The sequence below is a fragment of the Dromiciops gliroides genome, chromosome 1 (genome assembly GCF_019393635.1).
Source record: "Dromiciops gliroides isolate mDroGli1 chromosome 1, mDroGli1.pri, whole genome shotgun sequence".
In the NCBI taxonomy this organism is placed as follows: domain Eukaryota; kingdom Metazoa; phylum Chordata; class Mammalia; order Microbiotheria; family Microbiotheriidae; genus Dromiciops; species Dromiciops gliroides.
This window is the reverse complement of record NC_057861.1, coordinates 543,377,366-543,521,544: the sequence shown is the minus strand read 5'-3', so window position 1 is coordinate 543,521,544 and position 144,179 is coordinate 543,377,366. Positions and strand designations below refer to the sequence as shown.

General features: G+C 38.8%; 3 protein-coding genes and 1 long non-coding RNA gene across 12 annotated transcripts in view; 2 read left to right on the top strand and 2 right to left on the bottom strand.

Annotated features, from left to right (window-relative positions):
* METTL9 (methyltransferase like 9) overlaps nucleotides 1-25,008 on the top strand; it is a 67,671-nt gene extending 42,663 nt beyond the window's left edge. For 5 of the 7 annotated variants that reach the window (XM_043978171.1, XM_043978172.1, XM_043978166.1 and 2 more), the window contains 2 exons: nucleotides 1,940-2,124; nucleotides 24,294-25,008. In XM_043978171.1, coding sequence (XP_043834106.1) covers nucleotides 1,940-2,124; nucleotides 24,294-24,499 — 391 coding nt within the window. In that variant the 3' untranslated portion in view covers nucleotides 24,500-25,008. The remainder of the gene's footprint in view (nucleotides 1-1,939; nucleotides 2,125-24,293) is intronic. The other 2 variants (XM_043978167.1, XM_043978169.1) reach the window with 1 other exon arrangement.
* Nucleotides 13,064-22,770, bottom strand: IGSF6 (immunoglobulin superfamily member 6). Of its 3 annotated transcripts, none has more exons than XM_043978173.1 (6): nucleotides 22,692-22,770; nucleotides 20,914-21,276; nucleotides 17,140-17,246; nucleotides 16,030-16,080; nucleotides 15,544-15,621; nucleotides 13,064-13,238 (listed from the first exon to the last, which is right to left on the bottom strand). In XM_043978173.1, exons 1-6 carry the CDS (start codon nucleotides 22,768-22,770, stop codon nucleotides 13,179-13,181), a joined length of 738 nt encoding a protein of 245 aa, XP_043834108.1. In that variant the 3' UTR covers nucleotides 13,064-13,178. The 3 variants fall into 3 exon arrangements, with proteins under 3 accessions (XP_043834108.1, XP_043834111.1, XP_043834110.1); XM_043978175.1 differs by lacking the exon at nucleotides 13,064-13,238 and adding an exon at nucleotides 13,359-13,496 and having other exon boundaries at nucleotides 22,692-22,762; XM_043978176.1 differs by lacking the exon at nucleotides 15,544-15,621 and having other exon boundaries at nucleotides 22,692-22,762.
* A 19,749-nt stretch (nucleotides 25,009-44,757) lies between the features above and the next one.
* Nucleotides 44,758-135,068, top strand: OTOA (otoancorin). Its single transcript, XM_043977442.1, has 28 exons — nucleotides 44,758-44,845; nucleotides 45,175-45,203; nucleotides 45,298-45,328; nucleotides 45,448-45,475; nucleotides 46,072-46,159; nucleotides 47,329-47,460; nucleotides 52,313-52,548; nucleotides 55,964-56,067; nucleotides 58,732-58,832; nucleotides 60,155-60,294; nucleotides 62,838-62,961; nucleotides 71,034-71,249; nucleotides 73,425-73,592; nucleotides 75,398-75,538; nucleotides 77,590-77,648; nucleotides 77,815-77,932; nucleotides 79,515-79,588; nucleotides 81,001-81,136; nucleotides 82,655-82,845; nucleotides 84,621-84,714; nucleotides 85,252-85,381; nucleotides 94,806-94,993; nucleotides 96,667-96,822; nucleotides 104,307-104,449; nucleotides 107,865-108,001; nucleotides 109,189-109,286; nucleotides 115,662-115,857; nucleotides 134,995-135,068. Exons 1-28 carry the CDS (start codon nucleotides 44,758-44,760, stop codon nucleotides 135,066-135,068), a joined length of 3,420 nt encoding a protein of 1,139 aa, XP_043833377.1.
* Nucleotides 61,753-77,705, bottom strand: LOC122735705. The gene is made up of 3 exons (XR_006354142.1): nucleotides 77,569-77,705; nucleotides 63,595-63,837; nucleotides 61,753-61,861 (listed from the first exon to the last, which is right to left on the bottom strand). It is a non-coding gene; the product is annotated as an uncharacterized LOC122735705 (long non-coding RNA).
* Nucleotides 135,069-144,179: the final 9,111 nt, after the last annotated feature.

Sequence of the window (144,179 nt, the reverse complement as noted above, 5' to 3'; positions counted from 1 at the left end):
TCTTTTAGAGATTTTACAATTATTGTCCAGTTGTTACACCTGAAACATATAATAAAAACAAAAATTAAAACATTCTCTAAAACAATATTACTACACTCCCCCTGTGGAGAAATTGAGAAGACAATTGTGATGTTAATTTAGAAAATAATTTTTATCTTTGTTTCATCACATTTTGTATCATCTGCCTAATTATCCTCATGCCATTATGAGAAATTAAAGGATCTAATATAATTGGTAGCAGATGTCAAGGCCAAATCCAATATTGTATTCATCATGACACCTGAGATAATTATGGGGGTTACCATAAAAGAACAGAGAGGAAACTGAGTCAGGACTCAAGGTATTCCAACTTGGACACTGCCTTTCAAAATATTTCCATATTTCTGGTAAGGACTGGTGTATGAAACAAGAACAGATAACATGGGCATCTCTAGCATCTCATGGGTTTAGTCTAGCATATTGCCTGGCATGCTTACACAGTCTGTCATAGAATCTATTAGGTCTTTCATTAGGTTCCTGAACTGTATAAATTTTTGCCAGTTAGCAGTCTTTCTAGCACAGGATTCCATTGCCTTCAACAATGTTTCTCTTGCTTCCTTCAACATTTCAAAACGTTCTGGGATATTGGGGTCCCAGTCAGGGTTTTCTAAAGGCCATCCAATAGCAACTTTTCCTGATGTTTCTAAGGAGTTCGCTGCAGCTATTATATCAGCTCTTTCCCCTGGGAATAATATCGTTTCCATGAGATCAGTGACATGATTCCAAGTGGGCTGATATCCTCTGAAAAATGCCCCAAACTGGCTGATAACTGCTGTGGTATCCTCATCAAATTTTCGTTTCCATAAACTTAAATCTTTGGGGCCTTACTACAATATCCTTTTTATCATGGGTGGGGATCTCTTGAAGGGAAAGAATTTTTGTCTTCTCTGTCTCTTCTACAGGTGAATTTCCTCTTTTTTTCTTTTTTATTTCCTTGGTTGGTGTTTCAGCCTGAGAGACAGGCTTGCATTCAAGCTTGGGCTTGGATTCCCTGTCTTTTGCCCCCTTTTCAGTCAGTTCCTTATTTGCTATGTTCCAGAGGTTCCAATAAGTTAAATCTTTGGGGGAATCAAAGTGCAGGATCATTTGTCAAGTTTTCAATGTTAAGTAGTCTTTCTCAGCAGGGGGGTGGTACCCTGATTCTCGCAGCCTCTATTACAAAAATTCCTTTTTGTTGTTTGAAATGTGTTACCAAATACTGGAGATGTGTTTAACTTTATTTATTGAAGAATGAGAGTGTATTAACCCTGTCCTTCACTCACTAGTCATTAAGATACCCTACACTTTGTCTTTCTCTATGATGACTTTTAGATATATATAAAACAGCATCTCTCTTCAGGGAGCAAAGATTTACTTAATGGGTTATAAGCTATAAATGGAAATCTTAGTCTCACGTCTATATTGCCCTTCTTATAGAGAGGGTCTTGGAAATAGGACACATGCATACATGATGTCTTTTGTTCTAATAAATGTTTTTATAAATAGATCTCATTGCTTTAAATATTATGTAAGTGATGTTCAGATTGTGTGATGCATTTGTTTCATAACCATTTTATAACTTTTTTATTATATACATAATAATTATAAACCATAGACATATTATTTATGCTTTATAGGTTTTTAGTTACTTTGCATATCTTGATATAGGCCTTAATTTCTTCTGTTGCCAGAAAACAATAAAATTATGTAATAGAAGAAACACTCTATTCCTTGTTACCCATGGCTTATTGATCTTATTACTGTAAATAGCAGTTATAAACAAAGGTCTCAAATATTTTGGACCTGCCTTGTTTTAAAGGAAAAAATAAGATTAGATTAAAATGGGATTTTAGCTATTTTAAAATATTTATTTAATGAGTTTGTGTTGTTTATTATTTCTGGGTGTTTGTTTTTTTTCCAGAGTGCTTGGCATAAACGAATGGCAGAACACAGGGTTCCAGTATGATGTTATCAGCTGCTTGAATCTACTTGATCGTTGTGATCAGCCACTGACTTTATTAAAAGATATTAGAAGTGTACTGGAGCCAACTAGGGGCAGGGTCATCCTTGCATTGGTTCTGCCTTTTCATCCATATGTGGAAAATGGTAAGCATGTTCTGACTGAAGTGCTCGAAATGTTGGGATTTTAACTCTTGATGTTCTATTTTCAGTAAGCAGTGAGTATTGTATTGTTTAAGTGGTCAGTCATTTATTCTTTATGTTATTTTTATTGATATTTTTGTTTTTGTATTACCTTAATTTCCCAATGTATCCCTTCTCCCTCACTTGTTCCAAAAAATTATTCCTAGAAGAAAAGGTTAAAAAAGAAAGGAAGAGTTGGGCATCACCAGCTAACCATGCTATCAGCTATGTCTGATTGTATAGCTAATATTTCACATTGTTTTCCCTACCTCTGCAAAGAGGGGAGGAAGGTGAGTAGGCAGGGATTTAAAACATTTTTTATTGATCCATGGGTTATTGTAAAAAGTTTGTCCATCCTAAACTTGGTTAATATTTATTTTATTATAGATTTTACTGCGATCTGTGAGTGCACCAATGCAATGGCCACAATTAATCTTAGAATTATATGGTCATACAGATATTTTCTCTCTGATATTCAGAAGGGACCTTAGAGGTCATGTAGTTCAACTCATTTCCCAAATCATCAGTCTCTGCTACAATTTCTCTTAAAAAGTGGACATCCGGCTTTTGCCTAAATCCTTCTGGTTGTGGGAAACCTGTGCCATTTGGGGTGACTCTAATTGCTTGATGACTGTACAAATAAGCTGCTGGTCTCGCTACTTAATTTTTGAGGGCCTAGAGTTACATAGAGGACTTTAAAGATACAATATAAGGCATTTATATTAAACTTTAAATTGTCTGTTGTAAATGATTCCTATACACTTAGTGATTGTCTTTCTCTTGTTTTGTAATGTATGTTTCTTGCCATAGACTCTAAAAGTTTCATTCTTTATTTTTTTCTGTGAAATGTTCTGACATGAATCATTTATTCCTATAACATTGTTTTAATTACATAACCAGATTCTTTTTTTTCCTTTTTTGGGGGGGTGAGGGTGGGGCAATGAGGGTTAAGTGACTTGCCCAGGGACACATAGCTACTAAGTGTCAAATGTCTGAGGTCACATTTGAACTCAGGTCCTCCTGAATCCAGGGCTAGTTCTCTATCTGCTGCACCACCTAGCTGCCCCCACAGAACCATATTCTTCAGAAGCATTAATATTTCTACTCTCAGGATAAAGTAGGTACCAAAAAAAGTAGTTCAATTTTTAGCTATTTTAGGAGTTTGGATTTTGATGAATATGACCTGCATTTTCACCTATATATCATTTGCATTTCAGTTCCTGCTGAAGGAAGTAATGATTCTGAGTGAAGTGTTTCAGTAGTGTTTTTCTTAATTTACTGCCTTGGTTAACCTTGGGTTCAAAACCTTTACCAACTTATAAATATTTTCTCCAACTCTAATAGTATTTGCCAGTATCATACTGATGTTGTTTGTCTGTCAAAGAGGACTATTACATTGGGGAGGTGATGTCATGAGCTGCAGTGAATTGGATTTAAGTGAGGAAGGGCTGTGCAGAGTCACCAGCCTAATATTTTCCTCCAGAGCCATCTGGGTCCATTGGCAAGATATACATCAGGACAACTGGAGATGGCCCAGGATGTAGTGAGAGACCTAAGCCTTTTAAGCTAAGGTGGTTCACAGGTCTCAGTTTGCCTGAGGCAATGCCCATTCAGTGATTAAGGTTAGGTTAGAAAGAAGGCAAAGAAAGTCCTCTTTTTCTTAGTAGTTCCTCCCCCCCCCCCAAAAAAAAAAGATTAAGGGGAGGGGGAAGACCCCCTGGCCTAAAGAGATACAGTTGCTATTTAGGACCACTCTGAGCCATCTAGAGGTCAAATAATAGCAAAATGAGGCCTGGGCTGGGACCTGTTCTTGGCAAAGTCATACTGATTATACAACTGTGGAAAATGTGTGCTTAAAACTAACAGCAGTGCCTAGTTGCAGATTCGGAATTGCATGTGACTTTTTATTACTTAATTACCTCTTCTCTGACTGACCTGCCTTGATTTTTCTTTTTGTTTCTCTGTTTTTGTGGGGGAAGAGGATTAAGTGACTTGTCCAGGGTCACACAGCTAGTAAGTGTCAAGTGTCTGAGGCTGGATTTGAACTCAGGTCCTTCTGAATCCAGGGCCAGTGCTTTATTCACTGCGCCACCTAGCTGCCCCCAGTTTTTATTTTCTAGTCTTGGTCCCTTCAGTTTTCATGGTTGATAACATTTATAAGATGCTTTTAAATTTTCCTTTGTTTTGAGAGGAAAATAGGAAAATCTTTGGTAGTGACAGGGAGGAGGTCCAGGTATAAGGAAGGAGCCACCAAATCTCCATTATCCTGTCCTGTGTTTTCACATTCTTATTAGTAATGCAATAGTAATTTATTAAAGAAAAAACTGTTGAAAGACTAGGTGACATTAGTGTTTCACATACCGCAGGGGAATGTGGTCAAGCATGTATTCTCAGTGAGAGTACCCTTATTTGACCTTATTTTAATTGTAATAATTGATATAATTAGACTATAATTAGTTTAATCTGTGTTTGTACTCACTAGTTGTGCTCTTAGGGGTCTTGCCTTCCTTCGTCCCATTGAGTGGTCACATGATAGAACTTTAGTGCTACTTCCTGGCATACCAGTGGATGGAAGAACAGGGAAAAGGACAGAAATCTAAGCATGGATTTCACTTCCTCATGCTTCCTAACCTAAACCTTCTAGAGGAAATAGAATTGGACAAGAGGGCAATCTATGCTATCAATAGAAAACAAGCTTTTTATTATGGACTCACAGGGTGTTTGTTGCTCATTCAGTGTAAGGAATCTGGTATGTGCTAAGTTGTAAACCTGAAACTAGAACCTTTGTTGGGTGGCTGACCTCTGGTGACCCATAAATCTTGCAAACTGTTCTGCTGCCTTCTTTTTATTATCACTTCCTTTTCCCATATCACTAATTAGATCCTGCTGATTTCTTTGTGAAACTTTCAGAGGCCATTGAGGTGCAAGTTTATATATGTGCATGAACACTAAACTGCTTTATGGATATCTGAGTGAGGAAGAGTAATTTTGGATTCTTGGTTCAATTCTATATATTTTAACAAAAGCAGTTATAGATGAGCAGATGGATTGGTTTTGATATTAAAATTAGGCCATCATGGCCTATGAAGTTAGACAATTATCTACAGGAATCCTTTCCCAACCCCTCTTATTTCTACTGCCTTCCCTTTAAAATTGTTTCACTTTTCTGCTATATATAGCTTGTTTTTACATATTTGTGTACTTATTGTCTCCTCCATTAGATTATGAGTTCCTTGAGGGGTGGGACTATCTTTTGCCTTTTTTTTTTTTTTTTTTTGGTATCCCCAGCACTTAGCACAGTGCCTGGCACATATTAGGTGCTTAATAAATGCTTATGGACTGATTCAGTGACTAAAAACATGAAGTTTAAAATCTAGCCTTGTAATGCTAGGTTGTCAGATCAAATGGCGCATCTTGACTAAGTGTAATTAAACTTAACAAGAATATCTTTTGTTTTGAGTTTCTAAGTTCTGTTTTCAGATATTCTCTATAAATAATTATTTTACTCAGCAAGAAAAAGAAAAATAAGTAAAATGAAAAAATAACGAGCATCAAATTAATCTAATGGGATCAATACTTTCTGTAATTTGGGGGGGGGCAGGGCAATGAGGGTTAAGTGACTTGCTCAGGGTCACACAGCTAGTAAGTGTCAAGTGTCTGAGGCTGGATTTGAACTCAGATCTTCCTAAATCCAGGGTCAGTGTTTTATCCACTGCGTCACCTAGCTGCCCCCTATATATTCTTTTTTTTTTTTTTTTTTTTGGTGAGGCAATTGGGGTTAAGTGACTTGCCCAAGGTCACACAGCTAGTAAGTGTCAAGTGTCTGAGGCTGGATTTGAACTCAGGTACTCCTGAATCCAGGGCCGGTGCTCTATGCACTGTACCATCTAGCTGCCCCCTATAATATTCTTAACGACTTTGTTTTCATTTGCTGCCTTGATCATATTGATTTGCTGGTTCTGTCTGAATTATTTGTTAGTGTCTTTAAATTTATCAGATTTATCAGAGTTTCAGTCCTATTCATTAAGCATTAATTGGTGGTTCAAAATCTGGTAATTTTTCATCGATTTCTTTTTAAGCACAGGTTAGAGAAACTCTCATCTAATGGTAGAAATAGTAATTAAGATCAGAATTTTAGAGCTATAAGGGTCCTTAGAGGTCAGTCATTTAACAGATCAAGAAGCAGAGATGAAGTCACGTGGAAGAACTGACTGGAACCCAAGGGTCCTTACTTCCAGGTCAGTGCTCAAGTTCCTTGAGGGCAAGGACTATTTGATTTTTGTCTCTATATCCTCATTATCTGTCACAGTACATGGCACACAGTAGGCATTTAATAAATGCATATTGATTGATTGATGACACTTTTCATCTCATGTTTCCTGAGAACTGTGATGTTTTGAATATTTGATTGTTATTAAGTGCTCTACATATTTATGCAACTAGTGCATTCTCTATATTTTCCATGGGTACTTATTAGTAAAGTAGCCAGATTCACATATGGAAAACAGCACAATTTCTCCAATGAAAAGGTTCCTGGATATGTGAATTCCAAATGAATCAATTTCAAAGTAGATTGATCAGGACAAACTCTCAGTCCTATCCCTAGGACTTCTGGAAATAGGAAAATCTTCACAAGCAATTTCCATCTTGACCTTTACACATGAATGGCAACAGGTTCTCTTTCCTCTTAGTTGCCACTGGCTTCCTGGGATCCCCTGTTCCCCAAAGCTGTGTCTCCACTCCCCCTCCCCCACCATATCCTTACTACCCCACAGCTAGTATAGGAGAAAAAGGAGTATATGGGGGAACATAAGAGAAAAGGAGAGGGCAAGGTGCTTGCAGAAATTTTGCTACTGCTTCCTCCATTCTCCTGGCTGCCCTCCTCCAGCTTGGTCTCCTCAGGAGCAGGCAATATGGAAGGGAAAGAGAAGGAGAAAGGAAGCTGGGGAAGTCAATTTCCTCCCCGGCACATCAACCCTGCTAAACCCCATCACAGGAGGTTTGAAGCAGGGGGTGGGGCTCAGGGGGCATCCCCAGAGGGTGAAAGAAAGGGGAGTTTTCCTTTACCAGGATGTCAGGTCTTTAGCACCTCAAGCTGGAAACTGAATATTCTATATGGTGACTGAGTTCTACAGTGCTATTTGTAATATACTTTAGCTATGTTAAGGGATAAGCAGGCTTTCCTTGCTGGCCTGGAAACCTAATCAATCAAATAATCGCTAATGAGCATTTATTAAGTACCTACTATATGCTAGGCATTGTGCTAGGTTGCTGAGAATACAGAAACAAAGATGAAATAGTCCCTGCCCTTAAGGAGTTTACATTATCTCAGGGAAGACATTATAGACAATATAAATATATACAAAAATAAATTGAGTGATTTTTATGAAGATGGGTGTAACGATTGGAATGACACCACCTGCTGGAGACTTACTGTAGGAAAGCTCCACCATGAGGAGAAGGTCTCTGAGGGCAAGGCCATGTGGCTTTTCTTTGGCATCAGGAAGTGACGTTTGCTTGTGGGAGGAAGAGGGGGCGAAGCTGGCTCTCTCGCTCTCTTTCTGCAGGACTCGGGTGGAGAAGGGAGCTAGAAATGTGCTCTCCCTTTAATAGATAGACGAATCTAGGCCTTTCTCTTTCTTTTCACCAAATTCTTATTCTCCTTAATAAATGCTTAAAAGTCTAACTCTTGCTAAAGCTTATAATTTATTGGCGACCACTCATTAGATCTTTTAGACAGACTAGCTAGAATTTTAGCCCCTTACATGGGGAAGGAGATCAGGAAAGACTTTATATATACAAGGTGGTGTGTCAGCTGAGTCTTGAGGAGAAATAAGGGGTGAAGCTGAGCAGGGAATGCATTCCAGGCCAGGGACAAAGTGAAGGTGGTGAGGAGACAGGAAATGGAGTGGCTCTCCAGGGAGGAGAGAAGGCTGTACTGTATGAGGAGTGCAGGAGAGGGAATAATGGATGAAGCTAGGAAGGAAGCTTAAGGCCAAGGTGTGAAGGGCTTTAAACAGGGATTTCGATTGAAAAGCTCTTAGAGTCAGTAGGGAGCCTCAGAGGTTTATAAGAAATGTGACATGGTTAGGCCTATGCTTAAGGAAAATCACTTTGGCAACAGTGTGAAGGAAGGTTTGGAGAGTGGGGAGAGACTAAAGGCAGAGAGAGAGAGACAGATTAGGACCATCTCTACCAGTAGTTGGGTTTCTTTCTGCTGGGGAAAAATCTTCCAACACTTGCAAATTAAGAACACAGTTTGGTAGTTGGAGATTTTCAAATTCTAAATTAGGGCTTCTTAAACCTTTTCTACTGGCTACTCCTTTTTGTCTGAGAAATTTTTATGCAACCCTGAGTATATAGGTATATAAAATAGGTATACATATCAAACAAGTTTTTTGTGACCCCCACATATGGGGTCATGATGCACAATTTACGAAACTTTGTTCTAAATCAAGTGCCATTTTACCGTAGGAATTTGTCTTCTAATCAAAATGGCCCAAGAATGATCATTTCAAATACCCCTGTGAATAAAGATAGAAAATGTAATAAACCACCTCTAGAAAGGTGTATTGTAAAATAAATGGACTCTGCTTCCTTTTTTGTTCAGCGAATTTGTGCTGTTATATGTCTTATTTAATTTTTGTTTAATTCATTCAAGCCATTGATGCCCTGTCATGGTTTTATTCTCCCACATTCCTAAGTATAGGTTTCCACTATACTTCAGAATATTTTAAAATTGCACAGTGTAGGATATCATTTTACAAATAAATAAGGGGGAAAACTTCGTTCAAAAGAAATATTTAAAGGAAATACTTAGTATACTTTAATTTTTTTATTGGGGGGGCAATAAGGGTTAAGTGACTTGCCCAGGGTCACACAGCTAGTAAGTGTCAAGTGTCTGAGGTCAGATTTGAACTCAGGTCCTCCTGAATGCAGGGCAGGTACTTTATCCACTGCACCATCTAGCTGCCCCAGTATATTTTTAATTCATTTTAAATGAGTGCTCAATTCTTGCAAAGCTTTTGTTTCTAAAAGGTATTCTTTATAAACTGAAATAACTTTCAAAGGAAAAGCCTTACTGTTCATGACTGAAATGCTAATGAACACAAAAAATGTTTTTCTTCTCTTACATACCTTTTCTGATTTGTAAAACAACAAATGTACTGAGGTATACAGTCCTTTCTGGTATGATGTGATGTAGCGGTGACACCTACAGTTGAAGGAGCTCAGTCAGAATTGTAGTCTACTCTGTCACAAAGTTGAAGTGGTGTGGTGGCTTGGTAGATGAATGAACACTACACTATTACCTCATTGCTATATCATGGAAAACGAGGGGTTTTGCTGCAAAACTGATGTTGTGTGGGACATACTAAATATGTGTAGAATTGATACTTTTTTGCAAGATATATTTCATTAACTCAAATCTTGGTGCTTAAGGCCTTGTTTCTTTTTGCCTCAATAGAAAGAAACCTTACTACCAAAATACTTGCCATAAAGTCTCTAGTGATGTGTCTAGTGTATCTAGATGGAGAGGTAATTTCACTTCTGGCTCAGGCAAGCCCTCCATACAAATCATATTAGGTGGAAGGCTATGGAAATGACATTTGAGCCTGGGATTTCATTGGTGTAAGGAATGCAGATTAGCAACTTTCCTGAAACTTGTAGTCTTGGAAAGTTGCCTGAGGCACAGAGAGGTCAAATACTTTACTCAGAATCAAGCTAGTATATATGTATCAAAGTTAAGATTTGAACTTAAATCTTCCTGACTCAGAGACTGATTCTTTCTCTTTTGTCTGCCTCCCTAGAAGTCCCATATACTATATAAAGTAAATACAAGCATACCTGGTAGAAGGATGCCCTGATTGTTTCTTTTTAGCAGTAATATAGTCAATACTTTGAAAGCAAACCCCCTTCATAAAAATGTAAAACCCTGAATATTTATTCAGTCAGTTGTCCATTTATACCATTGTCTGGCAAAATTAACTTGATTTTGTATTATATTGTTTTACCTAGTATTTCACTTTCTTGAAATGTACTTGGTAGAATGAATGGAATACAGGAAATATAAATTGTAAATGAACTTCTTTTTAACATATCAGTCAGTCTCTTAGAATTTTCTATGAACAATTTCATGGTAGAAAATAATTATTTTTTATTATTTTTTTTGTTTATTTTTCACTAATTCCTAATGGTTGCAGGTTCTTTTTTTCTCTTCATCATCCAAATGCTTATTTAAATAAGTTGGTATTTTGAAGTTTGGTTTGTAAAGTATTTATAAAATCCCTGATCAGTATAGGTTGCTTACTGCGATCATAGCTTCTGGAGTAATGTTTTTTAATGGCTTTGTTAAAAAAACTAGTACTTTAAAACATGAGAGAGTTCTCTATGGTGTGTCTTTTTTTTTTCTCTTTTAAAATAGTATTTTATTTTTTCCAGTTACATGTAAAGACTATTTTTAACATTCATTTTTTATATAAGTTTTAGTTCTAAATTTTCTTCCTTTCTCCCTCTCCTCTCCCCTCCCATAGATGGTAAGCAACTTGATACAGTTTATATATGTTTAGTCTTGAAAAACATTTCCATATTAGTCATGTTGTTAAAGAAGAAACAACCAAAGTAAAAACCCACAAAGAAAAAATAAAGAAAGTCTAAGTAGTATATTTCAGTATGCTTTCAGACTCTATCACTTCTTTCTCTGGAGGTGAATAGCATTTTCCATCATTAGTCTTTTGGATTTGTCTTGAATCATTGTATTGCTGAGAAGAGCTAAGTGATCATCACAAAATATTGCTGATACTTTGTACAATGTTCTCCTAGTTCTGCTCACTTCACTTTCCAGGTTTTTCTGAAATCTGCCTGCTTATCATTTCTCATAGCACAATAGTCTTCCATTGCATTCATATACCACAACTTGTTCAGCTATTCCTCATTTCATGGGCATCCCCTCAATTTCCAATTCTTTGCCACCACAAAAAGAGCAGTTGTAAATATTTTTGTACAGGTGGGTCCTTTTCCCTTTTTTATGATTTCTTTGGAACATAAACCTAGTAGTAGTATTGCTGGATAAAAGAATATTTACAGTTTCATTGCCCTTTGGGCATAGTTCCAAATTGTTCTCCAGAAGGATGAGATCAGTTCACAATTCCATCAACAATGCATTAGTGTTCCAGTTTTCTGCATCTTCTCCAGCATTCATCATTTGCCTTTTTTGTCTTATTAGCTAATCTGTTAGGTGTGGGGTGGGTGCTACCTCAGAGTTGTTTTAATTTGCATTTTTCTAATCAATTGTGATTTTGTGGAAATTTATTTTGATTTGGGGACCCTACCTTTAGGCTGAGATTAGAAAGCCTTAGGCCCTCAGGGTCCCTTCCCCTCCCCCTCTGCTTCAGCTGAGTCAAAAAGCCCCCAGCTCCCTCCGACCTGAGCAGAGGTTTCTGAGAGATGCTGGGCTCTGGCGTGGCCTGTGCTGGGGTGCATGAGGCTCGAAAGTACACGCCCCCACCACCACCAGCTGCAGCCCTGGCTGACAGATTAGCTTGGTCTGTGGGGGCGCAAAAAGCCCCGAGATTTGAGTGGAGATAAGAAAGGTATATATAGACCTGGGAGTTAGACAGCAGGGGGGTTCGGTTGGACAAGGGGACTGCCAAGAGAGGCTGAGAAGAGGTTTGGACAAGGAGACGGGGGATGAGACGAACAGTAACTCAGGAGTAGGAGCAAGGAGGAAAGACTGGCAGACAAGATTAAAAGAAGCGACAAGATTAGAGGGGCGGCAAAAGCAGCAGAGGGCAGACTGATGGAGCAAACAGACAGAAGATCGGTGAGAGAGAAACGCAGGGGTTCAGCAGTGGCAGTAAGGAGAGGAAAGTTTAGAAGCAGGGGGATTTACAAAGTGAAAGGGGCTTGGAGTTAGAATAAAGTACCTGAGTGCCCTGAGGCGAGAGGTGTTAGAGGCACAGTGGAAAGAGATGCACTGCAATGCAGTCAGGTTGTACATTTTATTTCCCTGTATTCTTTTTTTTTTTTTTTTTTTTTTTTTTAGTGAGGCAATTGGGGTTAAGTGACTTGCCCAGGGTCACACAGCTAGTAAGTGTTAAGTGTCTGAGACCGGATTTGAACTCAGGTACTCCTGACTCCAGGGCCGCTGCTCTATCCACTGTGCCATCTAGCTGCCCCTATTTCCCTGTATTCTTAATTTGAAATAGTATCTCATAAATAAACTCTGCTTTGATTATTTAGTTAAGAGGCTTCTTAATATTTTGCTTATCACTTTGGGAGTGGAGCAGTGTGGTGGAACTTTATAAACGGCCCATATTAAATTAAACGCAGTCAGATAGCAAATAGTCAAAAGCCCCCAGATTAGTCCTCCAGTCAGATTAGCCCCCCCCAAAATTAGGACAGTCATTAAAAATATTCTAAACTTATAGTTTTTCATATATACTTATAATTTTTCATAAATCCAGTTAAATAATTTTTTAGATTAGATTATAGTTAATAATTAATTTTTTTTACAATTTAGAACATTTTTTATATGACTCTAAATAGCTGTGATTTCTTCATCTGAAAACTGCCTATTCATATTACTTGGGTTATTTATCAGCTGGGAGGTAACTTGTGTTATCAATTTGACTCAGTTCTCTATAGAAATGAAGTGGTCTTTATCAGAAACATGTGCTCTAAAAATTTTCCCACTTTTCTTCTTTCCTTCTAATCTTGGTTGCATTGACTTTGACTGTACAAAACCTTTTTAATATAATAAAAAATATCCATGTTACATTTTGTAATGCTCTCTATCTCCTGTTTGGTCAAAAAGTCTTCCCTTCTCTCTATGTTTTTTCTTTTTCTTTTTTCTTTTTTGTTTGTTTGTTGGGTTTTTTTGCAGGGCAATGAGGGATAAGTGACTTGCCCAGAGTCACACAGCTAGTAAGTGTCAAGTGTCTGAGGTCGAATTTGAACTCTGGTCCTCCTGAATCCAGGGCTGGTGCTTTATCCATTGCGCCACCTAGCTGCCCCCCTTTCTATGGTTTTTCAAAGTTAGACTGTGCTCTTCTGTTTTCATAGATGTTGTCATCTCTTTCCTAAAGAAAAATAAGCCACATTTAAGTTGATATAATCACTTGCTATTGTTAAGTAGTGTCTAAATATTGCTAATATTGGGAAATGTCAGCACTAGAGAGGTATGAAAGGGAAAATGTTGTGGTTTTTCCATTTAATAGAATGAGACATGGAAGCAGAAACATTCTTAACTTGTTCAGGTGTCTTTGTCAGATTGAAACATCAGAAATCCTTATTTCTAGTTGTATCTTACTGTTCCTCCTCCTCCTTAAAAGTGTAATCTTTAGTAAGACAAGATTATAAACAGACATATTAAAAAATTAGTTTGTATTTGTTTTATCTTTGAACATTTAATATCTTCATTTTTGCTACTCTAAATTACTTGATAGTTATATAAATACATAGAATAATAAATTCATGTATTAATTGGCATTAATAGCATAACAATATTTCCTGTTTTAAAACTATGGTATTTTCCTATCTTAACATAACATTTTGTGATGAAAAAGACAGGGTCTATCTTGACCCCCAAAAGAACAGGATCAAGGATATATAGATGAAATATCATTTAAAGTAAAATGTCATCATTGATGTTATGAAGTTATAAAGCACCTAATTCATAATACTGCGTTCTGTTCAAATAGAAAGATTAACTCCGTATATCTGCTCTATCAGTTTTAAAGTTGCACCTTGTTTGAAAGGCCTGCTTCTATAGCATTCTTTTGGGGGGGGGTAGTGAGGGTTAAGTGACTTGCCTAGGGTCACACAGCTAGTAAGTGTCAAGTGTCTGAGGCTGGATTTGAACTCAGGTCCTCCTGACTCCAGGGCCTGTGCTCTAACCACTGTTTCACCTAGCATTCTAAGAATTGTTAGAATGCATATGGATTTGGTACTTAAATAGCTATGATTACACATCTGTAAATTGCCTGATTTCTTCTTTTTAAGTGGTTTGATTTTTTTTCACCCTTGTTGAAAAACTCCTAATTTCCCAATTATATCTGTCCAGAGCCTTTCTAATGTGAATTTAACACTGTCTTCTAGGAATTTTTGTTTCCCACTTTCCATACACTTTGACTGTGAATCCCTTCCTTCTGGGCCTAACAGTTCGTTTGTTTTTTTTTTTTTTTTACCCAGGGAAAGAAGTTATTTCATTCATTATTTCATTTTCCTTTTTGGAAATAAAGCAGAAATCAATATAAGTACTAGCAAGCACCTCCTTTTGCCTCTTTTTCCACCCCTCTTGAGTCCTGGTCCATTGAGAATTTATTAAAAGCTTAAAAGGAACATCTATCAGAAGTTCCACACAATAAGCCTTGTTCTGTTATATTCCCATTGGTTTATGAATGAAGAGATCTTTCAACATCTGAATTACTGATTTCTAATTTGGGGCCTATTGAAGCAAAATTCTGTCCCCTATGAGGGCACAAAATTTTACAGTATTCTTTACAATTATTAACCCAAAGGGTTATTTTTAAAAAAACATATTTTTTTTCTCTATTTAGTCCTTCCCAATGAAGACAGTCTTAGTATGCTGGCTTATATGGGATTTATATGAAAATGAATCCTAGGTTATTTGAGGTAGTGGAAATTGATGCAGATCTTTCCACATACTGCATTCAGAAATAAGTAGTTATCTTTCAATGATAACAATGAATATTTTCTTGAGCATTTATTCTGTGCAGTGCACTTTTCAGGGTGATGTGGAAAAAAATTTTTTTTTTTTTTTGGTGAGGCAACTGGGGCCAAATGACTTGCCCAGGGTTACACAGCTAGTAAGTGTCAAGTGTCTGAGGTTGGATTTGAACTCAGGTCCTCCGGAATCCAGGCCCGGTGCTCTATCCACTGCGCCACCTAGCTGCTGGGGAAAATATATATTTTTTTTTTCCTTCTTTTTTTTTTGCAGGCAATAGGGGCTTAAGTGACTTGCCCAGGGTCACACAGCTAGTAAGTGTCAAGTGTCTGAGGCCGGATTTGAACTCAGGTACTCCTGAATCCAGGGCCGGTGCTTTAACCATTGTGCCATCTAGCTGCCCCCCAGGGGAAAAATATTTTTAAAAAATAAAACATAATCCCAGACCCTTTTATAGTTTGCAATTTAATTTGCAAAATCTCCATGTATGTTGAAAAGACTGCCCATAATCTAGTGGTTCCATAAAAGGTTATATTTGTCTATGACATATATTATTCCATACAATATTATATGGTACATGAGAAAGTTAATTCATTTCTTTGAGACTCCTATTTTAGTCCTTTTTAAAGAAAACATAGCTGTTTACTGTAAGCTTTCAGTGTTAGTTTTCAAGACATTACACGTTTGTGTGTACTTACTCCTAGTTTTGTTTCCACATATCTCTTTTGATACAATTCTTGTGCAATTTCCTGGAAAATATGTCGAGCACTCCTCTTCTATAAAGAAGGGGGAGAAAGTTATTCTATCTTTTGTAGCTTAAATTAGGACAGAGAAGGGTATTTATGTGTATTACTAATGCTTCCCCCCTCCCCAAGAACTTAATTTTGTTGTGTGCTATCTGTAAGTACAGCAAATGAAAGCAATGGCTGAGGAATGTAAAATTAAATAACATTTTGTGGATAAAAGGAGTGACTGCTAAGTTGTCCAATTTTTGTTTCTAATTCCAGGAATGATTTTTTCCCCCAAGTCTAAATATTGCGATAATGTCACAGTGTCTTCGTTGAGGGGGTTGGGGGTAGGGTGTTCCTAAATATTGATTTAAAAATAAGCTGGATTTGAACTCATTCTTTATAAATAGCCATACTTTTTAAAATGTTGTATAAGCATTAATGTATATTCTGTACCTTTGGTGGTGGTGCATCAGTTTCTATTTTCTTTGTTTCTTTCAATTTTGACTGCGAAGAAAGGAAAATATAAAAGCATTTTATATATTCTAAAGAATTATGAGAATTACCTTTTGCCCTAGCACAGAGCTTTTTAACTAGAGGAACATGATTTTTAAAAAAAATGATAACTATAGTTCAGTATAATTGGTTTCTTTGTAGTCTTATTTATTTTATGCATTTCAAAACATTTTGATGAGAAGCAGTATACAGACTTTACCAGACTACCAGATATATCCATGACACAAAAAACAGTAAGAATCCTTGCCCTAGTATAAGATCTAAGTTTTTACATAATAATCAACATAATATTTAGTTAATAAAGCAACAAAAAGCTAATGTTCACATCATTTTCTGAAATATACACATAAATTTTTTTCCCCTGAGGCAGTTGGGGTTAAGTGACTTGCCCAGGGTCACACAGCTAGTAAGTATTAAGTATCTGAGGCTGGATCTGAACTCAGGTCCTCCTGAATCCAGGGCCGGTGCTCTATCCACTGTGCCACCTAGCTGCCCCTACACATAAATATTTTTAAATCATCAATAAAATAAATTGAACAGGTCAGGTTGACATCGTTGGTAAGATTTAAAAACCAATAGAAAGTATAATGAATGCACACAAGAGATATGCCATCCCAAGCACTTTGGGCTTAATTATGTGTTTCAATTTAGCTTCTGATTTTTTTCATCCGCACAGTCTCTGCTAATAGACTTTTTAGGGGGTGGGGGTGGGGAATAAGGGTTAAGTGACTTGCCCAGGGTCACACAGCTAGTAAGTATTAAGTGTCTGAGGCCGGATCTGAACTCAGGTCTTCCTGAATCCATGGCCGGTGCTTTATCCACTGTGCCACCTAGCTGCCCCCTGCTAATAGACTTTTACTAGGACACTGATATATGTCTGCATACTTCAGTTAAGGCCATGAGTTTATGAAATTGTTGTAAGAGTGGATTATATATAGGTTATTAGGAGGTAATCTGAGATGGAAAAAAGATCCTTATAAATATATTTCAGTTAATAATATTTAACATTAAAACTTAAAAGGAAATCCAAAGGGAATAAGTTCAACTTACTTTGGAGATGACTATGAAGACCGCACTTAGAACAGCAGTGTACATAGAGAGCAGACATAAGGCTGCTATCAGGAAATTCTCTACTTCATGGCTGAGAAGCTTACTCCCTTTATTAATAACAAAAACAGCCAGAATTACTGTTGAAAAGATTTTTTTTTTCACAAAACTGTAAAAACTTAAGTATAACTTAAGGCACATGCTAGAGAGCAAACCTGAATTTGCTCTGCTTGAACACTTACATAAAAGAGCTATTCCAGATCTTTTGCCTCAGTGGACACCCAAACACAGAAAGATAGTTTATTATCTCTTTAAGCTGTTTGACCTGAAATTAAGTTTGCCTGAAAAATTCAAAATCTCCAAAGTTTAGAATAATCATTTATTAATGATGATTTTTAAAAAATCAGTATTGTGCAAAGAATAACTTAAGACAAAAATGAAGAAATGGACAATTTACAAAAAGGTATTTAAAACTAATTTGATTTGTTCATAAATAATATAAAAATAACATTTATGAGGCTTTGGACTTCTTACAAAGCACATTCTTCACAACAACCCTGAGAGGCAGGTGGTCCAAACAACTATTATTTATTCCCCTTTTCTAGTCAAAAGAATTACTTTTTAGATGAGATAATCTACTTATTTCTTTTCTTCTAGTGAACATTATGCTAAAATGTAGCTGGTCAACATACAGAACTGAATGGTAGGCATCTACAGCGGAGGATAAAATCAAAAACTAGAAGTTTTAGACTCTTTTTTGAACATGGCTCAGAAGATTGGGACTTCACAAAATGTACCAGTCACTCTTGTTAGTGAAATTCTGAAAGCAATAATAGAGCCTGTTTCACTTGCTATGTATTTTTCCCCCCTTTCAATAAGAAGGGCCCTTAACCAACAAAACAAAATAAGCAGGCTAAATCAATGATAGAAGTCTTTGAAATAGAAATTTGAATTTAAGGTTTTTGAGGAACCCACAAATTACATGCCTGGGCAGGGAAAGCAACAGAGGTGGAAAGTCCCCATTTCTTTCCTCCAAGAAGTTCTTTTGCCTGCCTATGGTTTAATGCCCTTCTGTCTTTAAAAGCTTGTTCTCTTCTTGTGAGCAAATAATTTTTTTTAATTAAATTTTTTTTAAGTGAGGAAATTGGGGTTAAGTGACTTGCCCAGGGTCACACAGCTAGTTAAGTGTTAAGTGTCTGAGGCCGGATTTGAACTCAGGTACTCCTGACTCCAGGGCTGGTGCTCTATCCACTGTGCCACCTAGCTGCCCCTTGTGAGCAAATATTAAGAGAAAATTAGCACCTAGTGGATAGTGAAGTGCATAAATTTACAAGCTTATTTTACTTTTGTCATCTCTTATGTGTGATTTATATAATACTTAAAATCTGGGAGTTCATCCCATACTCCTGCCATGCAGATTACAACCTCAACCTGTGACTTGGGGGAGTGGGAGGGAAAAGGGAACAAACATTTAATTTTTTTTTAAGTGAGGCAATTGGGGTTAAGTGACTTGCCCAGGGTCACACAGCTAAAATTTTTTTTTAAATTTGTTTTCTTTTTAATTTATGGAATAAAACAAGCATTTCTATAATATAGTATAATATTTTTGGGGGGGCCGGGCAGTGAGGGTTAAGTGACTTGCCCAGGGTCACACAGCTAGTGTCAAGTGTCTGAGGCCAGACATAGTATAATTTTTAAAAGATGATTCCACATGAAATTGCAAATCTGTTAGGTTCAACTATAATACAGTTATCATGTAAATTTCACTGTGCTACCTACTTGCCTCTTGGTAGATAGAGTTGATGAATTACTGTGGTCAAAAAAATTGATCAACCTATGGCTGCCCTAATGATTCACTTCTTTGAACTTATCTAGACATTCTCAGATGACAGACATAGAGTCCAACACGGGGCCTGTCCCGTGCCTTTCTGACTTGCTAGGACTTGCCACTCTGTTGATAAGGAGCCAGACACATTTCCATTCCCCCATGGGACATCAGGGTGGATTTTGTCCATTTTTGTAGCTTGTAATTGAGAACGTGGATCACCTCCCAACACTTTAGTAAAAGCACAATAATAGATACAAAATAAAAAGGAAAAGGGGTTGTTTTATAAATCCTTTATGGGAAGAGTGATCAAGGAAAGTGGGGGAGGAGTTTCACTATTTTCTGGATCCTTCAGAGCACAGAGACCAGACAAAGGAAACGTCTTCCCCAGATTGAAAAAAGCTTGTTAAAAATTTTATTACCAGGGCAGCTAAGTGGCGCAGTGGATAGAGCACCGGCCCTGGAGTCAGGAGGACCTGACACTTAACAATTACTAGCTGTATGACCCTAGGCAAGTCACTTAACCCCAATTGCCTCACCAAAAAAAAAAATTATTACCAATATTCCATTAGCAAACCACAAATAATTTAATGTCTGGTTTACAGTTAAGGAATATTTTTATGTGATTGTGGTTTTTTTAATTGGGTGGAAATAATTTTGACTATATGACTTGATGTTTTCAACACCAATGTCCATTCAACAAGGGGGATCAAGGAAAATAGGGAAGTAGTTGCCCCAGTCTCTTTCCTCAGAACATAGAAACCTTCTCTTGTTCTTGCAGAGAAGGCCCCCAACAGACTACTTGAGGTAAAAGTAGTGGGCCGGAGAATTAATGTTTGGGGTTTTACTTTGGTGATCCCAGTGGGCAAGGATGGAGTAGAGAAGTAGTCAGCATTTTCTAAAGCTAAGATGTCTTTCTTATTTCCCTTGTGTAAGTATAGAAAGGACCAGAGACCTTTTACTGCCCTTTTCCCCAAATTCAGGTTTAATAATCTACAGTGTTCAAAGTTATTTCTTTGGTGTGATATCTTCAAGAAAAAGGTGATTACTTACTTAATGAGTTTCCCTTTTTATTTGATGTAGTATATTATTGGGCTGAAATCCCACCCTCCCTACTTCTTTGTGGTGTGCAAGAGACCTAGATTCTCAGCCTCAACTAGTAGGTCTGGCCTACCTAGAAAGGCTTTTAGTACCAGTCAGGTAATGGACTTGATGTCTCTTGTCCAAAGTCCAGCCTAGGTTGGGGAAGGTTGTCACTACTTGGGTCATAGGCTGATGAATTTTTCAGGTCCAGCAGCCCTCAGAGATCATCTGCTAAGTTATATTAGGGTTACTGTCCACATCAGTGGAGGAAACACCCATGTAGACAGAATTACAGCTCCACAATTTTGTTATTTTTATTACTGACAATGATAACTGCCATATATTTATACAGTGCTTTCTACAATGTTTTATATTTATGCAGTGTATTCTACACAGCAACTTCATGAGGTTGGTAGGACAAATAGTAAGAATTACCCTCCTTTTATAGATGAGAAAACTGAATCTCTTAGAGGTTCAATGACTTGGTATATGATCACACAATTAAAAAACAGCTGAAGCAGGATTTGAACCCAGACCTCCTAACTCCCAAATCCTATACCCTTTTCACTACCTTTATTTTGACATATAGTAGTCACAGTAATTTGACATGGGGTAGAAGGGTTTGGTTGGTTTTAACTAGTAAAATGTATAAACACCTAATAAAAATCTATGTAAGATTTCATTTTCAGAGGGGGTGGTAGGAAGAGGGAGAAAGGAAATGGAGATCATGAATTAGTAGTTCAGAGGTGGCTAGCATTATATTTGGCCAGTGTGTCATTAGTTATTAACAGCAAATATAAATCACTTCCATTCATTTTTAGATGTTAAACAGAGTGGGGTATTCTGAAGTAAAATAATAAATGACATACCTCTCACCACCAGCATTGTTCCTGGCCCAGTTTGCTTAGACCTTGGTTCAGTTGAAGCTGAAAATGCTATTCCACAGAAGTAAATTGCACTGTCATTCAAAGTTACTTTGTTTAGAGTGAGAGAGGTTTGGTTTGGGATCTGTGATAGAGTCATTGTAAATTTGCCTCTCTGATCCAGGCATTGATCTGGACATAAGTTTTCAAGTTGGTGGTGAACATTTTGGCGAAACCATAGCACTTGAGGCTGGGTTTCAGGGCAGTTGATAGCAGAGAAATCACATGGTATGGTAATTGTCTGATAAGTATAGTCGACTTCTAGAAGGGAAGGCTGTTTTACACCAACAGTACACGTTTGGATAGCACCTGTTGAAAGGGGCGAGAAAATTTAAATTTGGTGTTGTTTTTCCCCTATCTTAATCATATTTCAGATTTTCTTCTGGTATTGAGAGCCTCGCATTTATTTGTGTGTGTATATATATATATATTATATATATATATTATATATATATATAGAGAGAGAGACACTTCTGTTTCTTCTTAATTCTCCCAACCATAGTCAAAACACTTTTAACCTATGTCAGTTAACATAGCTCATATTTACATAATGCTTTGCAAATCACTTTAATTCCACAAGAGCTCTGAAAAGTAGAGTATATGTCCATTTTATGGTGTAAGAAACTGAGACCAGGTTAGTCTTCACCGAAGTCACACAGTAAACTGATAGCAAGTCTGAGATTAGAATCTAGTGTGCTCACTCTCTGTGTCTCTCTGTCTCTTAGCTCTCTTTTCAACAGAATAGCAGATGGTACAAATGGAATACTTTATAACTTTGAGATTTAAGGGAATCTTTTCCTTTTAATGACAGAGAAACTTGGAAGAAAGAAGAAAACTAATTTCAGTGGTTTCCATTATCACATTGTTAAACATGTTAAGCAATTGACAAAAAGGGAAGTTTAGATAAACTGTTACATCATAATCTGCTCACATGAAAGTTCTCTTTTCAATTAAATTAGTATTTTAATAGTTAAATATTAAGTTTTTAAAGGACACTGGTATCCAAAGGGAAATTTTGCAACAAATATTTCTTTCCTAATTTAAAATAAAGTTATTTAAAGTTCTAACAGTTGAAACAAATCTCCAGTCTACTCACAAAGATGGGTAAGAGGGGGAAACTACTTTCAAAAATAAGATTGAGAAAAAACATTTTCAGAAGTATTTTTTCCTTTAGGAGTAGCTCTGAGATTTATTTCAGCTATTAGAAATGTATTTTCTGCATTGATTTACATTGTAGAAGAGTTGACATAAAATCTACATTTATAAAGTGGATTATATTTACATTAGGGAATGATTTTAAATAACAAGCCTCCTTTTCAATTTAAATTCTTGATTTACCTAATTTCATTTTATATACATAATTTCCAGGAACATATCTGTAACATATTTACTGAATATTTGCTGTGTATAAAACAAAACAAAAGCTTGATTAGTGGCTAAATTGTGGTTACTACTACAAATTAAATTATTAAAATTATACTTCTGGTTCCTTGCTTTATGAAATATTCTTATTTTAAATTGAGGAAAAGGAATTTTTTAACATAAACAGAAAACTCACTTAGCCATTTTAAAACTTTATCTCTCTAGTGAAAATTGGCATTGCTATATTTTAGACAATTTCCATTATGTTATGCATCTTAAAATTAACTTATAGGAACTTAAAACTTAAATACATTGAAAGAAAGAGACAATAGTTAAATTAAAGTGGGGGGGGGGGAGCTTACCAGTGTACAGTAGAATCAGGTTGAATTCCAGAGTGATAATGATGTTAACTCTCTTTGGGATTGCCATCTTGTTGTACATATGTTTGAAAATGAATCTGAACTTTTTATTTTTTGATAGGAGGAGTTAAGAAGAGGAACTATAACTAGGAACTGTAATCAGGAAACTTAAAAATTGCATCAACTTCTTTTGCAGACAAAGAATTTCATCCTTCAAAATAGAAATTTTAGTTTGTAACATTTCCAGTTATTGCATATTTTTTTCATGATGTCACATCTTTTGTTAAGGGATTTTGACTCAGTTTTAATTAAATATGGAAGATAATCAGGTATTCAATCAAAAGACTCAGATATGTTCAGCACTGTGCCAGACAGACATGGTGGGGTGGTAGTAGTGGGATATAGAAGATTGTAACATAGTCACTTTTCCTGGGGTTGAACTAGATGACTTCTGGTGGCAACTTCCAGCTTAAAATCTGTGATCCTTTTGTTTACATTATAGTTGAGGAGACATGATACTGTGTGTTTCAGACGTGTAAAAGAATTGTTGTACTGGGTCATACTCCTGATCCAATCCAATATTTTGTTTGTTTTTTGGTGAGGTAGTTGGGGTTAAGTGACTTGCCCAGGGTCACACAGCTAGTAAGTATCAAGTGTCTGAGGCCACATTTGAACTCAGGTCCTCCTGACTCCAGAGCTAGTGCCACCTAGCTGCCCCCAATATTGTTTTCTTACAGGAACATCAAGGGGTGTTTTGATAATGGTAGTTGCCTTCTTTGAGGATACAGTCCTGGAAGGTTAAGAAAAACAAAACAAAACAAAACAAAAAAGAAAGAAAGAAAAGAAAAAGAAATAGACCTTAGCTTTCTTTAAATAATAATAATTTGTGGATTTTTTTTTCTTTTTTTTCTTTTTTTTTCTTTTTTTTAGTGAGGCAATTGGGGTTAAGTGACTTGCCTAGGGTCACACAGCTAGTAAGTGTTAAGTGTCTGAGGCCGGATTTGAACTCAGGTACTCCTGACTCCAGGGCCGGTGCTCTATCCACTGTGCAACCTAGCTGCCCCATAATTCATGGATTTTTAAACTCTTTCCAAGTCCATTTCTATTTTTACCCTGATAAATCCTAGTGGTAATAAGTTCTACAAGTTTACTCTATATAGTGGGAAAGTAACACTATTTCTGTTAAAACTAACTTCTCTATTTCATAGTCTTTCTCGTCATTCATATTTTCAGATTTGGTGACCAAGTTTATGTTGCTGTTTACTGTCATACAGTACACTGACAATCTGAAAGAACAGCATGTATGTGAAAGAGATAAAGGTTCAGAAATAGCTTGTAGAATGAAATGCAGTAAGAACCAGTGGAACAGTATAATAATAATCTCATAATATGTGGAACAGAGGAATAGGGCAGATATATTCCAGATTTTGGCTTGTCTCTGCTGTGTATGTGGCTTTATGCAAGTTCCTTCACAAGCCCTGAGTGTGCTCATTTGTAAAATGAGCATATGAACTTTCCAGCTCCAGTGTGAAGAGCTTAAGAACCCAGAATCTGAAAGAAATGAGATTGTCAAGAATTTAACTTTTTATTTCCATTTTGTTTCAGTAGGAGGCAAATGGGAGAAGCCTTCTGAAATTTTGGAAATCAAAGGACAGAACTGGGAAGAACAAGTGAACAGTCTGCCTGAAGTTTTCAGAAAAGCTGGTTTTGTTATTGAAGCTTTCACCAGGCTGCCGTACTTATGTGAAGGTGACATGTATAATGACTACTATGTATTAGATGATGCTGTCTTCGTTCTCAAGCCTGTGTAAACATGAAGTTAAAAAGTTTCCAGAGTCAAACCCAAGAAGCAGCCTCTGGAAGAGGTGTTTGATTTAATGGTGATAATAAAGGGAGGGAGTTTGGGGATTGCCATTCTAAATATCATGTAAGAATCTTAAGGCCAAAATACTAATGTATTTCTTTGTAGTATGTTTAAAAGGACAGTCGTGGTTTTTTTTAAAAAGACTCTTCATTTGGGAATAATTTTTACCAGTTCTTAACTACAAGAGTGCAGTCCACAATCCAACCATGATGATAGATATTTTTTATACTTAACTGCCATAGGGACTCATATCCAGACAAAGCAATAGTCACAATTTCATACAATCAGTGTATGGATGGTTCTCAATCAAGTGAAGACTGGCAATAAAACTGTTCAGTTCCAAACATTGTTTATAGTGTTGCAACTGATATTCTTCTATGTTAAGAAGTTTCTTTCTCTATGTCATTCTTCAAAAAATGTTTTTAATCATGCTAATAAACCTTTTTTTTGAGACGACCTTGCTGTCATGTTTGACTTTAATTGAAGTTTAGCCAGAATCTAGGAAACAACTTGTGAATGGCATCTTCATTTGCTTTGGCTCACAGATGAGCTGAATGGATATGTCCCATGAAAGACAGTCACATATCTTCAATAATAGACTGGCCTTTCTGTAAGTCATAGGTCTGACTGATTGTGCCTTGGTGGGAAGCCCTTTGTGGATTCCTTTAGGGAAGAGAGAATTAATTGATACCCTCTCCCACAACATAGGATATTCCCTTTGGCTATTGAGCTTATCAGAAGGGTGGGATCAGACTGAAATGTTGATGTGTAGTGCAACTATTAAAAAAAAAATAGAAAGAAAGAAAAATCAAATACGCCCTTTCAGTGGAGTAAAGGCCAAGGCTCTAAAAAAAAATTCATTCCTCTGCCCTTGAGCTCTGTGTCAAGCTCAGCATTCTGGCAAAGAAAGAGAAGAAACCACCAGGCTGCTTTTCTGATGAAAGGATCACTGCCGAAAAACCAAAACCAGGTTCCTTAATTCTGGCCACGTGAAAATTAATTAAGTTCGAAAGTTAGAGGATAACTTCATTATTTCTTAAACAATGTCTTCCACTTAGGATGCAAATTTGTAGCTAGGTTTTGGTGGCTCATGCTATAACCCCAGCTGCCGGGGTGGCTGAGGCTGGTGGATCCCTTGGGTCGGGAGTTCTCAACTGCAGTAGGCTAAACCATTGTGTGTTTGCGCTAAGTATAGCACCAATATGGTAAGTCTCCCTGAGAGGGAAGGGGGTGAGGGCAGAGGATAAGGTTGCATATAAAGTATATAGAGAGGCAAATCAGGCTTGTGAATAGCCCCCTGCACTTCCATCTTGTGTGTGATAGAGAGACTCAGTATTTTTGTTGTTATTTAGGGTGCAGATCTGTAGTTGTCTGCAACAAGACAAATTCTGAATGTCTTTGAATTTTTCTATTGTACTTGAATCCTTTCTGTCCAGCCACTCCCATCCCTTTCAGAAATCCTTTCAACAACACCTTATTATTGACGAACTACAGGGTCTGTTGTGTAGTTTTGTAAACAGATCATGTTTCACTTCTGCATTCTCTAAAATGTGAGTGCCTCTAATCGTATACCTCAAGATGTTATTGAGGCAGGGAGAACATTAGCGAGATCAGTAACCGTTGTGGATAACTTGAAAAGGCACAAACCCTTAACTTATTACATTATAGCTCTGGAATAATGGAAATGCCTATTTGAGAGTATAGATATTAACATTATGAAGTTATTCTTTTCACAACTTTATTTTTTTATCCAGGTGTTGCATTAAGTGTTTCTTCCCCCTGTATATGTTCATGGATGTCTTCAAATTAAAACAATTATGGCAACACCTAGATAAAGGGGGGAATAAAACCATGAAAAACATTTTATTGTGCATTAAGCATTCTCTCCTCTCCAATATGCTCCTCCATTAGCATGGCATCATAACCAGAGTTGGGTTATATGACTGTTATGCAAAATTGTTATTGGTGCACACTCATGTTTTATGTTTCATTTTTCAGGTATTTAAATAAATGAAATGCAAACACTTCATCCTGCATTATAAAAATAAAAACTTGAGAGAAAAGTAAACTTAATTTGAGTTGCATAAGGACTACCTTTGTTTCTTTATGAAGCCCTTTCTTGAGTGTTGCTACTCTATGTATTGAACATAAGTAAGGTTGAAGGCTCAAAGAGGCATTGGTATAAATATTTGAATTTATCCCAATGAGATCTCACGTCTTCCAAATCAAGGATGAATTTAAGATTTAATGTTTTAATCTCACAATCCTTTTTTTTTTCTCTTTTTTTTTTTTTTAGTGGGACAATGAGGGTCAAATGACTTGTCCCAGGGTCACACATCGAGTAAGTATCAAATGTCTGAGGCTGGATTTGGACTCAGGTCCTCTCGAATCCCGGGCTGGCGCTTTATCCACTGTACCACCAAGCTGCCCCATATCTCACAATTCTTAAAGACAAAACATGTAATTAACTCATAAATTTACATTCAGTATTTAAAATATTAATCAACCTCCATTCAGTAAAGAAAATATAGAACCCTTCTGAAGACTGGCTTTTTTCAAAGAGGGTTTATGATGAATATTAAAGTCTAGGTTTTACAAATAGTTTAATAAAAATTTCTTACAGTTTGGAAGAAGTTTCCTTCCACTAGATGGCATTATAGTTCAGCTATGGTCTGATAAATTCAACCACATTTTTCCAAAGTAATTAATGTCATCTTCAGAATTCACTGAAGCTCTTCAGCTTTTGGTCATACCATTACTAACCCTTTTCCCCAGTGCCTAGCAGAGTACCCTGAGCAAAGTAGGTACTTAATAAATGTTTGTTGAAATGGCTTTCTGATTTAAACCATTTCTATTTGGCCAATGAGAGAGCTTCATTTACTAGGCAAGATAGTAATTGAACAAACATTTATTAACTCCTATCATGTGTTGGGCAGACACAAAGATGAAATAAAACAAATTCTGCCCTCCTGAGATTGGCCACACCTAGTGACTACTCTCAACTTCTGGTGATAAGACCTATTTCCAAAAGCAGTCAAGAAAGCATTGCTAAGGATTATGAGATTTTGAGCAAGAAGACCCTAAGGGCCTAGCTCGTTATTTTTATCCCTAATACAAATCAAAGGCAAGGGTTTCAAAATAGAGAGTCAGATTTGGAAAATGAACTGCAGATTATGAAGGTAGTCTCTGAGAAAAAGTTTTGGATTTCAGGACCCCAGAGCTTAAAATAAGATAATGGTGGGCTCTTGGCCATGGAGGGAGGGAGCTATTTGCCTATAGTCTTAATGAATTATTTCTGTGGAAGAAATACTGGCTTTGGAATCAGAGGACTTGGATTCTAATCCCTCCTTTGCCCCTGATTATCTCTGTTGCCTTAGTCAAGTCATTTAACTTCTGTGGGTTTCAGTTTCCTCATTTATCAAATGAAGGGGTTGGATTAGATGACCTTTCAGGTCCCTTTCAGCTCTAAGTCTAGGGTCATGTGAAATCTAAAAAAAATTTTAAACCAAGCTAGATAACTATAGCAAATAGTGAAAATGTAGAAAGAATAGCAGTAGACACACCCAGAAATTCACAGGACACAACTTTAACAAACAAATACCCATCACCTCAAATACTATATAAATGTACAATGAATGGTGAGCTAAAGATCCTACAGAAACAAATTTTATTTCAATGTTATCACAGACTTGGAGGGAAGAGATCTATAATTAGATGAATATGCCTTATTCAGAAGAGTGGGGTAGGTTAAGGGTTTAGGGGTTTGGGGCAGTTCGTATCCCTGAATGTTACGAAGATGGGGAGGGGGCAGCTAGGTGGCACAGTGGATAAAGTACCAGTCTTGAATTCAGGAGGATTTGAGTTCAAATCTGGTCTCAGACACTTGACACTTACTAGCTGTGTGACCCTGGGCAAGTCACTTAACCCTCATTACCCCCACAAAAAAACAAAAAACAAAAGAAGATGGGGAAATCCAGGTACCCCAGGTGAGAAGTATGGTGGAGAGTGAGTGAATTTCAATGAAAAGCAGCCAGTTCCTCTTTGTTAGTAAGAATCAAATCCAGAACAGTAGTTTCCCTTGTTTCCTCTTCTACTTTTTGAAGCAAGGGAAACTGCTGTTCTGGACTTGATTCTTACTAACAAAGAGGAACTGGCTGCTGAAATAATGGGAACCATTGGAGGGAGTGACCACTCCATCTTAGAATATGTGTGAGAGGAAAGGAAAGCTGGACATAGCCTGATAAACCCCCTAGTTGTTTTTCTGAAAACATATTCCAAAGGGTACAGAGAATGAATCCATAGGGTCCCATAAGCTAAAATTCTTTAGAACCCAGCAAGACTCAGAACAAATCCAGCAATGCATTTATTAAAACCCACTACATGCCGGAGTCAATATGCTCAGAAAACCCTAAAGAATGAAATTCTAGGGGGCAGATAAGTGGTGCAGTTGGATAAAGCACTGGCCTTGGATTCAAGAGGACCTGAGTTCAAATCCAGCCTCAGATGCTTGACATTTAACTAGCTGTGTTACCCTGGGCAAGTCACTTAACCCTCATTGCCCTGCCCCCCCAAAAAAAAAAGAAAAGAAAAGAATGAAATTCTAGAGACAAAATTTATAATGGAGGGAAAAGGAGCGTCGCCTAAAGAGGTAAATGTGGATGGCCAGCAATCTCATTAATCAACCTAGATTTTTTTTTTAAAAAAGGAATACAGAATCAGTAACAGCAATATTGTGGTGATGAACAACTGTGAAAAACTTGGCCACTCTGATCAAAACAATGATCCAGGACATGCCGGGGACCCATGATGAAGAATGCTATCTACCTCCAGAGAGAGAACTGATGAACTCTGAGTGCAGATTGAAGCACACTTTTATCCCCACTTTATTTTTCTTGCTTTTTTTGTGTGTTTTCTTTTGCATCATGGCTAATTTGGAAATATTTCGCATGACTTCACATGTGTAATTGATAAATTGCTTGTCTTCTCAAGGACTGGGGGATGGGTGGAAGAAAATTTGGGACTCTTTTTTAAAATGAATGTTAAAAATTTTAACTAACTGGGAAATATTTAACAAATAAAAAATTTTAAATGTGGAATTTAATTTTTTTTAATTCAAAAAGATTTACAAAAGATGGAAGCAAAGGTAGGTAACTGAGAATGAACAAAATTGTGACTATTACAGTCCTAAGAATTGTGTCAAGAGCAATAATGCTCAGAATGAACTGGGGTTGGCAAAGAAATGCTAAAGGCAGTGTAAAAGGTAGGAAAAGAAGAGTTTAGTAGATTTTGGTCTGCCTTTCTCCTTTATTTGAAGTAATGTATGTGTTATCTATCCGATACTACCTTATATCAGTTAGTAAACATTTAAGTGCCTACTTTGTGCCAGGCACCGTGCTCAGGAAACAAAAAGAGACACAAAAAAAACCCAGTACCCATCCATCTATGCAATATTTCAGTATGCCAATTTATGAAATTTACCCTCAATAGGAAACTGAGTTTGGGAAATAAAATGTTGGATACTTTTAACTTGTTCCCTGAACAGTTTAATTTTCATTTCTTTCTTTTTTTTTTTTTTTGTGAGGCAGTTGGGGTTAAGTGACTTGCCCACGGTCACACAGCTAGTAAGTGTCAAGTGTCTGAGGCGGGATTTGAACTCAGATCCTCCTGAATTCAGGGCCAGTGCTTTATCCAATGCACCACCTAGCTGCCCCTTCGTTCATATAATCTTAAGGTCTGGGAAAGAATTTTGCATCAGTTGCTCCATTCAGATGCAAGACAGGGCACCATTATAAACACCCAAGACTACAGGAGCTCCCTCATTCCTAAAGTGATCTCAAGGTATGTCTTCATTTAGTGGGACCACCTACAGAATTGTAGTGGTGGTGGTGTTGTTTTTATGTGTCCTATTCACAAGTCAACATGGTGTATTGGTTGAAACATTTTCCTTTTTGAAATAAATTTTTCAAATTGTAGAGTTAATTATTCACCTCTAAATATCTGCAGTCTATTCAATAAGTATTTGAGGCACTGTGCAATGTATTCAGTTAACTCACGTGTTTTTTCCCATTAACTTTGTTCTGTTTTTGTTGTTCAGTCATTTCCGACTCTTTGTGACCCCATTTTGGGATTTTCTTGACCAAGATACTGGAGTGGTTTGCCATTTCTTTCTCCAGCTCATTTTATAGATGAGGAACTGAGGCAAACATGGTTAAGTAACTTGTCCAAGGTCACACAGTTGTATGTGAGGCTGGATTTGAAATCACGAAAATGAGTCTTCCTGTTTCTAAGCCCAGTGCTCTATCTACTTTGCCACTCAGCTGTCCATGTTGTTTTATTACCTCAATAAATTCAATAAATATTTGTTAAGCAAGTGCTAGACACTGTTGTAAGCACTAAGGATACAAATAACTCATTTCAGTTTTTAAAAGTATGTCTTACTGATAATTTTTGTTCTTACCACTGGTCATTTCTGCATTTCTCTCCCCTCAATGAACTCTCCCTAGAAATGAAAATAAACATATCTAATATATCTTATTATAACCTTATCTGACAATGTATACAACATTCTGCCTCTGTAGTTAACCACCTCTGTGCTGAGAGGAAGGAGGCATGTTTCATTATCTCTTCTCAAGGAGCAAGACTGCTCATTATAATTACTCAGAGTTCATTTTTTCTTAAAGTGTTATTTCCATTTCCATTACAGTTATCACTTTGTATGTATATATAGGTATAAAGATATATACACACATATATAGTTTTCATGATTCTGCTTTACTTCACTCTGCATCAATTCATATGTCTTTCCATATTTCTCTGAATTTCTCATTTCTATTATAAAACATTCCATTACACCCCTAAACCATAGTTTGTTCAGTCATTCCCCAATTGATGGGCATCCATTTTATTTCCAGTTTTTTGTTATCCCCCTTCTCAAAAAAAAAAAAAAACTTAACATTTTGGTATATAGTAGACCTTTCTTTTTTTCATTCTACCTAGGGAGATCCCTCCATTGGCATCTTTGGTCCAAAGATATGAACACTTAAGTAATTTTTTCTCATATAATCCCAAATTGTTTTCTGTAAAGCAGGGATTTTTTTTTTTAAAGCAGGAATTCTTAACCTGGGGTCCCAAGAATTAATAAAAAATATTTTCAGAACTGTATTTCAATATAATTAGTTTCTTTTTTAATCATATGCATTTTATTTTATGCATTTAAAGATATCCTGAGAAGGAATCCATAGATTTCACCAGACTGCCAAGAGGATCCATGACATTAAAAAAAAAAAAAGTTAAAAACCACTGCCCTAAAGGCTGAATCAACTCACAGCTCCACCAACAGTGTATTGGTATGGCTGCATGCCTGTCTTCCCACAGCCCCTCCAACATTGGCTGTTTTGTAGTTTTTTGTCACACCCATCTTTGCTGGGTATGAGGTGAAACCTCAGTATCGTTTTAATATGCATTTTGCATATTATTAGTTATTTGGAGCATTTTTAAAATTTATTTAGTTAGTTTTCAACATTTGTTTAGATAAGATTTCCAATTTCCAATTTTTCTCCCTCCCTCCTCCCCTCCCCTAGACAGCAGGTAATCTGATATAGGTTGTTTATATATATATATATATAATAACATTAAACATATTTCTGCATTAGTCATGTTATAAGAGAAGAATCAGAACAAAAAGGAAAAACCTCAAGAAAGAAAAACAACAGCCCCCAAAACAAAAGAAATAGTATGGTCCACTTAGCATCCATATTCCACAGTTCCTTTTTTTTTTTTCTAGATTTGGGGAGCCTTTTCCATCATGAGTCCTTTGGAACTTTCTTGGACCGTTGGATTGGTGAGAAGAATCTAGTCTATCACAGTTGATCAACACATAATGTTGATGATACTGTGTATAATGGTCATCGGGTTCTGCTCATCTCACTCATCAGTTCATACAAGTCCTTCCAGGTTTCTCTGAACTCCTGCTCATTGTTTCTTACAGCACAATAGAATTCCATTACATGCATATACCATAACTTGTTCAGCCATTCCCCAATTGATGGGCATCCCTTCAATTTCCAATTCCTTGCCACCACTAAAAGAGCAGCTATAAATATTTTTGTACATGTGGGTCCTTTTCCCTTTTTTATGATCTCTTTGGGAAAAAGACCCCAAAGTGGTATTGCTGGGTCAAAGGGTATGCACAGCTTTACAGCCCTTTGGGTATAATTCCAAATTGCTCTCCAGAATGGTTGGATCAGTTCACAGCTCCACCAACAATGCATTAGTGTTCCAATTTTTCCACAGCTTCTCCAACATTTATTATTTTCCTTTTTTGTCATATTAGCCAATCTGATAGGTGTCAGGTGGTACCTCAGAGTTCTTTTAATTTGCATCTCATTTGGAGCATTTTTTTAAAAATCTAGTCATTGATAGTTTGCAATTCTGATTTTGAAAACTTCATATCTTTTGACCATTCAATTCTGAAGTCAAAGGTCCTAGAAACCATACCCTTCTGCCTCTGATACATTACCTGTGTCACCTAACTTTTCTTGGTCTCGGTGTCCTCATCTGTAAAATTAGAAAATTGGATTAAATGGCCTCTTTAAAATTAGATCATTGGGGGCAGCTAGGTGGCACAGTGGATAAAGCACTGGCCCTGGAGTCAGGAGTACTTGAGTTCAAATCTGGCTTCGGACACTTAACACTTCCTAGCTGTGTGACCCTGGGCAAGTCACTTAACCCCAATTGCCTCCCCCCCCCAAAAAAAAAACAACAATAAAAACTAGATCATTAATCCTATTGTGAAACTATCACCTTATTCCATTAGGATAGGTAATAAGAACAACAATCCAAACAGTTTTAAGAATTAGATGTTTAATATATACTTAAAGTGGGGCAGCTAGGTGGCGCATGGATAGAGCACCGCCCTGGAGTCAGGAGTACCTGGGTTTCAAATCCGCCTCAGACACTTAACACTTACTAGGCTTTGTGACCCTGGCACGTCACTTAACCCCAATTGCCTCACTAAATATATATATATATACTTAAAGAAAATCAAGGCTTACATAAAATCATGTTTTCATGCACAATCATTTTTTTTTTCCTGTTCTACTTTATATCTATGGAAATGTTTCGTTTCAGTTGTGTTTGTTACATCAGATAAAATGAACAAACAGAAAGACAAAGAAACTTTACAGATCAAGTTATTTAGGCCCCACAGCATTGAGTTTCAAAACCAAATACGTGCTTTAATGTTTGCAAACGTTACTATAGATTATTTCATTTGAACTATGGCAAGCAATCTGAGGTAGGTGCTACAGACATTATAGCTCCATTTTACAGATGAGGAAACAGGATCAGACAAAGTTGACCCAGTGGTCACAGAGGTAATTAAATATCAGTTGCAAGATTTGAATGCAGGATTTCCGACTCCAAGTACAATATCATCATGTATATACTCAGGGCAGCTAGGTGGCGCCATAGTGCATGAAGTGCCAGGCCTGGAGTCAGGAAGACTCATCTTCATGAGTTCCCAGCTTCAGACACTTATTAGCTGTGTGACCCTGGGCAAGTCACTTAACAGTGTTTGCCTCAGTTTCCTCATCTGTATAATGGGCTGGAGAAGGAAATGGTAAACCACTCCAGCATCTTTTGCCAAGAAAATCCCAAAAGAGGGTCACAACCCATACACTTAGTATCTTTGATTCAGAACTAACTAACTAGAAGTGAATGGAATCTCGCTTTCAAGGCTCAATTCTAAGGTCATTTCAAAAACCTTCCCAAATTAAGGCACTATCACCCAACAAATTACCTTGTATTTACTTGGTTTTTTGCCCATATTGTTTCTCCCTGTGGAGATGGTAAGTTCCTTGAGGGTAAGAACTTTTATTTGTCCTTGGGGCAGCTAAGTGGATAGAGTGCCAGACTCAGTCAGGAAAACCTGAGTTCAAAATGTAGCCTCAGATACTTACTAGTTGTGTCACTGTGGGCAAATCACTTAACCTTGTTTGCCTCAGTTTGCCTCCTCTGTTTAAAAAAAAAAAAAGCTGAGAAGAAAATGGCAAATCACATCTTTGCCAAGAAAACCCCAAATAGGTCAGGAAGAGTTGGACATGACTAAAAATGACTAAACAGCAACCAGAAAAACCTCTAGCCTTAGAGAGTGCCATTGATGAAACGAACTGAGGATTTTGGAGAACTCAGCCCACAAAGGTGTTTTCTATGTGGGGCCCTTGAAGCTTTTATTGAAAAAAACAAAAACAACCCTATAAACTATAGCCACACGATGTAACATGGGGAGAGGGACTAGGGGCTGGGAAGAAGAAATTTACAAATATTTCCCTAGATCTGTGTAAAAAAGCATGCCCAAAGGGCAGCTAGGTGGTGCAGTGGTTAAAGCACTGGGCCCTGGATTCAGGAGGACCCGAGTTCAAATTCGGCCTCACACATTTGATACCTATTAGCTGTGTGACCCTCGGCAAGTCACTTAATCCCCATTGCCCCACAACAAAACAACAACAACAACAAAAAGCATGGCCATAGCCAGAGCTTTTGAAAAAAGACTGCTTATCTTTTTCAGAATAGAAACAACTGCAGCACAATGTCTGTATTGGACTGGGCACATTTAGCTTCCTGAGTATAAATCAAAGATACTTCAGGCGTGACCAATATTACATTTATAACTAACATTTATATTTTTATTTTAGATTTACATTTACTCATTTATATTTTATTTAACTTAGCAAAGATTTAATTTAGGCCTTTAAATGAGCTCTCTTTTTTTTTTTAAACAGAGCAGATCTATAATTACAGAGGTCTAATAAGACACCCAAGTAGGTGCAGAACTTCAGACGTGTGACTTTTCCCAGTGGCTCAGTTTCCAAATCTGTGGTGGAGGAAGAATAATTCAGGTTGGAGATGTTCAGATGAATCATATTATGGTCCCACATGGGGCACTGAAGGTTAAGGGGAAAAGTTCATCTTTTTTTTTTTTTTTGTGGGTCAATGGGAGTTAAGTGACTTGCCCAGGGCCACACAGCTGGTAAGTGTCAAGTGTCTGCGGTCGGATTTGAACTCGGGTCCTCCTGAATCCAGGGCTAGTGCTTTATTCACTGCGCCACTTAGCTGCCCCCAAATTAGTTCATTCTTAGGCCATTCCCCAATCCGGGTAGGGAATGTGTTGAGTTTCTCCTAGGCCCGGCGTCTTTCTGCAGTGGGGTGGGGGGCGAGTGATTCAGAGCGGGGGGTTGCGGGCTGAGGCTGGAGGGAGCTCTGAGTGTGTCCAGTGCTGGTGAGGCAGCCGGTCCATCCCGGTCCCCACTCCGGGCAGGCGAGGTTTAGTGCGGGCTCCTGCAGAGGGAGTGAGCAGGTGAGACGCCAGAACGGAAGGAGATGAGGGTTTCTCTGGGGAAGGGCCAGAGAAAGAGTTTGAACTCAGCCAATCGCTGGCACCAGCCCCGAGGGAGGTGGAGGGAGGAGGCCTCTGGCGTAGGGTCAAGGACATGAGCCTCCCACTGAGCACAGGATTCAGCGTCCAAGACTTCTCCCCACACCTGGACTCCGTAAGGGTCGGCAGGGAGGAGTGAGCAGTTCAGGGGAGACTCGGCCGGTTTGATCCACAGTAACCAGGAGGAGGTGAGTTTGGGGAAGAAGGTGTAGGTTGAGAACTACACCCTAGGAACAGAAACCGAGCAAACCTGATGGGGAACAGTGGATCCTCTTAAGTTTGAATTGTGAAAGCTACTAAAGCTGATAGCACTATATTACTGTTGTTAGAAATAGTAAGTATTTGAGGGAGGGGGGGTATAAGTGATGGAAGGTCATGACCTGCGATTTATTTGTGGGAAGAACTCTTTGTGACCAACTGCCTCCAAAGATGCCGCTTGTCATCATATTCCGTCTTAAAACGTAGGATCTTAGGAAGCTAGCAGAGGTACTGAGAGGTTAGTGGCATTCCTTCGCAGGCATGCAGCTATTAAGCCTCAGAAGCAGCACTTGAACCCGAGGCTTTGATTCCTAAGTTGGGTAGAGCTCCATCCGCTGTGGTTGGCTGGTTCTTAATACATAATAATAACAACTTTCGTAAGAGTAGGATTCTGGAACTAAGGGGGCTGCTGTTTGGGGTGGAGGTTACTTCACACTGTTACCGGGAGCCCAGATCACCTGGAAGGTCAGATTGGAATCAGAACACTGACCAGTGGGAAGCCGTGCTGGTTTTAGACCTTGCAATTACAAATGCTGCCTGCTTAGGTAACTACTTCTCTACACTTCAGTTTCTTCTTCCTTTGTAAAATGAGAGGATTGGACTAAAATGACTCCTAGATCTATGATGATAGGTAAAATGAGCAAATATTTCCTGAATTTCATTAGCGGCAACTGCCGATTTTCTTTGGTTCTATGACCCCTTAACAGCCATTTGATTACACGTTTAAAATAAAGTGAAATCTACTTATCCCGCTGCTAACCTAACCAGATGTTCTGTTTTGTAGTATTCTTTATTTCTCATGGATTCCAAAGCCTCATGATCCTGAGAAAACTCTAAGAAAAAAAACTTTAGAATATATAGAGAGGAAATATATGTGTTCCCATCTCTCAGGAGTCTCCCTTCAGCGTATTTGCAAGTATAATAGGAATTAGGTTTGCTCTTTGACTCTATATTTTGTAATAAGCAATGTAACATAGAAAAGGCCTTCACACACACACTCTCACAGACACAGAAAAGTACTATCCTTTGGCTCTGGGTTCTCTATTGAAAAGCACCTTTTTATGTAAACATAATCAAATCCTCTTACAAAGTAGAGAAAAGTATGGAGATCATTGGATCTTCACTTTTAAACTGTCATATATAACTTGCATTTACATTGTACTTTAAGGTTTGCAAACTTTTCTCTGCAATCACCCTAATGAGGTAATTCAAGAATTATGGTCATTTAACAGATGGGTAAACTGATGCTTTGGGAGGCCGAGGAATTTATGGTCTCACAGGATCTATCCAGAGAATTAGTAAGAATTCATACTCAAGTCTTCTGACTCCATGTCTAGTATTCTTTCTGCTATAATACTTATTGATATAATATGCTTCATTTTGAAGAAAGGTATTTAATGCTTGCATGTGTTTTTGGTTATTTATTTCAGTATAGTAAGGAAGTAGACAGTAGTTATGAGGATCCTGTAAACTATACATCTGAACTCCATGTTCTATTTTGTTTGTCAAGTTCCTTGTGATATTTATTATAAAACACTTGAGCCTTTTTCTTTCTTATTCCCAAATCCCACATTAATGTAGGTTTTAAATGTGAAAAAATGATAGGTAGATAGGTGCTTCATTGTTTAAATTTTATTTTAAAATAAAACATCCTTTGATATTTTTTCCAGTTCAAACTAATATTGACTGAATGCCATAAACATTGCTATTTGTAATAGTAAACAGAATAGTATTTCAGAGGCAGTAAGGGCTACATGAGATTACTGGGCTTTCCCAAGGTCCTTACTCTGAAATGGTAGTGTTCTTTACCAGTGTTTACTACTGCCTCTACTTTCATGGAATCAAACCTCAAATGAAATGTGAAAGAATTCAGTATCTGAATACCGACAGCAGTCTAAAACCACATATTTTCGGGAAAGTAATACAAATAAGGAACATTATCCTGCACTTGCTTCTGTTTTTACTGTGGTTTTCATCCCTTCCACAAAAAAGTCCCACAATAAGTCACCTACAATACGGTACAAGGGATAACTATCATAGCTTTTCCTATGCAAGTCTTAAAGGAGACAAACAATTATAGCTATGGCTCAAATTTGGCAACATTTTAATTGTAAGGAGAAGACTGACTAGTTATCTTTCCAAATGGATCTTATGGGACTTTATAAAGCCTTTGTAGAATGTTTCAGTATATGTGTGTGTGTGTGTGTGTGTGTGTGTATGTATATATATGTATGTATGTATTTATAGAGATAGGTACCTCTGTCTATAGCTATATGTATGCATTTTACTTGTTTCATTAAATGAGAATTTGGGGATTTTCTCGTGTAGCCACAGAATGATTTTTTAAAAGTTTTATTTATTTATTTATTTGTGGGTGGGGAAGGAATGGGGTAGGGCTGATGGGGTGAACTATCGATTTCCAAACAACCATTTTCCTGAGGTTTTTTTGGTCTGTTTGCTAATTTCCTAAAAACAGAGTGACCTGAAATGCTTTGAATTAAAACCAAATTCTACCCTGGTAATCTGTTGGAGTTTAGTTTGAATGAATAAATTATGCCTGGTAGAAAGAAATAGAAGCACTTGTTAGTGTAATTTTAAACTCTCCCGGTGAAGTTAATAGGGAGAAAGCAGCAACAAACACAAGAAACCTCATTGTCTGGGAAACGAGATCTTTCTGAATGAGGCCAGTGCCCAGTTGAACACCCAGTGAAACAGCTACCCAGGGGATTCTGTGAAATAGAGGGTCAAAAGCAAAAATTTCATTCTTTCATTTTTTTTTCCTTTTTTGAGGCTGGGTCTCCCCATCTTATCCAGTTTGGAAGTACAGCCACTCCTCATGGGCCCAATCTCACTACTGATTGACAAAGAAGCTTTGACTTGCTCCATTTCTGATCTGGGCCAGTTCATCCCTCCTTAGACAGCATGGTGGTCCCTTGCTACTCGGGACTCACTATATTGATGCTGAACTTAATGTAGACACCTGATCAAGTTTAGAACTATTAGAGCTTAGAACTCCCAAACTCAAGTGATCTGCCAGCCTCAAACCACCCCCCTCTCCTTAGGAACAGCAATTACAGGTATGGACCACCATGCCCTACCAGAAACAAAAGTTTACACAAAGCACAGTGCTTTGGGATCTTTGGGACTCATAAATGCTTGTTGAATGAATTCATGAATCATCTCAAAATAAGGTCTTCCCATCAATTTTTGTAACCCAAATTTAGAGGGGATGCCTCTGGAATCTGAAAGAAGTTTTTCATCTGTTTCACCATTTGACACTTCCAATTTTAGGGTTCTATAATTGCAGAGTGCAATAAAATTCAAATAATTGTTTTCAAACTGGGCTAGAAGCCACTTTTGCAAACTCCACTTGCACTAATACTGAGCAGAGCAAATAAGGCAACATGGCCAAATTCCATTCTAACTCTTGCGTCCTCTGTAAGAACCATTTGAAAATACTTAAAATACATGCAGACATTATGTATCAGCCTTCAAGGCCATGTAGGGTTATCACACAGAAGAAGGCTGGTGGCCAACTTTTTTCTACTTGGTGAAACCAAAGGAGATAAGCTTAAGTTGCAGAATGGAGGAATTAGGTCAGCTTTAAGGAAAAACTCTGTGCTGGTGAGGGTTGTCAGACCCCACAGTGGGTGAGAGAAAGGGATTGGGGTTCCCCTGAAGGTGGCTAAAAAGAAAAACTTCTTACTTGGGTAAAGAGGGACATCCTGGTACCTCCCCAGTAGTACCACGATGCTTTGCTCTAGTTTTGTTTCTTCAGAAAGGGCAAATGAGCTTTAATGAAGACACAAGGTACCAGGAGCATCCTTGGAGGATTTAGGTATGAGCCTGTAGTAGGGACTGTCTAGGTGATCTCTCTAGAATATAGCTCTGGTATCTTCTCCTCTTAAGTTATTAGTCTTTAATTCCCCCAGAAAGGGACAGTATAATTTCTAGTGAGGCAGTGCAATATGGTGATTAGAGAGACGTGTAAGGAAGACTGAGTTCAGGATCTGCCTCTGATGTATATTATCTATGTGACCCAGGCAAGTCATCAAACTTTTCAGTGCCCTCTAGACACTTTAAGTTACAGAGCAGCTGCCAGTATGCATTTGTGGAGAGATTTTCCTTTCTAAACCAGTGAAGTCATGGGTCCTATGAGAGAGACAGACAGACAGAGGACAAAACAAAAAGGCAGAGAGACAGGGAGGGAGGGAGGGAGAGACAGACAGAGAGATAGAGAGACAGAGAGATAGAGAGATAGAGAGTGGCTACACGAGAAAATCCCTAAATTCTCATTTAATGAAACAAGTAAAATGCATACATATAGCTATAGACAGAGGTACCTATCTCTATAAATACATACATACATACATATACATATATATATACATACATACATACATACACACACACACAGACAGACACAGACACAGACAGACAGGCACAGACACAGAGACAGAGAGAGACAGAGGGAGAGTAGGAGAGAGGGAGGGAGGAGACAGAAAGCAAGTTCTAAAATTGAGAAAGTAAGCAATATTGTGTGTGTGTGTGTGTGTGAGAAAGAAATCCTGCAAAACATATCTCCATATTAACCATGTCATAGAAACACCAGAAAAATTATACTTCAATTGAGTCCATCAGTTCTTTTTTTTTAAGTTTTTACATAGTTTATTTATGCTCTGATGAAAAATCATCTTCATGGATAAACATCCTCCATAGTGCCTTTTATTCCTTCTTTTTGCCAGCACCGACATTTGCCTTTGCAGTACCCCTGACTTTCTTCATTCTGTTCTTGCGTTCCTTTCTCTGCTTTCTTGACGTCTTTTTCTTCTCATACAGGCCATGCCTTGCAAGTCTGTGCTTTGGTTCATTTTTCTTTGCATAATCAAGGGAATCATAAATCATGCCAAAGCCTGTTGTTTTGCCAGCACTAAAATGGGTTCTGAATCCAAAGACAAAAATGACATCTGGAGTTATCTTGTACATCTTGGCCAGTTTTTCTCGAATTTCAGTCTTGGGCACTGTGGTCTTTCCAGGATGAAGGACATCTATAACCATCTGTTTACACTGAAGAAGTCATGAACTTCCTGGTTCTGATGGTTACAGTGTCATTCATGGTGGCGGCAGGCTCCTCAAGCAGCAGGAGAGGGGAGTCCATCAGTTCTGAGAGAGATTTCTAACAGCTTGTGCTTTCTTCAAGTACTTGAAAGTGTGGCTCAACCCAGGGAACATGCATGGATTTGAACTGAGCTCCTCTGGCCACTTCAGGGGACACATATGCTCAGAGCTGAAGGACTTAAGGATGATACAAGCAATTCTTTTTTGGTTTCTTTGGGGTTTGTTTGTTTGGTTGGTTGGTTTTTGGGTTTTTTTAGTGAGGCAATTGGGGTTAAGTGACTTGCCCAGGGTCACACAGCTAGTAAGTGTTAAGTGTCTGAGGCTGGATTTGAACTCAGGTACTCCTGACTCCAGGGCCGGTGCTCTATCCACTGCACCAGCTAGATGCCCCATACAAGCAATTCTTAGTCCCCTAAGGGCAGCCGACTTCTTCTTAGAGGCTGGGGTGGGACAGCAATCCTGAGATGCATATCTTCAGCGTTTGAAACTCTCATGAGTTTGAGAGGTCCAGAGCTATTGGGTCCCTCAGTCAGAGCTGATAGGCTGCAGGTGGTGCTTTCTGCCTTCAGAAGGATGAGCCAAACCATAACTCCAAAGGACTTTGGGACTCCATCTCCAGATTGCTATTTAGTCACCTATGCTCAGGAAAAGAGACGAGCAGAAGAGGCTGCTAAGGACCTGAGGTCCAGGCTCAGGCTCACATAAGCAGGCCATATGCCTGCTACGATGTGAACAGCTTCCATAGCTATGGGGGATGTGGTACAAAGGAAGATGGGGGGGGGGCCTCTCCACACCACAGCATGTCCAAGAGAGAGCCTTCAAAGAGTTTCTACACATATTTGGCAGATGGGAAGAGGAGCAGAGTCACTCCTATTAAAGTTTACTAAGTGGGCCACTCTTCCTAGCTCAGTGGCCATTTCTCTTTGATGTAGCCCTCTCCTCCCTGTCCTCGTAGGGACCAAAGGATTGCTGTGTCCTCCCCAAATTCCTCAGTCTAATGCATGCCTGTGAACTCAGCTCAAGCCTACACTTACTCCAGGGAGGGCTCTTGTTACAAAAGGCTATAATATAGAAAAATAATCATATATATTCATTCTAGACACAGAAAGCAAAACTAGGAGTAATGGGAAGTAGTTGTAAGAGAAAAATTTAAGCTTTATTTGAACCACCCCGCCCCAAAAAAGTCTCCTAATGATTAGGGTTAGCCAAAAGGTAAAATAAATGGCTCACCCCAGACAATAGTAGCTTCTCCCTCAGTGGAGGCCTTCCTGTAAACAATGGATTTTTCTGATAGGTTATAGTGAGGAATCTTTTACGGGTAGGGTCTTTGAGGTCCCTTCAAACTCCAATTCTGGACTTCTGGAGTTGTACTTTGTTCAGTTAGCATGACGGAGTATAATAGCATTGTGGGAAATGAAGGTAATGTAACATATAGTCTCTTCTTGTAGAGAACTTAACAATCTCATTGGGACATTTAAAATTAATTTTTATTTTAATTTTTAATATAATCTTAATTTTTATTTAATTAAAATATTAACGATAGAAAAATTATGTAATGTCTGGCATTTATATAATGCTTTTTAGGGTTTATAAATTTTTTTTTGCCATCTCATTTGATTCTCACAACAACCTTGTGAAGTAAGTGCTATCATGATCCCTGTTTTACAAATGGGGAAACTGAGACTGAGAGAGTTTTAAGTGACTTGACCAGAGTCATACAGCTTTTAAGTGTCTGAATGGAGATTCAAGTTCAGACCTTCTTAACTCTATCCACTAAACCACTTGCTCTCTAAGTTAGACATGTGACAAATAGCAATATAAAACTTAACACAACAAGATGACAACACACAAATCTAGGCCACAGTGGATAGAGACACAGACCTGGAATCAGGAAAATCTGAGTTCAAATGCAGTTCTAGACACTTACTGGCTATGTGATCCTGAGCAAGTCACTTAGCCCTATTTGCCTCAGTTTCCTCATTTGTAAAATGAGATGGAGAAAGACATGGCAAACCACTCTAGTATCTTTGCCAAGAAAGCTCCAAATGGGGTCATAAACAGTCAGACACAACTGAAAGAAATGAAAACCAAAAAACACGAATCTATGTAGCACTTCAAGGTTTGTCAGTGTACTCTCCTTACAATACTGGAGCAAAGGGTTCCTTCAGGGGAATAGTAGGAAATGAGATTGGACAGGTAAAATAGGACTAGATTATAAAGGATTTGAATTACCAGATTGACAATTTTTTTTTTTTTGCATTTCATCCTGCAGGTGACAAGAAAACGGAAAGATTTTGAGCAGCGGATTGAGGGAATGACTTTTAGGGAGATTAATGTGGTGCCAGTGTTCAGTTCATTCACAAAAGTAGTTTCATTTGCTCTTCTCTGTAATTCTCAGGTCTGGCAGCATTCTAGTCCACGGACGTGGTTGCAGCCTGAGGTATACAAGAGGCTTCTCTGGGATGATACAGCATGTACCTGCTCAAATGGAAGGCAACCTCAGAGAGACACATTGATGGATGAGGCCTTATCCTTAATTTGCTAGCAGCAAATTCCATTGGCTTGACTCACTTAATAGGTTGGTACCCTCTCTAGACTTCAGTTTCTTCATGTGTAAAATGAGGAAGCTAGACTATATCATCTCTAGGTCCCTTCTAGTTTTAAATCCTGTGAAGCCATGAAAATTCAAGGAGATTTGGTGTGATTAAAAAGAATAATAATAAATCAGTCTTAACACTTACAGGTGATCATTCCATGAGAGCAGTTGAGCCTCGGTGTAAACTGAGGCAATGACTACTATGTGAAAGAGATCATAGTTGTTGGAGTCACTTAAGACCACATTTATTAAGCTGTGTGAGTGATACATTTAGTCCTTGGTAATTTTTATATAGTTTTGTGAAGAAACAGTCCCTAGCTTCAAGATGCTTAAGATCCCTAAGGGAGGACAGGGATTATTCAACTGATAACCTAATTTACCCATTAAAAACTAGTTGCTGATATTTAGAAGCTTTGCTAGGAGATCAGAGATGGCCAGGGACATTAGAGATCCTCTAATTCTCCCATTTACAGATAGAAAAAACCGAGGCCTAAAAAGGACTGCCCAAGGTCACAAAGCAGGTAACTAGTCAAGCTGGGATTTCAACCTGGGTCAGCTGATTCCAAAACCAACATTTTCTTTTCTGTATCTATATATTTACATAAACATATAAATGACTGTATAAGCAAATAAGTCTGGATATGTTAAAAATTTAAAAAAAACTCACTATTTATTATGATTAAAGTTTAAGGGTCACATGTGTTTTTTTTAAAATTCTTTCCTGAGTCTTCATAATTTTCTTTCTTTCTTACTTCTTACAAACCTAAATGTCTCTTTTATCTGGGTCAACCACAGGATAATGTTCAATGAACCCAGAATTTATTTCCTGCTTCTTTTCTTGATGAACCCTTCAGTGGCAGCTTTGAGATCTCCAAATTCTAGACAGGGTAAGTCCTGAAGGAGAATTGATTTTCCATGCACTGGAAAAGTTCTGTGGAATGTATTGTAATAAGTTTAGATCAGTTTAAGTACATGGTATTCTAAGATTGCGGGGCGGGGGGGGAGAGAAATTTGTATCTAGCAAAGTGGTTATGTTTCAAGTTTTCAGAGTTATTCTAAATGTCTCATCCTATATACAGATTGGTATTCGTGGTGATAATTCATCAAGAATTATCCTCATATTTCACTTCTTGCTCTCCACTTATGATACCTTATATTTTAGAAAGGTTGAATAATCTGACTTTAGTTACATGCTCACTGGATTTTTTTTTAACAGATTTGCATCCATTACTGCAGAAAATGGCAGTGAGTATTCAATCTTCTTTTAATCAAAATCCCTTCTACCGTAACACACTAACATTGGGGGTTAATACTTGACTTTATCTCTTATGCCTTCTAGGAAGAAATAATAGAAGGAAGATATCTGAATGGTAATATGTTCCATGGGATCTTGCTTGTTTCTCATTATGGTTTCAAACATAATTGCAACATTGATCTCTCTGTGGTGATTCAGTTTTAAGCTGTCTTTCTGTTTTATTTCCCTGCACAGCTCTTCTGGATTTGATCCAGTTCCAGAGGTAATTCAAAGAATACAAGGGTCTTTACATTCCAGAACATTCTTCTAAGAACTGTAGGTTTGAGAGAAAAGGATGAGGTTGGTGCAGGTTAATGCCTTTCATAGGACATGAAATATCATGGGAGTTTAATACATTTTTAATAATAGTCATGAAATAGAATCAAAGATTTGGGATTGTAACGAGCCCCCCAACCCCCAGTAAGATTTCTCTTAAATTGTAAACCTTTTGGGGTGACTAGGTGGTGCAGTGGATAAAGCACCGGCCCTGGATTCAGGAGGACCTGAGTTCAAATCTGGCCTCAGACACTTGATACTTACTAGCTGTGTGACCCTGGGCAAGTCACTTAACCCCCATTGCCCCACCCCCCCAAAATTATAAGCCTTTCATCTTAATTTTGGTAGATTATTATTATATTATTGAATATTTGCTAAAGTATCACCTTCATCATCATTATCACCTCTTATGGTATTCTACTACTAACTTATTTATTTTTATTGCCCATATTCTCCATATCCCTGTTTCCCATTAACTCAGGCAATTAGTAATTGACATAACAGATCCTTTGACCAGTGTCTTCTCTCTGTTTCCAATTAAAGTTCTAATGTGTGGACCTCGGACCTATCCCAAAGACTCATGGGCTATTTCCACTCACGAAATGTTGCTTTTACTGTGAGCAGTCTTCAGGTTTGTGCAATCTCACCTTCAAGGCATAGCCACATCACTGGACCTATTTCTTTGTGCCAGATCCTTGAAAATTTTGTAGCTGCCACCGCCACCATTAAAATTGTCTCCTGGGCTCTCAACCTGTCTTCCCACAGCCTCAGGAAGACTCTTCTGGAATTGTTCATGATAGTGATCGTTTCTGCTGAAATCAGTCAGTCAGCAATCATTGATTAATCACCTACTGCATGCCAGGCATTGTGCCAAGCTGTAGGGATACAAATACAGAAGTGAGACAATCTCTTTTCTCAAAGAGTTTACATTCTAATGGGGCAATACAACACATAGCATCTCCTTCTCTCTGCTGACCTTTTCCTACAGTAATCTACATGTGTTCAGGGAGAAATAGCTGCTAGGCATAGGGAGAATCTTCTGGGAAATCCCATTGAGAGAAGTATTTCTGATTAGATAGGTAAACTATACCCTAGTAAGTGGACAAAAAAAAAGTGAGGTGCTAGATGTGGCTTTTTTGGTAGTTGCTATATGTGCATGTGTTGTCATATGTGTTTAGATGGTAAATTCCCTAAGGCATGGGACATATTTGCTTTTTCCTTTGTAGTCATCCTGGGGTGGGGGGGTGGGGGGAGGAGAAGTAGGGGAAATAACTTGAAAGAAGAATTGCTCAAAGGGTGAGATTCTCTGTGTACTAGTCCTTACTGACTTTAATACTTGTGAGTAACCAACCCAGTTAGCTTTCTTGGCTGTTGTTAAAGTCTCTGCAGGAAGGAATCCAAAACAGAAACCTCTGCAATATGAGCTTCCTTCCCCAGAAAGTTCAGGAAGAATGAGGTGCTCTGTCTAAGCAAGACTCGAAACAGTCTCCCAAGAAGTGCCCACTTCAACCAGAAAGAACATGGTATCCCTGCTTCCTTGTCCCAAGAAAAGGGATGCATGTTTTCTGTCTCCAGTTCCCTACATCTCTTGTTGGGGTCATGTGAGGGGTTATGAGACAGAGGCTTCTAAGCTAGCCCTGATTCTGAGCCCTTCAGTGCTTGGCAGGTCTCAATGGCTTTGTGCTTTCTTTAAATGGAAGTCTCTGGGGAAACTGAAAAGCCTGGAGACTAGCCAAACAATCTAAAAGGCGTCCTTGCATCCGTCCTGGGTCAATTTGCTTTTATCCCCTTTATTCTCAGGCTACCATGGAAAATTACCTGGAGAATCTTCTCTACCAGCCCCAGAAGCTGCTGGCAGATTTCCGACAGACTGATCACCAGCAGTTCCGAACTGCTATGAAATGCCTATTTGAAGACAAAAAAAGCCGACTGGTGAGGGGGCCCTAGTGGACCTGGAGATAAAGAGGAACTAGGGCCTTAAAACTATTGAGTCTGCCTCAGCACCAGGGATGCTATAGGCAATCAATAAGCTTTTATTTTATTAAGCATCTACTATGAACCAGCCATTATGCTAGGTGGTGTGGTATGGTATACGAATATATAAGTGACACAAGCATCTGCCTTCTCTTTTTCCTGAAGTTATTCAAGTGTATCCAAGGAGAACTAGCTATTGGTTCATTTGAAGCTATCTGGAGGGATCATGGGTAGAGGTCCAGGGAGTCACTGCCTTTCCTCTGACATCTTCAGCTACTAGGTTTAATAAAAGAGTTGTTCCCTCTTTCTCCTATACTCAGGAACTAAGAAAAGCACCAGGGGAGACCCTGAAAAGGAGTAGAATAAGAAAAGAAAAAGGGAGGGGTAGCTAGGTGGCACAGTGGATAAAGCATAGGCCCTGGATTCAGGAGGACCTGAGTTCAAATGCAGCCTCAGACACTTGAAAATTACTAGCTGTGTGACCCTGGGCAAGTCACTCATTGCTCCAAAAGGAAAAAAAAAGAAAAAGAAAAGAAAAAGGAAGGGAAACTTTACCACCTCTAGCTCATCCAAAAGTAATTTGTGAATGATTTTCTTATTGTCAATAAGGAGTGAGTGCATGTGAGGGTTATTAGGACTTAAAGGGACAGAGATTTTGAAAGATTTCCTATGTTGGAGGCAGATATCAAAGAGGATAATTGGCCAGTCAGATTTTGAAAAGTATCTCTAAGATCTGTCTGATTGTAATGAAGGCCATCTTCATCACTGATAACTCCCCCAGAAATGAGTTAGATGAAAATGATTAAATTTTTGTCTAAATAAATTGGGGTGATGATTGTGTAAGACTAATGCTTAATCACACTTCACTTATTTTGATCAAATAGACAAAAGACCAAATAAAGGTCCTATATAAGGCAAAGTTTGCTGACATCAGAACTGGCTGATGAGAAGACACCATGAGGTATTCTAAAGTTCAGAACATATTTTCTCAAACATTCTTAAATACTAGTGTCAGAAATACATAGAGGGGGCAGCTAGGTGGCACAGCGGATAAAGCACTGGCCTGAATTCAGGAGGACCTGAGTTCAAATCCGGCCTCAGACACTTGATGCTTACTAGCTGTGTGACCCTGGGCAAGTCACTTAACCCTCATTGCCCCACCCCAAAAAAAACCTACACCCAAACCCAGAAGTATATAGAAGCAGGTATCATTTAACAAAGCAAATCATCATGGTCTACAAACATACCCTGTCACCACAGAAATAAACTAAGGCACAAAGTTCCAAGCAAGATCAATTTATTAGTAAAATGTGAATTTGTCAATGAATAGAATATCAGCCTCCTCAGCAAGCTAAAAACTTGAATGAGGGCTGACAGATCATTTTTATAGACAAAAGGAGGAGGATCCAAAAGCTAGGAGGCAGACTCATAAATGAGGAAAACAGCATGATTGACTAGAAATTGGCAATGTCTTAACAACAACCCCTCCTTTCATCTTGTTACAAGGGAAATGCTGATTGATTAACTCCACCTGGAAGAATAACTAATGGTATATAGATAACAGAATTCCTCTAATGGTACAAGGACAACTAGTGGTATAGAGATAACAGATTTCTTTTTAATTAAAGTGATTTATAGGGAAACTGAACTTTTAAACTTTACTCAGAGAGGAAAAGCTGAACTTCTGAACTTAGCTCAAAGACAAAGAAACATGATTTTGGCAGTTATACAAAACATCAGCAGTGATACAGAATAGAATCTCCAACAAAATGGAGTCAATAGAATCAATTTGATTTTCTCAATTTCTCAACCATTAATCATCTTTTTTGGGGGGTGGGGGGGTCTGGGCAATGAGGGTTAACTGACTTGCCCAGGGTCACATAGCTAGGAAGTGTCAAGTGTCTGAAGCCAGATTTGAACTCAGGTCCTCCTGAATCCAGGGCCAGTGCTTTATCCACTGCTCCACCTAGCTGCCCCCTCAACCATTAGTCATCAATCTACAAGCATTCAATTCTCTGCTAAATACCAGGCACTATGCTGGATGTTAGAGATACAAAGACAAAAAATGAAAAAAAGTCCCTCAAGAAGCTTACATTCTGTAGAGGGGAAATAAAGTGTTATAAGTTAATGGTGACCATCCAATGGAAAATGGGTTAGGCTTTCTCCCTGTTTCTTTCTGGTGGCCCCCATGATAAAGAGCTGTTGAAGTCTCAAGCCACATTCTCGAGAGACAGGAAGAAGAGAGTGGAACCCAAAGTTTTCTCTTCCTTTAAAGTACACTGAGTGGCTCATTATTCTCTTTACTAAAGAAGCTTGCCAGAAGGGACAGGGGCAAAGACTTACTTACCCCATACTTACTCCATGAGGTAACTCTTGTGTCACATATATCTGTGAGCAGTGGTGTGCTGGAGCTGTCTTGTACTGTTTTGAGAGTCCATTATTAAATTTTCAGTGTAGGGGCAGCTAGGTGGCACAGTGGATAGAGCACCTGCCCTGGAGTCAGGAGGACCTGAGTTCAAATCTGGCTTCAGACACTCAACACTTATTAGCTGTGTGACCCTGGGCAAATCACTTAACCCCAATTGCCTCACCCCCCCAAAAAAAATTTCAGTATAAGCATTTACACCTCAGAAATCAGCAAACTACAAATAGGGCTTGATTTATTGTTTGTTGATTGTCTAGACTTAAGAAAGTGATGGGGAAAATGTTAATACTTCAGAGTAAACTTAAAAGTGTGTTGTGTGGGGAGAACCTCTTATTAAACATTTAGCAGCACACTCATGCCTATCAAGGGGAGGCCTTAGCAACCAGGGCCATCAGGAAAGTTTTCCCATCGGACATGACATTTGAGCTGAGCTTTGAAGGAAGGTAAATATTCTAAGATGTAGAAATGAAGATAAAGTACATTTCAGGCTTGGACGACAGTCAATACAAAAGCATGGAGATAGAAAATGGATTGTTATGTCAAGAGCCACAAGTAGACCAGTTTTGCTGAACTCAATCAATTAATCAATATTTATTCAATGCCTACTATGTACCAGGCACTCTGCTTAGTGCTGGGCATACAAAAAGAGACAAAAGACAAGCCCCCACTTTCAAGGAGCTCACAATCTAATGTGGGAAACATCAAGTAAACAAATATGTTCAAACAAGCTATATATAGGATAAAGGCAATTAACAGAGAAGGCACTAGAATATAGTGGAGTTGGGGAAGACTTCCTGTAAAAGATGGGATTTTAGCTGGGACTTAAAGGAAGCTGAGGAGGTTAGAAGATGGAGATAAGAAGGGAGATTATTTTAGGCATGGAGGACAGAGAAATACCCAATTGGGAGAGAGAGTGTCTTGTTCAAGGAAGGGCTGGAAGGTCAATGTCACTGGATGGAAGAGAACGTAAGTGGGAAGTGAGGTGCAAGAAGAATGGAGCAAGGACTAGGTTATGAAGGGCTTTGAATGCTTAACAGAGCATTTTGTATTTGATCCTGAAGGCAATGGGGGACTCACTGGAGTTTGTTGATTTGTAGGGTGGGATGGGGTGACATGGTCAGACTTGTACTTTAGGAAAATCACTTTAGTGGCTGAATAGAGGATGGATTGAAGTGCAAAGAAGACTTGAGGCAGGCACATTCACCTGCCGACTATTGCAGGAATTGAGGCATGGGGTGATGAAGGTTTGCTCTATAGTGGTATCCGGTGTCAGAGGAGGAGAGAAGGGGGACATATTTGAGAGATGTGATGAAAGTGAAATCAACAGACCCTGGCAACAGATTAGATTTGATGGCTAAGAGATAGTGAGGAGTCTGGCATGACTCTGAGGTTGAGAGCTTGAGGACCTGGAAGGATGATGTTACCCTTTACAATAAAAGAGAAGGAGGTAGGGAGGGTTCAGGCAGAAAAATAATAAGTTCAGTTTCAGACATGTTGAATTCAAGATGTCTCCTGGACATCCGGTTTGAGATGTCAGAAAGATAGTTGGAGATTGAGATGGGAGGTTGGCAGAAATGGGTAAAAGTAGAGTACACAAAGGGGAATAATTAGATAATAAACCTAGAAGACTGGATGGATCCAGGTTCTAAAGGACTTCAAATGACTCTCTTGGGTTACTCTTTTTTTTAAACTTTTTTTTTTTTGCCATACAAGATTAAAATTTAATTGAGAGAAGTTCAACAAAATGAATAAAAATACAGTACAACATAGCTCCCTATAGTAAGGAAAAAGGTCTAGCCCCTATTCCTTTTTTTTCCATATAAATATTTTATTATTTGCCAGTTACATTTAGAGATAGTTTTCAACATTTGGTTTTTTGTTTGTTTTTTTTAGTGAGGCAATTGGGGTTAAGTGACTTGCCCAGGGTCACACAGGTAGTAAGTGTTAAGTGTCTGAGGTCGGATTTGAACTCAGGTACTCCTGACTCCAGGGCCGGTGCTCTATCCACTGGGCCATCTAGCTGCCCCCCCTCTTGGGTTACTCTTAAGAGTAGATGCTGAGGGCAGCTAGGCAGCACACTAATAAAGCACTGGCCCTGGATTCAGAAGAATCTGAGTTCAAATCCAACTCCAGGCCCTTGACATTTACTAGTTGTGTGACCCTAGGCAAGTCCACTTAACCCTCATTACTCTGCAAAAAAAAAAAGGAAAAAAAAAGAGGAGAGATGCTGCTAGAGCTGAGATGTCACTAAGCCAAGTTGCATTGATTTCCCCTGCTATTTCCATCCCCACAAAGTATTGTTTCCCTAAGGGTTCTGATCCAACTAATCAGAACACACCAAAAGCCAACAGGTCACCTCCATCTCTCCTCTCTTGGCTTCTACAGGAACTGGATGACATAGTGATTGATTTGGAGGAAATCCGGGACCATGCCTTGCAGACACCTGGGGTGAACCGAACTCTGTTCCTCATCACCCTGGAGAAATGCTTCCTGATCATGAGTTCCATTGAATGTGTGGATATACTGGGCCAGGTGCTAAGGGTTTCTCCTGGGAGCTTTCTCCTGCCTGAGATCATTGGGAACCTTCCCAGAAATCTTCAGGAAGATTCCTTTAAGAATTTGTGAGTGCTTCATGGTTTCCTTCAGATGATGGTCTTGGTATGAAAGATAAATCATCTTTTATGCACTTACTGCTTATCTGCCAGGCACTGTGCTAGGTACTGGTGTTACAAATACAAGCAAACAGAAATAGGATTAATGTTATTATGTGTATATATATGTGTGTGTGTATATATATATCTATATGTATATGTATAGAGATATATAGATATAACCTATATCAGATTACCTGCTGTCTAGGGGAGGGGGGAGGGAGGGGAGGGAGGGAGAAAAATCTGAAATTGTAAAGCATGTATAAACAAAAGTTGAGAACTATCTTTACATGTAACGGAAAAAATAAAATATCTCATAAGAAGAAAAAAAAAAAAAAACAAATACAAGCAAACAAGACCCTGCCCTCAAAGAGCTTACGTTCTAATGGAAGAAGCTAACACATAAAGGAAGGCTGCAAAAATGGAGGTGGGGGGGGCAGGGCAACAATTTGGAAATGGCTGGAAAGTGATGTGAAGACCTGGCACTGCAGAAAGTACAGTTATCTCTTCCACATCCGGGAGGGGTGATGGGTTAAGGGTGTGACACCCCGTGATCTGGAACATCCATGTAAAATTTTTTGGCCCTTCCTTTGTACCAGAGAAGAAGTCTGAACTTGTTTTCTTTTTCTTTTATGGGGTGTTTACAGTACCTTATTGTAAAACTTGGGTTGATATTATATACTATATAGATATTTTATGCATTTCTGAGTTTCTAAACTTTTTCTGTTTCATCTGCTGGCCCTTGTGGGTCATCTGCAGCTTCCAAAAAACTCCCCCAAAATTCATATTTAATTTCTTATACCCACTCATGATATATAGAAACCATGATGGGGGAAGTCACAACGTGTAAGAGATAACTAAAGTGAAAGCACGTTTGTCAGTGTCCAGCATACCAGGGGCAGAGTCCAAGGTTCTAGTGAGAAAGAGATGAGTATCATGATGGAGAGTACAGGCTAGACAGGAAGTATGTTTTGGAGGATAAAGGGTATTGCGTCTGCAGTAGATTTAAGTAAAATCTTTGTGGGTTTTTGGGGGGGACAATGGGGGTTAAGTGACTTGCCCAGGGTCACACAGCTAGAAAGTGTCAAGTGTCTGAGGCTGGATTTGAACTCAGATCCTCCTGAATCCAGGGCCGGTGCTCTATCCACTGTGCCACCTAGCTGCCCCTAAGTAAAATCTTTAAGCTGAAATAGAGTACAGTTGTAATGGAAGGTTCCTGCCCACAGATAGACCTTATGTTATTGACATTGTCAGTAGGACAAATTATTGGAGTTCTTTTTATGGTTGTGATGATCCATCATCTATTGTCAGTGCTCATTTGTCAGATAGCTGAATGAGACTGGTGTTCAAGCCACAGTAGCTATGGTCTCTTTAGCATGGTACTATAACAGAGCAGGTGATAACCTTCATTCGCTTATTAAGCACCCACTCTGTGCAAAGTATTGTCTTTCTTCAGCAAGAACAATGACATACAAGACATTGATGTTGTTGAGTCGCTTTTCAGTCTTGTCCAGTCTATTTGGGGTTTTCTTGGCAAAGATAATGGAGTCGTTTGCCATTTCCTTCTCCATCTCATTTTACAGATGAAGAACTGAGGCAAACAAGGTTAAGTGACTTGTCCAGGGTCACATAGCCAGTAAGTGTTTTGAGTCTGGATTTGAACTGACAAAGATGAGTCTTTCTGACTCCAGGCCCAGCACTCTATCCATCCATGGTCCTTGCCTTTAGAGAGCTTACAATTTAGGGAAGAAAGTCGAGACATATAAAGATTGCCTAAGCAAAGTTCAAGCAATTTGTTATTAGGATGCAAAGGTTTATAAAAATACTGAAAACCAGCTTATTTTTGTAGGGTGGCCCAACAGTTCATGATTAGGTTAGCTCTTCTAGCTCACCTGCCCCAAATGACTACTGCTTCTGGGCTCATGTCAGTGATGGGAGGGGTTAGGAGTTAGAGGGTTCCAAACAGCCCTGTTCCTGGGGCTCTGTCATTCTTGGCAGGTTCCAGCTGCTTTGTATTTTCTTAAAATAGAGGCCTGTGGGAGAAATGTAATCTTTTCACCATTTGCTTGGCACACTCAAACCTAAATGATCTTGAACTCCAAATTAGGACGGCTGAATATATGAAGTTTTATTGCATTTAGGATGTTTTTTTATTATGAGAAGATGTAGAAGAGAACCAGATTCTACCCTAATGTCCTGCCCAAAGCAGGGACTCAGGAACTATTTCTTGATAAAGATTTCAGTTCTAGGCAAAATTACAAAGTAAGTATAATTAATCTAGAACTTGTGGAATGTACTGGTTCTCATGGATCTTAACGATTGTCTTGTCCAACCATGTTAGCTTCCTAATGTTAGGAGGAAAACTGAGACCCAGAAAGGTAGAGTGGTTTGTCCATGGTTTTATAGCTAGCAAGTATTGGAACTTGGATTGAAAACCAGCTCTTCTGCCTCATTCCAGCTTTTTTTCTACATTGACTCTTCTGGCTAGGTGATTCTGTTCTTTTTTCCTTTCCTGGGGGGTTTCCTTCCCTGATTCCCCTTAGGTGGTCAGTGCCTGCACAAATCCCTCCTCTCTAGTCAAAGCCTAATTTCAGTAAAGGATCTGAAACGTCTTCATGCTGGAGGAGTAAATAACTAATAATTACTTAAAGTGTTCCTCCAGGAGGAGAAAATGGATTTTTTCTGCTGAGGCTGACTTTTATATTCACTACCCTTCTATATTTCCCATATCTATTTGCATACTTGCTCTCTTCTCCCATTAAGATAATATATGACCAAAATAAAGAGGAAAAAAAAGATAATATATGACCTTGGGCAAGTCATTTTCCTTCTGAGTTTCATTTTCTTTAACAGTGTAATAAGGAAATGGAACTAGCTTATCTCTAAGGTCCCTCTCACTTTATAATCAATCTAATCAGTCACTCAATCAATAAATATTTATTAAGTACCTAGTATGTACCAGGCACTGTGCTAAGTGCCAGGGATACAGAGAAAGGCAAAAAAGATATTCCTTGTCCTCAAGGAGCTTAAATCTAATGGGGAATGACACATTAAAAAGCTGCGGGGGGGGGGGGGAGGAAAGGAGAGATCATGAAGGGGTCCTGAAGTCAGGTGGAAAATTATGAGATGGCCACCCTGGGCACAGTCCTTAAATTCAGGATCTTCAAGGAGCTCTCCAATATCCAACATCCACTCTTTACCCTTTCTGATCAGAGGGAGGGACAGAGTCACAAGGTATCAAGGAGAGGGATCAGTTTCAGAGCTGATGTGATCTTGTAGGACCATGAGTTTCTAGAGATCATGATGAAGTCCAGGAGAGCAACCTGATGGGAAATGAATCTCCATCTTTTTCTTTCCCTAGCTGACATTTGTTTTGGTTGTTTAGGTCCTCGGTATTTAAGGATCTCTATGACAAGACCTCTGCCCATTCACAAAGGGCACTCTACTCTTGGATGACTCAGATTTTGCAGAAATCTGCCAACTCAACCGGTGAGAACAAAAGTCTACGGAACATTGCCATAGGGTTTATTTTTGTCTGTGCTAGAAAGAGGGAAAGCTTTCTCAATAGTAGCTTATCCCAGGGGCAGCTAGGTAGCGCAATGGATAAGGCACTGGCCTTGGATTCAGGAGGACCTGAGTTCAAACCCAGCCTCAGACACTTACTAGCTGTGTGACCCTGGGCAAGTCACTTAAACCCCATTGCCCTGCAAAAACAAACAAAAAAAAAACAAAAACAAAATAGTAGCTTATCTCCTCTGTGGAAGGTACGGGGGAAAATACTTGCTTAACTCTTTGTTTGCATCAGCTGTTAGCTCTCCAGGGTTAAGAACATCTATTAGACCCAAGCTTTTTGTACTTTCCACTATAAATAAGAAATAACGGGGGGGGGGGGCAGCTAGGTGGCGCAGTGGATAAAGCACTGGCCCTGGATTCAGGAGTACCTGAGTTCAAATCCGGCTTCAGACACTTGACACTTACTAGCTGTGTGACCCTGGGCAAGTCACTTAACCCCCATTGCCCCGCAAAAAAAAAACAATAATAAAATAATAATAATAATAATGGGACCATTTGTACCAGTGTTTAAGGGAGCAAAATTCTCATAGTTAATGAGTATATTCAGAGGTGTGGGTGTCTGCTAGGGGGAAAATGGCATAGCTAATGTATCATTTGTAAATTAATTAAATCCTTCTTATAACCTGAACTGCTTTAAAGAAGGTGGGTGTGAACAACTGTTCTCAGAAATGCTGACAACTCATTTTCTGTCTAAATCAGCAATTCCAAAACTTCTTGGAATTGTAACACTTATTTGCCTTTGATTTCAAGAGATCTTGACATCTTCCTCTTAAAAGTCCTTCAGGGAACATACTTTATCTTTAACCCCAATTAATTTAAAATAATTTACTTTGAGCATTTGAGTCCTGGTTCTGCTACCTACAAGCTACGTAACAGTGGATAAATCATTTTTCCTTTCTCAGCCTCAGCTTCCCCATCTATATAATGGGGATATTAATAGTTGTACTGCCTATCTCAAAGAGTCGTTGTAATAATAAAATGAGGAAATGGATACAAAATGTTCTGTAATTGGGTTTTTTTTGTTTGTTTTTTTTTAGTGAGGCAATTGGGGTTAAGTGACTTGCCCAGGGTCACACAGCTAGTAAGTGTTAGGTGTCTGAGGCCAGATTTGAACTCAGGTACTCCTGACTTCAGGGCCGGTGCTCTATCCACTGCACCACCTAGCTGCCCCCAATGTTCTGTAATTGTAAAGCACAATATACATGTGTAGATATGTCACTATTATTTTTTTTATTACTTTATAACATCTCTGAGATAAGTGGAGACACCATAGAGGGTCACAAAATTGGTCTCTATGAAGACAACTTAGAGATGATGTTAATTCCAATTAATGAGCAGTTTGCTTTGGATACATAGGCAGTAACAGGTGGAATCTCGGACCCTGAAGGGATCTGCTGGCCTGTATTTCAGGATGCTCAGTTACAATTTAGTATCTTAATGAATCCAAAGAAACAATGTTCATGGTGGACTCTACTGCTGTGAGAGAATGAATATCTCTCTAAATGATGATCAGTTAATTTCTTCCTTACTAGAAATGTCAGGTTCAAGAATGCTTTTGTCCTTAGAGTTTCTTTTCTTTTTTCTTTTTTTGGTGGGGCAGTGAGGGTTAAGTGACTTGCCCAGGGTCACACAGCTAGTAAGTGCCAGGTATTTGAGGCCACATTTGAACTCAGGTCCTCCTGAATCCAGGGCTGGTGCTTTATCCAGTAATGCCTAGCTGCCCCTGTCCTTAGAGTTTCATAAGAGTACTCATTGTGGATGAGACATCCTAACATTAACATTAAATTCACCAAGTTTCCAGATGTTCTTAACTGAGAAAAGAACATGCTAATACAGAAATATCCAAGTGATGATATGTTACCTTTCTTTTAAGTGTCTATAAAATTACTCATATGTTGAAAAGTACCATAGGCTCACCTAGTTCAATCCCCTTTGCTGCATGAATCAAGATGTTCCATTACATATGAGTGTAGGGACCAGAATGTAGGAACTGAAATTCCCCAAAGTGTTGAAAATCTATAATTAATTATGGCAATGTCTTCCCCCAGTGTTCAACGTAGATTTTGTTGTTATTGATCAGTTATTTTCAGTCATGTCAGACTCTTTGTGATCCCTTTTGGGGTTTTCTTGGCAAAGATACTTGAGTGGTTTGCCATTTCCTTCTCATTTTACAGATGAGGCTTAAATGAGTCGCCCAGGGTACTTAGCTAGCATGTGTCTGAGGCAGAATTTGAATTCAGGAAGATGAGTCTTCCTGACTCCAGGTCCAGGACTCTATCCAGTGCACCACCTAGCTGCACCTAGAAGGGACCTTCAAAAACATCTTATCTGAGACAAGAAAATTGAGGTCCAAAGAAAGGAGGTGGCTTGCTCAATGGCAAACTGTTAAGTGACAGAGCAGGGACCTGAACCCTTCTCACTCCAAGGGCAATGCTCTTTCAGTTGTGGCTCACTATCCCCTGCTACATGCATCCAGTAGACTCTTAGTAAATTTTAATTGAATGAATTATTGGCAGTAAAGATACCTATGAATATTCCAAAGCTGTGTGAATATTTCTAATGTTTTCTTTTACTGGGCAGATGATTCTGTGTCATGGGTTAGTGCGGAAAACCTATGGATTTTGGGAAGATACATGGTTCACCTCCCATTTGAAGAAATTACAAAAATCAGTCCTGTTGAGGTAAGTATAAGATTCCATTCATGTACTCATACCCATTTCGAGCAGAGTGAGAAGTACTCTAAACTCTTCAGTTCTCTATCATTAATAGACTGAGAATGAGAAGGACCACGGAGTCCACCTTGTCCAGTCTCCTTGTTTTACAGATGAGAAAGACTGAGCCAAAAGAGATTGTGTCTTTTTTTTTTTAAGAGATTAAGTGTCTTGACCAAAGTCACTCAAGTGCCTAAGCCCAGGAGAGGCATAATGAGATTGTAGAAATACCAATCAATCGATGAATATTTATTAAACACTTACTATGTGCCAAACATTGTGCTAAGTGCTGAGTATACAAAAAGAAGCAAAAGATAGTCCCTATCCTTAAGGAGCTTACAATCTAATGGGGGATACAACACGCAAACAAATATATGTGTGTGTGTGTGTGTGTGTTTGTGTGTGTGTGTATAAAGCAAGCTATATATAGAAAAAATAGGATATAATTACCAGATGGAAGGCACTGGAATTAAGAGGGGTTGGAAGGCAGCTAGGTGGCACAGTGGATAGAGCACCGGCCCTGGCGTCAGGAGGACCTGAGTTCAAATCCGGACCCAGACACTTGAAACTTACTAGCTGTGTGACCCTGGGCAAGTCACTTAACCCCAATTGCCTCACCAAAAAAAAAAAAAAAGCAAAAAAAAGCAGAGGGGCTGGGGAAGGCTTCCTCTCTGGAAGATTTAGTTGGGACTTAAAGGAAGCCAGGAAGGTCAGTAGTTAGAGTGGATAAGGGATAGTATACTAGCACATCCAACTTCTAACATTTACTTGACATATGGCCATGGGCAAGTCACCTAACCCCTTTAAGCCCTCAGCTAAAAAAAAAAAGGAATAGTAATTCTTGTTCATATCTACCTCTTTGGGTTGTTGTGATGATCTAATGAGATACTGTAGGTAAGGGATTTTGTGAGCCATAAATAAGCACTATATAAATGTCAGCAGTTATTATTTTTATTACTATATTTGGGGCCTCCTGATCTACTTTTTTTTACATTTAACATAATTTTATTAATGCTTGCTTTGGGATGGGGAATAGATCGTTCAGTAAAAACATACAGTAAAAACAAAATGTCTTACCATATACAACTTTTAACCTACAGTAATGATGTACCTTAATTATGTCCATGCACACAAGTCTAACATTACAATAAAAAAAAAACACAATTAAGACTTCTAGGAACATTTTATAATAAACTCCCAATTTTTCTTTGTAGATAGATCAAGCATCTCCAAAATACAAATTCCTATACACAGTGAGTGCTTCTGATCTGTTTTTTATCTCTGTCCATTAGATTGGGCTGTTCATCAGCTATGACAATGCCACCAAGCAGCTAGATACAGTTTATGACATCACACCAAAGCTGGCCCATGCTTTTCTGGAAAGGATTAACTCTTCCAGTTTTGACATGAGGAACACCTCTACCATTCACAGGTAAGAACCAATAGTGTTCTAGTTCTCTGGAGGTACCAGCTCCTCACAGATAAGTCTATAAACACATGACACCATTTTCTTTGTAAATAAGTTGTTTATTTTCTGGCAAAAAAAGGAACAATTGTAATTTTATTATTTTAATTTACTCATAAATTATTGTGCTAGTGAAGGATGGGATCATTTTCTCCTTCCCCTTCCTGAGCATTGCTTTTTGGAAGTGACATGAAGGAAATTAAGTTTGCTAGAGGAAAGATGACTATGTATAAGAAACAGCAGAAACAAACAAACAAAAATACTGGAATGACGTATGATTGCAATGACCAAGATTGGCCCTGGAAAAGAATAAAGAAAATGCATCTCCTTTTCCGCTTTCCATGGGATGGAGAACATCAAGATAGAATGTGGTTTATACTGTCAGACACAATTGATGTTTGGTTTTGCTGAACTACATTTGCCCTGTTTTCTTTGTTATAATGAAAGGCTTGCTGAGCAAGGGAAGGGAAGGAATACATTCAGAAATGAAGGTGGTATAAAAATAAAAGATGTCAATAAAAATAAGATCATTTATTCACTTATTTGTTCATTTGTTTATTCATCCATCCATCCATCCATCCATCCATTCATTCATTTATTTATTGCAAAGAGAGAGAGAGAACATTTATTTGGAATCAAAACCTCTGGGTTCTGGTCCTGACTCTGCCACTAGCTGGCTGTATAACCTTGAGCAAGTCACTTCTCTGAGTTTCAGTTTCCTTATCTGTAAAGTGAAAGGATTGGGCTAGATCAAAGGTTCTTAACTTTTTTGTGTGATGATAAAGTATTCTTAACTTGTGTGTGTGTGTGATGGACCCCTTTGGCAGTCAGATGAAGCCTATGAACCCGTTTTCAAAATAATATACAAATAAGGGGCATCTAGGTGGCTCAGTGGATAGAGCACCAGCCCTGGATTCAGGAGGACCTGAATTCAAATCTGACCTCAGACACTTGACACTAGCTATGTGACCCTGGGCAAGTCACTTAACCCTCATTGCCCTGCAAAACAAACAAACAAAAATAATATACAAATAAATACAAAATAAAATAGGATTTCAAAGGAAACCAATTCTCTTTAAATGTAGTAATCAAAATATATATTTTTTAAAGTTCATGGACCACAGGTTAAAAACTTCTGGACCAACTGATCATTAAAGTTCCTTCCAGAATGAAAATTTTATTAGCTATTTTTCAGGATGGCCTGCTGAACTAATTTCATGTCAGGAAAATCAGAAGCTATAAGTGACCAGAGTATGTATGATAGAGAGGTCAGCTACTGGGCAAAACTTTGGTGGGCCATCTGGGTGGCCCAGTCTAAGACCTGTTGGTTGCTAGGAACCCCCAAACGATAACAGCAGCTTCTACTTACCTATAATCTAAGAAATGGCCTTTGGCAAGACATTGAAGTTGAATTCCTCTGTTTAGCTTGGACTGGAAGGAACAGCCCTTCGTTGCCCTCTGGAGGATTGCCTTTAGGGCAAGGCCTTGTTCCCCTTTATTGTTTTATATGTTCTCTGGACTTTAGATTCTGCTGCTGAAAAATATAGCAAATTCAATTATCTGTGTTAAGTAGGAGAAACAATGACATGGAAACCCCCTAAAAGTGATAGATGATAGATAGATAGATAGATAGATAGATAGATAGATAGATAGATAGATAGATAGATAGATAGATAGATAGATGGGTGGGTGGATGGGTGAATGGATGGATGGATGGATAGGTAGGTAGATAGATACATATGTACGTACGTAGGTGGGTGGGTGGGTTTATGGATGTATAAAGCATTTATTAAGCTTTTGCTTTTGGCTTTGGTTTTGGTTTTGGTTTTGGAGGGCAATGAGGGTTAAGTGACTTGCCCAGGGTCACACAGCTAGTAAGTGTCAAGTGTCTGAGGCTGGATTTGAACTCAGGTCCTCCTGAATCCAGGGCAGGTGCTTTATCCACTGTGCCACCTAGCTGCCCCCATTTATTAAGCTTTAATGGAAAGTAGGAAGTGCCTGTGGGTGAGGGAGGAAGGTGAGGAGACTTTAGGAAGTAATTTGGAGACCTGGTTCCCAGAAAAGTAAGGAAAAAGCCTCACCTAATAGAAGGGTAGAATCTAAGTTTCTGATGAGTTGGAGATGCTCACATAATAGGAACATGCAAGGAGACTGCATATACAGTGTCTGTAGTGGAACTAAGGTTTTCTTTTTTTTTTTTTTTAATATGAGATTTTTCCTTTCCCTTGCAAATTAATCTTTCAAAGACTCTGGCTTGGTCTCTTTAGAGAACCTGGCACTTCCTGAATACATATTGACCGAAGGTGGGAAGAAGGAACTCCAGGTGGCAGATGCAATTGACCCATTAATAAAATTTTGCTCAGATAATCTACAAAGTGGATAACCCCCTTATGGATAATAGAGAGTTATACTGTAATTGAGCTATTAAACATGATAAGCTTCATCCTGTTTCCTGTGTCACTTTGATTCTGTTGAATTATTGACCAGCCCATTCTCTTTTCCCTACTTAGGTTGGGGCTACTTGTGTGTTTCTATGGGGACCTGGAGGAGCTAGAGGCCCCAGTGGCCCAAGTCTTGCTACATCAAATGATTAAGTGCAACCAACTTAGAGGCTTCCAGGCTGATGTTCAGAAGGTGAAGAAGACTGGCTGTCCCCACTTCCAGACCACGATAGCTTGTGTTTCAAACTGGTAGGGATAGACTCAGAAGGCTTTGGCTGATGAAGAAAGGGCAGGATCTTTTTGATGGGGAGGGGGTAGATCTGGCTTGTGAGGAACCTGGGACTTGGAATGGAGAAGATTGCTGGGTTAGAGCAAGAGAACATAAGCCAGGAATTCAAGCCAAGAAAAATCCAATTGAGGGGATACAGTCATGATTGGAATCAAGAGATTGGATCAGGGGCCTGATGAAGGAGATTCAGAACATGGGGAAAACCAGAATTGGAGATGAGAAGTAGGACACAGGAGAATTATTAAAATAATAGCTTCAGGGGCAGCTAGGTGGCACAGTGGATAGATAGAGCACTGGCCCTGGAGTCAGGAGGACCTGAGTTCAAATTCAGCCTCAGACACTTGACACTTACTAGCTGTGTGACTCTGGGCAAGTCACTTAACCCCAATTGCCTGACCCCCCAAAAAAAAATGGCTTCAGAAAAAAAAAACCCACAATGGCTTCAGGCTGTAGGCTCTAGGAATGCCTGTGGTCACTCTGCATGCCCACCATTTAGCCATTTGCTAGTCATTCTTATGCCAATATGGTACCTCTTACCAAATCTTCTGCACGTGCTGATGGTGGGATCCAGGCACCTCATCTCTTGTGCAGAATTAGGTGTATGATGCCCCCTCCCAGGCAATATTTGTCTCTCCTTATCTCTCATTCCCTTTTTTCCATTTCAGCTTCCTCCATCTCTCTTCTCTACCTTCATTCGCCATCCTTCTTTCCAATTCAGTTCAACCAAATAAACATTTATCAAGCACCTGTAATATTGTGTACAAGGCACAATCTTCAGTGCTGGGGATAGAAAGACAAAAAAAAAAAGTTAATGTTTAATGGCAAATGTTTAACAACTGGCTTTCCAGGAAAAAAATGTATGCACAACACACTTTTATGTTTAATCTGCCTTATTACTATTTCTCCATCACTTTCTTAAGTCTAGACAGTCAACAGAATAATAAATCCAGTCCTGATGTGTTATATTTGCCTATTTCCAATGTGTAAAGACTCATGCTAAAAAATTAAAACCTGTTCTAGGGAATCAGGAGCAGGCTCCAGAATACCCCTGAAATTGTTCCTCTCTTCACCGACCTTATGTTCTACTGGGAGGGCTATGACATGTACATAGAAAAGTACAATATAGTGCACAGAGTTATAGGGACAAAAACAACATGCTTTAGGAATAATTGATGGTGCAGAAAACATTTTCATCTGGAGTAATTAGCAAAATTCATATGGAGAAGGTAACACTGACAATTCTGAACAAAAGAAGAAATTTGAAAGGTGGGGTTAAGGAGGGATTGCATTCTAAGTCTATGAGATATACTATATAAATGTACAGAAGCCAAGAGATGTCCAGTTGCATTCAGGAAATAGCTAATAATTCAGTTGGCATAAAGAGAACTGATGTAAAATGAGGTGGAAAAGGTAGGTTGGAGCCGGATTATCTATTTTAAATATTAGGCTAAAGAGTATGAACTTTAACCTAGAGATAATAGGGAACTACTGGAGATTTTCTAGTGTTTCAGACCTTCTTTCCAATGCACATTGTTCTTTTTTTTAAGAATAGTATTGGGGCCGGTAGGTTGCGCAGTGGATAGAGCACTGGCCCTGGAGTCAGGAGGACCTGAGTTCAAATACGGCCTCAGACACTTAATACTTACTAGCTATGTGACCTTGGGCAAGTCACTTAACCCCAATTGCCTCACTAAAAAAAAAAAAAAGAATAGTATTTTATTTTTTCCAATTACATGTTTGTTTGTTTTTGCGGGGCAGTGAGGGTTAAGCGACTTGCCCAGGGTCACACAGCTACTAAGTGTCAAGTGTGTGAGGCCAGATTTGAACTCAGGTCCTCCTGAATGCAGGGCTGGTACTTTGTCCACTGTGCCACCTAGCTGCCCCCAATTACATGTTAATATGGTTTTCAACATCCATTTCTATAAGATTTTGAATTCTGTATTTTTCCCTCCCACCTCCTGAAGTCAGCAAGCAATCTGATATAGGTTTGTGTAATTTAAGATTTTAAATATGGATTCTAATCTGTTCCCCCAGTTTTGGGGGAAACTGACTAAAATCACTGATAAAACGAGTTTAGGTTTTTAAGGGTTTATTGGAAAATAGAAAGAAAAAGATTGAGAACAGAATTCCAACAGCCTGGCATTCCTATCTTTCCTCAAATTTCCTGTGAAGTCCTCTGCCGCCACCACCACCAAGTCAGGAACCCAAAAGCCCAGAGCTCTCTGCACAGGCTCCCTTTCCTCCTTCCTGTCTCTTCCCAGAAAATAGGAGGCTCCTCAAGTTAATTGGCTGGTAGCCTTGATAGACAGCACCCATGAGCAAACGTCATTTCCTGATGCCAAGGAAAAGCCACAATGTCTCTGAGGCATTTTCCTCATGGTGGAGCTTTCCCATAGCAAGTCTCCAGTAGGTGGCATCATTCCAATCATTACAGGTTATACATTAAATCATGTTAAGCATATTTCTGCATTAGTCATGTTGTGAGAGAAGAATGAGAACAAAAGGGGAAAACCACAAGAGAAAAGAAACAAAATTTTAAAACCCCAACATCAACAAAAGTGGAAATAGTACGTTTCAATTCTACATTCAGACTCCATAGTTCCTTTTCCGGATGTAGAGAGCATTTTACATTATGTGTCTTTTGGCATTGTCTTAGATCATTGTATTGCTGAGAAGAGCTAAGTCCATCACAGTTGATCATCACACAATGTTGTTGTACAATGTTCTCTTGGTTCTGCTCATTTCACTCAGTATCAATTCATGTAAGTCTTTCCAGGTTTTTCTGAAATCTGCCCGCTCATCATTTTTACAGCACAATAGTATTCCATTACATTCATATACCACAATTTATTTAGCCATTCCCCAATTCCTGGGCAACCATGTATATGTGGGTCCTTTTCCCTTTTTTATAATCTCTTTGGAATATAGACCTAGTAGTGATATTACTGGGTCAAAGAATATGCACAATTTTATAACCTTTTGGGCATCGTTCCAAATTCAGTGTTCATTGCTCTTAAACACACTTCAGATTCCTGGTCTGCTTACACCCCCAGGGACATACTCTTTTCCTATGAAAATGCTATTGGGGGGGGGCTGAAAATTGCACCATTCAAATTGAGTATTTGTTAAATCTCTCTGCTCTTTGCTGGAATCACTCTCTGAAAGGGAGATTAGGGACCCGAACATGTACACCATCTTGCTGGCTAGTTCCACAGGCAGGGGGCACCTAACTCTATGCCCCTTAAATCAAGGTTCACATTAAGAGCAAACTCACTGGAACACAAAGTTTTAAAAAATTGATTTCAAAATTTATTTTTACATGGAATTTGGAAAAATTAAATTCTAAATAAGTTAAAAAACATTTTTTTTTAAAAGATCAAACTCAACCTTCTGGGGAGCCACACCCAAATACCTCTCCCACAAATGTACACAATTCACAGTCTACTCCTAATATTCCGTGTTTTCTTCCTCTAACACACCCTTAGTCTCTTTATTAACTCATTCATTCTGACTGTGAGGCTAAAAACTCTCTGTCCACATTATGTTCTCCACAGGTTTCATACTCTGATCTCAACATACTCTGTCATGAATACCCAGGTGGCTAGTAATCTATAATCACGCCCAAACAGTTACCAAGGTCAAAGGGATGTTTCAATTCTGCCTAAATAAATGAGCAGTTTGGTGGTGCAGAGGATAGAGTACCAAGCCTGGAATCAGGAAGACTCATCTTCCTGAGTTCAAATCTAGACATTAACTAGCTGTGTGACCCTGGGAAGATCACTTAACCCTATTTGCCTCAGTTTCTTCATCTGCAAAATGAATGCAGGGTTGTAATGTATATTTTATCATCAACTATTATACTGCTTTAGTGCCCACTATGCGGTATTCAGAGCTAGACTTGGGGAAAGGTAAGCAGATATCCAGGATACAACTTAAATGAAAGAGGCAAGGAAGATCAGAGCATTCTATGATATCAGCCAGGAAAGGGATGGGGTCAACAAAAGACACTTTTTAAAATGACTTTTTATAAATGTGCAATTTTTTTTTTTTTTTTAGTGAGGCAATTGGGGTTAAGTGACTTGCCCAGGGTCACACAGCTAGTAAGTGTTAAGTGTCTGAGGTCAGATTCGAACTCAGGTACTCCTGACTCCAGGGCCGGTGCTCTATCCACTGCGCCACCTAGCTGCCCCTGTAAATGTACATATTTTAATGAAAGGCAGCTTAGTATAGGTGGTGGATACAGAGCTGGCCTTAAAGTCAGGAAGACCTGAGTTCATCTCACCTCTACCTCTATAACCCTGGGCAACTCACTGAACCCTTCAGTGGTATAAGCGAGTGGTGTCAAACTCAAAGAGAAAGAGGGACCACTATACTGTACATCCTTGTGGGTATCATATTTACCTAGAAAATCACATATTAGCATTATCTATGTTCTATTGTATGGGGTGGGAGCAGGGTACAAAGCTAGGTAGTAAAGTGGACAGAGCACCAAGCATGGAGTCAGGAAGACTCATCTTCCTGAGTTCAAATCTGGCCTCAGATACCATGTACTAGCTGTGTGACCTTGGGCAGGTCACTTCACCTTGTTTGCCTCAGTTTCCCCATCTGTAAAATGAACTGGAAACCTCTCTAGTATCTTTGCCAAAAAATCCCAAATGGAGTCACAAAGAGTTGGACATGACTGAAAATGACTGAACAACAACAAATTCTACTTTTACTTATTAATGGCGGTTCTTTCCTTTTTTGTTTTTTTTTTAGTGAGGCAATTGGGGTTAAGTGACTTGCCCAGGGTCACACAGCTAGTAAGTGTTAAGTGTCTGAGGCCGGATTTGAACTCAGGTACTCCTGACTCCAGGGACGGTGCTCTATCCCCTGTGCCACCCAGCTGCCCCCATCTATATATAAAAATAGGGATAATAATAGCACCTACTTCCCAGGCTTGTTGTGGGGATCAAATGAGATAATAATTATAAAGTGCTTAGGTTAGGGACTGACACAATAGAATTGCTATATAAATTTTAGCTATTATGTAGGTATTATTATCATTAAAATGAGATTAAAACCCAGGATTTCATTATTCCAAGGCCAGCAACTCTATCCACTACACCACAGAGATGGTGTAATTTTCAAAAACAAAGAGTGTGACTGGGAGAGGGGTGTAATTTAAAAATCTGGATCAAGGTCTGATAATGCTTTTTCTCCACATTGATAGTATTATATGAAGCACAGGGTCAGTTCTTAGCTTTTTTTCCATTTTCAAATAGGAGGCAATGTATTGACTTCCTTCCCTGCCCCAAGCAGCAGAAAAGGGCAGCTATAGAAGGCATTACCTTGGTTAGGCAGCATCTGCAGAATTAAATCTGGGAGGCAAAGGTCAGCAGAAATCTTCAATTTCATACAAGGGGCAGTTCATCTGCCAGCTCTGAGTAGATCTCAGTGGGTGGATGTTGTTTATGCCATTGAGCTGCTCAAATAACTTCTAACTGCTCTAGGTGGACTTTTTTTTTCTTGGTTCCTCTCTGGTTTCCTTTCTCCTCCTCCCCCTTCCTCCCTCCCATCCACCCACTGTGGAGTTGTTGGGTGGTAGCATCCTCCTGGCATAGACAAAATAATAATATGGAGCTGGACAAGTGTCAATTCCAAGCTCACAGAATGGATGCAAGACATGACTTCTGGGAAGGGCTCACAAGCCAAGGGGAACTGGTTTCACTTAAAATCTTGGTGACAGGATCCCACCCAAAGTTAAATTCTTGGGGGCAGCTAGCTGGCGCAGTGGATAGAGCACTGGCCCTGGAGTCAGGAGGACCTGAGTTCAAATTCGGCCTCAGACACTTAACACTTACTAGCTGTGTGACCCTTGGCACATCACTTAACCCCAATTGCCTCACAAAAAAAACCAACAAAAAACCAAACAAAAACAAAAACAAAGTTAAATTCTTCCCATTCCAGCTTTGGAGGTTGGCTTTTCCCCCCTACTCCTTTGAACATGTAGCTCAGTTTTTTCCTTTTTTTTTTTTTTTTTTGATTGTGCATCCATTGTTGGTAGGTGCAGTCCTGATCAGGAATAACCAGCGAGTGGCTAGTCGTAAAATGTCACAGAATCGGAAGTACATTCAATGTTCTATTCCAACTCCTTCATTTTGCAGATGAAGAAACTGAGGCCTAAAGAGCAGAGATAGTTCACCCTAGGTCACACAGTTAGTGAGTGGCAGAGCCAGGCTATAACCCTGATTTTCTGATATCCAGGCTAGTAATCTTTCTGTTAGATCACATTGCCTTTCAGCGTCCCTCTACACATTGCCCAGAGTATATATATCTAAAATGAATTTTGGATAGAAAGATAGATAGATAGATAGGTAGGTAGGTAGGTAGGTGGATAGATAGATAGATAGATAGATAGATAGATAGATAGATGGATGGGTAGATAGATGGTAGGTAGGTAGATAGATGGGTAGATAGGTAGATAGATGATAGATAGATGGGTAGATAGATGATAGGTAGGTAGATAGATAGATGGATAGATAGGTAGATAGATGGGTAGATAGATAGATAGATAGATAGATAGATAGATAGATAGATAGATAGATAGATGGGTAGATAGATGGTAGGTAGGTAGATAGATGGGTAGATAGGTAGATAGATGATAGATAGATGGGTAGATAGATGATAGGTAGGTAGATAGATAGATGGATAGATAGGTAGATAGATGGGTAGATAGATAGATAGATAGATAGATAGATAGATAGATAGATAGATAGATGGGTAGATGGGTAGATAGGTAGATAGATGATAGGTAGGTAGATAGATATATAGATAGGTAGATTGGTAGATAGATAGATAGGTGGGTGAATGCCTGGCTGGCTAGGTAGGTAGGTAGGTAGATAGATAGATAGATAGATAGCAATATACAGCATGTCCCAAAAATCTTAGTACAATTTTAAGCTATTAAAACTGTGTGTGTGTGTGTGTGTGTGTGTGTGTGTAGATATAGATGTAGATGTATAAAATGATGGCTCTCTGGGTAGGGATATATTCAGAAATGAATGTGATGTTAAAATAAAAGATATAAGAAAAGATTTTAGACATTTTTTTAAAAAGAAACCATACACACATATCCCTTTCCTTCCTATTCAAAGATGAACTAGTCAAATCTTTCCTTTCTCGGCCAGGAGCATTTGGCAAAAATACATAAAATGGTGATTCAAAGTAAATCATGACAAAGTAAAGACAAAGCCAGAAAAAAGTATTTCCTGCAGCACTTTTGGTTTGCTATGCTTATAACAATTCCTTGTGCATGCTATTTCTAGTCATTAACATTTGATTGAGAGTGCTCCAGGTTATGCTGAAGAATTCAGAAAGTAGGGATTTCCTAGAAAGTAAGCAAATAGGGGCAGCTAGATGGTACAGTGGATAGAACACCGGCCCTGGAGTCAGGAGTACCCAAGTTCAAATCCGGCCTCAGACACTTAACACTTACTAGCTGTGTGACCCTGGGCAAATCACTTAACCCCAATTGCCCCGCAAAAAAAAAGAAAAGAAAAGAAAGTAAGCAAATTGTGGAGGCAGTCTGGCAGAAGGAGTCGGGAAGATGTGGGTTTAAATCTTACCTCTGACAGTTACTAGCTTTATGATTCTGGATTCATCTATCACTGAACCCCTTTCTGCTTTGGGACACCTCCCTAACACTTAACTATTTTTGTTTGTTTGTTTGTTTTTTGTGGGGCAATGGGGGTTAAGTGACTTGCCCAGGGTCACACAACTAGCTAGTGTCAAGAGTGTCTGAGGCCAGATTTGAACTCAGGTCCTCCTGAATCCAGGGCTGGTGCTTTATCCACTGCGCCACCTATCTGCCCCAACACTTAACTATTAAGTCATAGTATGTCAGGAAATCACACAATGGCAATCTCAGCAAACCTACACAAATGGATGAACCCTTGGTTTCTGCTTTACTCATTCTGTGATTTCTTTTGTTTCAGCTCAAGGCTGAACTTTTGGACATTGCTATGGAGAACCAGACCCTGAATGACACCCTTGGCTCTTTGTCTGATGCAGTGGTGGGTCTGACGTGCAACCAGCTAGAGGCCCTGTCTCCAGAAGCAGTGCACAATGCAATCTCAACTCTCAGTCAGGTCACAGGGTGGGCCAAGAGCCAGGTCATTATCTTGTCCACCAAGTACTTGACCTATGAGAAGGTCAGTTCTTGCATGTAGTGAAGGCCACCCAAATACTGGGGCTGTTTTCTTTTTCTTTTCTTTTTTTTTTTTTGGTGAGGCAATTGGGGTTAAGTGACTTGCCCAGGGTCACATAGCTAGTAAGTGTCAAGTGTCTGAGGCTAGATTTGAACTTAGGTCCTCCTGACTCCAGGGCTGGTGCTCTATCCACTGTACCACCTAGCTGCCCCACTGAGACTGTTTTCTAAACTTTATGGGTCAATATTGGAAATGCGTAATAAGCACTTTAAATGATAAATACCAGGAATTTAGCACCAGCTTGAGAATGTAAAATTCACACACGGTATTGTTTTAAGCAGTCATTTTTAAATTCTAAACTGAGTCCAGGATCTGTGACCCAAATAGGAAGATGTGTTTTCAGTGGGTCAATGCACAGTTATTTTTTATTTAGAGATAATATAGAAAAGGCACTAGCTTAGGAGCCGTACAGTGGGGATGGGAGAGTGTCTAGTCCTGGTTCTGCCTCTACTTATCTGTGACACCTATATTGGGTGTCACCCAAGGTGTCACCTCTCTAGTATTCACTTTTCTCATCTGTAAACTAGGGAGAATGATGCCTGCCACTACTCTCCTTTGGAGGATGTCAAGAGGCTGAAGTGAAATAATGGATGTGAAGGTCCTATCCCTGATCTTTTTCTCTCTTTGTCCTCTCACTAGATGGCTTCATTAGTTCCGACTGGTTTAATTGTCATTCCCGTGCAGATTACTCACAGATCTATCTCCAGCCATAGAATCTTCTCTGAGTTTCAGTTCTGTGTCACTCACTGCCTGTTGGACATTTCATGGTGGACATTTTAAGTTGTCCTCAATGTCTCATGCTTCTTCATCTCACGTATCCAATAAGTTGCCCAAATCATGCCATCCATTCCTCCAAAACATCTCTTGCATCAGCCTCCTTATCATTACTTACACAATCACTGCTCTAGCTCTGGCGCTTATCATCTCTTGTCTGGATCATTGTAATGGCTTCCTAATTGGTCTCTGTGTCTTGAATCTATCTCTTTTCCAATCCATTTTCTTTCTTTCTTTCTTTTTGTTTTGTTTTTGTTTTTGGTGGGACAATGAGGGTTAAGTGACTTGCTCAGGGTCACACAGCTAGTAAGTGTCAAGTGTCTGAGGCCAGATTTGAACTCAGGTCTTCCTGAATCCAGGTCCAGTGCTTTATCCACTGTGCTACCTAGCTGCCCCCTCCAATCCATTTTCTACATGACTTCCAGAGGACTTTTCCTTAAGAGCAGGTCTGACCTTTTCTCCCTACCTAATTCTCTCCTACTACGAGAATTCTTCTGTCATTGAAAATCTGGCCCCAACCTACCTTTCTAGCCTCCTTACACATTACTCCCTTTCCTACATGCTACAGCCCAGACACACTAGCCTTTTTGCCATTCCTCACATATGTCTTCAATCCTTTATTCTCTCCCATTCTTGGGATGTACTCCCTCCTCACTTCTACCTCCTGGAGTCTCTTCCATTTACACTCAGCTCAAGTACCAACTTCGCCTTTTCCACATGCTCTTCTGGCTAACTAATTCCCCAAACTACCTTGCATTTAAAAAATGTATTCGTGTGTGTGTGTGTGTGTGTGTGTGTGTGTGTGTGTGTCTTGCAGTTGGGGTTAAGTGACTTGCCTAGGGTCACACAGCTAGTAAGTGTTAAGTGTCTGAGGCCAGACTTGAACTCAGGTCCTCCTGACTCCAGAGCTGGTGCTCTATCCACTGTGCCACCTAGCTGCCCCTAAAAAACATATTCTTTATATACTTAGACACACATTTTATCTCTCCTAATAGAATGTAAGCTCCTTGAGGGCAGGACTATTCATTTTTGTCTTTGAATTCTCAGTACCTAGCACAGCAGTTGGCATATAATAGTCACTTAATAACTGCACTTTGATTGATTGCTATGAAAAACATGAAACCCTGTAGAAATACAAGGGGTTATTACCTTTTTGCCCATTATGTTCCATCTACCCAACCCCATCTATTCAGAACAAATGAGAACCAGACTTCTTTCATTTTCATTTGTTATATTTCCTGCCCCAAAGTTTAAATAGGTTTTAAGGGGGAGGGGGTCGCGGGAATGACCAAATCCTGAATTGTCTCCAAATCTTCTTTTAAAGCTTATTCTTCTCTCTCCTAGGTCATATCATTCTACAACGTTAGCCAGATGGGAGCATTGTTGGCTGGTATCAGCACCCAAGCTTTCTACAGCATGGATCCAAAGGAGCTCTCATATGTCATTAAAGGCACCATCTCCCAACATGTATCTGATTTGTCACCCGCCCAGCAACAAGGTATCCTCAGCAAGGTAATGAGAAACTATCTGATAAATAGTAACTTCAAACTAGAGCACTTGGTTTCAGAATCCCTGTAGGTGAAATGTGATTTTGGCTATGGGATTAATTCTGAGTTAGATTGTTTCATAAGCACAAAATGAAAACAAAAACAAAATAGTAAAAAAATCCCTTGGCTTGGGACCTCTTCCTAACTCTTTAGTAAATGGTATTTTTCTGAACGAGTTTTTCCTGATTCCTCCATTTGTTAGTACCCTCCTCCATAAGTTTGCATTTATTATATATATATATTTATATATATCCTATATTTACTGATATATCTCTGATCTGGTGATTTCTTACCCCCCACCAGAAGTATATAAATTCCTTGAGGGTTAGGTTTATTTGTATTCCCAATGCCTTTGCAAATAGTAGATACTTAATGAATGTTGATTGATAAGTAATGTTATAGGGGGCAGCTAGGTGGTGCAGTGGATAAAACACTGGCCCTGGATTCAGGAGGACCTGAGTTCAAATCCGGCCTCAGACACTCGACACTAGCTGTGTGACCCTGAGCAAGTCACTTAACTCTCATTGCTCCGCAAAAAGAAAAAAAAGAAAGAAAAAGAAAAAGAAAAAGAAAGATAAGTAATGTTATAATAGAGTACTAGAGCTAGCAGGGACCTTGGTGTTTTACCATCAAGATTTCCTCTGTCTCTACACTACTGCATTGTTGGTGGAGCTGAGAGCTGATCCAACCATTCTGGAGAACAATTTGGAACTATGCCCAAAGGGCTATGGGACTGTTCATACCCTTTGACCTAGTGGTACCACTGCTAGGTCTGTATCCCAAAGAGATCATAGAGAAGGGAAAAGGACCCATATGTACAAAAATATTTATAGCAGCTTTCTTTGTGGTGGCAAAGAATTGGAAATCGAAGGAATGCCCATCAATTGGGGAATGGCTAAACAAGTTGTGGTATATGAATGGAATGGAATACTATTGTGCTGTAAGAAATGATGAGCAGGAGGAGTTTAGAGAAACCTGCAAGGACTTATATGAACTGATGCTGACTGAGAGGAGCAGAACCAGGAGAACATTGTACACAGTAACGGCAACATTGTGTGATGAACAATGGTGATAGACTTGGCTCTTCTCAGCAGTGCAATGATCCAAAACAGTTTCAAAGAACTTATGATAGAAAATGTTCTCAACATCCAGAAAAAAGAACTGTTGATTATGAATGCAGATTGAACCATACTGTTTCTACTTTTTTTTCTCCTTCTTTTGTGAGGTTTCCCCCTTGTGCTCTGATTCTTCTTTGCAGAAATATGTTTAATGTTATTGTACATATATAAACTATATCAGATTGCTTTCCATCTTGGGAATGAGGGAGGGAAGGGAGGGTGGGAGAAAAATTTGGAACTAAAAATCCTATGAAAACAAATGTTGAAAACTATCCTTACATGTAACTGGAAAATAATAAAATACTTTTATTTTTAAAAAAAATAAAGTCCAGTAGCAAGACAAAAGTCAAGACAACCAAAAAAAAAAAAAAGATTTCCTCCATCTCTCCCTACACTTTCCTGCCACCCAAAGGCCAGTTTTGGACTTAATGCAAGATGGTGCTTTAAGAATCTTCCCTGCCCCTCCCCAACTGCCTTAAATGCACATCAATATTTTTCTTATGATCATAAGACTATAGGTGGAAGAGTCTTTAGGGCTCATCTAGTCATCAAAAATGTTATGTACAATTGCAGAAATCGTCAAGAAGCTAAACTTAAAAGCCTCATCATATACCTTACATACTATGCCTGTCTCTTTCTTGTTTTTGGTTAGATGCTTGAAGCAGGTGATGTTTCTTCCACAGTCATGGATATACAAGGAGTTTTCTTTAAGGAAGTATCTCTCTTTGATTTATGGAAGGAGCCAGGCTTTAACTCTACAGTTGTCAAAGAAAAGGAGCTCAGGAGAAGCCAGGTAATTAGTACTCAGCACATGAGTCTCCTCATCTAGAGAAGAGGTTTGTTCTGGCAAAGCTAACTGGTAAGTTGGCCTTCTGAAAGAGAATATTATTTTACTATTGCCATACATGATCAGGCAGTTTGGTGTAATGGGTAGAGAGCTGGTGTTGAAACCAGGAGGACTCTGGAGGACAAGTCAGCCTCTGATAATACTGGCCATGTGACCCTGGGCAAATTCATTAACCTCTCAGTGCTCAAAGCAACTTTCTGAGGTTATAATTCTTTGCAACTTTGGTACCTGGTGCCAACTTACATTGGTAGAAGCTTCATCACCTAGGAATTACCCATCCCCACATGATCAGATCAGATGTATGATCCACTATAACAGATTAAATTGGATATTTATAACCAGAAAAGTGTTCATTAACATTGTGGCCATCACTGTGGCCAAAGTGGGTATCAGGAATGCCAAAGCAAAATCTTGACATGTTTTCTTAACTCAGGAGCTTCACTGTAAAACATAATATTTTCTTACAGATCACATTATATATTATATTAATATATTATGCAATATGTTAATATTATTATATTGTATATCTCATATTTTATGTTAATAGATCTTGAAATGTTTGTTGTTGTTCATTTGTTTTAGTCATATCCAATTCTTCATGAACCCTTTTAGGGTTTTCTTAGCAGAGATACTGGAGTGGTTTGTGATTTTCTTTTGTAGCTCATTTTACAGATGTAAAAACTGAGGCAAACAGGGTTAAGTGACTTGCTCAGGGTCACACACCTAGTATGTGGTATTTGAGGCCAGATTTGAACACAGGAAAACAAGTCTTCTTGACTTCAGGCCTGGCACTCTATTTACTGTAGCTCTCTGACATTTCTTTTTGTCTGGGTATTTATAATAGTGATGTTGAGTCTGGATAAGAAAAATTTAGAAGGAATATATAATAGTTTCCACTGATATAACACTTCCAGGTTTGCAGCTTTAAATTATTATCTCATGGAGGCAGCTAGATATCCCAGTGGATAAAGCACTGGCCCTGGATTCAGAAGGACCTGAGTTCAAATCCAGCCTCAGACACTTAACATAGTACATTAGTGCTTTACATAGGTTAACCCATTTGATCCTCACAAGAACTCTGTGAGGTAGGGAATAATGTATTATCCTCATTTGACAGATGAGAAAACTGAGGTATAGAGAGGTTAAATGCTTGCCCAGGGTCACACAGCTAAGGAGTGTATAAGGTAGGATTCAAACTCAGGTCTTTCTCATTCTGAGGCCTATGCTCCATCCACCTCACTACCCACTTGTCTTTTGTGAGGAAAAACAAAAACTTCCAAACAATTCGAGGTGTCCAAAAGTGAAGAAGGCTACTCCAAGTGGTATTGAGTCTCTTATCAAAGGAAATTTTCAAGTTGAGATTAGGTGGCTACTTACTGGAATATAGTATATGAAACGCCTGTTCAGGTATTGGTTGTATAAATGCTGTCTGATTTCCTTTCCATCTCTAAAATCCATGTCAAATAGAACTGGAAGGCCCCCATCTCTCACATCATTGACTTGACTTTGGAAATTACTTAGGATTAAATTACAGGTTCTGTAAAACAAATAGATGCCCCAGTCTATGAGTTAGAAATTCTGCAAATGTATTTTTCCTTGAAACAGGAGCCGGCTGAATGTATATTTTGTCCTCTGAAAATGCTGGCAGGAGAAAGGTTTGGGTAAAGCCCCTTGGGAGACAGGAATACCTTAGGGCTCTGTTCCAGTTAGTTCTGACCAGGTTCCTTGATTTTCCTCCAAACCTTTTCTTCCTTTGGTGGGGTAGAAATAGAGGACCATGGTCGAGAAGAGCACTGGAATGTAAATTGGGCCTCAGAGAAAAAAACAACCTGATTTACTTCCCTTCTAATTTATAAGTAGGATATAAAAAACACAGGAAACAATTTCAGACTTGTTTTTCAACATTCTGATCCATGGCAAGCACACACACACACACACACACACACACACACACACACACATGCTCACACACTTACTTTTGATTATTCTCACCACAGGCTTTGTTTCTGTACGATTTTTTGTCAAGAACGATGAGAAAGCCTGATGACCTCCTAAGGTAAGAAAAAATAACTAGCCAATGTCTGTGGGATCCTCCACTAGGGTCCTACCCCAATGTCTCAGAGTGATATGAAAGGGCCTCTGTGTCCTTTTTATATCCCTCCGTCTCTAACTTCATTCCCTCTCCACCTTCCCTTCCCCCCACCCCTCATCTCTCTTTTCAGTGTAGGGCAGTTGGTTAAAGGAATAACATGCCAGCAGATTGAGAACATGAATTCTGACTCATTTTTGGCCCATTTCAAGTATTTTGAAAACAATCTCCACCTGCTTTCTCCATATCAGGTATCATTAGCAGCCTTTTTTCCCCCATTCTAATTCTGTTCCTGCCCATCCCCCATAAGTGGGTTAATGTTGATTGCTCTGCTTGAGAACTTTTTCCTAAGGGTTTTCAGATGCCAGTGATAGTTTAGGGCCAACTGTTTTATTCAAGCCAAGTAATCTCCAGTTTCATATTTTAAAAGGGGGCAAAGTATCTGGACTTGGTGACCTTTATATCTTGGCAATCAAAGCATGTTATGTTCATTCCAGATTCAAAATTGAACCAAGAAATACATTTATAATGTATTTATGGGGGCAGCTAGGTGGCGCAGTGGATAAAGCACTGGCCCTTGATTCAGGAGGACCTCAGACACTTGACACTTCCTAGCTGTGTGACCCCGGGCAAGTCACTTAACCCTCATGTCCCCACCCCACCCCCAATTCTCTCTATAATGTATTTATGTGGGGGGTGGGAGGTGGGAGAATTAGATTGTCTTTTTAAAAAATTACTACATATATGCTGATTATATTTGAATTAAAAATGTCCACACCTCCCAAACACTGCTGTCCTTTATTATTGAAGTATTTGGTTAAAAAAATGCTCTGAGAATATTTTTCATCTAAAAACTTTATCTTCCAAACCAGTATGAGACTATTTGATGCTATGGATGAAATGTGTCATCAGCATACCTTATTTATCATAGTTTTTGAGAGAGTATAAATGTGACTAGAGTTATAGCATATAGGTCATGACCTTGCATTATCTGCAGAACCCAGGGCCTTGGATAAATTTCCCCTTCCCAGATGAATATGGAGATAATTTTTCTTCCTTTTCTTTAGATATATTAAAAATTGGTATTAAGGGCGGCTAAGTGGCGCAATGGATAAAGCACCGGCCCTGGATTCAGGAGTTCCCGAGTTCAAATCCGGCCTCAGACACTTGACGCTTACTGGCTGTGTGACCCTGGGCAAGTCACTTAACCCCCATTGCCCTGCAAAAAAAAAAAAAAAAAATTGGAATTAAAAGATTTTTATACCATTGGTTCGCTCAAGTTCTTTCTTTGAGGGATGATGGAAAAGGAAGACTAATATTATAGAGCTCTCTTAGAAGAGGCCATAATTAATTTTTTTTTTGCAGGACAGTGAGGGTTAAGTGATTTGCCCAGGGTCACACAGCTAGGAAATGTCAAGTGTCTCAGGCTGGATTTGAACTCAGGTCCTCCTGAATCCAGAGCCAGTGCTCTATCCACTGGGCCACCTAGCTGCCCCCAAGGCTGCAAAATTTTGATGAAGGACATGGAGTCTATTTCTTAGATGTATGAAAGGCTCTGCATGCCCAGTTAAATTGGTGGGGATCAGAATTCTAAGACTATGCTTTATCTGCACAACGGGGATAATAATAGTACCTGGAATTGTTATGAAGCTCAAATGAGTTAACATAATTTTGTAAACTTTAAAGAGCTGTATAAATGCTAGCTGTTGTCATTAATATTGTTATTATTTTGAAGAAGTCAGCCTCATCCTAAATCACTTGTAACAAGCTAGACTTGGCTCATTCAGATCTCATAAGGCCTGGAAATCTTCAGACACGACTTTGTTTTTTCAGGTTAATTGTTTAGCTTGGAAATACTGGAAGGAGTCTCGCTTAGCTCTGCCTCCCTTTCTCCTTTCAGCACTCCCGTAAGTAAACATTGTCAGGATCCTCACACTGGTTCAGCAGTTACACTGGTGGGAATTTATCATAATTCTCCCTTACCTACATGGAGCACTTCAAAATCTACATGCACTAACTCTATATCGATTGTGCCTGAGATACTTACTAGCTGTGCAATTCTGGGAAAGTCATTTAACCTTTCTTGGTCTCCATTTCCTTGCTTGTGAAATGCGGATACTAACAGCGCCTATTCACAAGGTGGTTTTAAGGATCAAACCTTGCATTTTGCATTTTGCAAAACTAAAATCACCATATAAAGATTAGATACTATTATTATTAAATGGGAGCAATCTTGGTCTTTAAATAACTTAAATAACATGGAGACCTCAGCACCCAAGAAAGTTCCAAACATCAGGATAATCATGAGAAGCACTGATAATGAACTAATGATTAGAAGGATGATAAAGACAGTAAACTGGGCTTTTCTTAATCTTTTCATGAGAAAAATGAATGTAGTTTTAATGTACAGAATAAAACAGCATTATAATTCCAGAAAAAGAAAAGAAAATTCATCTTTATACTTAGGAATCTAGGCCGAATATTTAAATTTTGTGCCCTTCTGCAAAAATAAATAAATAAATAAATCAGAAGAAGATCCCTTCATTCCTTTTTTGGGGGCGGGAGGGGGAGGCAGGGCAATGAGGGTTAAGTGACTTGCCCAGGGTCACACAGCTAGTAAGTGTCAAGTGACTGTGGCTATATTTGAACTAAGGTTCTCCTGAATCCAGGGCCAGTGTTTTATCTGCTGTGCCACCTATCTGCCCCTGAGATCCTTCATTCCTTCTGAATTGGAGAATTAATAAGTACCTCTTAATTCTGGGTAGAATTTACAACTCTGCTTACAAGCCTGATGGAATTACAGATGCTATAAGTAAAGGTTCTTCATGTTGATTCATTGACTAGTTGGTTTTGCTTTCAGCATTTCAAGGCAAGCCTCAAAAGAAATGCAGTCTAGCTTTTTGAGGCCTGCCTGGATACTGTTCCTCCCCCTCTTTTCTTCCCCTTCTCAGTTTCCCAGTCCTCCTTCCTTTGCTTCCTCATTTTCTTCTCTCTTCTCTATCACTTTGCCCTTCCTCTTTAATAATAATAGCAAACATGTATAGAGTAGTTTAAGGTTTGCAGAATGTTTTACAGATGTTCAGTCAGTTAACCCCTCAATCAACAATTATTTGAGCTCCTGCTACATACCTAGGACTGTGCTAGGCATTGTGGGTATCAAACATAGTCTCTGACCAATAGGAGTTTGGAATCAAGTTGAGGAAGCTATCCCCCCAGTATCCACCTGAGAGCAACTAAATACAAAACTGTGTGATATGGCCTACAAAGGCAGCAGGAAAACTGTATTCTTCCTCTTCACTTTCCCTTGTTCTCTTTCCAGGGCCCGTTATCTGGAACTGGTCTCAGCCTCTCAGTGTGTTCCCTTTCTGATTAGTCTTGGAAAGATCCAGCTGAACACACTCATTTTGGATTCTCACAAAAAGAATTCAATTATCAGAAAAGTACAGCAATGCTTGGTAAGAAAAGGTCCTTCCTGCTCTAAAAGAAGCTTGTGTTGAACCTTCCTATGCTGTATGATGCCTCCACTTCCCCAAGTTCCCATCTTAGAATAAAGTTTCAGTATCACCTATTAATCTGCACAGTGTAGGAAGGGATGGATGGCAGAAGTTTGGCAAAAAATTCTTGGGGTATTCAAACCTTAAGTTTTATGAGAATCTGTGGGAATCTGGAGTGTCCCCAGAATAGTAAGGAAAAAAAATTGTGTTCTGAAGCAGCATACTTTTAAAAAAAATTATTAATTTTGGGGTGTTTTAATATCACACCAAGCTAATCTGATCATATATAAAAATCTATATGTTCCAAACCCATAGTCTCGCACCACCTCAAAGAAAGAAAAAACTATGCAAAGGGAGGGAGAGAGGTACATTTGTCATCTCTTTCTGGGTTTAAGATTGGTTATTGTAGTTGTTATATTTATATTTAATTCTAGTTACCCAGTGTTTCATTTAATTTTTCTTGTTTTTTTCCAAATACATGATTGTAAGCATTGTGCATATTGTGAGGATGGTTCTGTTTTCTTAACAGATCATATATGTCTTCCTATACTTCTTTGAGTTCTTCACAATTCATCCTTTTTCAGGGTGAAGTGATATTTTTTTACACTGAGGCATCAGCATCTTAAAGAAAAAGAAGTGGCCCAGTCTGGCTGATACTACACAAAATTGTAGAGGCAGCAGAGTTTATATTCAACATTCTCTGCTTCCTTATTCTCTCCCCTCCCTCCTCTTTTGGCTTATTCTTTTGCCCTAAGACTCCTTCAGTTCTTATATTGTTCCAGTATCTCCTGTGAGAAAGGAAAGTAATTTGATAGATTCATTTAAAAAGAAGATTGCATGCTGAGTGTAATGCTTAACACCAAAGAATGAGTCACTCACTAATGATGGAATGTCAGATCTCAGTGGGGAAGAGTTTGGGGGAGCACTCTTCAAATTACAGGATATTGACTGCTTCTCACTCCATGGGTGCACATAAAAGACCAACCATATCCATTTAATTCTCCAGAGAGCTCGAAGCAACCGATTTTCAGTGACAATGTATTCAAGCTGTGTTGGAAGGGAGATCCATCAAGTATCCCTGGTTTTGCTTTGTTTGTTTGTTTGTTTGTTTTTTACATATAAGGTATTTTATTTTTTTGCTTTGTTTTTTAATAATTATCCAAGTGCATCTATGAAGCCCCCCACCTTCTGTTTATTTCCTGGACATCCCCACTCACACAGCTCTATGCCTTGGAGATTTTGTGTCATTTGCATGCCAGGTCCATAGTGCAGTTTTCCAAAAACCTGATGCTTGCATCACTGGGATAAATTCAGGTCACGTTCCATTTCTGCCTAATCCAAGAGACTGAAGGTCCTGTAACAACCAAAGTATTTGATAGGGTTGTAAGTAAAACCACCTCATGTCAAGTGACTATAACAAAACATTCTCCTGGATGTACCTGGGAGACAGTTTTCCCATCTCTGGCCTCTTGGTTTCAGAATGATTCTATTACTGATGAATACGACATTGACATCATTGGAAACCTCATCTGCCATTTGCCTCCAGCCATTATCCAGAGTGGGATTCACCCTCGGGCCTTGGCCGTATCAATAGACAGACTCAAATTCTGCACCAGCCTCAGCCCTGAGCAAAAGACTGAAGTGAAGCACAAACTCCTGGAGCTGCATGGGTGAGATGGTCAGCCTTTGGCTTTGCTCAAGGCCTAGGTCAGTCTGTGTTTGTTTTTCCTGGTTAATGGCTCTCCCTCTGTTGTCTTGCTGACATAATGCAAAGAAACACAAATTTCTAGCAACAGAGACTTTGGAATTGAGTCAGAAGTCAGATACCCCTAATTTTAGATATTGACATACTCTTCTTTCTGAGCTTTGTCTTGGCTTTGCTTCTGAATCATTATGTGACCTTAGGGATTCATTTAACTTGGTTGGGCTACTTTCCTCATCTGTAAAACTGGGATAACAATACCTGCCCTGGGGGGGGGGGGGCAGCTAGGCAGCACTGTGGATAAAGCACCAGCCTGAGTTCAAATCCGGCCTCAGACACTTGACACTTACTAGCTGTGTGACCCTGGGTAAGTCACTTAACCCTCATTGCCTCACCAAAAAAAAAAAAAAAAGAAAGAAAAGAACAATACCTGCCCTGCCTGGGTTGAAGAGTTATGATGAGATTACGCAATCATTATCAGGTTTTGAAAAATGTTAAAGGTCTTATACAAATATCTGACATTATTGTTGGTCTTAATGATGGATAGGGATAGGGTCTAGACCAATGATTTCATTAGTAAAGGAAACTTCCTCTATCAGTGCAGGTTAGGACTTTCTCTTCAAACTATTGTCTCAAAGTCCATTTGGTCTAGGGCTCTCTCCTCATTGGTAGATATCAATGAATTCAAGAGCTTGAAGATACGACTGACGAGTTCTTTTTCCTACTACTTTTGCCAACTCTACCCCATTGTTCATGCAGGCTTAAGGCACTGGTCTCCACTAATGGGGGAGAGAGAATCATACCAATGGCTTTGGGGTCTCAGATTATGCTATAGTTTGAGAGAGTTGCCTACAGCAGTATGAGGTTAAGTGATTTGACCAGGGTCACACAGCTAGTATAGCTCAGAGTTAGGACTTGAACCTATGTCTTCCTGGCTTGGAGATTGGCTTTATTCATTAAGATATGCTTCTGCCTATCAAGAAAAAGAAAATTAATAATGTAAATTATAAAATTGTTAATGAGCTATTGCTTTTAGGCAAGAGAAATCTCTCTGGAGAAAACAGAATTCGAAACAGAAAAATTTCTTAGTTTTTTGGCCAGGTATCAGGGTAGTAGGCAGCTAGGTGGCACAGTGAATAGAGTGCCGGGCCTGGAGTCAGGAAGACTCATCTCCCTGAGTTCAAATGTGATCTCAAAGTGTGATCCTGGACAAGCCACTTAACCCTGTTGGCCTCAGTTTCCTTATCTGTAAAATGAGCCAGAGAAGGAAATGGCAAAGCACTCTAGTATCTCTGCAAAGAAAACCCCAAATGAGGTCACAAAGAGTTAGACACAACTGAAAGGACTAAATGACAACAACAATCAGGGTAGTACTAGTTTTTATCCGTCTGAATAATAAGGACTACTTTAGCTAAAGGATCCAGTCTTTCTCTACCATGAAGGAAGAAGCCAAGCTGCCTATGTGGTAGGGCCCTTTAAAAAACTCTACCAAATGTGATGTGGCTTTAAGCCACCATTCTCTCACTTTAAATGGACTGTCCTGCAGAACCAATTTCAGGGAAATAATACCCTGTAATTCTCTGTGGGCTTCTTCCTATCCAATATGAGAGGAAGTTATTTTTGAGCCAGTAAAACTCTGCATCACACAAGAAAGTCTCTGTTGCTAACATAGGCAAAACATGTGGCTTTCCTCTACATTCTTGTAATTCCTCATGGTTTTCAGCCTTTCCTCTTCCTTTCCAGACGCCCTCAAAATTGGACGGCTGAAACAACGAAAGACATTGGGCCATTTCTTGTTCTCTTTTCAGGAGATGAATTAAGTGTCATTGCTGCTAAGGTACCTTTCAGTTCCTGGTTTCACAGCTTTCAAGAGATTAAGTTGAGTGATTAGAGATAGCATGTGATATGATATATCAGAGAGACTTACTGTTGGTGAGGGCAGAAGCATCTCTGCCCCTTCTTATAGGGTCCAGTCCCTCACTGAATTTTTGGAATGGACTTTTGTACCTTCTTTTCAGGCAAGCAGAGACCCAGGAAGTATTAAAATAACAACTAAATTAAATTTGACTTCCCCACCAGGCCCCCTGGAGGAAAATGTATACTGCATGTAAATATCCATCCCCACATAATTTCATGTACCATAACTGTACACAGATATGTTACACAAACACCTACATACAAAGCACTGTATACTCACAACCATGTAACAATGTGAATAGCATGTATTCTTATACATCCGCACAATACACATTTGTACATTTTTTCAGGTGTACATATTCACATGTTTAAATAAAGATTAATATGATCCTTCATTGCAGTTATTTGCTTTAATGAATATGCTTCACTTTCTCCTCCATCCCTTCCACCTATACAGTTCCCTGATATTCTTCAGCAAACAGCTTCCAAAATGATGGGAACCCAACTCCCTAAAGACTTTCTCTGGGCTGTTTTTGAATCCATCCAGAACACCAGTAGAAATGTTCACACATCTGATCCCAGAGATGGTAAGCATGTTTTTGGTACCTGGGCCAGTTCCATAGTAGTGACATTTCTGGCTGAGTTCTCAGGGTTTGTGTTCACAGGGCTTGATTGAGTGTCTATCAAATGACAGAGTTACAAAGAGTCAAATGTCAAATAATTTCAACTTTTAAAAAGATATTTCAGTCAGGGCTGCTTACCAGAGCTGGTAGGTTCTAGGGATAAACAAGTTTCATGTCATGTTGTTATTATTTTTTTTAAATCCTCCTCTGCATATGAAAAAATGCTTAGATCATGTTTCAGCAGGGAATGAATGTATAGTTGAAATTGGTCAATTGAACAGGTGATATGGTTCTCTGAGTTCCTAACATTCCCACCTAGGATCACCGTAAGAAAAATTGTAAAATCTGGAAAGTTTATCTTTAGCACCCTGAGTTTTCCTTTTTTATACCATTCTTTTCCCATTAGGGTCATCTGATTCCAACAGCTTCCTTCTGTTCCTTAATTCTTTTTACCTCTAAGCCCATTTGAAACCTGCTCTTAGGAAAAGATCTGAAACTCATTTTTACTAAGGTGTAAAAGCTTCATGCTAAGCACTTCAGTGTCTTTGCTGAGAAAACCCCAAATGGGTCATGAAGAGTCAGACATGACTAAAACAACTGAACAACAAACAACAAAAAAGATTAACGATAAAGTGTTTCCCTTAACCTGGAATTGCAGGTGTCAATAAGCAAATGAAGGCAATATTTTGAGGATGCAGCAGGACCTTCTTGAAATCATCATCCTTTTATGAATAATACTAACCTACGTGCCAGATGTGTCATTACCATGACCCTGGAGAATGTGGGAAGAGCTAAGAGAAAATTTTTCAGGATAAGAATAAGTCAACCAACAGCATTTATTAAATGCCCACCATCTATCGAGCACTGTACTAGGTAGAACTTCAAAAAGGCAACCTATATAGATCATTGAAGAATAGGGGGATAGTGTAGAAATGCATATGCCACATCTCGTTCATAGCCTCAGAAGTCATTTGGTCCAAACTGTATCTCAACAGGAATCCATTCTATAACATCCCTAAGAAGTAGTTGCCTGAATCTCTAATAAGAGGGAGCCTGCTACTTCCTGAGGCCCATTATCTATTTAGATAACTATATGCCTTGTGGAAATATGTTTTGCATGGCTTCATAGGTATAATGAGTATCATTATATCTTGCTTTCTCAATGGGTGGGGGAGAGAGGGAGAGAATTTGGGACTGAAATTTTTTAAACAAAATTAATAGTAAAGGGGGCAGCTAGGTGGTGCAGTGGATAGAGCACCGGCCCTGGATTCAGAAGAACCTGAGTTCAAATCTGACCTCAGACACCTGACACCTACTAGCTGTGTGACCCTGGGCAAATCACTTATCCCTCATTGCCCTGCAAAAGAAAAAAAAATAATAGTAGCCCTTAGAAATTTTTTAGATAGGAAGATACTTTGGGACATTATTTAGATAACTATATATCTTAGAAAGTTTTTCCTTATGAAGGCCTCCTGTGTACCTTAGGAGTACCTTAATAAGGTACTTAATGCAATACCTTGACCTTCAATTGGAGATAAGTGTTAGGCATCAATGATCTGAGAAACACGTATCCCCAGTATCTTCCAAATTTGTGCCTTTGGTACCAGGACTCCATCTTGATATTCATTATCCTTTTATAACTGTTAACTGTTAACTTTCCTCAAAGCCCCCAGTCTGAGGAGTTGGTATTTCCCTTGCTATTCTTTCTTCATTAGCTTACTTCACCTGATTTAGCATGCCTGACATGATTTGGGTTTAGCACCGGCCATCCAGGCACGGTGTACCAATACCTCAACATCATGTATGACTACTCCACTTTAGCATTATGTGTAATTACCACTATACCACTAAAGTTGGATATAAGAGAGATCCTCTTATGCTTCACAGGAAAGGACCCACTTTCCAGCTGGAAAAATAACTGCTGCTATCTGCTAGAGGATGGCATTTCTAGTTGACAGTTCCCAGGAAATAAATTCAGATTTTATCCAAAGGCAGAGCCTTTTGGTTGTCCTTTATACAGGCCAAAACTGGGACCAGCAGACACATTTGCATAAAAAATGGAACTCTTCTGACAAAGGAAACCTGAGACTATCAACTACATAGGGAATTACTTGACTTTTCCAGTCACTTAGAGATAGCCAAGGAGGTCTGCTGGCCTGGTCTGCCTGGAAGGAGAAGCAGGCTTGTTCATCATCTCCTTTCTTAGACTTTATAAAAGTTAAACAACTCCTCTATTATTACCTTGTTTATCTGAGGACTCTCCTTAAGTTTAAAGGTTTAGTTTGTGTGTTAGTGTGAGTTGCTTTTGAAGGACAGAATTTTAGAACTGGAAAAGATTTTATAAGTCATTTGATCCAGAAACCTCCTTGTGTTTTTATATGAGGAAACTAAAGCCTACAGAGAGATAAAGTGACTTACTGAGGGTCACATTGCTAATAGCAAAACTAGATCTAGAACTCGGGCCTCGCTAAGCCTAGTTCAGCACTTTGTTATACCAGAGTGCTTCTGTTTGGTCTTATCATGGGTCAGTATACTAATCAGTCAGTAACTAAGTGTTTGTTAAACACCTACTATGTGCAGTGATAAGCACTGGAGATACAAAGAAAAGTAAAAGACAGTCCTTGCTTTCCAGACAACATGCAAACAACTTTGTACAAACAAGTTATATACAGGATAAATTGGAAATAATTGAAGGCACTAGAATTGAGAAAGGCTTTCTGTAAGAGGTGGAATTTTAGCTGAGACTTAAAGGAAGCCAGGAGGCAGAAATGAAGAGAGAGAGAACATCTCAGACATGGAGGACACCCAGTGAAAATGCTTAGAGTTGGGAGATAAAGGGTCCTGCTCAGAGAATAGCAATGAAGCCAAAGTACATAAGGGGAGGTAAGGCGTAGGAAGACCGGAAAAGTAGGAAGGCGACAGGTTATGAAGGGCATTGAATATCAAACAGAAGATGTTATATTTGATCTTGGAGGTAATAAGGACCAAGGGAATTTAATGAATGGGGTGTGTGTGTGTGTGTGTGTGTGTGTGTGTGTGTGTGTGTATGTGTGTGTATGTATGTATGTGATAGTCATACCTGTGCTTTAGGAAGATCAATCTGATAGCTGAATAGAGAATGAATTGTAGTGGGGAGAGACTTGTGGCAAGGAAGCTAACCATTATTGCAACAGTCCAGGTGTGAGGTGATGAGGGCACTAAAGTGGTGGTTGTTCTTTTTGTTTTGTTTTGTTTTCTTTTTGTTTTTTTGTTTTTTGCGGGGCAATGGGGGTTAAGTGACTTGCCTAGGGTCACACAGCTAGTAATTGTCAAGTGACTAAGGCCGGATTTGAACTCAGGTATTGCTGAATCCAGGGCCAGTGCTTTATCCACTGCGCCACCTAGCTCCCCAGTGGTTGTTCTTGAAGAGAGGACCAACGACATCAGGAAGGTGATATTTGGATTTGCAAGTGAATTGGATTTAAGTGAAGCAGAGTTGTGCAAAATCACCTTCCTCATTAGGTTTTTTTGTTTTGTTTTGTTTTTGTGGGGCAAAGAGGGTTAAGTGACTTGCCCAGGGTCACACAACCAGTAAGTATCTGAGGTCACATTTGAACTCAGGTCCTCCTGAATTCAGGGCCAATGCTTTATCCACTGTGCCACCTAGCTACTCCCCCTCATTAGTTTTAAAGGAAAGAAGAAGGCTTATATAAGAGATGTTTACAAGGCATATATAAGAGATGTTCCCAAGGTAAAATCAACAGGCCTTGATAACAAATAGGAAATGGGGAGGGAGGTGAGAAAGAATGACGAGTTGAGAAGATGACACCTAGGTTTTGAGCCTGGGGGACTGGGAGAACAATGGTGCTCTCAATAGATAATAGAGATAATAGAAAAGTCTGAAAGGGAAGGGAGGATTTGGGGGGAAACATAGCGAATTCAGTTTTGGACATATTGCGTATAAGATGTTTGTGGGACATGCAGCTTGAGATGTCTAATAGGCAATTGGGAAAGAGAGTTGGGAGCTCAAGATTGAGGTTAGGAATGAACAAGTAGTAGGGGGCAGCTAGGTGGTACAGTGGATAAAGTACCAGCCCTGGATTCAGGACGACCTGAGTTCAAATCTGGCCTCAGACACTTGACACTTACTAGCTGTGTGACCCTGGGCAAGTCACTTAACCCTCATTGCCCTGCAAAAAAAAAAGAAAGAAAAAGAAAAAAAAGAAGGAATAAATAAGTAGATCTAAGAATACTCAGCATAGAGATGATAATTGACTTCATGAAAGCTGATGAAATCACCAAGTGAAATAATATATGGAGAGGAGAGGAGAGGAGAGGAGTGGAGAGGAGAGTAAAGAAGAGGAGAGAAAGGGAGATGGGAGGGAAGGGGAAGGGAAAGGAAGGGAGGACAGAGCCCAGGACAGAATCTTGGGGAAAACTGACAGTAGGTAGGGATGGAACCTAGATGGAGAACTTCAGCAAGGAGACTGAAAAGGACCAGGTAGACATGCAGCAGGAGAACCAGGATAGAGTATTGTCTTAAAGAGAAGAGCGTATCAGGAAGAAGAGGGGACTCAGCAGTATCAAAGATCGAAGAGAGGTGAATAACAAATTGGAAATCATGACTTCACTGGTAAATTTGGAGAGAATGGTTTCAGTTGAATGATGAAATTAGAAACCAAACTGTTGAGAGTTAAAAAGAGAATGAGAAGAAAGGAAGTAAAGGCATCAGTTATAGATGGTCTTCTCAAGGCATTTAGCCACAAAACTAGTGGAACTGAGGAGGCAGGAATTAACCCCTCACACTTCCATAACAGTTCCTAGGATTGTCATGAGCAAGGGGATTGGGGTGCCAGATCTTGAACAGTTGGGGTTAACTTGGCCACTGTGCGAACTGATCTGGTCTTGAGATCTCTGGGCTCTTTGGGCAAGAAGAATATAAAAGCAGTTTGGGGGACTTGGGCAGGAGCTCCTAAAACTCCAGGGAACCGTCCTGCCAATTGCTTTTAACCTTCTTCCAGGAGGCCTTTATTTGCTTTATCTTCCTGATCAACCACCTTAGGAACTGTGTTTGCCAGGGACATTTAAACATATTTTTATTAAATGGATTGTTTGTTTGAATTCTCAGTCCTCTGTAGTGGTGTCAAACTCAAATAGAAACCATACATAAGGGCACATAAGGATCCATGCCAGCTCATGTTGGATTAGAAAACCACATAGGAATTTGTCCTTCAGGAACTTTGTTTGACACCTCTGATCTACTGTGGGACTGAAACCAAAACAGGGCCTATAGTTAACATATAATCATATCAAGTCAACAAGCATTCATTAAGCTACTGTGACAATTTGATTTGGATGCTTTTCTCCAAAGAATGAGGGACATATTAACAATCAGAAAGTATAGCTAAAGCTGTGGGACTAGCCAGACTGAGTTCAGTTCAATTCAGCCACCATTTATTAAACATCTGTATGCAGAACACTATGCTATTGACCGGGGGAGATACATAGTTCATACTGAGTTTGTAGTCCATAAGGGACATGATCCCTTCCCTTAAGGAGGTTAATAATCTAAAACTAGTATATGCTATAGATAGAGGATATAAATTAGTTTACTAAGCCTGCACTTTGAAGGACTTCACCATAGGCAGGGTCTTCTGAAGCCCTGTGTTATTATTATTATTATTATTATTATTATTATTATTATCGGAGTAAGTGGTGGTGGTAGTTGGAATTGTCATGGAGAGGGAAGCTTAGGAAGAGTTCTTAAAGACCTAACCATGTTGGGCAGCTAGGTGGCACAGTAGATAAAGCACCTGCCCTGGATTCAGGAGGACCTGAGTTCAAATCCAGCCTCAGACACTTGACACTAGCTGTGTGACTCTGGGCAAGTCACTTAACCCTCCTTGCCCCCCCCCCCCAAATTCTAAAAACCCCCAATAAACCTAACCATGATTTTGGTCCTCTTCTCACTTTCATTTTTCTCTGCCTCATGTCATGGGAGAGTATCATTTTTTAAATTCCTGGGGAAAATGTAGGGTACTTAATTGACCCTCATTAAATTCTCATGGAACTGAATTATTCTAAAAAAGGTAACTTAATGTACATGAAATCAATTTTCTTGATCTCAGTTTCCTTTTCTGGAAAATGAGGGAATTAGAATAGCTCACCTCCAAGGTCTCTTTCAATTCTTATTGTTCAGTCATTTTTTGGTCATGTCTGGCTCTTCATGATCCCGTTTGAGTTTGTTTTGGATTTTTTCGGCAAACATACTTGAGTAGTGTGCCATTTCTTTCACCAGCTCGTTTACAGATTAGAAAACTGAGGCAAACAGGGTTAAGTGACTTGCCCAGGGTCACATAGCTAGTAAGTGTCCGAAGCCAGATTTGAACTCAGGAAGATGAGTATTTCTGCCTCCAGGCCTGGCATTCTATCCACTGAGCCACATAGCTACCCTCTTATAGCCTATGAACCTGTAATTCTGTGAAATCTCCCAGCTCCATGATAAATAGGATTAGGACCTCTTGCTGGGTTTCTTAACCTAGAATCCATGAACTTGCTTTTTAATAACTGTATTTTTTTTTTTTTTTAGTGAGGCAATTGGGGTTAAGTGACTTGCCCAGGGTCACATAGCTAGTAAGTGTTAAGTGTCTGAGGCCAGATTTGAACTCAGGTACTCCTGACTCCAGGGCCAGTGCTCTATCCACTCCACCACCTAGCTGCCCCTAATAACTGTATTTTAATACAGTTGCATTTGCATTTGTAATCCTACCTTTTTTTTTTTTTTTAGTGAGGCAATTGGGGTTAAGTGACTTGCCCAGGGTCACAAAGCTAGTAAGCGTTAAGTGTCCAAGGCCAGATTTGAACTCAGGTACTCCTGACTCCAGGGCCGGTGCTCTATCCACTGTGCCACCTAGCTGCCCCAATCCTACCTATTTTATCTTACACATTTGAAAACATTATTCTAAGAAGTGCTCACCAGAAGGGTGAATCAAAGGGGTTCATGATACACAAAAAAAGTTAAGAATGTCTGCCATCAGGCCTTTTAATGATGTTACTTCTTATACTTATTAGGAAAATGACTATCAGTGACCCACTGTCCCTACAGTCTTTTGAGTGGTCTGGCATCGTGAGAATGTGTTAGGCCTCCTTTGTAACATTTGTGATCTCAGTGATATGTCCTTGTACCCATTCAAATTGCAATACTAGCTGATGTTATATAACATTTAAGTTTGCAAAGCACTCAAGTTATGTAGTAGTTTTTAGAAAGTCTGTACCTAACCCCTTCCCATTTAGCAAAGTTAAGTAGAATCTTGGGTTTTCTGAACACACTCATTTATAGGCAATCCAACCTCAGCTTGCCACTTGCTTCATTGCTTCATGCTTAATTTTATCTTTCCAAGCTCTGTAGTGATCTAGGGGTATAATCATAATTTATTTCTCATGAATAAACTTACAATCATTTCCACTATGTTGTTTAAAATCTAAATTGTGGGTTCTAATCTACCCCTCCAGTCTTGGGGGGAAGCTGACTAAAATCACTGATAAATTCAGCAAGAGTTTAGGCTTCTAAAAATTTATTAAAATATATATTATAAGTTAGTGAAGAGAGAGAGATTGAAAACAGATTCCTTATAGCATGGAAATCCTAGCTTAGATCTAATTTGGTGTAGCCAGAGAGAAAGAAAGCAATTTCCCTTCCTAGCAGCCCATGTGAAATCTCTCACCACCAAACTGGTGTCAGAACCACTAAGAGGGTACTCTTGTTCTCCCTCTGCTGCCACGAGCCTCTTCCTCACCAAAAAGAGAGTTCTTCTCTTAGCAAGCATTCACTTCCTTGTTCCTTTCTCCCTCCCCCAAAGGGGAGGTCCTTCAAGCTGATTGGTTGAGAGTAGTCTCTTACTGACGTCAGTAGTACACCAATACATCACTCAAGGCCAGCCAGGTGTGGTCCCCATCCAATCATCCTTAAGTATGTACTTAGTCTGTTTCTCATTCTCACCCAATTCAAACTACTAAATCAAGCAGGTGGGACCCTTGGGCATCTGCCAAGTCCCATTATTTTATCACATCACTAATAATAACAATAATATTACTCAATAATAATTATCATTTAAATGCTTCATAAGTGTTATCTCATTTGATTCTCACTACAAGCCTGGGAGGTAGATGCTGTTATTATCCCCATTTGACAGCTGAGGAAACTGAGGCAATTAGAGGTTTAATGGCTTATCCAGGGTCACACAGAAAAGAAGCATCTGTGGCAGGATTTGAATTGAGGTATTCCTAATTACAGGTCCATTGTTCTGTCAACTGTACCACTTAACTGCCATTAATTGATCAGCTTAAGCCCTTACCCCAGTTCTTTAATATTTAATTATATAATTAAATGAATAAATCTCCTCTCCCACTATTAATTACTATTATTTATCTATAATCAAATAAATAGTAAACTTGCAAAATATAATTTGTTAATGAATGAAAACTGTAATAAAAAATATATAACTATTTGCAATATTTTGGCTATGACTGATTACAGTCTGAGTCACTTCAAGCCCTCATTGTAACAAGTAGTTGACTCCTCTTTGCTTGCCTAAAAACTCAGTCTTACACAATTCAGTTCACTTGAAATACTGATGAAAGTCCTTTAAAAATCTTCTTGGGGCAGCTAGGTGGCGCAGTGGATAGAGCATTGGCCCTGGAGTCAGGAGTACCTGAGTTCAAATCCAGCCTCAGACACTTAATACTTACTAGCTGTGTGACCCTGGGCAAGTCACTTAACCCCAATTGCCTCACTAAAACTTAAAAAAAATTTTAAAAATATCTTCTCAATATTTCTCCTCAGGATTACTGCTTTTCTTCCTTTTTGTACTCTTCAGTAATCACAGCAAACAGTCTAAAAGATAGACTATTCTTGTTCCTTATAGACCTTTCATACAGTTCTCTTTATACATTTTCTTCATAGTATGACAATTGAAATGATTCCAAGAAGGAAGAAGTTTGCTACAGTTTAGGACCTTTGAGCTAGCATAGCTTGTGAAATTTCAGTCTGTAGTCCTTAGCCTCTCCAGCCAAGCTATTTTAGTTGCAAGGGGAAAAATCTATGAGAACTGTCATCTTTCTGACAGTCTCCCTGCTCTGCTGCTTTACCTCAAAGCCTGGAAGGACGATCACTGTTGGAGTCCCTTTCAGCTCTTAAAAAGTTATTCTGGGGCAGCTAGGTGGCACAGTGGATAGAGCACCGGCCCTGGAGTCAGGAGGACCTGAGTTCAAATCTGGCCTCAGACATTTAACACTTACTAGCTGTGTGACCCTGGGCAAGTCACTTAACCCCAATTGCCTCACTAAAAAAAAAAAAAAATTATTCTAAAACGATCCCTCTGAAGAGGATTTCTTCTTCTTCCCCCTTTAGAATGCCGAGGAGTCACAATTCCCACTTCGGATGACATCCTAAAGTTAGCAGAAGCCAATGCCTGCTGGTCTCCTCAAGAACTGCTGTGCATGGAAGAGGACACATTTACCAAGAATGTGGAGATGCTAGGGACCCTTTCAAGTTTCAGCCAGCTGCAACTAATGGCCCTGAAGGAGAAAGCAAAACAGGTCAACCTTGTCTCCGAGAAGGAGTGATAAAAGTTCCCATTTGACACAGTCAGGGTAATGCCAAGGGTTTAGCAGGGAAAGAGCCCTGGCCTCACAAACTCCATGTTAGCTAATAAAATTTACGAGTAATCCTGTTTCAAAACTATGTAGGATCAGAAATTTAGAACTAGAAGAGACTTCAGGGGGTCATCTGGTCCAACTCTCTCATTTAGAGATGAGGAAACAGAAGCTCAGAGAGTTTGTGACTTGTCCATGGTCAGACAGATAATAAGAGGTAGGATTTGAACCCTGGTCCTGCCTTCAGGTTTCAATTTCTTTTATTTTCCACACCTACCTTTTGGTAGAGATGATATATGTGACTGCTTAGAAGTAAAATGCAGCAGTTTCCTCACCCAAAAGGCGCATGGTTGTTTAGGAAAATCTAGGGCTCAGGTAATCCACAGACTGGGCAGTTAGTTGGTAGGCATTCCAAACCTGCCCATTTCTATTGATGGAGCTCAGTTTTACAGAAAAGGTATCCAACTTCTTCATCAGTGTTCAAAATTAACATTAATAACCTCTGAACAGTTGCCTACATTTCCCAGGATTACTTTTCTCTCTTCGTACTAATTCTGCCCCTTAGCAACAGTCAAGGCATATTAAGCACCTACTAGCTAGGTGGCACAGTGAATAAAGCGCCGGCCCTGGATTCAGGAGTACCTGAGTTCAAATCCGGCCTGAGACACTTGATACTTACTAGCTGTGTGACCCTGGGCAAGTCACTTAACCCCCATTGTCCCGCCCCCCCCCCAAAGCACCTACTATGTGCTAGGCACTGAGGCAGGAACAAAGAGAAAGGCAAAATAGTCCCTGCCCTTAAGAAGCTTATGTTGTGAGGGCAGCTAGGTGGCACAGTGGATAAAGCACCGGCCCTGGATTCAGGAGGACCTGAGTTCAAATTTGGCTTCAGACACTTGGCACTTACTAGCTGTGTGAACTCTGGGCAAGTCACTTAAACCTCATTGCCTGGCAAAACAAAACAAAACAAAAAAAGAAGCTTATATTCTAACGTGGAACTTGGTATTCACCTATAAACAAAACAGATTCAAAGTAGGGCATGAGGTAGGTAACCCTGCTGGGAGAGGCACTAGCAGCTAGAGGAACCAACAAAGAAAGGCTCTTGAGCTGAACTTTAAAAGAACCCAAGGATTCTAAGAGACAAATGTAAAATGAGGAGAATTGACTTAGGTGACCTCTAAATTCTCTTCTAGTTGAGGATTCCATAATTTTTGTTAGACTGAAAGAACAAAGTCTCTACTTACATACAGCAAAATGCCCACAAATTCCTACCACTTCTCTTAAAAAACCTAACAGAAGGATGGCAGAAAGAGGAGAGGCAGAGGAGGCTTAAGTGCTTTTTTTTTTTTTTTTTTGCGGGGCAATGGGGGTTAAGTGACTTGTCCAGCTTCACACAGTCAGTGTCAAGTGTCTGAGGCCAGATTTGAACTCAGGTACTCCTGAATCCAGGGCTGGTGCTTTATCCACTGTGCCACCTAGCTGCCCCTGGCTTAAGTGCTTTTAAGGACCCATTTTAGGGTTTATTTTAGCTTCTAAACATAAGTACTATGCAATAGATAATAATACAGCAGGTACTCATAGCACAGTTTATGTTGAATCTGGGTTTGTTTTCCAAGGTCTGGAATGCACCATCTTATTGGAAGAATCATCACATCGTCTCCCTGGGCCACATTGCTCTGGCTCTGAATGAGAATGAGCTAAAACAGCTGGATCTCAGCTCGATTGACACAGTGGCCTCCCTGAGCCAACAAACAGAGTGGACTCTGGGACAGGTAAGCAGGTTCTACCAGGAATTTAGGATTCTCATAGGTCTAGAGATGGAGGGGACCATCAAGGCCAATCCTTTCATTTTGATATGACTTGATCTTTTTTTTTTTTTTCTGGGGCAATGAGGGTTAAGTGACTTGCCCAAGGTCACACAGCTAGTAAGTGTCAAGTGTCTGAGGCTGGATTTGAACTCAGGTCCTCCTGAATCCAAAGCCAGTGCTTTATCTACTGCGCCATCTAGCTGCCCCACCCCCATTAGATTTTGAGGACAGAGACTATCTATTGTCTCTTTTTGTATCCCTAAGTACTTAGCACAGTGCCTGACATATAGCAAGTGCCTAATAAGTGTTTATTGGATGAATTAATCAAATGAAGAGAGTCTCCATCTCTCTCTGCCTCTCTGTCTCTGTATAGAAGAGTGAAATCTTAGCAATGCAATTGTGAAACATAATTCTTTTCACCTCTCCCTCTTCCATGAATGCAGTATGTTGGAGTGCATAGAACTTGGAATCAACAAAGCCCACATTCCAGTCTTACTTCAGACACTTCCTAACTATATTAACATGGGTTAGCCAGTAAAACATCTCTGAGCCTCCAGGAAGACGCTGAGGCTGAGGCAAGCTGGTTTGTTGTGATCTGCTTGGGAATTTATTTACTTATTTACTTACTTATTTATTTGTTTGTTTGTTGGGAGTTTTCCACACCAGTAAAATCACAGATCCTGGATTTGTTGATATTGACCTTCCTTCTACAATAAGTCCTTGGAAGCATCAAATTACAGAAAAAGAAAGCCATATTAGAGACAAGGATAAAAATATAAACCTAATTCTTGTAACTTTACATGTGAATGGATTAAATAATCCAATAAAACAAAAAATTTACAGATTGAACAAGAAAACAAAACCTCATAATCTGTTGCTTATTAGTTTTATTCAAGTTTTTTTTTTCTCTTTATCCTTTTTTTCCCCCCTTTAAAAAAAGTCTTTGTTATGTGGAGTGGCTCTCATGAAGGGAGAAAGGTACCAGAAGAAATTAGGTAATATATCAAGAAAAATTTTAAAAGAAAAAAAAAGCAGCGAATTACACTCAATAATGTAGAGAACAAGCTACTACTTCAATGAGGGATCTTTAGATACAAGCAAATAACAAATATCTGCCATAGCTGTGGAATTTCCCTTTTCCCAGCTTGAAGAGAAATCTGTTTTCTCTTGGTTGCCTCCTGCTCCCACCCCTAAACCAGGTAGGCTTTCTCATTCCTGTGGCCCGTGATGAGGAAAAAGATCCTTTGGTTCTTTCTGGTTATTGCTCCAGATACAGCCCCATGAATCAGCCAAGATTATTGGTCCAGAGAGCCCAGAGTTGGCTGCTCTTTTCCCCCTGGTTCCTATGCCCAGAAATCTTATTTTCATTGTACTTTTTCTAGTGTCAGAGTTAGTTCAGCTCTTCAATCTGCATGCATTCCTTTACTTCCTGCTTTGTAATACAATTTTCTTTCTTCCCTCTACACCTCACGGGGCCTTCTGCATTCTTTTATTCTGCCCTTTTGCCCTATAGATTTGGCCCTATGCCAGAAGTTTTCTGGTAGTGATATTATCTGTTGTCCATTTAAAAATATTCCCTGGAACAGCGAGGTAGCACAGTGGATAAAACCCCAGCCCTGGATTCAGAAGGACCCGAGTTCAAATCTGGCCTCAGACACTTGACACTAACTAGCTGTGTGACCTTGAGCAAGTCACTTAACCCTCATTGCCCTACCCCAAAAATAAAATAAAACAAAATACTCCCAAACAAAGTTACTTCCAGTAATTTTGGAGACCAAGCAATACAACTATGGGTTTGTAGAAAATAGAAACTTTCTCTTTTAAGTGGCCACATGAAACATTAGAACTAAAATGATTTCAGATAAGATAGTTAGAATAAGACCATGGTGAGGAAAGGACATGTGCATGCGTGCATGCATGTGTGTGTGTGTGTGTGTGTGTGGATGTGGATGTATGTACATGGGTTTGATGATTCTGTTACATTAATTCTAAAATGTAACTTGTTTTTATATTTAGAAACTTACTCTGACTTTGAATGTTTTTTTCCTTTTGTCTTTGTATCTTTCTCCATGCATACATATAGTGGATATATAGTTGTATGTGTGTATACATACCAGGTAGTATTATATACCTGTGTATGTATTGTATACATGTGTATGTATATGTATGTATGCATACACATACATATATACACAATACATATACATGTATATAAAATTTCCTGGTTCTGCTAATTTCACTTATTTCATTTCACAGGTATTACATATATATGTGTATATGTATATACATGCACACACATATATACATATACATACATACACACACACACATATACATCTATATAAAATTTCCTGGTTCTGCTTACTTCACTCTACCTCAATTTATATGCCTCACCATGTTTCTCCGAATTATTCATAGTCTTTCTTATGGTACATTTTTTTGGAGATCTGATACATTCATATATCACAATTTGTTTATGCATTCTACAATCCATGGGCCCTTATTTTTTGTTGTTTGCTACCACAAAAAAGTACCACAATGAATATTTTTAGTTAGATGGGACCTTTTTATCTTTGACCCCTTTGGGGTAAATGCTTAGGACAGGGATTTCTGGGTCAAAAGGCATGTACATTTTAGGCATACATTTAAAATTTATTTTTAAAAAGCATAATTCCAGGGGCAGCTAGGTGGCGCAGTGGATAAAGCACCGGCCCTGGAATCAGGAGTACCTGAGTTCAAATCCAGTCTCAGACGCTTCACACTTACTAGCTAGCTGTGTGACCCTGGGCAAGTCACTTAACCCCAATTGCCTCACTAAAAAAAAAAAAAGCATAATTCCAGATTGTTTTACAAAACAGACTAATTCTTGGCTCTGCTAACAGCACATTAGTGTGCCTATATTTCTTCCACCATTGATTATTTTCATCTTCCATCTTTGCCATTTTACTGAATGTGAAGTAAACCCTCAAACCTGCTTTGATTTGTATTTCTGTTATTGTTGATTGGGAGCAATCTTTTATAAGATTGTTAATAGTTTGCATCTATCTTTTGAAAACTGTTTATCTCCTTTGACTGTTTTTCCATTAGGGAATGGCTCTTGGTCTTGTGTTAATTCCCTATACATATATATTTGATGTGGAGATTTTTCCCCAGTCAACAATTTTCTTTGTCTTAGTTTCATTGATTTTGTTCAGACAAAAACTTTTCAAACTTGCCCCATCACTTTCTACCTTGTATCACATTGTAAATACCTTGAGGGCAAGTACTGTGTTGTTTTCTTTGTATCCCAGATGGTTTGTATAATGTAGATCCTTAACAAATGTTTGTTTAAATGAATTGAATTGAATCTACATTTTATTGCTTTAAGTGTCATTGATGCCTCTTGACCCAAAGTAATAATATTATGACACCCATCCTTCTTCCTATTTCCTTTCACCACTTTTAGCTCCTTCTGCCAACTATTTTTTTTCTCTTTTATAACTCCCTAGCCCCATTGGCACCAATTTATTTGATTATCTTTTTCTGTTTACTGTCAGTTAATTTCTAGTCCACTGAAAATTTGCACCTATAAGGATCACATTTAAACTTAAACACAAGATCCTTCTGTCTGGGACAAAAAGATATGCACAACTTGCATACAATTGGGAGAGAGCCAAAGCACCCCAATATAATAAGGAAACAGTAGAACATTAATGGAGACAGCTAGGTAATGCAGTGGCTAGAGCACCTGGCCTGGAGTCTAGAAAACATGAGTTCAAATTCAGCCTCAGACATTTACTAACTGTGTGACCCTAGGCAAGTCACTTAATCCTATTTGTCTCGGTTTCCTCATCTGTAAAATGAGCTGGAGAAGAAAATGACAAACCACTTATTATCTTTGCCAAGAAAACCCCAACGGGGGACATAAAGAGTCAGACATGACTAAAACAACTGAACAACAAGAACAATAATGATAGGCAACTAAAAGTAAATTCTTTAAGGTTTGCAGAGGTTTCACATACATTATCTCATTTGACTTTCACAACAACCTTATAACTTGGGTGCTATTATTATACCATTTTGCAGAGGAATAGGCAAGTGTCTAAGGTCAAGTGACTTGCCCAGAGTTACACAACTAGTAAGTGTCAAGTATCTGAGGCTGGATTTGAACTCAGGTGCCGGTGCTCTATCCATCCACTGCACCACCTACCTGCCCCGCCCAATTACATTTTAATGTAGTTCTGCTGTACTAAGAAGTATTGCTGGCCACAATGAGGCCTGCTGACCTCAGACACCTCTGATCTAGAACACTGGACTGGGCATTAGGGACTGAGCTCTCACCAGGAATTTTTGTGTCCAAGACCAGTAGCATAACACATACTTTCACCTAGAAGGGGAGCAAAGAGGAATGGGGGAGAAGTCAGGCATCTAGCAGGTTCCTTTCTTAACTAATCATTCTTGCTAACTAGTTGCTAAGCTCTGTCTTTGTGTAAGTCCAGGGTAAGACCCAGTTGTCTCCCACCCCCACCTCCCCCTTCCCTTCATCCCTAGTTATGGCCATGGTTAGGAGACCTGAATTCTAGCACCAACTTTGCCACCACCTGCCATGTTGACCTTGGGTAAGTTATTCAACCTCTGTTTCTTTGTCTGTAAAATGAAGGGATTGGACAGGGTGATTAAGTTCCTTGCAGTAGTAAGTTCTGTGGTGATGTGACATCACTTAAATTAGAGGAACAGCCAGTTTTCCTGGAATTATACTAATGGCTACTTCAGTCAAAGAACCATTACAAGAAAGAAATGGTAAAAAGTTCAGTTGTGAACAGAGTGATGGAAATCTTATAATTATTTACTCCTCAGCCCTCAGTATTTCTTTCAAGGTGTTAGCATTAATTGCCTTGGAATCATTAGCCAAAGGCTCATGGAGTCACACAAGGGAATCCATTCTGATTTATCTCTCATGCTGGGCTTCATTCTTATAGACATTATTGGCAAGAACAATTTAATGCTGCCTGGAAAGAAAATAATTTAACTTTGAAATGTATTGTTTGTATTCACTTTTAATTACAGGTATGTCTGATATTCTGGGAACTTGAGTTATTAACAAGAAAATAATGGAGCTATACCATCAAGTCCTGACTTAGGAAGTTAGGAACAGAAAGGGAAAGGATTTCTGTCAACCCTTCTTTATTTTGACTCAAGAGATTTTAATAATAATAATAATAATAATAATAATAATACCTTGCAGGAATTCTTTACCTTCATTCCAGCATTTAGGACAGAAGCAAAATGGTTCAGGGAAAAGAGTTCTGGATTTGACTCAACCCTTCTTGAATCCCAGTCTAGGAGAGAAAAGGACATTGATGCCAAAATTATGCAGTCTTTGTTAAAAAGCAAGTTGGGCTGGGGCAGCTAGGTGGTACAGTGGGTAAAGCACCAGCCCTGGAGTCAGGAAGACCTGAGTTCAAATCTGGCTTCAGACACTTGACACTTACTACCTGTGTGACCCTGGGTAAATCACTTAACCCCAATTGCCTCACCAAAAAAAAAAACACAGTAAGTTGCTAGGTAATTCATGTATAGAATGGTTGGTGTCAATTCAGGCCTTTTTATGATTGCATTTTTTCCTTAGTTTCAATAAAAAGTCTCAAGTAAGAGGTACCCTATTTTTAGTAAATAGGAGATATTTGGTTTGCATTTCAACCCCAATCATGACTTGAGTCCATGTAAGAAAGAATAATGGTAAACATACTAAAAGATACAGGAGCTAAGAAGCTATAATGACTAGACTTTTATTTTTAAAAATCAATTTTATTTTGTTTTCAGCTTTGAATTCTTTCCCTTTTCCCTACCCCTCCTACAGCAATTGAGAAGGCAAAACAATAAACCCCATTATAAATAGATATGATCATGTAAAACAATTTGCTATATTTGCTGTGTCCAAAAGAAAGAAAGGAAGAAAGAGAAGAAAATATGCTTCAGTCTGTACTTTGAGTCTATCAGCTCTCTATCTGGAAGTAGATGCCATGTTTTATCATGAGTCTTTTGGATTTGTGGTTGGTCATTGTGTTCATCAGAGTAACTAAGTCTTTTAAAGTTGATTATTTCTATAATATTGCTGTTACTGTATAAATTGTGTCCCTGGTTCTGTTCACTTTGCTTTGCATCAGTTCATCAAAAATCTTCTCAGGTTTTTCTGAAACTATCCCCTTCATCATTTCTTATGAAATAGCATTCCATCACATTCATATAAAATCACTTCTTCAGCCAATGACCAATTAGTGGGCATCTTCTCAGTCGCCAATTCTTTGCTACCACAAACAAGGCTGTTATAGATATTTTTATACATATAGATTCCTTTCCTCTTAAAAAAAATCTCTTTGGAACATCAGCCTAATAGCAGTATTACTGGGTCAAAGTTAAATAACTTTTTAGGCATAGTTCCAAATTGCTTTCTAGAATGGTTGGACTCGTTCATAATTCTGTCAATAGTGCATTAGTATTGTACCTGTTTTCCCAAAGTCCCTCTAGCATCTGTCATTTCCCTTTTTTTTGCCATCTTAGCCAATCTGTTGGGTGTGAGCTGGTACCTCACAGTTGTTTTAATTTGTATTTCTCTATTAGTGATAGAGCACTTTTTCATATGACAATTTATAACTTTGATTTTTTTCCTCTGAAAGTTGTCTATTCATATCTTTTGATCATTCATCAATTGGGGAATATAAATTTATATAAAACAGTAATTTTTGTTGGTTTAAAATGAAAGGTCAACTTACTCTTAGAAAAAGTTAACTTGGGGGCAACTAGGTGGCACAGTGGATAAAGCACTGGCCCTGGATTCAGGAGGACCTGAGTTCAAATCTGGCCTCAAACACTTGCCACTTACTAGCTATGTGACTTTGGGCAAGTCACTTAACCCTCATTGCCCTGCCCCCTCCAAAAAAAGAAAAAGTTACCTTAATTGTCATTGGTAATTAGGGAGGCACCATGGTATTGAGAGACTGAGTTGCTGACCCTAGTTCTCTCTCTCTCTAATTGTGATATTAAGTAAGTTGAATCATCTCTATGGGCCTTGGTTTTATCATGTATAATATGAGTAAGATTGAATTGGATAGTCTATGTGGTACCTTCCTCATCTAAAATTCCATATATTTAAGGTAGCTTTCATGATGACTCAAAATATAGTAAATTTCTTTTCTCCTTTAAAAACAACTTGAATAGGGGCAGCTAGATGGCACAGTGGATAGAGCACTGTCCCTGGATTCAGGAGTACCTGAGTTCAAATCCGGCCTCAGACACTTAACACTTACTAGTTGTGTGACCCTGGGCAAGTCACTTAACCCCAATTGCCTCACTTAAAAAAAAAAAAAAACACCAACTTGAATAGTGATCCTGGAACAAGTTCATTTTTCTGTTATCCCCACTCATGCCTGTATATTTATTTTACCTTTTCTCTCATTGTCTTGTTACAGGCTAGTGCCATTCTTCGAGGCTTTCTGGAAGACTCAGGCCATCGAATACATGAACTAAAGAGCTTTGATTTAGTAGGCCTTGGTGCAAACTTGTGTGCCATCAGCGTTAATGAAGTTCCATTGATAAGTATCTCAGAATTTAGGTAAGAAATTACCTAAATGATAGTACTCTGGAGGACTTGATCCACTTGCCTCCAGAGAAGTTTATCAAAACTATCACCAATATTTGAATGAATGAATGAAAATGCATTTTTTTAAGTCCTTATATGGGCCAGGCACAGTGCTAAACTCTGGGGAAAGTCATTAAAATAGAGATAGTCAAGGGGGCAGCTAGGTGGTGCAGTGGATAAAGCACCAGCCCTGGATTCAAGAGGACCTGAGTTCAAATTTGACCTCCGACACTCAATACTTACTATCTGTGCAACCCTGAGCAAGTCACTTAACCCTCATTGCCCCCCACAAAAAATAAATAGAGACAGTACCTGCCCCAAGAAGCTTGCATTCTAATAGTGAAAGACAGCAAATAAAAAGAATATGTGACCAAGGAAGGGAGTTTTGTTCTGGGAAGGTGAAAGAAGGGAAAGAGGGATATGTCTCAGTGGCAGACAGACAGTGAAATGGCCTGGATGGATAGATGAATGGGATTAACATGCTAAAGCTTGATCTAGTATTTAGGGCCAGCCAATATTTAGTAGACTAAGTGGATTAGTTTGCATACATGCAGTGTCACTAATCAACTGGGTTAGGCTCTAGGGAGCTTCAAAAATAACTGGGTTAACTTTCACAGGGAATGAGTTCTAGATTCTAGAACAGGGCTTCTTAAACTTTTTCCACTCACCACCCCTTTTTGCCCAAAAAATATGTGGGCGAGCCTGGCTATATAGGTATGTAAACTAGGTATACATAACCTTTTACTGTTCCCAAATTTTTTGTGACCCTCACATTCAGTTACATGACCCCATATGGGATTTCAACCCACAGTTTAAGAAACTTTGGTCTAGAAAATCTAGTCAGGGGAATGGCTGGTTCAGATGGGAAGGAACAGGCACATGGATAAGATGATGTGATGGCAGGACCAACCAGTTAGATGGAATGTGAAGCTAAAACATGTTCTGGTGGCTATTTTATGTCTTTCCTCTGCTACAAAGTACTTCGTTGTATCTAAAGTATATGCTTTTTCTAAAAAAAAAATGATTTATTAAAGACAACGTTGAGCCTCTCACTACAAACAACTAAACATACTTAGTGCTTTTTCATTTAGATTAATTTCAGTTAATGAAGTATTTCAGGCACTGCTTTGAAGGCCTCATAAGGATTCTTTGTCCATTCACTGAAGTTTGATTATAAAGAAATGAAATTGATTTTTAAAAACATACCACGGGGGCAGCTAAGTGGCACAGTAGATAGAGCACTGGTCCTGGAGTCAGGAGTACCTGAGTTCAAATCTGGCCTCAGACACTTACTAGCTGTGTGACCCAAGGCAAGTCACTTAACCCCAATTGCCTCACCAAAAAAACAAAACAAAACAAAACATACCATGATGTTTTACATAATTGCATATGTATAACCTATAGTTGGTTGCTTACTACCTCAAGGAGGGGGAGAAGGGATAGAATTTGGAACTCAAAACTTTAAATAATGATGATTATTATTATTTTAAAAAAACATACCGTGACTTAAGAATTCAAATGAGCATTGTACTCTTCATAGTAGTCACCTTGGAAGGCCATGCATTTATACTAATCCTTTGAAAGAACTACATTCATTTCAATATGTAAATGAATAAATATCTGTCATAATAACATAGGGGCATAATCATGATTATAGTAACAGTTCCTTTTTAGAAGTTGTATTGATATTTTTTGGTTTTTATAGCAGTCATTTCCTAAAATACACCTTCCTCTACGTTGTAATTGAACCCTTCTTAAACAGAAATAAAGAAAAAGCTGAACAAAACCACCCATAAAGCAATTGAGTCTGACAGTGTATATACTTCCACACCTATAGTTCTCTCTACTGAGAAGAGGGAAGCATATTTCATTATTTATTTTCTAGATTAAGATTTCATACCATTCTTTCCATAAATAGGGGACACATTATGACCAGTGAGCTATGGACATGATTTTAATGAACTGATCTTATCGCTTCTTGGTTCAGAAATCTTCAGTGGTTTCCTATCGCCAGCTGAATAAAACTCAAACTATTTGGCCTGGCATTTAAGGCCCTTCTCAGTCTGTTTCTATTTGAACAACCTTTCTAGCCTTATCACATATTATTGCCCTCCAAACAAGCCAGGCTCTGGCCACATTGGGTCTCTCTCTATCCCTCAAATAAATGGACTTTGCTACCTTCCCCCTTTTAATTGAATATGACTCAAATACCATTTCTTCTATAAAACCTTCCTTGATGTCTTTTTTCTCCCACAATCAGTAAAAATCTTTCCTTCCTCAGATTTCATTTGTATATTTTTAATGCAGAGTGAAATTTTGTATTTATCTTCGTAATCTGTGTTTGTGTCTTACCACCCTGTGAGGTGGCAAGCTTCACTAAAACAGGAAGCACATTTTATCTAAATTTTGTATTTGTCCTGCAGCCTAACATAGCTCTTTTGTTGTTGTTCAGTTGTTTCAGTTGTGTTCAACTCTTTGGGACCCCGTTTAGGGTTTTCTTGGCAAAGATACTGGGTTGGTTTGCCATTTCCTTCTCCAGCTCATTTTACAGATGAGGAAACTGAGGCAAACAGGGTTAAGTTATTTGCTCAGGATCACACAGCTAGTAAGTGTCTGAAGCTGAATTTGAACTCATGAAGATGAGTCTTCTAGACTCCAAGCCAGGTTCTCTATACACTATGTCACCTAACTGCCCATAATATAGCTCTTACAGCAAATGCTTAATTCATAATTCTTGAATGAATGAATGAAGAAAGTTACCTATTTCCCCAATATTCTGGACTTCCAATCTGTATTTCTTTGAGAATTGTATATTTATAATGAAATGAAATTGATTAGTAGTATAATTAAATTCTTGAGAGGCAGATGGCATTGTGGATAGAGAACTCAAAACCAGAAAGACCTTAATTCAAATCTTGCCTCTGATATATACTGTCTGTGATCCTGCGCAAGTCACTTAACCCCTTGCTGCCCTCAGCAGCTCTCTAAAACTAAGTTGCAGATGATCTTCCAACCTGCATTGGTAGAGGGAGTTTCCTCACCTGGGAAGTCCCTATACTGACCATTCCCTATCTCTAATGAACTTAATACTTTTAGTTATGCAATCCTCTATATGGAGATTGTGTTTTATTTTTTTCTTTTTGTCAAGAAGCTTGTGAAAATCTTATTGGTTCCAGAGGGGACAATGTATCCCATGGTTTGTTGCCTTTTTCCGGTTGATAAAGAAAACACAATCCTAGATATTTCCCACTTCTTGATCTACTTCCAGCTCTCAGGCTGAGTCAAAGAATGGGATTTGGACAAATCAAACCTGGGAAGTGAGACCACATTTGAAATATTTTCCTGCAGGGTGCACCAAAGTAACTCTATAATGCTTCCTTTTTCCTAGCACTGTTGCTGCTAGAATTGGTACTCTGCTCTGCAGTACTCCGATCCTGGGAGCATTCAAGAGGAAGGCAGAGGCTGTGTTTGGGGATCCTACCGAGTGGAGCAGTTCAGTGATACGGGAGCTGGGCACCATTGCAGGTAATAGGTGCACTGTACTTAGATCCAAGCATTGCCTTGTCATTTCTCCCCACCACCCCATCCTGACAATACAATTAGGTACAAAAATAAAAATTGAACAGCTTGCTAGCATATGCACTAACCTCAAACAGTACTTTTCCTGTAAAGAATGTATTAATTAGTCCAAGAAAATCTGTGTTTCAGGTCCAAACTGGTGATAAATGAATGAGATTAACTTCTATGCTAAATAGTTGCTAGGTGGTACAGTAGATCTCCTAACCTGGAGTCCATAAGACCTGAATTCAAATCTAACCTCAGACACTGGCAAGTTGTGTGACTCTGTGCAAGTCTTTAACTTCTAAGTGCTCCCTCTCCTTTGGCAAAGGGAATTTACATCCCAGGAGTTCCCTATAGTGGTGAAATCATAGATCAAATCCCATGAATATATATGTGTGTGTGTGTGTGTGTGTGTGTGTGTGTGTGTGTACAGTGTATGTGTATATTTATACACACATATGTATATGTATTCTAATATATTTTTATTCTGTAGTTCTAATATTGATAAGAATATCTGGCTATTCAAGTATTATACTATTGTTCAGTTGTTTTTAAGTCATGTCTGACTCTTCATGACCCCATTTTGGGATTTTCTTGGTGAAGATACTGGAGCGGTTTGCCATTTCCTTCTCCAGCTTATAATTACAGATTGATTACAGATGAGGAAACAGAGGCAAACAGGGTGAAGTGACTTGCCCAGAGTCACATAGCTTGTGAGTGTCTGAGGCTGGATTTGAACTTTTTGGTCTTTCTGACTCCAAGCCTGGAATTCTATCCACTGGGCCACCTAGCTGCCCATAGACAAATACACACTTATAAGTATATATACATACATATGTGTGTAAACACATATATGTGGATGAATATATACATATGTTTTAAATATTTTGTGATGTTTTCCACTTTGTTGTAATTTGTCATCATCACATTAATAAGCATGTGGCTACTTGAATGCCTCATAGGCAATATATTAGTGAAATGATTGAGGTTTACTATGTGTCCCTTCTTTTTAATGAGTTGTTGCAAAGAGTTGCTTCCCTAGTGTAATGATTATTGTGTGGAAAAAGTGAATCTCTCCATTGCATTGCACTTTGAATAAAACTAGGTGTTCACAAGGGAACAAAGCCATCCAATTTTTTTTTCTTCCCTAGCTGGACTAACAAAGGAAGAATTAAGTATGCTTGATAAGAATTTAATGCCTTATTTCCAGCCAGCAGCAATAAAATGCATTCCTGAAGAGATCTTCAAAGTAAGTACTCTGTTCCTAAAGGACAAATATGAGTTAGAGTCATTTTTCCTCATACAAGAGACTGATGAGAGATAGGTTCTTACCTTGGAGGTAATCTGCATTGTTGTTTGTATTCTAATGGAGCCTACTGGTGTCATCCTCACCATCCATCTTGAGGTGCAAGATTTTTTTTTAAGTAACTGTCCTGGGTCCTGTGTGTGTGTGGCAGGGATATTTGTAAGCGTTATTATAGGGATGGTATTATGGGCAGATAAGGACAGTACTTAATGAAGCAGATTATTGGATATAGGATCTAGAGTTGGAAGGGACCTTAGAGATCATCTGGTCTACTCCTATCATTTTAAAGATGTGGAAACTTAATCCTAGAGAAGTTAAATGTCTTGCCCACACTCACATAGGTAGTAAATGGCAAAGCAAAGGTTCAAGTTCAGGTCTCAAGCACAATTTCAGTATTCCATGTTCATCACTGTCTACTGCCCCTTTCAGGCTCCTTATTGCTCTCCAAAAGACTGTCTACCAATCCTGGACAATTCCTTTGAACAAATTCTCATTATGTTGTATCACAAGGCATCATCGTTGTTACTCTTTACCATCGATCTTTTTTTTAGGCTCCCTTTTTCTTTTTTTAGACATTTTTACTTAAAGTTTTGAATTCCAAATTCTATCTTACTCTCCTTCCCTCCCTCCTTGTCTCCCTCCCTGAGATGGTAAGCAATCAGATATAGGTTATACATTTCCATATTGGTCATTTTGTACAAGAAGGCTCAAATAAAAGAAAAAATGAAAGAAAGTAAAAAATAGCATGCTTTAGTCTGTATTCAAACAGTATTTCTTTTTCTGGAGGTGGATAGTATGCTTCATCATTAGTACTTTGGGATAGTCTTAGATCATTGTATTGTTGAGAAAAGCTAAGTCATTCACAGTTCTTCATCGAACAATATTGCTGTAACTGTGTACAATGTTCTCCTGGTTCTGTTCAATTCACTATGCATCAGTTCTGAAATCATCCTGCTTGTCATTTCTTATAGCACAATAATATTCCATTACAATCATATACCACGTGAATGTAATGAAATACTATTGTGCTGTAAGAAATGATGAGCAGGCAGATTTCAGAGAAACCTGGAAGGACTTACATGAACTGATGCTGACTGAGATAAGCAGAACCAGGAGAACATTATACACAGTATCAACAACATTGTGTGTTAATCAGCTGTGATAGACTTAACTCCTCTCAGCAATACAATGGTCCAAGATAGTTCCAAGGGACTCATGATGGAAAATGCTCTCCAAATCCAGAAAAAAAGAATTATGGAATCTAGATGCAGATTGAACCATACTATTTCTATTTTTTTTTGGTTTTTCTTTTTTGAGGTTTTTCCTTTTTGCTCTGATTCTTCTTTCACAGCATGAATAATGCATAAATACATTTAATGTGATTGTATATATAACCTATATCAGATTGCTTGCTGTCTTGGGGAAGGAGGAGGAAGGGAGAAAAATTTGAAACTAGAAATCTTATAAAAACAAATGTTGAAAACTATCTCTACATGTAACTGGAAAATAATAAAATGCTTTTATGGAAAAAAAAAGATCTGAAAGCCTAATCTCAGGGACTTAACTATTGATGAGGAAGCTGAGACCCTATTTATTGGCAAATTCATGCTATACTAATAAACCAATTGTACTAGGGAAAAAAAAACCCAATCATATACCATGGCTTATTTAGCCAATTGATAAACATTCCCTCAATTTTCAATTCTTTGCCACCACAAAAAGAGCTGGTATAAATATTTTTGTACAAATAGGTTCTTTTCCCTTTTTGTTAACTATCAGTCTTAAAAAGTATGAGGGCAAGTCAACAAAAACAAACACATTTTGGAAACTCCTATATGTAAAACATTGTATTAGGTCTTGAGAGAAGTACAAAGAAAAGAAAGACATCATGGTATTGTACCTCAAAGGGCTTATAATCTAGGGGAGGGGTGGGGGAGAAAAGAAAAGTACAAAAATAACTATAACATAATATAAAATTCCACATGTTAAGTTCAATAGAGAGGTACAAAATGTTCTAATAAAAATCGTATTTTGATGCTTTGATGGTCCCATGTTCTCATCAATGAGGGTATTCCCTCCCCTGGTGTGGATCACAAACTCTCCATGCCCTTTTTTTGTCTATATCCTATCATAGATTCCCCCATGGAGAACTTTAAATGCTTTTGGCTTTCCTCTAAGTCTTCTAATGTTTTGCAGGCAACAGAGGAACATTCAGGTCACCCTTTTTTCCCCCCTGATTCTCAGTTTACCACATTTTCTGGTCAAAGGTATGTCTCTGATGTCTTCTGTACCACATCTTGTGCACAAACCATCACTGATGGTATGTTGCAGGCTACCCAACACATATCTTTCCATCGCTTTGGGGTCAATTGTAATTCTTAATTTTCTAAGATCACAGCTTTTCATAATTTGTAGCCATAGCATCTCTGAGGAAATATCAGTGTTAAATACATAATCTTTGATAGCAGGGCACAGCTTGGTATCTTTAAAAGCCCTGCACAATTCCCCAAATGTAACTCAACCCATTTCCTTCTTCCACTTCAATTCTGGGCCCAATCCATTGTCTATTTCCAGTGCCTACCCAAGATATATAATGAACTAAGTAACCTGCCCAAGTGAATGTCATAATCTGAACAATATACATGCATGATGAACTTTTATTTTCTGTGCTTCAAATATTTGCTGTGTGGATGGCTAGGCCAACTTCTTTCAAATAGTCATGGATTTCATTCAGATGATTCCATAATGGATTTTTGTTTTGTTTGGTTTTGGTTTTGGTTTTGGTGAGGCAATTGGGGTTAAGTGACTTGCCCAGGGTCACACAGCTACTAAGCGTCAAGTGTCTGAGGCTGGATTTGAACTCAGGTCCTCTTGAATCCAGGGCCAGTGCTCTCTATCCACTGTGCCACCTAGCTGCCCCGATTCCATAATGTTTTAGGGCTCTATGCAACCAGCTCAATGTCTGCAAAAAACTAGCATCTGGAGAATCTTACTATTTATAGTAAACTATTCCTCCACTCACACTTTGTGCAGGACATTCTCCTTAATACCTTGTGGTGAGCATCTGCCTTCCCATTTTATGTCCCATTTGATATGATAATCAGAAGATTATTGAACAAATTTATCTTTATCAGTGCATCTGGCAACATTTGCATGGGAGACAACTTGTTGGAAGAGAGCTTTTAAGACTGCATTTTGCTATGGCAAGTCAAAGCTTTTTGTGTAACCAAGAAACAACAGCGAAATGTTATATCCCTGTCATTGGTTGTGGAACCATGAAGATGCAGCATCAATAAAGAAAGGTTCCTCTTTCTTCTAGTTCCTTCCTCATATTTTCATCAAGGATACTCCTGATATGTACATAGACCAATCTCTCAAAGAATTTATACAGGTTAAGAAAGTAGCTCTATGAGTCAGTAGTTACTGATGTGTTCTTGATCTCCTTTTTGGGGGGGGGGATTAGTCTTATCTATGACCTTCTTCCATTCATTCCTTTATGTTTCTTTTCTTCTTTGAGATATCTTCCCCCCACCCCAGGGCAATTAGGGTTAAGTGACTTGCCCAGGGTCACACAGCTAGTAAGTGTCAAGTGTCTGAGGTCAGATTTGAACTCAGGTCCTCCTGAATCCAGGGCTGGTGCTTTATTCACTATGCCACCTAGCTGCCCATTTGAGATATCTTTAAAACTTGAACTCTGGATAACTTTTAAATTGTCTCCTTTAGAATAGATTTTGTTTTTCTCAGTATGTATTTGATCAGGTCTAGTTGCTTTTCCTAAACTAATTACCTTGAGTGCCATGTCCTGTTCCTCACGAGAACATCAGTTATTCTGAGTTGCTAGAGTGCAAATAAGCCCTTTTTTGCCATGCCCGTTGACTGACTGCCACCATTACTGGAGAAGGTGAAGGCAATTTCACGGGATTAAGAGCTACTTTGTATTTTTGGCTATTTCATGGGTTGTCATGGCCAAAGAATTCATCAGCTAATAGCCAACCTGTTGTTGATGTGTCTTTCTATTTTTTTAGATTGGCACTCAGACAGAAGATGTGGTCTATTTCTAGGACCATGTTAGAAGCCCTTCCTGCTTGGTAAAACCTACATTCTTGGTAGAATAATAATCTGTTAGCATAGCATTATAGAACCCAGGGTTACCGCCACACTATGATAAGGTATCAGAATACAAATTTTATGGAAGCGATTAATAATAATAGTAATAATTACACATAAACATTACAATTAATATATCTATGTGAAAGGATATAGCTTGGGACGGCTAGGTGGCACAGTGGATAAAGCACCAGCCCTGGATTCAGGAGGACCTGAGTTCAAATCCAGCCTTAGACACTATATACTTACTAGCTGTGTGACCCTGAGCAAGTCACTTAACCCTCATTGCCCCCCCAAAAAAACTGAAAGAAAAAAAAATTTTTAAGCATATAGCTAACCAAAAAAAAAGCATATAGCTTAATTATTTAAAATTGTCTTTTTTTTTCAATTAACAGGCATTTATTTTGTCTCCCATCACATTGCTCCCTCCCCACTGAGAAAGAAAAAGGGGAAAAACAAAACCTTTGTAGCAAATAAGCATAGTCAAGCCAAATAATTCCCACATTGGGTGTGTCCAGAAATGTTTCATTAGGCATCTCTGTCAGGAGCTGGGTAGCATTTTTCATCATCCTTCCTCTGAAGTTGTAATTGTAGCTTAATTATTGTGGCATCTTTTTTAATGTAATAATCATTTTTATTTATAGTTTTGGGTTCTAATTTTTATCCCTCCTTCCCTCCCTCCTCTCCCCCATAGCTGAGGCAGCAAGCAATCAGATATGGGTTATACATGTATAATTATATAAAACATTACCATAATTGTCATTTTGTACAAGAAAACTTGATTAAAAGGAAAAAAATGAAAGAAAGTGAAAAATAGCATGTTTTAGTCTGTTCCATCAGTATCAGTTCTTTCTTTGGAGGTGGATAGTATGTTTCATTGATAGTCCTTTGGGATTGTCTTGGATCATTGTATTGTTGAGAAAAGCTAAGTTATTCATAGTTCTTCATTGAACAATATTACTGTAACTGTGTACAATGTTCTCCTGGTTCTGTTTACTTCACTATGCATCAGTTCTGAAATCATTCTGCTTGTCATTTCTTAGAGCACAATAATATTCCATCACCATCATATACAAATTTGTTTAGCCACTTCCTGATTGATGAGCATTCCTTTGATTTCCAATTCTTAGCCACCACAAAAAGAGCTGCTAAAAATATTTTTATACAGATAGGTCTTTTTCTCTTTTTGGAGATGTCTTTGGGATATAAACCTAGCAGTGGTATTGCTGGATCAGAGGGTATGCACAATTCTGTAACCCTTTGGGGATAGTTCCAAATTGCTCTCCAGAATGGTTGGATCTTTTCACAACTCCACCAACAGTGGATTAGCATCCCAGCTTTCTCACACCCCCTTCAACATCCAATATTTTCCATTTTTGTTATATTTGTGTAGCATCTTTTAAAAAGTGTTCTTAGACATATTATTTTATTTGAGCCTCACAAGAACCCTGTGAAAGAAGGTAGTACCAATAATACTATCCCTATTTTATACATGAAGAAACAGAGGTTCTCCTTTGCATCAGTTATTTGTGTATGTGTGTACCCTTTTATTAGATCATAAGCTCCCTGAAAACAGTTGCTGATATCTCTGTCTTTGTATCTCCAGTACTTTGAATACATTGGGCACTTAATGTTTGTTGAGTTTAACTGCTTTGTTCAAAGTTGCTAAGATTATATATTAACCTTTTTTGTGTGCTGGGTCACTTTGGCAGTCTAGGGGAGCCACTGAACCCTTTCTTAGAATAATGTAGTTGGATGAATAAACTAAAATACATAGATTCACTGAGAAAATTAATTATAACGAATACAGTTATCAATTAAAAAAAATTTTTTTGTGGGGCAATGAGGGTTAAGTGACTTGCCCAGGGTCACACAGCTAGTAAGTGTCAAGTGTCTGAGGCTGGATTTGAACTCAGGTCCTCCTGAATACAGGGCTGGTATTTTATCCACTGTGCCACCTAGCTGTCCCCTATCAATTTTTTTTAAAGTTCATGGACCCCAGGTTAAGAACACCTGGTACAGAATAACAGCTTAGAAATGTGAACTGAGTATTCAGTAGAGCAAAGAAAGAGCATGGGGTAGTTGGAAGGAAGTTCTTTGTCAGGGTCTGCACAACAGTTGATAGAAAAAAATGTAGCTCTAAAGACCTCTAGTTTTTGAAGTATGAGGTGCCAGGTTCTGAGGGTGTTTTTCTTCTTTACCATCCTCCAGGAACTGTCTCCAGAGCAGATCTCCAGTTTGGGTCCTGAGAATGCTGCCTGGGTGACAGAGCCCCAGCGGAGACACCTCAACATGTTGCAGCTGCAGAGTCTCCAGTTGGCACTAGATGGCGCCAAGACCAGCTCCCAGCTCGAGGCGCCACTGAACATGGGCACCACCCCCATTACACATTCCCCTTCCTCTGACTGTAAGCAAAACTATGTTTCTGTCCTTCTTTTCTCCTCCCTACAACACACACACATATGCAGTATACTGCACCAGAGAGATTATGAGAGACAGGGTGATGTTCTCCACTTAGTGCCCAACAAATTTCAGGCAGTCCTTCACCCTTCTCTTTCCTTGGCCAAATTATTCCTAAAATATGGCAAATTAGGCTAAACACTAAGGTCTCAAGTTGGTGGCTTTTTGGGGGGGTGGCATTTACCTGTAGTGTCTATTGGCTAGCTTGTGACTTAAGACAAGGGAGTTAGCTTCTTCCAGCTGGCAATAAAATAGATCTTTTTTCATGAGTGTGCACAAGATCAATCCTTTTTTTTTTTTAATGAGGTAATTGGGGTTAAGTGACTTGCCCAGGGTCACACAGCTATTTAAGTATTAAGTGTCTGAGGCCAGATTTGAACTCAGGTACTCCTGACTCCAGGGCCAGTGCTCTATCCACATGATCAATTCTTTTTGTTTTGTTTTGTTTTAGTGAGGCAATTGGGGTTAAGTGACTTGCCCAGGGTCACACAGCTAGTAATTGTTAAGTGTCTGAGGTCAGATTTGAACTCAGGTATGTACTCCTGACTCCAGGGCCGGTGCTCTATCCACTGCGCCACCTAGCTGACCCAAGATCAATCCTTTTGAAAGAAAAAATACAGGCTGCCATCAATTAAGGCAAAGCAAATGGAATTATATCATGCCCTTCCCCCATACTCATTAAGCTTCACGATTACTCTTCTCCTTAAAGACTGCCTTTGATTTTTCATTTTAACCAGATTTCATCTGGAGGAAAATGTCGATAGGGAGTTGTTGTATGGAAGAGAGGAGAGATACTATATAGTTTGCACAAGGTCCCTCATCCATCTAGAGTTGACCTTGGATATCATACTCACCTAGGACTCACCTCCCTGAATTGGTATTTTCCCCCCTTCTTTGAATGTACTTTTAGTTCATGGGATATAGTTCATGGGTCACTGAGAGTAAAAAAGTAAATGATGTGGGATAGATATCAGAGGCAGCATGATGTAGTGGAGAGAGAGCTGTCCTTGGAGTCAAGACCTGGGCTCATCTCACTTCTTGTGTCTGCAGGCTATGCGAATATGGGTAACTCACCAAACCTCAGTGCTTTGGGACATTCTTTAAAACTATAAAGTGTCAAGTAGTTGCCTTTATGCATTAGAAGAAATACTTTTGGGGTAGCTAGGTGGTGCAGTGGATAGAGCACCGGCCCTGGAGTCAGGAGTACCTGAGTTCAAATTCGGCCTCAGACACTTAACACTTACTAGCTGTGTGACCCTGGGCAAGTCACTTAACCCCAATTGCCTCACTTAAAAAAAAAAAAAAAAGAAATACTTTTCTCACTAGAAGTTGTTTATACCAAAGAAGTCACAGGTCTAGTACTATATATTCATATCTTGAGGCCATGCAGTTTCACTGGGTGGTCCCCATGTTTGGAATTCTCTCCCTCTTTCTTTGCCTCCTCACTTCCCTGATTTTGTTCAGGTCTCAGCTAACATCCCTTTCTGCAGGAAGCCTTTCCCTTTGCCTTCCCTCTTAGATTATCTCCAATTTAATATATATGTATATGGTATGTGTATGTGTATATGTGTATATATCTATATCTATCTACTTACCTATCTTGTTTGTATATAATTGTTTGCATATTGTTTTCCCCATTAGTATGTGAATTCCTTGAAACTGGTTTTGCCCTTCTTTGTACTCCTAGAGTTTAACAGAGTGCCTGGCATGTGGTAGGTGCTTCATAAATCTGCTTAATATAAACATGATCAAGATTAGGGAAGACAGTTATGGCAATTCCCTCTTTTTTCTTTCCTGTCCCACATAAAATAATGATTCAAGTTGTTATTTCTAGAATACAAACATATAGATATACATATTGACTTGATTTGATCATTGATACATATGTATATTTGTATCGATATTCTAAAAATAACCTGAATCAATATTGAAAAGGAGAGGGAAGAAAAGGAGGAATTCCATGAATCTTTTCCTCAATCTTGTTTATACTCTTTTCCCCAACCCCCGTCTCCCTATATAGGGTTTTGTTTTTTTTTTTAGAGAAGAGGGAAAAGAGATGAGAAGGAAAAGGTGGGACAGGTGTTAGATACCTACTCAGAAGCTAAAATAGAATCAAAGCTGCTAGAAGAAAATCTGGTGTTATTTCTCCTTCCTCTTCACTAGCACCTTAAGTATCGACTCAAACCAAATATTACTTTGGAAATTTTATGAAAAGAGACATTATTATCCTGCATATATGGATAAAAGCTAGTGATACCTAAATCATGTAGCATTTTATACAAAGGGACTTCTGGACTCCTCGGAATACAGAAAACCTCCCCCAGGACATCCAAGTACAGATCATTTGGATCATAAACAATAGAAATGCCACCATTTTTGTTTGCCTAATGGCATTTTCAGTTAGGAGCTATTTGAAAACTAGAGTTGAGGAAGTTTAAAGAAGAGAAGCATCATATATCCAAAAGAGTCTGCATCTCCACTTCCTTTGGGAAAGTGTTCCTTTAGAGAGACTGTATCATCTAAAACAAAACTCTATTTAAGTGTTGGTCAAAGAAAAAATGAAACTATGACAGAAATATTTATGTGAAAAGAAATATTTCTAAATCCCAGTCAATGACCTATTTATTGAAAACTATGTATGGTTAATAAAGCAAAATTCTGTTGGAGACCCAAAGTCAGGCTTACCCCACAGAAGGTGTACTAGAAAATGACCTGTGGATACAATTTGCAGAGAGGGAACAATGGAGTAAACAGAGGGAAATGGGAATAGGAGGGATGTGAAGAGACAAGGATAAGTAAAAAATTCCAGAGAAATTATTAGAGTGTGGTATCTCTGGGTTTTTCAGTGGATTTGACAGGAAGGCAAGCTGGGTAGAGCACAGTGTCTCTTTAATAGTGGGTTGGCACATGTGCCTTTCTGGGTCCTTAAAAAGACAGAACTGTCAAAAATTGGAATTCATACAATGTCTGCTTTCATTGCTTCAAATTCCTGGAGAGTAGGTATTATTTCATTCTTTGTATTTCCAAAACATAATAGAGTGCCTAGACGTAGTAGGTGCTTAATAAATTCATATGAATTGATTTCCACTATGCCATGGTGTCTCTCAGTGACTAAGTAGTTGCAATCTCCAATTGTCCTGATGTATATCTTGCCACTGGACCCAGTCGGCTCCAAAGGAGAGAATGAAGCTGTTGACTTTGAACAGCTCTGCCTCACTTAAATCCAGTTCCCTGCAAGTCATGACATCACCTCCCTGGTATCATAGTCCTCTTCAAGAACAAAGGACAAACAAAATTGATTGAATTGGTGGAATTAATACTTTGCTGAAGAAGCAAGTGATGTGATGTTGGGGGAATGGTGGAGGTGGTGAGAGTAGAGGGTGGCATATATATTTCTTTGCAGAAATCAAAAAGACTTGATCTCTTCAGGCTAGGCTTGCTTTTCTATGAGGAAAGAATGAGTTGGCACATTGTCCATGTTTTGGAATAAAGAGGCAGATATATATGAGAGCTGGGGTTGTCCCATTCTCCTCCTTCCTGCCTACCTAGTTTCAGGAAGTTAATAATTTACTGTGATCTGTTGTCTACATAGGACAAATCTCCAAGCATTAAATACACAGGAATCATCTCCATTCATTGGCTGTACTGGAATTTGGTTGTACTGCTGTTTCAGCTCAGTGGGCCATTGATGAAGGTTTATAAGGTTTTTGGTTATAGAATTTTTATTCTAACTGAATTTGATTAATAAGAGGAAAACTTTGGAAACAATTTTTGGATCCCAGTGATCTTTTTATTTTAAGGGAGAGAAGTTTCATGGGTAATAGTTTAACATGCCCCAACCTGTTGTTAGGAGGAAGCCAGAGAGAGAGAGAGCTCCAGTGTTGCTCAGCAACCTGTGTTCTTCTCCAATATGGTTAGAGCTATGTGCACCCCTGAATAATTCCCTGATTTCCTGACTGCTGGCTTCTTTTTTGGTTCTTCTGTTGCCTATCTCTATTTTAGTTGCTTTAACAATAATAGTAAAGATACTTAAAAAAAAAAGATACTTCCAAATTATTTAGAGATTTACAAGTTACAAGGCACTTGACTAAGTCTCACATGCCATCCTTGTGGACAGATACACACAGATTTATTTGTTTGTTTATTTGTTTGGGTGGATTCAGAATTGATTGGATAATCCAAACCAATGGCTTGACAGGCCAATGTCAACTTGGAGTGAAGTTTCCAATAGAAGGCCCCAGGGATCTGTACTTGGCCTGTGTTTTCCAATATTTTTATCCATGATAGATGAAAAGAGAGATGTTATATTTGTCAAATTTGCAGTTGCTATGAAGCTGGGAGGGAGAGCTAGCATGTTAGATGACAGTAAAGGTGTGAAAAGGTCAGTAAACTAGAATGATGAAGTGGATCAAATAAACTAAAATTTCATAAGAATAAATGTAAAGCACTTAGGATAAAAAACATTTCTTTACAAATTCTATGGTGTGGGCAGTATGGCTAGTCAACAATTCATGTGAAAAAAAAATAAGATTGTAAGGTTCTAGACCAAGAGCTCAAAATGAGAAACAAAAGGCAAAAAACCAAACCAAACCCCACAAATTCTGCATCAGTGCCATGTTTTGCCAAACAAGGGGGTTGATAGTCATGTTATACTTTCCCCTGATAAAATCCACATCTGGAATGTTATGTAGAACTTGCCTAGAGGAGGGTAGCCAGGATGGGGGACTACAGATCATATCATACAGAGTCACAACTGGCATTTCTCATGCCCTATATCAAGCTTCTCCAAACTCGTGCCCTACCCTCAACTTATTTGTTTGTTTGTTTATTTATTTTATGATAAATTCAGTTGGAGAATTGAGGAAGGCTCTGTCCTCTGGGGAGAACTCATTTTTTTCCAGTTGCTTGAGTGGGGCGTGCTGCCATCTAGTGGTAGTTTCCTATTTTAGTCTTTTTTTGCTAACTAGGTGCTAAACTCAAGTTTTTCCATGCTGCTGTGCTGTGCTTCCTACATTTCAGCACAGTGGGTCAAAGTTCTGATCACCCCAACCTAGTTTCAATTTTGCACATAAAGATCCTTTGAAGGCCCTGGGGTTGTTTATACTGATAAAAAGAATTAGGAGGAACATGATAGCTGTCATGTGGAAGAGAGATTAGCCTTCTGTTTGGCATTAGAGGACAGAACTAGAAGCAAAGGGTGAAAGTTGCAGAGGCACATTTGGTCTCTTTCTTTCCTTCTTGCCTTCCTTGCTTCCTCTCTTCTTCTCTTCCTTCCTCTCTCTTCTTCCTCTTTTCATCTCTTCCTTCCTTCCTTTTTTCGTTCTTTCTCTTCCTTCCTCTTCCTTCTTGTCTCTTTTTTCCTTCCTTTCTTCCTGTTTCTTCCTTTCTTCTTGGAAGTTTTCAGATGAAAGCTGGAAAATCACTTTTTGTTTTTTTGTTTTGTTTTGTTTTGTTTTCGCAGGGCAATGGGGGTTAAGTGACTTGCCCAGGGTCACACAGCTAGTAAGTATCAAGTGTCTGAGGTCAGATTTGAAATGAGGTACTCCTGAATCCAGGGCCGGTGCTTTATCCACTACGCCACCTAGCTGCCCCTGAAGAGTAGATTCTGGATCAGCTTGTTTGTCCTTATTTTCTAAAGAGAACCGAGGACATTAAGAGGGTTGATTTGCACATGAATTAGATATAAGTGAGGCAGAGCCTTGCAAAGTCATCAGCCTCACTCTAGCCTTCAGAGTCATTGAAGTCCAATGGCAAGACAAAAGTCAAGATAACTAGTGATGGCCTGAGATGCTTATGTTTTGTAAGATATTTTCATTTATTTGCTATTGGGCTAAATAGCCTCGGGAGTCCCTTTTAATTCTGAGATTCTATGATTATTTTCTCAGAGCAACATAATGAGGAATATAGAACAAGTATTATTTTATCTATGTTACTGATAAAGAAATAGGGGCTCAGAAGTTTAAATGGCTCAATCAAGATATCATAGCTAATAAATCTTAGAGAGTGACTTTGGATCCAGGCCTCCCAACTGAGGATCATAGGAGTTAGTAAAAGAAGGGCCGTTAGCGATTATCTATTGTGACGAGTAAAATTAAATGTGGTCTGTTATTAAAAATAAAATAAAATGTGGTGGCCCTATTACTGTCCCAAGCGTAGGGAAAATTTGTAACTTAGAAATTAGAGGCTACTGCACCAGTTTTGGGTATTAAACATTTATTAAATATTAGCGGGGCAGCTAGGTGGCACAGTGGATAAAGCACTGGCCCCTGGAGTCAGGAGTACCTGAGTTCAAATCTGGCCTCAGACACTTGACACTTACTAGCTGTGTGACCCTGGGCAAGTTACTTAACCCCAATTATCTCACCAAAAAAAAAAAAAAAGGAATTAAATATTAGTAAAGAGAGCCCATATGGCTCTGAAAGATAGGAAAGCCTAGCTAGGAAATAGAAGAGAGAAAATGTGGAATTGTAGAGGGCTGCATCTGCTCTCACCCAGTTCAAGCACCAAAGAGAGTGAGTGTCTGTGCAAGCTTGCTGAGGGCCGGAGCAGAGCCCGCCCATAAACATTGTTCAAAGCTAATTGGCTAGCATCACTCAAATCTGTTGGTTCACTGGATGTGCAGTTGTGCTGAGGTCAGAGAACAAATCCTTTGGCGGGAACAAGGTTTTCAGATGGTGTGGTTTTGAATGCGGGAACTTCCTGACTCTGGGCTGACCTTAAGAAAGGTCAGGCCCGGCTCTCTCAGCAACCCCTATTATTAATAATTTTCTCACACTATGTAATGTTTTAATTTTGCAGATGAAGAAACTGAGGCCCAAGAAGGGTACAACTGAGGTAAAAATGTGAATTGGAAAGGACTTCAGAGACCATTTAGTCTAATTTATACCTAAAATTGTGACTCGCCCAAAGTCACTAGCCCCAAGTAACTAGACAAGCTAAAATTTAGATCCAGGTCTTATGACTCCAATTTCAGTGTTCTTTCCACTATACCACACTGCCTCTCCTAGGTTAGACTTTATTATAGCTTTCTGTCTGCTCCTTTAGCTTTGGTATCTCAGTTTTCTCCTCTCTACCCCCTAACCATTGGATTTTACTTGCTGCCAAGACAGGACTCCAAACTTACCACCCACCCCAATCTATTGAAACTGGCTGTTAACCCCTTAGTTCCTTTTAAGCACTTGAAGGAATTGACTGGCTTAGTAATAATTTGCTACCAATTTAAGTGGAAAATTGATGAAAAAAAATAATCAAACTGACATTTCTGATACCCAGACCCCTAGCCTCAGAAGACCTTCAGGGAAAGGTAACTATACCTCTCAAAGCAGCCCATTCCCTTTGTGAACAGGTCTGATTTCTAGGAATTTTTTCCTTCTCTTCAGGCTAAATCTGCCACTTTGTAACTTGGACTTTCTGTAAACTCTGAGAGTCAGGGCTATTTTTTGTCTTTCTTTCTATTCTTAAAACTTAGCACAGTGCCTGGCACATAGAAAAACACTTAATAAATACTTATTGACTTGATCTGAGATTGCTAAACCAGTGTCCTGAACACTTGAGGTCAGAGTTTAGTTAAAATGTTAGTAGTTAAAAGCTGTCATAGGATCAAAGGTTTGGGTTATGTGGGGTCACACCTTCACACTGACATGAATGAAATCAATTTCCCAACTTCCTTCATCCAAAGCTTGTATCTAGGGACCCCAATACATTTAATTGACCAGAGCTAGACCCATTAAGTAACATTGCCCAATGTGTGTTTTATCTACTTTTTCACCCTGAAACTCAACAAATAACAATACAATTATGAGCAATGAATTCAAGAAGGAGGAGAAGCAAATAAGTCAAAATAATTCCCACAAGGGATGAGCAATTTCTGAGTAGCCAAGAATCTGTCTGAATGCCCACTGAGTCTGCAAAATCCACCTTTTAGACGAGTAAATTTGGGCAGGAGAGTTTTTTCCTCCACAAAAGAGTTTCTTCATTTAAAAAAATTTTTTCTTAAAGGAAATATTCTTGTGGGTCTATTTTTTCTGGTAAAGAAATTGCTCTGCCAATTAACAGGGTAATTCTGGTTGCTCAGTGCTCACTCTTCTGCTACTCTTCCTTTCTTCTCCACTGTTCCACCACCCCACAATTCTGGTTTTTTGTTTTATTTTTTTAAACAGATCTGTCAGCAAGATTACAAAGATGGGGAGGGCAGTATTTTCAAGGGTGGGAGTTGGTGAAGCTTCAATTCTCAGAACTTAGCCTATTTTTCCTCTACCTGTCCTCCATGAATGAAAAAGTATGTATTAAGCATCTACTATGCCTCAGGCACTGTGGTAGGTGCTAGGAGGTAGAGTACAGAAACAAAAATGAGACAGTCCTTGTCTTTAAGGAGCTTACCTTCTAATAAGGGGAAATAACACTTATGAGGTAGTGATAGAGAAAGTAGTTCTGGTCTTGTGAGTCACAAGGATGGTAAGTGAAGCTATGGGACAATAGATTGCCATGCTCTTTCCAGAAGCAATGTAAGTAGTATTTTGATTACTATTCCCAGAGTAAGTGGTAGAAATATAAGAAATTATGAGCATATTTGTGCATTGTGAAGAGACAGATAGCAAAATGTCTGGGTTACATGAATATGAAGTATGGGGGGCAGCTTGGTGGTGCAGTGGATAAAGCACCAGCCCTGGATTCAGGAGGACCTGAGTTCAAATCCAGCCTCAGACACTTGACACTTACTAGCTGTGTGACCCTGGGCAAGTCATTTAACCCTCATTGTCCCACAAAAAAAAAAAGACATGAATATGAGGCATGATTTAGGACTACATATAATGTCTAACAATTGTGTGGGGTAGTAAGTGCTTGTGCTTAGAACTAGTTACTCCTTGATGCCCCACCCTCTTTTATGTTAGGGTCACTCTTTATTCCCAACTTCTCCATCAGGCATTGGGTATGTTTTTCTCTTTAGTCTCTGCCGTCTTTTTCCCACTTTGGGGAAGGAGTTTTAATGAAACTTCCAGGCTGGAAGTCAGTCAACAAGTCTTTTTATTAATACTTACCTTGTATCAAGAACTATGGTAAGTACTGGAGATATACAAAAAGATGAAAACACAGTCCTTGCCCTCAGGAAGATTCCATGGAAGGAGCCAAATTAGAAACAAGTATGTACATACAGAATTTGTTTAGAGTAGATGGAAGGTAACCTCAAAGAGAAGGCCACTAGAGAATGGTTTGGGAAGGACCTCCTGCAAAAGGCAGGATTTGAGCCAAATGTTGAAGGAACCCAGGGAAGCCAGTAGACCAAAATGAAGAAGGAGCACATTCTGGCATAGGGAACATCAAAAGGCATAGAGTCAAGAGATGAACATAGGAACAAGAAGGAAGATACTTCTGGGTTGTAAAGGCTATGGAGAGGAGTAAGGTATAAGAAGACTAGAAAGACAGGAGGGGGCTAGGTTGTGAAGGGTTCTGCATGCCAAACAGAGTATTTTCTATTTCATCCTGGACCTAAGAGGGAACCACTGGAGTTTACTGAGTACAAAAGAACCAAAGATATCTCAGTCAATAGGCCTCAAAAGAGTTTAAAAAGACTCCAGATTGGGGCGGCTAGGTGGTGCAGTGGATAGAGCACCGGCCCTGGAGTCAGGAGTACCTGAGTTCAAATCCAGCCTCAGACACTTAACACTTACTAGCTGTGTGACCCTGGGCAAGTCACTTAACCCCAATTGCCTCACTAAAACAAAAAAACAAAACAAAAAAGACTCCAGATAACTCTTCCCTTTCTCCACTTGTGCTATTTTAGGCTCAGGCTATTCCTAGGTTCATGTGGTCCAGATTCATGCGGTATTTTTCTCTGCTGTTGGAGAGTTATAAAATAGGGTTTGGAAATATCTCTTAGTATTGATACCCTGTTTGTTTTGGCCAGGTAATACCTCCAAACTATAATTATGTCTAATCTCTCCACATAATTGTTTCCCTCTCAGTTTTGTTTAACCCCATAGGGAACACATACAAGCCCACACTACCCTAAGCAGACACAGTAGTTTACAAAAACCAATTTCTTGAAAAACAAATGGTAAAACAAAACCAAAAAAAGTCCATCCTAAACAAGCCCAGAAATCAAATAGACTTATGGAACAAAAATTGGGAATACGGTTCAGCGGGTGTGAGTGATAGTGAGGAAAACTTTGGATCTCACTAGTTTGGTGGGTTTTTTTAAATCCCTTTGGCAACAGAGATGACAGAACTGTTGCAATTGACTCTTTCATCTCACCATTCTTTCCTGACAGTTCAGTCATGGTGGTAGTAGGAGGTGGTGCTAGCAGCAGTAGCATCCAACATGGCATCTCTTTCTCTGCTCATCCCCAACAGCCTTTTGACATCATCCCCTCTCATGAAACCTCTTTTTCCCCCTCTGCTCCCTTAGAAATGAATAATGGGGGGCAGCTAGGTGGCACAGTGGATAAAGCACTGGCCCTGGATTCAGGAGTACCTGAGTTCAAATCCGGCCTCAGACACTTGACACTTACTAACTGTGTGACCCTGGGCAAGTCACTTAACCCCCCATTGCCCCACACACAAAAAAAGGAATGAGTAATGGGTAAGTCTTCTCAGGCCCCAAAGATCAATATAGGATAGTGAGTAGTGAGGTGGCCCAGTAGACTAAGCACTGGCCCTGAAGTTAGGAGGATCTGAGTTCAAATTTCACCTCAGACACTAGCTGTGTGACCCTGGGCAAGCCACTTAACCCTAATTGCCTTAAACATCCAGGGTTATTTCCAGTTATCCTGATATATATCTTGCCACTGGACCCAGATGACTCTAGAGGAGAGAGTGAGGTTGGTGACCTTGCACAGCCCTCCCTCATTTAAATCCAATTGACTGCAAGTCATGACTTCACCTCTGGATGTCATGGTCCTCTTTGTGAACAAAGGACAAAAACCAACAAATACAGGATACCATTTTCTGGCTTCCCACGACTTTCTTCCCAAAGATCAAAATTTTGCAGTCCCTTGCAAAATCAGCTGTAGCATACTTAACATGTAAAATTAAACATCACAGTATCAAAACAAATATCAGCTCTTTTTTTTTTTTTTTTTTTTTTTTTTTAGTGAGGCAATTGGGGTGAAGTGACTTGCCCAGGGTCACACAGCTAGTAAGTGTTAAGTGTCTGAGGCCGGATTTGAACTCAGGTACTCCTGACTCCAGGGCCGGTGCTCTATCCACTGCGCCACCTAGCTGCCCCCTCAAATATCAGCTCTTAATGGAAAGAAGGAACATTAACTTGGCATCCTAGCTAATCATCTCAGGGTATTATTCACAACAAGTATACATCAATAATACAAGCAATATACATAGAACAGTAAAAGTATTACTTGAGAGGCAATTTCAGTGATGGCTTAAATTTTGTGCAGAATATATTACATGCACATGTTACAGAAATACATGCACATGCATGCATAAAGTAGTAAGTGTATGACTATATGCAATTATATGTAAATGATATATTAAGATGGTAAAATTAGCAATGTCATCTAGCTACATGTGTAACCATTTCTCCAGTTTCTTCTTTAAGTTAGTCCTAAAGTCAAATAGACAAGTCAAGTAAGTAGACTTAGATATCCTGTGGTATGCTGGCTTATCTGCCCCTGATAGGACTTGTCAGAGTTCTAATCAGGTCTGTAGTTTTGCATCTCTAAACCTGAACTTGTGGAAGGCTCAGGATGACTGGCCCTGTTACTATATTCTGTGCCTTAGCCATCTCTACAGTTCAAGTTTCAGGCAAGAAAAGTGTTGCCTCTGGATCTGGATCTGACTCTTTGTGACCCCATTTTGGGGTTTTCTTGGCAGAGATACTGGAGTGGTTTGGACACAAATTCTTCTCTTGAAGTGTCAATTTCTGAGCCATTATATGGTCCAGACAGTTTTTGTACAACTGGTAGGAGGTCTCTTTTGCTAAGAACCCAATGAGGAAGGCATCCATCAATCTCTACCTTCTTATCTGGGAATCCAAACAACTCACTTATCTGAAAAATTGGTTGTGGTGAATTGCCTTTAGAGAGATCCTATAAAGCTCTAGGACTATTTTATAAAAAGACACATTGCCCAGTCTTTCCATATCCAGAAATGGAGTATCTTTCCATTTATCTGCCAACTTGTATGTTTCTATGGGCATCAAGGTTTCTAGGTTCTTTGTTAAAGGTCTTGACAATTACATCTGAGTATCATACACTTATTTGTTTCTTAAAGCACTCTTCTGAAGTGGCATTGTAAGCAGGTGTTAAGTAAGCTTCGTTCAGCTTCTCTCTCAGCCAAGAAGTAAGTATACTGGTTGTGAATGTCTGCAGTCTCACCATCTTCAGAGTCTCCAAAACACATGTCAGTAGGTAGCTTTGGCTCTCACCCAAATTTCAGTAGGTAGAATATGGAGCCTGTGTCATTATTCCTGGCGGAGTTGTACTTGTTTACTAAGAAAGCCACCTGTTGGCTCCACTGAGATCTTCCCATCTGTGTTCCTTATTCAGCTGTATACAATTGGAACACTCAGGTTATGGGTTCCCTTGAGAGTAGTAAGGTGTGCATGGTTTTAGATGATGGCATCCAAAACTAACATCTCCTTGAACAATGTGTTTTCAGGGTCAGTGCCTTGGTCTAAATGGATCTTGGTAGGAAGTCTATGTACTGAAAAATATTTTTTCCACAAAACTTTAACAATTATGGAAACTTTCTGGTTCCTGGGTGAAATTTTTTGTGAGCATATCTTATGGAATGTTCAGTTATCACCTACATATGATTTATGTTTTTATGATATCCTTCCAGAGATAGGAAGTCAATAATGACAAAATCCAAAGGTTTGCTAGTGTTTATATTCTCCAAAGATGCAGTATGAATCAGCAGTACTTGCCTTAGTACACAAAAGGCAAAGTCTCACCCTTCTTGGTGATAGCAGCAGCTTATCTTGGGCCATTAAAATCTTTTTTACTAGTACCAGTACAAGTACTTTCTTACTAGTACTCTCCTGACCCACAGGTGAAAAATAGTCAATGATGACCCTAGACTGATATGTGCCAAATTCTACCAATTACTTCTATATAACTACCTTGTGTAGAATTAGGAACAATCCAGTATAGTAATCTATTATGCAACTCTGACTTCTGCCATTGTCCCAACAGAGGATGCCTTCAAAGTCTGGAGCTTGAGTCTTTTAGCCTTTCTGCCTCACTTCATTTTTTTAAATCATAAAAGTATTTTATTATTTTCTAGTTACATGTAAAGATAGTTTTCAACATTTGTTTTTAAAAGATTTCTAGTTCCAAATTTTTCTCCCTCCCCCCCTTCCCTCTCCCCTCCCCTAAACAGCAAGTAATCCAATATATATATAACCACATTAAACATATTTCTGCATTAGTCGTGTTGTGAAAAAAGAATCAGGAGGGCAGCTAGGCGGCACAATAGATAGAACACCAGCCCTGGATTCAGGAGGTCCTGAGTTCAAATCTGACCTCAGACACTTGACACTTACTAGCTGTGTGACCCTAGGAAAGTCACTTAACCCCAATTGCCTCACACACAAAAAAAAGAATCAGAACAAAAGGGAAAACCTCAAAAACAAAAAAAAAACAAAACAAAAAAGGTAGAAACAGTATCTGTACCTACATTACTGATCATCATTCTCCTCATCCAACCAGCTCATGGCCATAGTCTAAGAGAATTTTTTTGTAATATCCTCAGCCTCAGACCCTTGGTCTACTCCAAATATCAGTACTTAATGCTCGTTAGAAAATAATTCATTTCAGGATACACGATTTAGACATAAGAAGTGATACCATAGGTAAATTAGGAGAGAAAGGAATAGTCTACCTATCAGAACTTTGGAAAGGAAAACAGTTTATGACCAAACAAGAGATAGAGTATATTATAAAATTCAAAATGTATGATTTTGATTACATTGAATTTAAAAATTTTTGTACAAACAGAAGCAATGCATCCAAAATTAGAAGGGAGGCAGAAAGCTGGGAAACAATTTTTGTGGCCAGTACTTCTGATAAAGGCCTCATCTCTAAAATATATAGGGAACTAAATCAAATTTATAAGAATCCAAGTCATTCCTCAATTGAGAAATGGTCAAACGATATGAACAGGCAGTTTTCTGATGAAGAAACCAAAGCCATCTATTCCCATATGAAAAAATGCTCTAAATCTCTAATGATTAGAGAGATGCAAATTAAAACAACTCTGAGGTACCACGTGACACCTAATAGATTAGCTAAAATGACAAAAAAGGAAAATAATAAATGTTGGAGAAGCTGTGGGAAAATTGGAACACTAATGCACTGTTGGTGGAGCTGTGAACTGATCCAACCATTCTGGAGAGCAATTTGGAATTATGCCCAAAGGGTGATAAAGCTGTGCATACCCTTTGACCCAGCAATACCACTTTTGGGTCTTTTTCCCAAAGAAATCATGGAAAGGGGAAAGGGACCCACATGTACAAAAATATTTATAGCTGCTCTTTATGTGGTGGCAAGGAATTGGAAGTTAAGGGGATGCCCATCAATTGGGGAATGGCTGGACAAGTTGTGGTATATGAATACAATGGAATACTATTGTGCTGTAAGAAACGATGAGCAGGAGGAATTCAGAGAAAGCTGGAGGGTCTTGCGTGGGCTGATGATGAGTGAGATGAGCAGAACCAGAAGAACACTGTACACAGTATCATCAACATTGAGTGTTGATCTACTGTGGTGGACTATATTCTTCTCACCAATGAAATGGTACAGAAGAGGTCCAGGGAACTCATGATAGAAGAGGATCTCTAAATCCAAGAAAAAAAAAAAGAACTGTGGAGTATAGATGCTAAATGAACCATACTATTTCTTTTGTTTTTGGTGCTGTTGTTTTTTCTATTTTGAGGTTTTTCATCATTGCTCTGATTTTTCTCTTATAACATGACTAATGCAGAAATAGGATTAATGTTATATACATTATATACATAATGTATATACATATGTATATGTTATATACATTATATATACATACATATATACATATATACATACATATATATATATATAAAACCTATATCAGTTTACCTGCTGTCTAGGGGAGGGGGGAGGGAGGGAGAAAAATCTGAAATTGTAAAGCCTGTATAAACAGAAGTTGAGAACTATCTTTACATGTAACAAGAAAAAAATAAAATACTTTATTAATTAAAAAAAGAAAATAATTCATTTCACATTGTCATGAAGGAAAAGGTGAGGGTCCTTAGGTGTTCCTCAGTAAAAGAATTACACTCAGACACACAGTCCAATTTGAATTAAAGTGGTCTTTCATTTGGTGCCAGAGAAAGTCAAAGACTTCACCCCCTGGAAGAAGGTGGCTTAGAATCATCCTCCTCCCAGAACAGAAGGAAGGCAAAAGCTTTTATAGAGGATAGATGGGGTGTCCACTTGAAAATGAAAAGGTCATTTTTGGGGTGGGGTGGGGAAAGCCTGGATACTTGTCGTGTTCCTAAAAGTTTAGGAGACAGTACAAGAAAGTTCCAAAGGACTCATGATGGAAAAGGCTCTCCAAATCCAGGGAAAAAAAAGAACTGTGGAATATGGATGCTGATTGAACCATACTATTTCTTTTGTTTTTGGTGCTGTTATTTTTCTTTTTTGAGGTTTTTCCTTTTTGCTTTGATTCTTCTCTTATAACATGACTAATGCAGAAATATGTTTAATGTTATTGTACATATATAACCTATATCAGATTACTTGCTGTCTTGGGGAGGGGGGGAAGGGAGGGAAGGAGGGAGAGAGAAAAATTTGAAATTGGAAATCTTATAAAAACAAATGTTGAAAACTATCTCTACATGTAACTGGAAATAATAAAATACTTTTATTCAAAAATTTTTTTAAAAAGAGTTTGGGAGGATTTTTTTGAAATGACAGTCCCGACCTGGCAGGGAGGGGGTAGTTATTTCTGTCTCCTAGCTCTGGTCAGGTACTAGCCAGCCTAATTGACTTTCCTGCTATAGAATTTTATCTCCTTCACCTTCCTTTCTTTATAGGACAATGAGGGTTAAGTGACTTTCCCAGGGTCATACAGCTTGTAAGTGTCAAGTGTCTGAGGCCAGATTTGAACTCAGGTCCTCCTGACTCCAGGGCTGGTGCTTTATCCACTGCACCACCTAGCTGCCCCCACTCTCCCCTTACTTCTTAGGTGTGTCTGTCCTGATATCTAAACTTAAACTGATTCCTTGATTCTTTGATATGTCTGCCCTGTTATCTGGTCATGTTTGGTTTTGTTTCTCACAGGATAAACTTCTGATTTATCCTAAGTCCCATGTCAACATGTAGCTCTTATTTTTCAAAATATTGGTTCATAATGATAATATTGGATTAACTATATAATGAACATGAATTAACTGTGTAATATGACAATGACAAAGCAGTACTCTCAACAAATAATATGTAGTAAACAGTAAAACATATAGGCAAATTACAGTAACAATAGGCAGAGTACAGTAGCAATAACAGTAACAGCATTCCATTTTCACCAACAAGCATCTAAATAATATGCAAGATCACCATGGGCACCATTGAATGCATGCTTTCTTATATAAATTAAATACAGGAATGCAGCAAATTGAGTCCAAAGGGAGGACTTACTCTGGGACCTGAATTCAAATACAGCCTCAGACACTAGCTGTGTGACCCTGAACAAGTCACTTAACCTCTGTTTGCCTGGACCTACTAGAGAAGTAAATGGCAAGCCACTCTACTATCTTTGCTAAGAAAACCCCATGGACATTATGGTCCACAGGGTCACAAAGAGCCAGACACGACTGAATGACTGAACACCATCACTCTGGGAGCAGATACAAGGAGGAAGCTATAGGGACAGATACAATCAAAAGAAAAGCAAAACAAAAGGAAAATAGACACAAGATTCAAAACAAAAACTAAACTACAAACTTCAGTTAAAGAGAGGAAATAATATAGCAGGAAAGAAAAAAAGACTATCTTAAAGAAAACAAATTGTGTATCAAAATTATAAAATGCAACAAAAACAAATTAAAATTATACAATTTGGTGCAGCTAGGTGGCACAGTGGATAAAGCACCAGCCCTGGATTCAGGAGGATCTGAGTTCAAATCCAGCCTCAGACACTTGACACTTACTAGCTGTGTGACCCTAGGCAAGTCACTTAACTCCCATTGTCCCGCTTAAAAAAATTTTTTTAAAAAGATGATAATAATAATAATAATTATACAATTCAACAAGCAATTAATCCTTCCAATATTGGCAAAACTATTGAGCTAAATTCAATTCAAAATGCAAAGCATGAAAATAAAATAAAATAAAATAACAAAGATGAAAAATGGAAAAATCAAAAGTAAAATATTCATTGTATAGGTGTCTCCATGACTTGTAGCACTAGTACTGACTAAAAGAAGCAGCAAGGAAGAATTAAAATAATATTCATTACTGTGCTGGTGAATATGAAAAATACAGAGAGGTTTGGAAAGACTTAGATGAACTGATGTGGAATGAAGTAAGCAGAGCCAATAAAATAATATAGACAATGACTACAACAATGGAAATGAGGGGGAAAAAACCCAACAATGTCAAAAAAAATTTAAAGTGAATGTTGCAAAATTACAAAGAACAAGCATGGCCCCAAAGAAAAGTTATAAGAAAACGTCTCTCTCCACTCCTTTACAAAGGTGCAAGGTACATGAGTGAGGAACTTTGCATATATTTTTAGACCTATTCAATATATTGCTTGGTTTTGCTCATTTTTTCTCTTCTTCTCTTTCTTTTTTTTATCCCTCTTAAACTCTTCTTTGTGATATAGGTAATTTAAAACCAAAAGATGTCAATAACAATTTTTTAAAAAGTATTCAAACTTCTAAAGCAGAGGTAAAATTTTCTTTAAAAAATTGAATGTACATATTCACTCGTCAGTTACTATGGATAGACTGTTGGGAGGAGGGAGGAGTTCCAGAGCTAGGAGATTTTACTGTCTTAGGGAGGGAGTCTTTGTGGTCTTTGGAGGTCTTTTCTGGAATGTTAAAATAAAAAGGAGGGCAGGGATGAAAGATTAAAATATTCATTACTGTGCTGATGAATATGATGAATACAGAGAAGCATGGAGAGACATGAAATGATGCAGAATAAAGTAAACAAAAGCAAGAAAACAACAGGACCTGATTTTAAACTCTGGAGCTACTACTTACTGCCTATTTGACCTTGGTCATCCCATCAATCAAGCATCTATTGGGGATCAGGAAAGGCTACATGTAAAAGGCAGAATAGCTGTTTCCATGCTATCTTCTCATTTAGACTGTGAGCTCCTTGAGAGCAGGGTCCATCTTTCTTTATATTCCCAGGAGATTAGCACAATGCCTGACACATAGAAAGAAATTATTCAATGTTTTTTAGCTGACTGACTAACCAGAAGTGAAGAGGGAATATAATGCAGATATGGGGTGGTGGTGTTGTTAGTTGTTTCAGTCATATGAAATGTCATTTGGAATTTTCTTGGCAGAGATAGTGGAATGGGTTGCCATTTCCTTCTCCAGTTCATTTTACAGATGAGGAAACTGAGGCAAACATGGTTAAGTGATTTGCCTAGGGTCACACAGTAAGTGTCTGAGGTCAGATTTAAAATCAGAAAGATGAATCTTCCTCCACTGGATCACCTACCTATCTAGATATGGGGTACAGCTATTATAAAGACATGGACAGGAGGTAGGGTGTCATCACTGGACTATAACATGCACAGAAGGGAATAATGTGTATGAAGTCTGGAAAGGTAGGATGGAGTCAAGTTGTGAACAGCTGAATTACTTAAAGACAAGTCACTTAACTTTGCTTGGCATTGGTTTCCTCTTCCATAGAATGAAGGAGTTAGATAAGATTGAACCCTAAAGCTATGATTTAGAAAGTCTATATACTTGGGATGGAATAGTGGTGATGAGGTATGGTTTGAATTATTTTGTTATTGTTCTTCATGTTTTGGCCCTGTCACTTTGTAAAGACCATAGTGATAGGCTCCACATCCACCCAGCTGTTGGTAGCCATGATATATTGTTCTTTGTGTCTCTTTTTTTTAGGTGCTCCAGTCTTCAGTGGTTCTAGCCTTTGGCTTTGTTGGCCTATGTTCGTCCTGTTGAAACAGCATCAGTGAGCTTACTATGAACGTAAAATCCTCCATCTGCACCAAAACACCAAGGGAGTCAGGAGTCAAAAGAATTTGTAGAATGAAAAAGAGCTCTAGTCTGTGAAAGAGTTCAAGATCACCTCTTTTATTGTAAACCCTTACCAACTGGTTCCACTAGGCATTTCAAAGCTCCCCTAAATCACCTTTCTCCTCCTCTTTTTTTTTCCTTTTGTCCTTTCTCTATGGTCCTAGATAATCCAAAAATAAGCATCATGTTGGCAAAGTTATAGAGAGTTGGTGAAGAGCTAAAGATGGGAATTGTAGATTACTTGACAGTGTCCATCATCTCAGGCTTGCAATCTCATTTTCCTTCTTGACACTTCTTTTCAACTCATCCCATATATTCAATCTCTTGCCAATTCTTGTCATTTCTACCTTCACAACATTACTTGTATATTATCCTTTCTACTCACACAACTGCAACTTCATTGCAGGCCCTCATCACCTTATACCTAAACTACTACAATAGTTTTGTGGTTGTTGTCTATGACACAAATCCCTCCTCACTCAAGTCCATCTTCCACTCAGTTGCTGAAGTGATCTTCCTGAAGTGCAAATCTATGTACATCATCCTACCTTCTCCCATTCATTAGACTCCTGTGGCTCTCTATTACCTCTAGGATGAAATATAAAATCTTCTGTTTGCCTTCGAAATCCCTTCACAGCCTGTTTCCTTCCTACCTTTCCAGTCTTATACTACTCCCTTCTGTAGATTTTACAATCCAACAACACTGGCCTTTTTGGTCATCCTTTGTCCACAATGTACCATGTCCTGACTGTGCTTTTTATTGGCTATCCCCCATGCCTGGAACTTTTCTCCTCAACTTTGCCTCCTGACTTCTCTGATGTCCTTCAAGACTCATCTTAAATCCTACCTTCTGCAATTTTATCTTCCTCTCACTGTTAGCACCTTCCCTCTGGGATTGCCTCCCTTTAACACACTGTATATATCTTGTATGTACATAGATGTTTATGTGCTGTTTCCTCCGTGAGATTATAAGCTCTTTAAGGGCAGGGACCATGCTTTTTGCCTTTCTTTGTATCCCCAGCACTTTGTACAATGCATGTAGTAAGTGCTTAATAAATACTTGTTGATTGATTGATATATTACAAGTTATCCACCCCTTCTCATGTTATTTTTTCAATGTATCTTTCTAGTATTTATCTAATGTACCAGAAGCCTTTATCTGTTTCTCTTAATATTTTTCTCTTAATATTTAATGGATTAAAATGCCATATTCAAGTTCTCCAATTCCTGTTCTTCACCCTCAAAACCTGACTGATCCAACTCATTTTCAGTTCATATATGTCCTTGATAGTGTCTCCACATGCACAAGTCATCATTGATAATATGCTGCAGCCTGCTTATACCCATAAGCATCTTTCTGTTGCCTTATGGGCAAACTCTATAATTACAGATCTTCTGACATCAAAATATTCTGCCATTTGAAACCACATAACATCAGTGGGGGAATATTGGTGTTAAAAATAGAATCCGAGGGCATGTAGGTGACGCAGTAGATAAAGCACTGGCCCTGGATTCAGGAGGACCTGAATTCAAATCTGAAATCAGACACTTGGCACTTACTAGCTGTATCACCCTGGGCAAGTCACTTAACCCTCATTGCCCCGCAAAAAAATAAATGAATGAATAAAGAAAGAAAGAAAAGAAAAAGAAAGAAAGAAAAAGAATCCCTTGTGGTAGCAACTATTTAGGACTCTATTTGAACTATTTAGGATCATTAAAAGCAGTGGATAAATTTCCTGATTGGGATCTGGCTCTATCTTATTCAATTGTGGATCTAGCTCATTGCCCTGATAGACTAAGTTATTGTATTGCTTGCTATAATCTGGGCAAGGAAAACTTAGCTCTTTTTAGTAACTATGCATCTCATAAAGAAAGCCTTGGGGCAGCTAGGTGGCGCAGTGGATAGGGCACCGACCCTGGAGTCAGGAGGACCTGAGTTCAAATCCAGCCTCAGACACTTGACACTTATTAGCTGTGTGACCCTAGGCAAGTCACTTAACCCCAATTGCCTCACTAAAAAAAAAAAAAAAAGCCTTATTGGTTTCTGGGACTCTGTGCAATAAACATGTCATCCAATACAATCCAATAAGCATTTGTTCAACACCTACAAGGTCCTGGGGAGATCTTCTACAGGAGGTCTTCTCATTCTCCCTAGTTGCTAGAGCTTTCCCCTTTAAAGTTGTCTTCTATCTATTCTATATGTATTTTTGTGCACCAATTTATGTTCATATTGTCTCCCCCATGAGACCATACATTCCTTGAGGTCAGAGACATTGCCTTTCTTCATATCCCTAGTCCTTAGTACAATGCCTAGCACATAGTAAGCATTTAATTAATGCTTGTTAATTGATATAAAGATGAAATGAAAAAGGGCCCCTTCCCTCAAGGAGCTTATCTTCTACTGTGGTGTGGAAATGACACAGAAAACAGATAACCATATGTGGAGGAGGAAGCTCTATCAACTATGGAAACTAGGAAAGGATTCCCATAAAAGATTGCACCTGAGTTAGGCCTTGAAGAAACTTAAGGAGTCTAAGAGGCAAGGGTGAGGAGGGAGTTCATTCTAGGCATAGGAGGCTACAAAGACAAAAGTACATGGGGCAGCTAGGTTGCACAGTGGATAAAGCACCAGCCCTGGATTCAGGAGGACCTGAGTTCAAATCCAGCCTCAGACACTTCACACTTACTAGCTGTGTCACCCTGGGCAAGTCACTTAACCCTCATTGCCCTGCAAAAAAAAAAAAAAGGTATAATAATCCTTACCCTCGAGGACATGGTGGGAAGAGACAAAAGTTGGAATGTTGAGTTCAGGGAATAGCAAATATTCCATTTTACTGAAATGTAGTGCAAGTGAAGGCAAGGGATGTGCAAATGAGAGGTAGCCTTGAGAGACAGGATGTAGCCAGATTGTGACAGCTTGAATTGCCAAACAGAGGAGTTTGTATTTTATGGATGTCATTATCATCTCTGTGCAGATGGACCCCATTGCTATGCATCTATCTTGTCCTAGTCTCCAGAGCTCCAAGGCCATATCACCAAATGCCTATTGAAAATTTCAAATGGGCTATCCTATAGGCACCTCAAACTTCTTGTTGTTCAGTTATGTTTGACTCTTTGTGACCCCATTTGGGGTTTTCTTGGCAAAGATACTAGAGTGGTTTGCCACTTCTTTCTCCAGTTCATTTTACAGATGAGGAAACTGAGGCAAACAGAATTAAGTGACTTGCCCAGGGTCACACAGCTAGTAAGTATCTGAAGAAGGATTTAAATCCAGGTCTTCTTGACTCCAGGCTGTGCACTTTATTCACTGCACCACCTCATTGCCTACTTACATAACCACCACACTACTTCAGCGTATCAGCACTTACCTGTATTATACCAATAGCTTCATAATTAGTCTCCCTGCCTCAGAGATTTCTCCCTACTCCATACCATCCTCCCCATATCTGCCTAAAGCTTAGTAACTCCCTTATAAAACAAACAAACAAACTCCAGTGGCTTCCTGTTGCTTCCAGGCTAAAACATAAGCTCCTTTCTTGGCCTAGTCCCATCCCTACATTTCTAGCTTCTTGTGCGGTTCTCCTCCACATACCCTGTGGTGGAGCTGAACTGGCCTATTTTGCAGTTTTTTGTTAATGCTCAAATATTAAGTAGGGTTTCTATGCCTCAGTTCCCTTTATTTCCTTCAATATTCAGATCAAACGTCACTCCCACTGAACCCTTTCCTAGTACCTAGTTCCTTCCTCTGTCTCCCAAGGTTACTATGAAGCTATTTTCTATGTATCTATTTATTTGTACATTGTCTTCCGTATTAGAATAGAAGATACTTGAGGCAAGGGACAATTTTGCTTTTTTTCTTTATATCCCCGGCACCCAGCACCGTTCCTGACACATAGTAGGCACTAAATAAATACTTGTTGGTTGATCTAGAGGCAAAAAAGAGGCAAAACTTACCTTGAACTGGGAAGTAACATGTCAAAGCCTGTGATTTAAGAGAATTAATTATTTGGCAGGTATGTAGAGGATGAATTGTCAAGGAGAGAGACTTAGACTATTGTGGTAGTCCAGGCAATTTGTAGCAGCATATTATTGATTTCTTTGCCATAAACAAAACTTTAAACCATCCCTCACCTCTTTCTACCCCTCCCCCCGCCCCCCCCCCATGTGTTTGTGTTGGAGAAGGAATTCTTAGTTCCTCTGTAAGCCAATATCTTAAAATTATCTCTGGTCTCAGGGTAGAATTTCGAAGACTTCTGATTACACTGTACTCCAACTCTGACCCTACCCCTAGCTTCTTTCACAGAGCTGACAAAGGTTTATGATCTTACTAGCGTCAAGAATTCAGAGGCTCTGGCAAGAGACAAAGCTTCTCAGTGAAAATGGACTTCCCAAGGTACTGAGTTAACTTTAACAAACCTGAATATACTTATTTTGAATACTTGATACAGAAGGATATTTCCTTCCAGACAAAAGTCATTGATAAATATTAGCTTATAGTTATAAAATCACAGCATTTAGATAGAAAGGGGAGCTTACAATCCAGTACCTCTTTACTTTCCAAATCATAACTCAAGCCATCTTCATAACCAATTTTCTTCACTTAACTAGGTCTTTCTTTTGCAAATTAGCATTTTTAATAAGGTGAAATTAATGACAAAACATTTTTTTCTTTGATTATTATGGAAACTTCAAGGTTTATGAAGTTTGTCATTTTGTCAAGTAAACTGCCTCCAATTTGGTTTCCTACTTTTGTTGTTGTTGTTGTTGTGTTGTTTCTGACTCTTTATGACCCCATCTGTGATTTTCTTGGCAAAGATACTTTGCCATTTTACTTTGCTATTTTTCTCTTCAGTTCATTTTACAGATGAGAAAACTGAGGTAAACAGGTTTAAGTAACCTGCCTAGGGTCACACAGCTAGTGTCTGAGGACAGATTTGAATTCAGGAAGATGAGTCTTCCTGACTTCAGGCCTGGCACTCTATATACTGTACCACCTACCTACCCGGTTTCCTACTTAAGAGTTGGCAAATATGTGGTTTATGTGTGACTTTGCTTTTAATTTACCTAGACAATTAAATTCTTCCAAATCCTTCACAAAAGACTACAACTGTCCACTGTTAAAAAAAATATATTGCATTTTTCCAAATTACTTGCTTATACTTATTTTCTTTCTTTTTTTTTAACAAACATTTTTTTTATTTGTCCAGTTACATATAAAGGTAGTTTTCTTTTTTTTCTTTTTTCTTTCTTTTTTTTTTAGTGAGGCAATTGGGGTTAAGTGACTTACCAAGGGTCACACAGCTAGTAAGCATTAAGTGTCTGAGGCCGAATTTGAACTCAGGTCCTCCTGACTCCAGGGCCGGTGCTCTATCCACTGTGCCACCTAGCTGCCCCTAGGGTAGTTTTCAAACATTCATTTTCATAAGATTTAGAGTTCCAAATTTTTCTCCTTCCCTCCTTCCCTTTCCTCTCCCCTCCACAAGACTGCAATCAGGTTATATATGTACAATCCAACAAGTGCTCTCTTTTTTTTTGCTGGGGGGGGGGGCGGTGAGGCAGTTGGGGTTAAGTGATTTGCCCAGGGGCACACAGCTAGTAAGTGTCAAGGGTCTGAGGTCGGATTTGAACTCAGGTACTCCTGACTCCAGGGCTGGTGCTCTATCCACTGCGCCACCTAGCTGCCCCACAAGTGCTCTTTTTATCAGTTCTTTCTATGGGAGTGGATAGTAAACTTCCTCATTAGTCCCTTAGGATTATCTTGGATCATTGCATTGCTGAGAGTAGTTAAGTCATTCACAATTGCTCATTGAACAATACTGCTATCACTATGCACAATGTCCTCCCAGCTCTGCTCACTTCGCTATGCATCAGTTCATGAGTCTTTCCAGGTTTTTCTGGGATCATCCTGTTGGTCACTTCCTATAGCACAAAACCATTCCACCACAATCATATAGCACAGCTTCTTCAATTGATGGACATTTCCCTTGATTCTCAATTCTTAGCCACCACAAAGAGTTGCTATAATTTTTTTTTGTGCAATCCCCCCCTTTTCTCTTTTTCATGATTACTATTGTTAACTGTTTCCCTTCCATCCTATTACCTTCCCCATGCTATTTATTCTATTATTCATCTTCTTTCATCCTATCCCTCTTCAAAAGGGATTTGCTTCTGTCTGTCCCCTCCCTCAATCTGCCCTCCCTTCTTTTGCCCCTCTCTCTTTATCCCCTTTCCCTCCTATTTTCCTACAGGGTTAGAGGGATTACTCTACCCAATTGGATGTGTATGTTATTCCCTCCTTGAGCCAATTCTGATGAGATTGAGGTCTTTGAGCCTTTTCTGATGAGTATAAAATTCATTTACTGCCCTGCTCCTCCCCCATCTCTTCCTCTACTCCACAAGCCTTTTCCTGTTTCTTTCCTGTAGGATTTCACCTCTGCCCTTAACCCTCCCCCAGTACATTCCCCTCACCCCTCAATTCAACCCCAAAGATGTCATCATGGGCAGCAAGGTGACACAGTGGACAAAGCATCACCCCTGGACCCAGGGGGATCCCAGCCAAAACCCAGCCTCAGACACAAGACAGTCACCCACTGCACGACCCCAGGTATGTCCCCCAACTCCAATTTTTTATGGTTCTCTTGTATTTGAAAGTCAAATTTGTCATTCAATTCAGGTCTTTTCATCACAAATACCTGAAAGTCCTCATTTTAATTGAAGTCCTATTTTTCCTCTGAAAGATTATGATAAGTTTTACTGGGTAGGTGATTCTTACCAATTCCTTTGCCCTCTGGAATATCATATTCCATGCCTTCCAGTCCTTTAATGTAGAAGCTGCTAGATCTTGTGCTATCCTGACTGGGGCTCCACAGTACTTGAATTCTTTCTTTTTGGCAGCTTGCAATATTTTCTCCTTGACCTGAGAGCTCTGGAATTTGGCTATAATATTCCTAGGAGTTTTCCTTTTGGAATCTCTTTCTGGAGGTGATCAGTGGATTCTTTCAATTTCTCTTTTAGCTTCTGCTTCTAAAATTTCAGGCAATTTTCCCTGTCTAAGCTCTTTCCTTGATCATGGTTTTCAGGTAGACCAATAATTTTCAAATTATCTCTCCTGGACCTATTTTCCAGGTCAGCACTTTTTCCCAGAAGATATTTCACATTGCCCTCTATTTTTTTTTTATTTATTTGGATTTGCTTTATTATGTCTTGGTTTCTAATAAAGTCACTAGCTTCCATTTGTTCAATCCTAATTCTTAGGCAATGATTTTTGTCAGAGAGCTTTTCCATTTGGCTTTTCAAGCTGTTGACTTTTTTCTCATGTTTTTCTGCATCACCCTCATTTCTCTTTCCATTTTTTCCTCTACCTCACTAACTTTATCTTCAAAGTTCTTTTTGAGGGCCTCTATGGCCTGAGACCATTATATTTATTTTCACATGCCTCCTTTTTTCCAAGCTGGAAAGAAGAATGAATACCTGTGTTAGGTGGTTCTCTAGTACCATATTGAGAAATCTTGAAAATCTATGCCTGAAATCTTTTTTACAATGAGATCATAGGATTTAGAGATGAAAGGGACTTAATAGATTATCCACCCAAACCCTCTCATTTTACAGATAAGAAAATGAGGCCCAGAGAAGGTAAATAACTTTCTTAAAGACCTCATCTAGTAAGTAACAGAATTCTGATCCATATTCAGATAATATGACTCTAAAATCAATATGCTTTTCAGGATGCCAGTTTGCTTTCAGTATGAGGGTTTTTTAAAAATTTAATCTGATTTCTATTGCCATATCCAATAGTTCTTCCTGATGCCTTTTTACATTTTTAAAAAATTTTAATTAATTAATTAATTATTTTAGTGAGGCAATTGGGCTTAAGTGACTTGCCCAGGGTCACACAGCTAGTAAGTGTTAAGTGTCTGAGGCTGGATTTGAACTCAGGTACTCCTGACTCCAGGGTTGGTGCTCCATCCACTGTGCCACCTAGCTGCCCCCAAAATTTTTATTTTTTTATTCCCAAACCTAATAAACTTATCAAACATCAACAAACAGGAACAAATATACAGGAAACAGTTCAAAAGAGGATCCCATATGAAACTGGATTTCTGATAGCATCTTTTTTTAAAAATGTATGTTAAATTTGACATGATAATAACAAAACTGCCTGCTTGTCTTTATTTCCATCTGAATATTCCTCTCCTTTTTTATGTATATTTTCAAATGTTTCACTGATAATCTCTTTTTTTTCTCTTTTTACTGCTTTTCTTTTCTTTTTTTGCATCACTACCATTACCTTCTCTCCCCCATAAAAGCTCTCTCTTATAGAGCTTATAAGTGTGTAGTCAAGAAAAACAAATCAATACACTGATCATTACACTAAGTTCTTAAGTCTTTCAGAGCTGTTTGCCTTTATATTATTTTAGTGATTATATAAATTGTTGTGTTTTATTTTTTGTCCTACTCATTTCCCTCTACACCAATTCATTCAAGTTTTTATAGGCTTCTCAGAATCCCTCATAGCCATAATTTCTTATGTGACAATAATATCCTGTTATATTCATATACCATAATTTTGTTCCTGCACCACAATTTGTTCAATGATGAATACATACTTTGTTTCCAATTCTTTGTTATAACAAAAAAGAGCTGTTATAAATATTTTTTTGTGCATGTGGGTCTTTTTCTTCTGCCTTTGTCCTCTTTGAGATATAAAACTAGTAGTGGTATTATTACTGACTCAGAGAGTCTAACTTCATCTTCTTACATACTTCTGATACTTCCACACTTAGTACATTGGATACTTCAGTGGTTCTTTTCTTGTTGTTGATGAGAATACATTGCCCATAGGTGTACTATCACATTTCTCATCTATTTGTCATCCTCCAAGTTTCATCTGTACATGCTCTTAGTATGAGCTTACTTAGCCAGATCTCATACCAAGATCTATAAACTTTCATTTGCTTTTTTGTTTGTTTGTTTGGTTTTGTTTGGTAGGGCAATGAGGGTTAAGTGACTTGCCCAGGGTCACACAGCTAGTAAGTGGATTTGAACTCAGG

Excerpts from the sequence above, each read along its gene's own strand:
- IGSF6 (XM_043978173.1), bottom strand. The coding sequence starts at position 22,770 with ATGTACAACAAGATGGCAATCCCAAAGAGAGTTAACATCATTATCACT. Across the intron at positions 16,081-17,139 it reads TCTTCATAGTCATCTCCAAA|TCAAAATTGAAAGAAACAAA; the intron begins GTAAGTTGAACT and ends CTTTCTTCGCAG. Across the intron at positions 13,239-15,543 it reads ATGTGGAAACAAAACTAGGA|GAAAGAGATGACAACATCTA; the intron begins GTAAGTACACAC and ends ATTTTTCTTTAG.
- OTOA (XM_043977442.1), top strand. The coding sequence starts at position 44,758 with ATGTTCAATGAACCCAGAATTTATTTCCTGCTTCTTTTCTTGATGAAC. Across the intron at positions 75,539-77,589 it reads AGGAGCTCAGGAGAAGCCAG|GCTTTGTTTCTGTACGATTT; the intron begins GTAATTAGTACT and ends TTCTCACCACAG. Across the intron at positions 82,846-84,620 it reads AAACTCCTGGAGCTGCATGG|ACGCCCTCAAAATTGGACGG; the intron begins GTGAGATGGTCA and ends CTTCCTTTCCAG.